The following is a 144,179-nucleotide window of genomic DNA, read 5'->3' as shown; positions in this document are numbered from 1 at the left end:
GATCCATGGATAGCATTGCTGCCAAGTTATAGCAAGTTAATGATTTCAAGCTCTATACTGTATATTAATGTAAGAATATCAGTGAGCTTTGAGTGAAGCGTTGAGATGTTTGTGTCCAATTGTGCGAAAATTCTACTATGAATTATATGATTTGAAAAAAAAATGTGCTGAAATCCTTTTGCATGAAGATAAATGTAGCGGATGCTGTTTGGAAGTTAATGCGGAACACACATGGGCATCAGAGCAATTCAAATATATGGCAATACAAACACTAACTTCCGTTTTCTAGAACATACCTTTGACTGGAGAAATAAGTATAAAATGCATTTCATTCAAACCTGAACTTAAAAAAAAAAGAGAACTTGACACTGTTTAGTTACTGTTGCAAGCATAGCAGGATCATTTACGAAAATAAGAGCATATGAGCAATACATCACATTGTAAGATGGCACTTTAGATGAAGTGTTTGTCATTAATGTTATAAATGTCTTTCTTTATTAGTTCTTTTCCATAGTTAATGGCTCATTGAAGATATGTTCCAGTGAACCAAGAAATGTTTTACTATCTGTTTGCTAACATCAGCAATTACTAACTTATTCAAGTACATGTCAGAACTCTATAAGAGATAATGGTGTATTGTTTGACATACAAAAAGATACTTCATAACTCCTTTCATCACGTTCCTGTACCAAGTCTTCATTAAAGCAAAATACTGCCAATAAATCAGAAAATACCTTGGAGAATGAAAATATGATCTGCTGAAATATTTTGTGTTTAATGTAAGAGTAGGCCAAAATGAAGCCTGAGCCAAGATAAGCTGCTTGGCACTACAGGAAATGTAGTGTGTTCTTACAAATAGACTACACATTGGATTTATTACAGATGCTTAGCGAAGCCAATACGATGCAAATTACTTCCACTTAAAAGACAAATCTGACTTGATATTTCAAAAGAACAAAAAATATAAACTATCTGTGTAAAAATGACCAAGTAGCAAATCAAAATGATTTTTTGCTTAAAGAGAACCTCCCTTTCCCCCTCCCACCCATCCCTACGCTATGAAGATTAAAACCTGGTTATGGGGAAAATTTACAATTATACTTATCAATATTCTTGTGACTTTCTTCATACTTTAAAAGAAAAATATATATTTGCACTTGAAATCAAAGCAGCTGTACATCATCATTTCATCATAAATGATGTCACCAGGGGTACCTTGATGTGTTTACATGCCTAATTCTACTATTTTAATCTCAACTGATGATCTTCTGATGCTACTTCCTGGTATACTGTGGGCCTTCTGCCATACACCATATGCGGCCATCGGAGACGAGGCCTTCTCTCAGTGGGTTTTTAAATCCAAATAAGCGCAGATTGACCCCTCTGAGTAAGGGCGGTCGCTGGCTTTCTGGTAAGCCTCCAAATTTTGCTTTGATGGTGGTTCTCATTTCGGTGGGCATTTTGATTTTTACTTTCAGCACAGATTCTTCTATGGGACCTTTTCTATGGACTTTAGTTTGAAATTTGTCTGTGCAACATAGCACCTTATATATATGTAATATAACATTGGTTTGAGGTGCCTGAAATGCCCTTTATGGACTTTTTATGGATTTTTACATTGATATATGCACATTGAATTGATTGCACAGTATGGCACTTTATATGTATATTGAATTAATTGCCCAATTTTTATTTGTATTTGATTAGCATTGCACTTTCTTCATACTTACCTATTATTGCCATGATATCGTGCTGCTTGTGTCCCCATTCCCACTCCACCATTTTTACAATGGCCTTAATGCTCTGCATGCATGGGATGAAGCGCACGACATCATGTGCTTCTTCTCGCTCATGACACTACAGACACTACAGGCATCTGTTGGAGAAAAAACCCTTCCCTGAGATTGGGCAGATTGATAGCAGCGGGAGCCATTGGCTCCCGCTGCTGTCAATCACATTGTCTGTGTCAATGGAAGTAGCAGCTGAACTCGGGAGCGAGCGCGCACAGGATCCCCTATGGAAAGCGGCTTTACGTGGAGGCACCCAATGAAGAGGAGGAGCCAGGAGCGTCAGCGAGGGATCCCAGAAGAGGAGGACTGGGGCTGCTTTGTGCAAAATCACTGCACAGAGTAGGTAAGTATAGACATGTTTGTTATTTTTATAAAAAAACAAAAACAAAGGTTTACAAAAACATTAAGTATTAAAGGCGGCATAACTAAATTGCTAATGGGGTATGGCTTTTTCCATAGAGTAAAAAAGAAAAAATGTAGTGTATAGCACACCTAGTAAAACAGGAGATGATAAGCAGACATAGTTGTATGTTGCACGTAGATAGCAAATAAACCCAGGTGCCAAGAATCACCAGGATGCATTAAAAGTGGTACTGAGCGGTGTACATACTTGCATAACAATAGATACTGATTTTACACCTCAAGTACAGGACAAGAGAACATATAAAACATATAGAACATAAGAACGAGATCTGAGAATTGCTCAAATATAAAGTATTGTGGCACCACGTAGGGTCCAAATACACGAGGCAACACATTTTTTCAAAAGTTTGGCTACCTGAAAAACTTTTGAGGATTATGATAGGCCCCTTTAAACTGAACACAAGTATAATTTTAGAGCGACCGTATCACGTAGGAATCTTGAGAAAAATTAAATTAACCTTTAATGACTATAATATATTTAATCACATAATGTTTCCAACACACTCCATGGGTTCAACAGGTCTAAAAGTGTTTTGTTGCTGATCTTCATTTATACTCAGTGTCTGATGGATCTTTTACCATTATCCAGCAATATTCAGCCAGCATTGATGGATTCCAGTTGCTCTGATACCAATACTGCAGCAATGTTCTGGTGAAACTTTTCACCATGTTCGTCACTGACTGCAGCTAGATTTTCAGAAAATACGTCCAAATGTGAATGCAGAAAATTAATCTTCAGTGATATGTTGTATGTACTTCAAGGTCCTGTATGTTGTAAAAAGTTTGTCAACCAGCTGAATGTAGTTTGGTGCTCTGTAGTTGCCAAGAAAATCCCAGTGACATCCTTGATTGCTATTCGAGAAGATTTTTTTCTGCCTTTAATAACAAACCTTCAAACTACTTGTTATTGATGACATATCTGACCTGTGGACAAACAAAAATGTCTTTCCTAATTTTGACAACGGTTCCTCTTGGAAACAATTGTCTCAACAAAAACATTCACCTTCCTTGGTCATTGCTTTTTAAAATTTTCATCAGTATGAGTTTTATGTGAAGTAGAGGCAACAAAAACTCAGTACAACAAGCTGTTCATATGCCATGTTTTTCTATCCTGTAACCAAATTCTTTTGAAGTGGCCATTTTTTTTCAAATGTAATTGGACTCTTTCCCTCCCAATTCGCATTTGTAACAAAAGTACTTGGCATATCTGAGCTGCATTCCAAGCAGCAAAGCCAATACTTTTGGATCTCCACAAATATTCCAATTGTACCTGGGTGTCCTCCTGGATGTGCTTCAGCAACAGTTTTTATTCTTCATATGTGCAGCATAGCCAACAAATTGCAAATTACAAAAACAGAACATTTCTATAAAACAGTGCTTTAAATGACAGGTAGTTTTTGTGATTAGAAGCCAAAAGTCTATAAGATACACTAAAATGTGTTCATGAAGCAAAACTTTTGTTGTCCAGTGCTATACAAAATAAGTACAAATACCAAGAATTATAGCCAGAATACACTGGTACTGTGCAGCATCCATGCATTAGTATGAACAAATACTGAGAGTTGCCCTCAGCATATAGAACATGAGAGAGTGTGCCATTCAGTTTCCATACATACAGAATTGCAGCAAATACTTTGAATTACAATTCTGGATAAGAGGAGTGCTACTGTGCAGTGCCTCATACATTCAGAACAAAAATAGATACTAAAAATATCACACAGTATACAGAACAAAAAAGTGGTACTATGTAGGGCCCACCTATATAGAATTAGAACAGATAAAAAAATGACATCAATCATACAGAACAAGAGAAGTAATACTGTGCAGTGTCTATATATACATAATAAGAACAGATATACTCTCGACCTTGTATTCTCCCATCGCTGCACTCCCTGCAACCTCTCTAACACCCTGTGACATTTTGACAATTCAGGAGCGCATGAAGGCCATGGAGGAGAGGCAAGGTCAGGGCAGGCTATGAAGGGGGTGCAGGAGATGATCAGTGCCACAGTCAGGGCAGCGCAGTCCTGTGCCAGTGTCCCAGTGTGCCAACCTGTGCTTGAGCCCCTCCCTCTGCCCGGCCCTTACCCCCACCTATGCAGGGCTCCACTGTGGTGGTCTGGAGGTGCCAGTCCAGTGCTGATCCTCAGCCATGGTGCTGCCACTGCCTGCTGATTGGCTTCTCCTCTGCTATCTCCCTCACTGTCTGAAACCAGCACCGCGATAGAGACTGAGCACTGACACCAGCACCGTGATAGAGAGCACTGATACCAGCACCGAGATAGAGAGCACTGACACCAGCACCATGATAGAGAGCAATGACACCAGCACCGTGAGAGCACTGACACCAGCACCGTGAGAGCACTGACACCAGCATCGTGATAGAGAGTACTGAGACCACACCAGCACCGAGATAGAGAGCACTGGCACCAGCACCGAGATAGAGAGCACTGACACCAGCACCGAGATAGAGAGCACTGACACCAGCACCGTGATAGAGAGCACTGACACCAGCACCGTGATAGAGGGCACTGGCACCAGCACCGAGATAGAGAGCACTGACACCAGCACCATGGTAGAGAGCACTGACACCAGCACCGTGAGAGCACTGACACCAGCACCATGATAGAGAGCACTGAGACCACACCAGCACCGAGATAGGGAGCACTGACACCAGCACCGAGATAGAGAGCACTGACACCAGCGCCGTGATAGAGAGCACTGACACCAGCACCGAGATAGAGAGCACTGACACCAGCACCGTGATAGAGAGCACTGACACCAGTACCAAGAGAGCACTGACACCAGCACCAAGAGAGCACTGACACCAGCACCGTGATAGAGAGCACTGGCACCAGCACCGAGATAGAGAGCACTGACACCACACCAGCACCGAGATAGAGAGTACTGACACCAGCACTGATACCAGCAACTCGCTGCAGGACCCAAAAATATGACACTGCTCAACCTCTTCAAACAGGAGGGTACTGGCATATAGTACGGTGTGCTTTTTTTGTAGAAGGAAGTGAGCCAAAGGTAGAAAAAAGGTCCGTGTGCTAGATTAAATAAATCGTTTTTATAGAGTTATGCATATACATGGTCTACTGGTCACATGTGTTAAATTCCTCCGAGATCCATGCCTCATTCATCTATAAATGTGAGGTAGCCAACACTGTCGTGAGCTAGGCAAGTGCGCTTGTCAGTCACGATCCCCCCTGCTGCACTGAACATCCTTTCGGACAGGACACTGGACGAGGGGCAAGCCAACAGTTCCATTGCAAATTGGGCAAGCTCTGGCCAGAGGTCAAGCCTGCCCACCCAGTAGTCCAGGGGTTCATAACTTCTCAGAGCGTCCACATCGGCTGTTAACCCGATGTAGTCGGACACCTGTCAGTCTAGGCTTTCCCTGATGCTGGATCCGGATGAGACCTGTCGATGGGTCGGCTGAAAGAATGACCTCATATCAGAAGTCACCAACACATCTTCAAAACGCCCTCTTCTTGCAGGTGCTGTTGGATTGGTACCCGCAACTCTTTCTCCGGGAGTGGGAATTCCTCCTCTGCCAGCTCACGCAAAAGCAGAATGCACCATTTCTCGAAGCAAGGCCTGTAAGTGCTCCATTCTGACAGCCCTCTGTGACGGTGGTAACATTTCCGCCATTTTGTGTTTGTACCGGGGGTCTAAGTACCTTGCCACCCAGTACTTATCCTTGACCTTTATGCTTTTTATACAGGGGTCCCTGTTAAAACACTGGAGCATGAAGGCCCCCATTTGCACTAAACTGGAAGCGGTGTGGTGGCCTGGCTCCTGCTCATCATCCAGGATAATTTTGTCCTCCTCGTTCTCCTCTCCCCATCCACGCGCAACAACAGGGATCCCAGAAAGGTTTAAAGCATGCTGTTCTTGCTCCTCCTCATCCGCCCCGGCACCATCCTCCTCTGACTCCTCTTCAGACTCCTGTTGTTGACTTGTCTCAGATAGAGTAGCACCCCGGGAATTCATCCTGCATTGCGACTTCCTCATCTTCCTGCTCCTCCATGGCTTGATCAATGACACGACGCAATGCACGCTCCATAAAGAAGGCATAAGGTACCATGTCACTGATGGCGCCATGGCTGCGACTGACCAGTTTGGTGATCTGTCCAGTTTTGGTGAGCAGTCACAATGCTGCACAGTGGAAATGCACTATACTATGCTTCCTATATTTGCAAGTATTTTATATGTGTATTACACCCCTATATACTGCACACCAAATAGTACACCTATACCAGTCCTTAAAAGGACCTTTGTGGACCTAATAGTAGCTAGCTAGTAGCTAGTGAATTGCAGACCAAACTGTCCCTCCCTACACTGAGAAAAAACAGCTGCAGAATCGGTCAGCAACACAGCAGTGCAGTGCACTATAATATGCTTTCTATATTTGAAAGAAAGTATATTATACGTGTACAACCCTATATAATGTACACCTATACCAGTCCTTAAAAGGCCCTTTGTGGACCTAGTAGCTAGTGATTTGCAGACTGTCCCTGCTTCAAAACACCAAACTGTCCCTCAGTCCCTACACTGAAAAAGACAGCTGCAGAATCGGTTAACACTCAACAGCACAGCAGTGCACCATAATATACTTTCTATATTTGAAAGAAAGTATATTATACGTGTACAACCCTATATACTGTATGCCTATATCAGTCCTTAAAAGGACCTTTGTGGATCTAATAGTAATAGCTAGTGATTAAACTGACTGTCCCTGCTCCACACAGCGTCCTGTCTCTACACTGACAAAAGACAGCTGCAGAATCGGTCAGCAGTGCACGCAGCAGCACAGCAGTCAGCAGCAGTGCACCAGAATATACTTTGTATATTTGAAAGAAAGAATATTCTAAGTGTACTACAACCCTATATACTGTACACCTATACCAGTCCTTAACCACTTCACGCCGTTAGGATGTCCAGGGACAGCCTCGGCTTTCGGTGGTTATATCTGAATGATGCCTGAGGCCACAGACATCATTCAGATATCAGCATTTTCAGCTGGTGATTCCCTGCACCATAAGAATGATCATAGTGGCTGTTCCACCGCTTGATCGTTCTTACGGGTGGTGGGAGGGGACGTTCCCCCCCTTCCGCCGCCCTCTGGTGCTTCTACCGACTCACCGCTTCCATCGGTGAGTCGGTCACAGGATCCACCGACCCCCGGATGATACCATAGAGATTTCCGGTGGACCAGATGGTCCCCGGAGTCTCTATGATTGTTCGGAGCCCAGGCGCGATGTTATGACGTCACGCCCGACCTCTGCATTCAAAATAACGGTGCCGATTTGGCTGGGAAGCCGTGATCGTTTTTATTTTTTTTATTTTAGGCTTCCCAGCCTAGAGGTGAGATATGGGGTCTTATTGACCCCATATCTCACTGTAAATAGGTCCGATCGTGCCATATTTCTATTACAAGGGATGTTTACATTCCTTGTAATAGCAATAAAAATGATCAATATTTTTTTTTTTAAGTGTCGAACTAAAAAAGTTAAAGTAAAATTAACAATAAAAAATAAATAAAAATTAAAGCGCCCCTGTCCCCGTGAGCTCGTACGCAGAAGCGAACGCATACATAAGTCCCGCCCACATATGAAAACGGTGTGCAAACCCCACATGTGAGGTATCGCCGCGAATGTTAAAGCGAGAGCAATAATTCTAGCACTAGACCTCCTCTGTAACGCAAAACATGTAACCAGTAAAATTTTTTAAAGCGTCGCCTATGGGGATTTTTAAATACCAAAGTTTGGCACCATTCCACGAGCGCGTGCAATTTTGAAGCGTGACATGTTGGGTATCTATTTACTCGGCATATCTTCATCTATCACATTATGCAAAAAAATTGGGCTAACTTTACTGTTTTTTTTTTAAGCATGAAACAGTTTTTTTTTCTGAAAAAAACGCGTTCCAAAAATTGCTGCACAAATACCGTGTGAGATAAAAAGTTGCAACAACCGCCATTGTATTCTCTAGGGTCTTTGCTAAAAAAACATATATAATATTTGGGGGTTCTATATCATTTTCTAGCAAAAAAAATGATGAATTTTACATGTAGGAGAGAAATGTCAGAATTGGCCTGGATGTGAAGTGGTTAAAAGGACTAGTGATTAAACTGACTGTCCCTGCTCCATACAGCGTCCTGTCCCTACACTGACAAAAGACAGCTGCAGAATCGGTCAGAAGTGCACTCAGCAGCACAGCAGTCAACAGCAGTGCACCAGAATATACTTCGTATATTTGAAAGAAAGTATATTCTAAGTGTATTACAACCCTATATACTGTACACCTATACTAGTCCTTAAACTGGACCTAATAGTAATAGCTAGTGATTAAACTGACTGTCCCTGCTCCACACAGCGTCCTGTCCCTTCACTGACAAAAGACAGAATGTAAAATGGCCGCCAGATCAGGTCTATTTATAAGGTAGGGGGTATGTCCAATTGTCCATGTGCTGAAATGTCTCAATTGGCTGTCTTGTACCCCATGATGGATGTGTCATCATGGGTCAAAGTTCTTTCACAATGTAAACGCATATGTCCGCTGCGCGAACAGTGCCAGAAGTCCGCCGGTTTGGCAAATTCGCTGCGAACCGACCACCGGGCGAACCGTAAGGCCATCTCTAATCTACAAACCACTACCTGCAGAAACCTTTGCAACCTCAATCCTTCCCTTCTTCATTCTGCTACTGATGGCCTTTACGACAAAATTGCACCCCTGTCCTGCCCAGACCTAACCACTTCCATCTACAACAACATGCTGTCATCCTCACTAGACGTACTTGCTCCTCTTTCTACACACAGAACCAGGCCCAATCTACCACAACCCTGGCAGACGACACAAGAAGTCTCAAGAGACGCAGCCGTGCTCTTGAGCAAGCATGGGGTAAATCTAAGTCCCTGCAAGACTTTACCCTCTACAACTCTGCCCTTCTCAATTACAACTCCTGCCTCCACACTGCTAAACACACTTACTACAACACTCTCATCAAAACACTCTCATCTAAACTCTCATCAAAACACTCTCATCTAAACCTCGTCTTTTCTACCCTTAATTCCTTACTTCACCCCCCACTGCCCCTACCCACCAACTTGCTTACCGCTGAACAGATTGGCAACCATTTTAAAAGCAAAATCAACACCATTCGCAAGGAGATATCCAGCATTCAACTTCCTCCCAGACCCAACACATCAGGTCCAACACCACACTCAATACTCTCCTCCTTCTGCCCAGTTACCATCAATGAAGTTAATAAACTCCTCTCCATGGCCCACCTCACCACCTGTCTCCTGGACCCTGTCCCCTCACAATAACTGCAACCACCTTCCCACTCTATCCTAAACTCCCTAACCCACATCTTCAACCTCTCCCTCTCCTCCGGCAGCTTTTCTTCCCCGCTAAAACACTAGACCCCACCTGTTTGAATAACATAAGACCCATCTCCCTGCTCCCGTTTTCCTCCAAGCTCATCGAACGCCTTGTCCATGACGGAATGAGACTCTACCTCACGGACAACAACCTTTTCGACCCCCTACAGTCCGGCTTCCGTCCACAACATTCTACTGAAACTGCCCTACTAAAACTTGCCAATGACTTACTAACTGCTAAAACCAATGGCCATTACTCCATACTCATACTCTTAGACCTCTCTGCTGCCTTCGAAACAGTTGACCACCTGCTCCTCCTCAGCAAACTACACTCCCTTGGCCTCTGTGATTCTGCTTTATCCTGAATCTCCTCCTACCTATCTCAGCGCACTTTCAGTGTCACTTACAACTCCATCTCCTCTACTCGTCTTCCTCTCTCCGTTGGGGTACCCCAAGGCTCTGTCCTTCGGCCCCTCCTATTCTCGCTATATACCACTTCCCTGGGCACGTTGATAACCTCCCATGGCTTCCAATACCATCTCTACGCCAATGACACCCAGATCTATCTCTCCACTCCTCAACTCAATCCCTCGATCTCCTCACAGATCTCAAACTTACTGAATGACTTCTTGGTATGGATGTCACACCACTTTCTCAAACTCAATCTTTCTAAATCTTTGGCTCTGACCTCTCCTTCAGCCCCCACATCCAATCACTGGCTGAATCCTGCCGCCTTAACTTCCGCAACATCTCCAGAATTCGACCCTTCCTGACTAATGACACCACAAAGCAACTTATTCACTCCTTGATTATTTCCCACCTTGACTACTGCAAATAACTCCTTAATGGCCTACCCTTACGCAGGCTATCCCCCCTTCAGTCTATTATGAATGCTGCTACTAGACTAATACACCTCACTAATCAATCTCTGACTGCTGCCCCTCTCTGCCAATCCCTTCACTGGCTTCCCCTACCCCACAGTATAAAATTCAAAATGCTAACAACATACAAGGCCATCCATAACATCTCCCTCAGCTACATCACCACTCATCTGCAGATATCGCCCAAATCGTCCCCTCCACTCCTCCCAGGAATCCAGCTCTCTAGCTCCCTTGTTACCTCCTCTCATGCTCGTCTTCAGGACTTCTCCGGAGCCTATCCCATCCTCTGGAATTCCCTGCCCCGATATATCCGATCAGCCCCTAACCTGTCCACCTTTAGGAGATCCCTGAAAACTCACATATTCAGGGAAGCCTATCCCATACCCACCTAACAACCCCATCAAATCATTCCCCGCATCTATTACCTTTTGTACCACCACTCCCTCCCTTTATAATGTAAGCTCTATGTGCAGGGCCCTCCTGTCCCTTCTGTATTGTACTTTATACTCTATTGTGCTCCCCCCCTTCTACATTGTAAAGCACTTCATAAACTGTTGGCGCTTTATAAATCGTGAATAATAATAATAATTACACATAGTAGTATTATGCATCTTCCATATACATAGAATAAGAAGAGTTGCTGAGAATAATATCCAGAATACAGAATATGAGAAGAGATAAAATGCTGCACCTGTGCATGTAGAAGGTGTGTCAATTCTAATCATCCATTAATGTATAGGCAAAAATCCTTTAGTTTACCTTGGATGTGATTGGGTATTCAAAGTGAAATCAGCTTTACCTTACTTAGAAAACTCTAGAGTGAGAATACACATAATCACCAGGGCAGTCCTGTGTTCTCTCAGTAAAACTTTCCTTTTACTGTATTATACTTTACTTCTAATGGAAGGAGTAATTCCCTAATGGTAGAAATGTAATAATCATCTGTAATTTTCAGAGTGTGAAGTATGTGGCCTTGGGAGTTGGCAGCTAATATAAATTGTTCGCACCTCTACTAATCAGGAAACAATTCATCTCATGGGCTTACCCAGCCTTACAATGTTTAAATGAAATGGTGAATGAGCATATTTGATTTTGCCAGTAAATATTTGGCTCCCAAAGTTAGAGGCTATGGTAAACGTGGCTGGAACCATGACTGTGTCAAACAGAAAAATTAGAGGATGAATGAAATACGTGTTCTTTGCTTGGAGAGACACACCTACCCCACATGCCTAAAATTGATTTTAAACATTGTTTTGAACTTGTGACAGATATGCCTCTGGCACAGGAAGAATTTGCCAACATTCTTCATATCCCTGTCAAACCATTTTCTCAAGTTACACTGATTAATAGAATATATTAATTATTGGATGAGGAAGGAAATGTGCAACTTCACACATATACCAATGTTTACTTACAATAGGCATGTCAGGAAATCATTATATGCCTACATATTTTCATGTTATTGACCCGTAGCTGTACAATCAAGCAACACAATAATGCAATATACTATCAATGTTATGTGGTCTGGGATATTGACCCTGATTTACAAAAGGAATTGAGTATGTTTACTTTGCAAAATGAACTATCCCTTACCTGCCTGAAGGCAGCTCAATTCTTCTTAAGGGGGTTTGTATAGGCAGAAGGTTTTTTTTATCTTAATGTAATCTATATATTAAGATAAAAAGCCTTCTGTGTGCTGCAGCCTCCCCAGCACCCCTAATGCCCCGTACACACGAGAGGACTTATGTCCGACAGACTTCCAAAGGAGTTCCGCCGGAGTTCCGCCGGAGTTCCGCCAGAGTTCCGACGGAGTTCTGACAGACTTTTCGGCCGAACGGACTTGGCCACACACGATCACACTAAACTCCGACGGATTCGAACGTGATGACGTACGACCCGACTCGAATAAGGAAGTTCATAGCCAGTAGCCAATAGCTGCCCTAGCGTCGGTTTTAGTCCGTCGGAGTAGCATACACACGAGCAGAGTTTTCGAAGGGGACCGGGTCCGGCGGAGTTCCTTCGGGAAAATTTGAAGCATGCTTCATTTCTAAAGTCCGTCAGACTTTGGCGAATCAAAAGTCCGTTGCAGCCCACACACGATCGGATAGTCTGACGGACTCGGTCCTTCGGACTTTGGATGTTGAAAAGTCCGCTCGTGTGTACGGGGCATAACACTTACCTCAGGTCCCTCTCTGTCCAGCTATGTACACGAATGTCTCAGTCGTCGGAGATTCTCCTTCCTGATTGGCTGAGACACAACAGCAGTGCCATTGGCTCCTGCTGCTGCCAATCAAAGTCAGCTAGCTAATCAGAGAAGAGAGGGGGCAGGGCCGGATTGGGGCTCCATGTCTGAGTGGACACAGGGAGCTGTGACTTAGGTTGGGTGTCCCCATATGCAAGCTGCCTACTGTGGGGGCACTGAACAGGAGGGAGGGGCCAGGAGCACAGAAGAGGGACCCCAGAATAGGAGGATCTGGGCTGCTCTGTGCAAATCCACTGCACAGAGCAGGTAAGTATAGCATGTTTGTTATTTAAAAAAACAAGACTTTATAATCACTTTAAAGGCATAAGGATGCATCAGAAGCTCAGCACAACAGCAGTTGAAGGAGTCTAGCGTGTTCCAGTGCCAGTAACAGTAAGCTGAAAAAAAAACTAAATTTATAACTAAATGTATTTCCCAGCACACTTATCAGTTAGCTAGGAAAAAAATTACACTGTGCAAAAAAATTTGATAAAACATAGGCTTTAGTTATACAACATTTTTAAATTTATGTAGAAGCACCAGTGCTACATCAAGGCTCCTCTGTATAGATTTAGTTCTCATATATGAGACCCTCCATGTTTCAGCAAATAAAGCAATAGGGTCTTGATGAGGCAGCGTGACTTCAGTATATATATGCAAATGTTGTGCAACCAAAATCTCTGTTTTTAACAAAATGTGTTAGACAGTGTAGATGTCTTTTGTAGTAATCAAGCTTTTGCCACAGGAAAATAGCTATAGGGTGGTTGTTGTATTCCATCTACAGTATTGATTTTCTCATGCTTGCACAGTATGTAAATTTTGCTCTGATTAAAGTGATGTGTTTTTCTAAATATTTTTTGATTTACATGATGGAACAAGTGTTCATTGTTTTGCTGTTCTACTTATTGAATGAATATATTGTACACAAATTGAATGCATATTTTAATGTTTAAACAGTAGGGATGATTTTAAGACTTGCAATTTGCTCAGGAATAGGTACTCCCTACATCATGAAGACACACATGCAGGGACTGAGAAGTTTTGTAAGACATCTGAATTCTGTGGTCCCAGCATGCTATTACTGAGGGCAGTGTAGGTACCAAGAAAGTATGTTTTCATTGGTGCTGTTCTTCCCCTTAATCATATTATGCCACAATTTCACTGCTCCGTACATAAATGTGAACCGTCAAAGCAAAAAGTAACAAAATGAAAAAGATGAAAACTATCTTCAGGAATAATATTTTCGGTAGCTAGTGGAACAGAAAGGTAAGAATTCTAATTAATATCATAAATCCTTGTATCTTTGTACTGCAAGTTACAGAAAAAAAAAACTTCCAGAAGCAGGTCTATAAATTTTATTGAAGAGGAATCATGGACTTTACAGGCAAGAATGTAATAAATGAGTAATTTTTATTAATAACAGGTGTACAAAAATGTCTTAAAAACATATAAAATATAGACTTATATAGGTGGTAATCAGCACATCCAACTCTGGCCCTTGGGCCCGGTTCAATAGGGGGCAGAATACCCTTTTGGGGGGTATAAGCACAACGTTTCATAATTTGATGCTTTTTAAGGAGCTTATCAGTGTTTTTCACGAAATAAATGGAGAAAACATCAGTAAATATACAAAAACAAAATAAATGATCAAATATAATGTAAATCGAAAATATTTTCAAGATCCCATAGCTAGGAGCAGGCATGCAAAAGTGGGCATGGAAAGATGTGGGGATACACCAGGTATTCAATAGTAAACAAGTAATCTAGTACCTCAAAACAGAGGTAGTGCATATATAAAAACAGTAGAAGACAGGCACCAACACTACATCCAAAATCTGGAGTATATCCTATATAGGACTGTCAAACTTACCAGAAAGTAAGTATATGTATACAGAAGGGCCTTGGGGTTTGGTTCGTCTATGTAGGTAATACAGCACAAAAGTGGAGACAGCACTAAAGAGATGGCTTATGGACAGCTCACACAATTAGAGTGTCACCTAAGGATATAGAAAGTTATATAAATAGTATATGTCAGTTTAACACAGGCCATATAACATAAATTTGGACCGACAACACACAAGATAAAGTATTATATACTAACCTCAAACAGACAGAGTGCATGTGATGTAATCATTGTATAGAAAAAATTAAAATAAAGCTCAAAGGGGATATTGTAATATTGATAGGCAGCACTGGTGAATGGATAGTTTAATTCCCACAGATATCCTGAGTATAATTGAGTTCGAGTCTCTCAGAGCAAACAAGCAACCTGAAAGGGAGAGGGACATTGATACCATTTATAGTTACAGAAATAAAGTGGGCTAGCAGCATGCAATAAATAAGATATTGGAACAGTTATTGCATGGAAGTGTGCATACGCAAAAAATATTGCTGACACAGAACTCATGGCCGGAAAGTAAGGCCGCGTACACACGGGCGGACTGTTCGTCCAACTTTGTCCGCTGAACAGTGTTTGGGCGGACAGTCCGCTCGTGGGTGGGCTTTCAGCGGACAGTTTCAGCGGACAGTTGGACGGACAAGGTTTTTCGGAAATTCCGTAAAACTGTCCGCTGAAACCTTGTTTCAGCGAACAGTCCGCTCGTGTGTAGGCTTGTTCGTCAAACAAAGTTGCGCGCATGCTCAGAAAGGATTTTCACGCCGAAAGCTATAATGCAGTGTATAGGACGTCGTATTTTTCGTCCCGTCGTACGTGCCGTTCACGTCATCGCGCACGGTTTCAGCAAACTGTTCGTCCGTCGTGTGTGGCCATGTCCGTCCATGCTAAGTTTGAGCGGACTGTTTGCCGAAACTGTTGGACGGACAAAGTTGGGCGAACAGTCCGCGCGTGTGTACGCGGCCTTAGGTCTGCTGGTGGAGATGTCTGTCGGAGTGTAATGCTCACACTGACCCTTTAAATGTGCATCTGTGTCTATAAATCTCAAATCTTTTTTACATTTTGGGAACCAGCATCATCCAACTATCACCATTCTTTGTTATCAAAAAATCAAGATGATCTCATCAAAACCAAAATGGTCTGCACAAGACATACGAAAATGTCCCTGTTATATTTTTATCTGGAGAATACTGACTTCTACACCAAGTGGCAGCAACGCTAAGGGTGCCGATGCTCTGATTTGCTAATGTTAGGAACTAAAAAAATCTAACGACAATAGGCCCATCAGTTACACATCAGTTAGTCATTTTGAACGTGTCCATCTCATGCTACTGTAACTTCAAGCCATTTGGCAATATTTTGGCATATGCACAAGGATGGAGAATGAATACAATATAGACTGGTAAAAGCATGTAGCTAATAATTTCCATACTCTGATTTGGGCATCAGGGTCTCCAACTCAAATATTACTGTAATTTATTTTTATTTTTTTATAATATTTATACATTTTTAGAGAATATTATTATGCAGGATATATATAGCACCAACAGTTTACGCCACGCTTTACAATATAAAGAGAGACAATACAGCAACAATACAATTCAACACAAGAGAGTTAGGAGGGCCCTGTTCCAGTGAGGTAACAAAAGCTTGTGTAACAAATGGTAGTAACCATGAGGGATAAACTGATGAGGGAAGTAGAAGATTTGGTTGTTAGCTGAAGGCAGAATAGGCCTCCCTGAAGAGATGAGTTTTCAGAGATCGCCTAAAAGTAGACAGACTAGGACATAACTGGACAAATTGGGATAGGGAATTCCAGAGGATGGGAGAGGCTCTGGAAAAGTCCTGGAGACGAGCATGTACATGGATTTTTATGTTATTGTTAGCGTTTTGAATTTTATTTGTTGGGCAATGGGAAGTCAGTGGGGGGATTGGTTGAGAGGGGTGGCGGAAAACTGAACAGTTGGTAAGGTAGATGAGTCTGGCACCAGCATCTATGATAGACTGAAGAGCGTATAGCTTGCGGGGAGCGGTAGGGTAATGAAGAAGGAGTTACTGTCAGAAACCATGAATCAGACCGAGACAGAAGTACAGTTAAATCACAGTTGTTTAATAATAAAAGTAAATAGAACAAACGTAGTTAAAACATAGCCAAAGTTCGGTAACCGGAACGGATAGTCAGACAAGCCAGGGGCATTTACGTCCAAGGATGAGACCCAAGAGTGTTCCTCTGGACCGTACCCTTTCCAATGCACCAGATACTGTATGCACCCACGGAACCTACGGGAGTACAACAATGGACTGTACTTCATACTCCTCATGGTTCTCAACCTGTATGGAGTGAGGACGTGGTACTGAGGTGGTAAAGTGGTTGCAGACCAAAGGTTTTAATAAGGAGACATGAAATACATTTGAGATACGCATATTATAAGGAAGGTCTAACGCATAAGCCACTGGGTTAATCCTGCAGAGAATACGGAAAGGCCCAATAAACTGAGGTGCAAACTTCAGAGAGGGAACATGAAGTCAGAGGTTGCGAGATGACAGCCCGACCCTGTCTCCAGCCTGGTAGGAAAGCATAGGCAGGCGTCTGCAGTCAGCATGAAGTCTGTAGCTATCATTAGCATGTCGCAAAGCCTCCTGGACTTATGCCCAAGTGGAATGAAGACAACGGAGATGCTCCTCTAATGCAGGAATACTCTGCGGAACAAATGAGTCAGACAACATGGAAGGTTGGAAACCATAGTTCACTATAAACGGGGGCATTCAGGAATTCAGAATTCAAGGCACCATTGTGAGCAAACTGTGCCCACGGTAAGAGGTCTGACCAGTTGTTATGGTGGTCAGAAATATAGTAACGTAGTAACTGCTCCAAGCACTGATTGGCTCATTTTGCGGCCCCATTAGACTGCTGGTGATACGTAGAGGAGAAATCAAGCTGAATTCCCAACTGTCCACAAAAGGCTCGCCAGAACCGGGAGATAAGATCTCCCAAGCAAAAATGGAAGCCAGTTCCTTAGAAGTGGGTAACTTCTTAAGTGGAATACAATGAGACATTTCCGAGAACCGGTCAACCATCATAAGGATAACTGTGTTGCCCTGGGAGTTGTGTAACTCCACAATGAAATCCATAGACAGGTGGGTCCAGGGCCTCTCTCCATTGGGTATGGGTTGTAGGAGGCCCACTGGAGTCTTACTCTGAGCACACATGGAACAGGCAGCTATGAAAGCGGTTACATCAGCATGTAGACTATGCCACCAGACTTGTTGGGAATTGGCCCAAAAGAGTTGATTCTTCCCAGCGTGGCCAGCAGCCTTGGGAGAATGGTAAGTCTGGAGCACGGCAGTACAGAGACTCTCTGGGACAAAGCAGTGGCCACACGGTTTCTCAGGAGGAACATAGACCTGAGCGGCAAGAATTATGTCACCCAAAGGAGAAGTGAGACTGGTGCGAACCGTAGCCAGAATACGAACAGGAGGAATCACAGGAACCGGAACCGACTCCATCTTGGAAGTGGAGGAAAATTGTCACAACAAAGCATCAGGCCTTACATTCTTAGTAACGGGTAAGAATGAGACAATGTAGTTGAAAATTGACAAGAAAAGAGCCAATCGCTAGACATGTGCACACTGAAATATTTTGTTTCAGAATTTCATTTTCATACGAAAAATAAATCTATTTAGTTACACCCAAAATTCGTTTTTAATTAATTTCATGTAGTTAAAAAATGCATTCGTCCGAAAATCTGAAATAATTAAGGTTGAATCTGTCACTGAAGGCTTATGGTGTCTGTCGAATGTTCTAAGAAGATTTGACGGAACAGCTAAACTGTACGATGCCGCAATCACACATTTCTGGTTGAATGTTCCGCCTACAAGCTATAGTAGAATTCTAATGTTGTATGACACTAGTAATAATTATATTTATTAATTATTATTGCTAGTCAACCAACATTAGAATTCTTCTATAGCCTATGGACAGAGCATTTGACCATAAATGTCTGCTCGCGGCGACTGCTTTGTCGAATCTTCATGTCGAATCTTTTCTCTCTATATAGAATAATCTTGAACTAATAGAGCTAATGTTAGGGCCATTCGACCACAGGCTCGATGGACACAGATCGCTATTGTCAGCATCATGTTGAATCTCCTATCTATATCGAACAGTTGTCACAACGAAATTGAAAATAAAGCATTTGTTTATGTCGGATCTTTCGGTTTTTGGATTCTGCACGTTCGCTTGTTAAAACGATAAAGAAAACACCCGAAATACAGACGAAAATTCATTCGGACGAAAACTAATGCACATGTCTACCAATCGCGCCCTTCTGGGAGAGAGGCATGTAGCCTCAGACAATGGTCAGTAAGAATGAGAACCAGCACAGTGCTACCTTCGAGGAGATGTCTCCATTCTGTCAGGGTTAAAATGATCGCTAACAGCTCTCTGTATCCAATCTCATAATTGCACTCCCCAGGTAACAATTTCTTGGAAAAGTAACTACAAGGATGCATAGCACTCTCAGAGGTAGGACATTGGGACAACTCCAGTCTCAAAAGCATCAACCTCAAGGATAAAAGGTAACGTAGGATTAGAATGTACCAACACAGGAGCAGAAATAAAGACAGCCTTGAGACTCTCAAAGGCCTTAATGGACACTGGAAACCAACTCTGTGGGTTACTGTCCTTTCTGGTCATATCAGTCAGGGGCTTGACCAGAGACGAGAAGTTACAAATAAACTTCCGATAATAGTTGGCAAAGCCAAGAAAACGCTGCAGAGGACGTAAACCCATGGGTCGGGGCCACTGTAGGACTGCTGAAAGTTTCTCTGGGTCCATCGAAAAAACCTGCAGTGGAAATTACATAACCCAGGAATTTAACCTGTTCACGATGGAATTCGCCCTTCTCCAATTTACAACAGAGATTGTTCTCTCTTAGTTTCTGAAGCACCTGAAAGACATCTGTGTGGTGGCTCTCCAGGGACTTGGAAAATATGAGGATATCACTAAGATAAACCACCACATATAACTGCAAAAAATTTCAGAGGACATTGTTATTAAATTCCTGGAAAACTGCCAGAGCATTACAAAGTCCAAATGGAATTATGAGGTACTCATAATGGCCTGTTCTGATATTAAATGCAGTTTTCCACTCGTCGCCCTGCTGAATCCTCATGGGATTGTATTCACTCTCAAAGCAAGCTTCGTGAAAACTGTTGCTCCTTTGAGGTGGTCACATAACTCCGTAATCAACGGAATAGGATAAGCATTCTTAATCGTGAAATGATTGAGACCCCTATAATCAATACAAGGTCTCAGTTCACCACTCTTCTTCTTTACAGAGAAGATATCAGCACCAGCAGGAGATGAGAATTTGTGGATGAAATCTTAAGAAAGTGCATCTACAACATTCTCCTTCATGGCCTTATCCTCCAAGACTGACAAAGGGAAAACCCAGCCACGAGGGGGTATGGCACCAGGTTGAAGGTCAATTGCACAATCATACGCCCGGTGTGGAGGCAAACTACCGGCTTAAACTTTGGAACCAGGGCTTTATCCTTCTGGATAACTGGGGATGAAACAACGCCACCTAAGGTCTGTGCTTGACAGGACTTCAAGGTTCGGGCATTCCCTAGATGGGTAGTGCAAAACTTCAAAATGTGACCTGCCTGTCCACAATAAAGACACAATCTCTCCCTTTTCCTAAGGGCTCTTTCATCTGCAGAGAGACGCGTGAAGCCCAAGTGCATGGGTTCACCTTCACTGACCGACTCGGTACCAGGAGGCATGGGAGGTGAGGGAGGCAAGGGTGGGACTGCAAAGCTCAGAGACAAATGTACAGGAGGCTTCTGCAAGTACTCCTTAAAAGAGAGTCTTTCCCTGAGTCTGGAGTCAATATGGAAAGATCAACTTCTCCAGCTCAGTGGGTATATCTCAGGCTGCTATCTCATCCTTGATGGTATCCGAGAGACCATTAGAAAAAGCAGCCACTAGGGCCTCATTGTTACAAGCAAGTTCTGCTACCAGAGTACAGAATTCAATGGCGTAATTGGGAACAGTTCTCGTACTCTATTTGATGGACATGAACCACTTGGCAGAAGATGGGGAGCATGCGGCAACATCACATGCCCCTTTAAAGAAAGCCACAAACTGTGGGTAACTCAGCACAATGGGTTTTTCTCCCATAGAGGGTTTGCCCAGGCCAAAGCTCTCTCAGAAAACAAAGATATCACAAAACCTACTTTACTTGGAAACGCATGGGGCAGCATCTCAAAGTATATCTCAACCTGGTTGAGAAACCCTCTGCATTGGACTGGATTGCACCCAAATCGCTGGGGAACCAGACATACCTCTTATGGAGGTAATACCAGAGGCAGTTGTCTGCACAGAGACTGGAGCAGCAGCAGGGATGGTCTGCAGCACAGGTTGTACCAGAGCAGCCACAGTGGGAGATTTCAGGTGAGCTGTGCGACTCAGGAGTGTTTGTAACGCCATGGCAACTGACCCGTGTGGTGATCCTTCTCATCCAGTCTGGAAAAAATATTACCAATAAGTGGATTGATGGCATCTTCTGAATTCATTCGCCTACTATCAGAAATCATGAATCAGACCGAGACAGAAGTACAGTTAAATCGCACTTGTTTAATAATAAAAGTAAATAGAACAAACGTCAAAACATTGCCAAAGTTCGGTAACCGTAACGGATGGCCAGACAAGCCAGAATTCAGGAAGCCAGGAATCAGCGTATTGGAACAGTAGGCAGGATCTGGAGCCAGAATGAATGTCAGCCAAGCAAGTCTTTAACAGGAGCACAGGAGAAAGTCTCTGTGATGTTGACCAAGGCGAAAGCTGACGAGCAGGATATCGTCAACAGGTGAGTCACTGTGAAGAGATAGGAGCTGGCAATCAGCCGACAGCTGAGTGGCCAGCTCAGGGAAGGAAGGGCTGAGCCCAGCCCTGACAGTTACACTAGTCAAGGTGAGAGATAACAAGGGAGTGAATAGGTTGCTTAGTGGTTTCAGTGGTTAAAGAGGGGCATATTTTGGAGATGTTATGGAAGTGAAGTCAACAAGATTTGGACAGCAATTAGATTTGGGGCTGAAAGGACAGGTCAGAGTCCAGGATCACACCTAGCACCCTGGCATGAGGGGAGGGACTGATGGTTGTATTATTAATCTTGACGGAGATGTCAGGGGAGGGGCACGGGCTGGAGGAAAAATTATGAGCTCAGTTTTAGAAAGTTTGAGTTTGTGGAAGTGGTGTGACATCCATTCTGATATGTCAGTTAATAAGTTAGTAATGCGAGAGGAGACTGAAGGAGTGAGGTGAGGAGAATATAACAGAATATAACAACAGAATGTAGATTTTACTCTATTGTCTGTGAAATATGTACATAAAATATCTCTATTTGCACATGATAGCTAGGCATACAGTACATTGGTTGCATTACTAAAAAGAAGAGGCAAAAGAAAAAGCAAATAGGAGACCTCCTCAAGAAAGAAAAAAATAAAAAGGGGGGGGGGGGGTTAACAGTCATAAGAACAAACATAGCTCACTAGGACCAAGAAACATCAAGTGGCGGTTGAAGTGATGATCAAGCAGCCCTCACAAGTTTACAAGTTTCATAATACAAATGCTATGTTAAGTGAGGTATGAGTATCAATGAAATCTTGAGCATCTTGGGTAGATTACCATGTAAAAGTTCTGGCCACTTTTCCAGAAAAACTTATACAACAATAATCAGTGATCAAAATCAAGAACCATAAAGTTATTGATAGGACATACCCAGCCAGCTACACTATTTGTGAGCACGCTATAACCCTGCAAAGTCTCAGAGTCACCAAGTCACATACGGGGTCCAGTATCCATAGCCTGTAATTTAGTTTTTTTCACAGATATCTGGATTGCCATTCATTTTTGCTCTAACAACATGTATTGTGAGGTGGGGGGCTTTTTTAATACCTGCCCGAGAGCTAAACTGCCTATAAATAAATGAAAGGATAAATGCAGTTTAGTTAACAGAAATTAAGTACACTCACCAGCCTCATAACAAAAGTTTATAAAATCAAAAAAAATCTCAGACATAGATGTTGTGTTTCACTTCCTTGTTTAGGCTGCATATTAGAAATTGTATCTTTTGCCCCGTACACACGATCGGAAATTCGGACAGCAAAAGTCAGATGAGAGCTTTTGGTCAGAAAATGCGATCGTGTGTATGCTCCATCGGACTTTTGCTGGCGGAATTTCGGCCAGCAAAAGATTGAGAGCATGTTCTCAATTTTTCGGTCGGAAAAAGTTCTGATCGGAAATTCCGATTGTACAAATTTCGACACGCAAAATTCCTACGCATGCTTGGAAACAATTAGACGCATGCTCGGAAGCATTTAACTTCATTTTCTTGGCTTGTTGTAGTGTTGGGCGTCACTGCGTCCTTGACGGTTGAAAGTTCAGAGAACTTTTGTGTGTCCGTGTGTATGCAAGACAGCTTGAGCGGAATCCCGTCGGAATTCCGTTGAAAAAACCATCAGAACTTTTTCCAACCAAAATTCCGATCGTGTGTACACAGCATAAGACTATCTAATGCCACGTACACATGATCGCAATTCTAGTCGGAAAAAGCTCTGATGGTTTTCCTGTTGTAATTCTGACGAAATTCCGCTCAAAGTCTTGCCTACGCACAGTCACATCAAATTCCGACCGCCAAGAACGTGGTGATGTACAACACGTGTGACAGGACTAGAAAAAGGAAGTTCAATACCTAGTAGCCAATAGCTTCCATCTCGTAGTTGAATCCGAGCATGCGTGAGTTTTTGCGTGTTGGAATTGCATACACACGATCAGAATTTCCGACAGAAAGTTTTTCCATCGGGAAAATTGAGAACATGCTTAAAATTTTTTCTGGCGGGAATTCGGCCAGCTAAATTCCGATGGAGCATACACACGGTCGCATTTTCTGATGAAAAGCTCTCATCGGTCTTTTGCTGGCCGAAATTCCAATAATGTGTACGCGGAATTAGAGGTTGATGTTTATTGCTTAGAAATAAATGTCCCTATTGGGGAAGGCTGGGGTGTATATTTAAATAGAATTATGGAAACTGTACTTAGCCTTTAAAAATAGCCAGCAAATGCTAGGAAAGCTCCTGCGTTTCAAACATATTGGGTGTGGAAGCAGATACAGGAGATACCTTTATTTTTACTGATGATTTTTCCATTTAAGTATTTTTAAATTGCCTTTAATCACTTTGCTACCATTATAAATCTAAAAACAGTGAAATGGTGAATAGTTATTTATTCCATCCGCAATACTCAATAATAATTACTTGGATATAGTTAGAGTAGGTTGCATAATAGTCAGATTACAGTGAGTATTGTGGGTAAAATTATTGAATTTTACAGAGGACTCCAGGCCCAGAGAGAAGAGGTATATTTAGAGCAAGTGGGATTACCATGGATGGGTATTTATTCAAAGCTATTCATAAACAACACTGGATAAAGTACCCTTGGGTGGCCGTTCTGCAGGTAATGCCTGTGTATGGAGCCAAACAGAGCTGTGATTGGTCATAGGGAGACAATCACAGTGATCACAGATGTAAACAATGCAGTGTTAACAGCTATGAACCCACTCCTTCATCTTACAATGGAGGAAGGGGAGGAAACAGGAACTAAAGAATGAATGAGTTCTTCATTAGTTCCAGAGCAGTGTACACATCATGGCAGCAGCTGCAAAAAAAAGATAACCCTTTCATACCCCCTCCTCTCCCACACTTCTCATCTCCAAACTGTCTCTATGTGATCTTTAAATTTAACCCATTTGCCTCCCTTATTCTGCAGATCTGCAAATGAACCCACTTCAACTCTATCTTCCCACTGTATGTGACCTGTACATTAACCCCTTAACGACAGCCTCCCTCTATGTATCGCCTGTATGCAATCTATCTAGTACATCATTCTCTAGCTCCATGTTTTAACCAGCTCAATACCAGCACGTTTCTTCATTTTCAAAAATTGCGGCAAATAATTTGGTCGTAATGTCCAGGCATTATTATTTTCACAGAAAGGGGGCTTTTTTTGTTTTGTTTTTCCTTTGTATAATAAATAAATACATCCCACCAAAAGAATGCTTTTTCTGTCTTAAAAAATAATATAAAATTCATTTGGGTACAGTGTTACATGACTGAGTCTAAATTTCACAGCACTGGAAAGTGAAAGTTGACCGACAATGAAGGGGTATTGCAGTGGTTAAAAAATATTAGCAGAAACAAAATGCAAATGTGAAGCATGTTCTTTTATGAAAAATTCTAGTATTTACAGTATATAAAACAAGTATAAACAGAAGCATTGTTCTCAACTTTGAATTGGGATACGACAAAAGTGAAATGATATTACATTTTTGATGATCAATTAGGGAGTTTGCAGACATTAAAGAGTAACTCCACTTTTGCTAAGAAAAAAACATTCCCCTCTGGGTGATCTATGTCTATTACAAGGATTTGTTTGCTTGATTCCTACCTTGTTTGCTTGATTCCTACCTTTTGTCATTTTGAAGAAATCCCTGTGTGTTTGTGTCCATGTGGAAAGTAAATTTAACAGGAGTGGTTTCATAATTATCAGTCAGCTGCTGCACTTGCAGGGCTCTAATTGGGAAAATTGTAGGGTCTGCTTCCCTTTAGACGTTATTTCCTATTGGGAATATGTCACCAAAAATTGCATTTTTGTTGCAGGGGATGCCTGAAATCTGACTTGTATTTTAGTGCAGACATCTGGGAAAATCAGTGAGCTAATCACACAAGGAGGAAATTATGTTTCTGTCAGGCATTCTGTACACATTCTGTTTACAAAACACCTCAAGTTAGCCACATTGCATTGCATTTTACAGAAAATTACAAAACTGCAGATTGAAAAGGAAAGGTAATTTTTAATAACATTTAATCACAATATGACTTTAGTCGCATTTGTATTTGCTATGTTATTTTTTTTTTATTTGGTATTTTTTTTCCCCACAAAAGTGGAGTTACCCTTTAAGTAAAATCTTACCATGTAAGGGCCATACAGTTGATTTTAAGGAGGAAATCATACACTTTAGTATATATTTTGTGTTTATTTTTATTCTAAAGAATTTAAGCCTAATTGAAGGGTGTATTTCTCTTCCTGATGTCTGAATGGATGTTTTGGCACAGATCCAGATTTGCCTCAATGCAAAATGTAGAGGAACATTTTCATTAGTTGGCAAACTACAGGAAGGGAAGTTGCAAGATTTTAGAATATCTTAAAGGAAACTTATAGTGAGAGAAATATGTAGACTGCCATTGATGATCTTCTTTTAAGAATACTAGTTGCCTGTCTTTTTCTGGCACTAGCATCTAAACTATTAACCTGGAACAAGCATGCCACTTAGAAACTTCTGACTAGGGATGAGCTTCGATTCGAACATTGCCTGTTCGCCGAACAGCAAACAATTTGGTTGTTTGCGGCAAATTCGAAAAGCTGCGGAGCACCCTGTAAAAGTCTATGGGAGAAAGTGCTAATTTTAAAGGCTTATATGCAGGTTACTGTCATAAAAAGTGTTTGAGGACCTGGGTCCTGCCCCAGGGGACATGTATCAATGCAAAAAAAGTTTTAAAAACGGCCGTTTTTTTGGGAGCAGTGATTTTTAATAATGCTTAAAGCGAAACAATAAAAGTGTAATATTCCTTAAAATTGGCCCCGTCCTCCTCAGCTAAGACCTGTCAGGCTGGCCGGTGGAGACAGGATGCCCTGCGCTGGACGTCATCGGGAGAGATCGTCCGTAACTGGACCCCGGAGAAGAGATCAGGCTTCGCTGGACCCCGGAGAAGAGATCAGCCATCGCAGGATACCAAGAGTGGATTACCACCGCTGGAATCTTTTTTTAAATTTTTTAAATTTTTAATAAAGGACTTATTCCAACAGTGTCTGTGTCTTTTTTTACAATTTTTTACACTTTCTTTGTAAAAAATGGTAGGGGTACAATGTGCCCGTTATTATTTCAAACAGGGGAGGGCCGGGATCTGGGGGTCCCCTTGTTAAAGGGGGCTTCCAGATTCCGATAAGCCCCCTGCCCACAGACCCTCACAACCCCCGGCCAGGGTTGTGGGGATGAGGCCCTTGTCCCCATCAACATGGGGACATGGTGCTTTGAGGGGTCACAGACCCCCAAAAAATCCTCCCAATGTTGAGGGCATGTGGCCTGATACGGTTCAGGAGGGGGGACGCTCTCTCGCCCCCCCTATTTTCCTGCAGCCTGCCAGGTTGCATGTTCAGATAAAGGGTCTGGTAGGGATTTTTGGGGGGGACTCCATGGCATTTTTTTTAGATTTGCCATGGAGTTCCCCTTAAAATCCATACCAGACCTTAAGGGTCTGGTATGGATATTTGGGGGGAACCCTACGTCATTTTTTTTAAATTTGATGCAGGGTTCCCCTTAATATCCATACCAGACCTGAAGGGACTGGTAATTGAATTTGGGGGGAACCCCATGCATTTTTTTTTATCAATGACTTTCAATAACTGTTCTCTGTATTACGGGGAGCCGACAATTCATTATAGCCATGAGTGATTTTAAATTACTTTTTTTCCTGCAGAAATTACACTTTGTGCAGGGACAGTTCTAAGTACGGGAAACATGCGCCCCTTTACAGGCATGCTATACACACCCCCTAGGTACGAATTTTAAAGGAATACTATACTTTTATTGTTTCACTTTAAGCATTATTAAAATCACTGCTCCTGAAAAAACTGCAGTTTTTAAAACTTTTTTTTTTTGCATTGATACATGTCCCCTGGGGCAGGACCCAGGTCCCCAAACCCTTTTTAGAACAATAACTTGCATATTAGTCTTTAAAATTATCACTTTTTATTTTGAACGTTCGAGTCCCATAGACTTTAATAGGGTTCTAAAGTTCACACAAATTTTAGGTCTGTTCACAGGTTCTGGTGCGAACCGAACCGGGGGGGGGGGTGTTTGGCTCATCCCTAGTTCTGACATACAGAGACCCTGTCAGCTGTTTAAAAATTTGAAGGTGAAAGGTGAATACACAGAAAAAACAAGTATTTTAAATACTTACTTGCACAGTAAATATTTTTGCTTGACTCACAATGAACTAAAGCCGCGTACACACGGGCGGACTTTCTGGCCAACTAAGTCCGTCAGACAATCCGACGGACAGTCCGTCCTACTTTTGAATGAACGGACTTGACCACACACGATGAACAGACAGTCCGTTGAAAGCTTGCGCGATGACGTGTACAGCACGTACGACGGGACTAGAAATACGACGTCCAATACACTGCAATGCAACCTTCGGCCGTGTAAATCCTTTCTGAGCATGCGCCATACTTAGTCCCTCCAACTTGCCTACTCACGAGTGGACTGTCCGCTGAAACCAAAGTTGGACGGACAATATTACGGAAATTCCGAAAGACTTAGTCCGCCAGACTGTCCGCTGAAAAAGTCCGCTGAAGCCCACACACGAGCGGACTGTCCGCTGAAATGTGTTTCAGCGGACTAAGTTGGACAGACAGTCCGCCCGTGTGTACGCGGCTTTACACATATGGTAATACAAAATATGCATTGAAATTCTGGAAGGCTCTAGATGGGGCTGGTTGTCACTGTGGGGAGATGAAGGTTCTGGAGTAGCTTGGGAGTCTCTGCAGAAGACTTGGTGGCTCTGTAAGGAATGAGGTTTTTGGCAGGAGCTGGGTGCATCTGTTGGGGGATGGGGTCGCTGTAGGGGTTTGGGGGACCCTCAAGGAGTTTGGGGATTTTTCAGGGTCAATCTGGAAAACTGGAGGGCAATGTGGGGGGAACATTGGGACAATGCTGGGGACATTATGTGGTGCTGAAGCTCTGGAACAAACTAGAGGGTACTGCTTGGGACTGACTGGTACTGTTGGAGGTTGGCAGGCACTGTGGTAACTAAGGGGTCTTGGGGCCCCCAAGGGCCCTGTGAGTTTGAGGGGCACTGCATGCCACTATGGAAGATTGGGTAGCACTATGGGAGCTGGAAGACACTGTGGGGGGTTACGGGATTTGCAGCTAGCAGGAGGCCTGGGAGGAGGGAGGCCATGGCCTGGCAGTGGGCCCTGCTGCTATAGTGTCATTTGAGTGATAGCTCCTAATCTGCTGGACTTTTGACATCACATCTAGGATAGTGATTTGCATGGCTTTTGGATGTCTACAAAAGGGAAACTTTTATAGGTAAATAATATGTTTTTCTTTTTACTTTAAATGAAGCTGAACACTGCATTCATAATTTAAAAAACACACTATAACTTCCTAAAAGCTATAGGCTATTCCTATCCACCCCCTCCTCCAATAGATCATTTGCATTACAAAAAAATGTAAATGCCTGTTTTACCCACCCAAAGCCATGGTCATATGATACTCCAATTCCACATTTCTCTCTTCATCTGCTTACCAAAGACCAGATCCTTTTCTGGGTGCCCTGTGTGACATGGACACTTACTATTGGCTTTTCAGTGGTGGGTTACTCTCAAGATCCCAAAGAGGATGTGGCAGCAGTGCGTTCAGCCCAAAGGGTACAGTCAGGAACTAGCCCACTTGGGCACATCTGCAATTCTTACTAATGCCGCGTACACACGATCGGACTATCTGGCGGGCTTAGTCCAGCAGACAACCCGCCGGACTTTGCAGGGTGGGCAAGTCCCTCGTTCATTTCAAAAGTCCGGCGGACTAGCACACAGACGGGCGGGTTGTCCGCCGCACTGCCGAGTCCAGCAGCCAATTTTGAGTAAAAATTTCTTTCTAAGTCTGCCGGAGCCCACACACGGGCAGATTGTCCGCCAGACTCTGGTCCGCCGGACCAAGTCTGCCGGATAGACTGATTGTGTGTACGCGGCATTAGTGGTCCCCCGCACCTGGAAACTGTGCCAGCAAGGACCTGGACAGCAGACCTAGGTGAGCATGTTTTATTTCACAAAGTAAGAAGAAAAAAAAAGTGCATCCCTATTACCTGGATGATGAGAATTTAGACAATTTCTCAGACAAGTGTTTTATGTGTATTGGGGGATTTAGAGCACTTGTAACTCTAGTCAGGCAATCAGATTTGACTTTACTGGAGTGGAAACTGTAGATAAAGAATACTAATTGAGCGTTATTGGGTAGGATCTTTTGCACAATACCACTTATTTAAAAGGCCCTATCGCATAAATGTTAACTTTAAAGACCTAAAATGAAATGCAGTAAATGTGTTGCTTAATAGGCCAAACATTTTAATTAAAAACAGACCTTGGAATCTGGTTTTAAAAAACAACCCCATTAGTAAACTAAAACCAAACAGAATAAAAATAACATGCCACAAGCTATATTCTAATATTTTATTTGAGTAAAATACTCTCTGAAAGACCACAGGTTCATGGAAAGATACACAGTCATTTATCAAACTGGACATGTTAAAAAAATGTGTACTGTTTACTTTAGCCCAAATCTCTTATGTTTTTAACTAATTCCCTTGAAAAGATAAAAATATGATTCAGAAGATAACATCAAATAATGAAATTATTTGTGGTTTAAGGCTCGGTTGACACTGGAACCGGCTGTGGATCGCACAGGAGCGCTGTGCGTCCCTGTTCCCTGTTTCAGAGACGTATCAGGGCCGCCTGAATTCGGCCCTGAAACGGAGCCAAAGCTGCACACCGTTTCTGTTTAGTGCGCTCCGCAGCCACAATGGAGATATAGAACAAAGAGACCTAGCTAAGCCTGCCCATGGTTTGATGAGCTATATAAGTATGCCGGATTTGTTACATTATATAATAAAATGTATCATAATAACCACTTTGGTGGTCAGAAGCCTCTGTATACAAAAGAAATCCGCTACAGTTATTCAGACCCAATAAATCTAATTATATCGCCAAATATCTACTATTAGGTTTGAAGCTAAAGTCTGGGCACCACCAAATGAATAGCTTTAGCTGGTTTCCTCTGCTATTTATCAATTCAGCATTTTTATTCAAACATCCTAAATATTGAGCTTTTAGATGCACTGGATAGTACATCTCCAACTGTACATCTGCCCCCCTCAAACCAGCACTGCAGGTATGATAGACTCCAGTGCAGGTATGATAGACTCTTTGCTTGCTATTCACAAAACATCCCTGGGAAGACACTGTGGCCATGCACTTTGTAAATAAGCAAGTGCAAACTGAGCAGAGACACGATACCAGTATTGGTGTCTATAATAACGCTGGTTTGGAGATAGAAGTACAGCAGGAGCTGTAATATTTGACCTAACTAAAAGCCTAGTTTTTAGGCAGTATGAAGAAAAGAAACACTGAATGAAAGTTATTCAAAGTTTGGCTCCCAGAGTTCAGTACTAAGGACATCAATACTGTTCAGTCTTTGCTTTTTAATTAAATAAATCCCAACATGCAGGGTTCAGTTAGAAGCTTATAGTTTGATACATATACATACATGGTAGAAAATGACTAATAAATAGATTGTCTTCCTACACTTAACTGCACCTGAGTATAAGTACACAGCATTGTCTAAATGTTATATTTATATTAAACACTAATGAAACAGGTATGTACATTACTTACATGAACATGAGCTACCACGAGATCACATTAACAACATTTGTACATAAATCATTTCTGGGGGAACAACAAAACTTTAAGGAGCATAGCTTAGCAAAAGGTGGATGCCGATAAAATTCATTTCTGAATTTAAGAAATTGTTCAGAGAGTTTATGCCTCTTATTATGTAAAATATTCAGAGTTCCAAAATAAGTGCATATAAATTGAACTGAATAGAAACTCAATTTTTAGATTAAGAAATGGAAGCTACAACAAGATTAAATGCAATAACCTTTACATGCATGCTTTAGACACAGGGCCTTGATTATAAAAAGGCAAAATGCATTTGGAGAGCATGAGAAAAACAGTTATAAAATCTACCTTGTTCACTAAAGTGGAGAAAGAAAAATTGTGTTGCCCATTGTGACAAATTAGAATGCTTTTTTAAGTTTTGCATAAAAATGAAAGGTGAAATATGACTGGTTTCTGCTGGCAACTCCACATGTGTGCCCGCCAAGGTGTCTAATGCTGCGTACACACAATTGTACATTCCGACAACAAAATTCATGGGGTTTTTTCCGAAGGATGTTGGCTCAAACTTGTCTTGCATACACACGGTCACACAATGTTGTTGGAATTCAGAACGTCAAGAACACAGTGGCATACGATCAGCCAAGAAAATTAAAGTTCAGCAGCCAGTGCAGTTCTTCTGCTTGATTCTGAGCATGCGTAGAACTTTGTGCGTCGGGATTGTGTATACACGATCGTAATTTCCGACAATGGATTTTGTTGGTGGAAAACTTGAGATCTAGATCTCAGATTTTGTGTCGGAAATTCTGATGGAATATGTCTGATGTAGTCTACGCTCGGTCAGAATTTCTGACAAAAAGCACCCATCGAACATTTTCCATTGGAAAATATGACCGTGTGTACGCGGCATTAGAGTGGCCTTAGGTAAAGATCTCTCTGAAAATGACAACAGGTAGGAAATTTGCTCATCTGGGCCATTCAGCATTGCTGAAGTGTCCAAACTTAAGGCACCGCTATACTCTGCCAATGTGTGACCGTAGCACATAGCAGTACTTCACCTCTACTGCTGAAAAGAGAAGATTGATGCCTAGTCATTTGAATATTTTCAACAAATTGTGCAATAATAATCTCCTATGACCACAGGTAAATATCAGGAAGGCCATAAATGGCTGAATTATTTCATGGGTAAAACTAAAGCATGGCTAAGTTGAGCCATCAGTGGCTACCCTAAATTGATAGGGTAATTCTTGTGTGATGTTTCTAATGTGCTTTCACTGTGTTATACCAATCGCATGATTATAGTAAAATATGTAAAGAATTTTATTGTATAACTGCTTGATGAATATAAATGTTAGAAAGTAATGTTTAACAGCTGTAAAAGTACAGAGCTAAATGTATTTGGCAAGGAAGGTTTGGTACTATTTTGTTCAGCACAAAACTGGTAGCAGTCAGCACAAAAACTTTTGGTGCTGATAAGAAACATCCAGGATATAGATTACCTTTAAAGTTAAAGCTGATCCTAAAGCATTGACCTTTTTGCAGTCCCTGTACATCTGCTGCATCTCCTTTCAATGTCCCCTTACAGGCTACGGGAGAGGCAAGGTCTGTAAGTATTACCCAACTGCAGCAGAGAGCAACCAAGTCCTTCTGCCCAGCCAGGCAGGATGGTGTTGTGTGACAAAGCTGTGTAAATCTTAGGACTGAATGAAGAGAAATCAAATTATTTGACAGGCCAAACAGCTATGATATATGTATTTCATCTGTCTATTTAGTTGTTTGCCTGGAGTTCAGCTTAAAGATAAGATTAGGAAGAAGATCAGACTTTAGAGGGTTAGTTATTGGATTAAAAATGTATTGACACTGATCTTACGAATAATGTGCATTTACTATTTTTTGCACTGAGGCTTCATCGATGTTTACCTCCAGCCTCAGGTTCATACAAAGGAAGGCATCTAGAGGAAATGTAACTGGACTACAAGCCAGTGAGGGAGGAGGCACTGCCAGCATGGCTCTGCATGGTCATTCTGACGAGGTAGCCGATGGGACTTGTAGTAATTTAATTGTGTGAAACCAGTCAATGGATGACAGGTAATGCCATGCAAAGCCAGGCTGAATTAAAAGAATAACAATGGGAGGGGGGATATTTGTCTTCGGTGGGTGGTTTATGCAACCATTCTTTATGTTGGGGGTAACATAAAACATTATCTAAAACACAGAGTTATCATTTAAGTTTAACTAGTTAATTTTTAGCACTGAGAGTGAAAGAGTTTAGGTTAAACGTTAGGATGTTAGGGTAATACACGATAATGTACAACTGATGGTGCATTGAGTTGTGGTTTCATGCATTTTGGATGGCATCCCAATGGATACGAGTGCTGATCAGTGTGTTCTGCTGGGGGGGGGGCAGTCATCCTATCAGAAGCCAATAGCACAATGGGGGAGATCGCTGCACTAACATCACTTTTTTGTTCAGCCTGCTGGGTCCTATAGTGAGAACCTATAGTGTGTACCCAGCATTACCGGTCCTTTTTTGTAGTCTGCAGAGATAGCAGGGAACAATGCTAACAGTTAACAATCCAGAGGCGGAGAGTACAGGATTTTTCAGCTTTTAGACACTAGGGATGTCAATTTAATCAATATGTTAGAAAATATGTTAGAAAACAATGTTATCAGTTGCTTCATAGAAAATGTACCATGTATTTTAACACTATCCACTCCATATATATTGGGAACTCTCATAGCTAACAGTAAGCCAGGAGTTCTACTTTAACATGTTTCTTTCAATTTTAAAGAGGAATGTACTATATGGAACTATACTGTATATAATTTTAGTAAAATAAAATGGAAGTTATCCAGTTACAAATGGGGTTTTCAAACCCAGAAACATGTGTAGTATACTGCACATTTAATAGTGTATATGCAAAACTGTCCATATTTGTACACGCTAGATCAACGTTGTGACCCTGTCAATATCTGTCTAAACATCACTAAAAATGCAACATATTACTAACATCTAAGTGTCTGTTCTAGTGTTATAAAATATGGAACCAGTCTAGCTAATTTAATCAAGTATATGTGATGCATATTGTACCAACATTAGTAAACATCCATAAATCAGTGAGGAAAGTATGTTTACATACATTTTATGAACACTGTAGGTCTGTTCACAAATAACCTATAGGATGGAGCTTTTGTGATGTTTTTTACTTTGAAGTAGCATTTGTGGAGGTCTGCTAAAAAACCTTCCTCCTCAGGCAGCTGCAAAATTTCATCTCCAGAGCATAGGTTAATATGTGCATATAGCTGTAAATACATACTGAATTTAAAAGAAAACATGTGGGATATCCTTTACCAACTGCAAAAACAGTATTGCCTCTACAACCGGACACAAGTCTGTTCCCAATTAGAGTAGGCAGCATGATGCATTAACGAAACATAATTTAAATCTAGATGGCAACATTTGTACATAATGATGCTTAAAGGAGTTGTAAAGTCAGAAGGTTTTTTATCTTAATGCATTCTATGCATTAGGATAAAAAGCCTTCTGTGTGCAGCAGCCCCCCTCAGCCCCTCTAATGCTTACCTGGGGTCCATCTCTGTCCAGCAATGTCCACGAGTATCTCGGCCAACCTGAGACTCTCCTTTCTGATTGGCTGAGACATACCAGCAGTGCCATTGGCTCCCGCTGCTGTCAATCAAAGTCAGTCAGTCAATCAGGAGAGAGAAGGGGCGGTGCCGGGCCACAGCTCCATGTCTGAAAGGACACACAGAGCTGTGACTCAGCTCTGGTGCCCCCATAGCAAGCTGCTTGCTGTGGGGGAACTCAACAGGGGGGAGGGGCCAGGAGCACAGAAGAGGGACCCGAGAAGAGGAGGATCCAGGCTGCTCTGTGCAAATCCACTGCATACAGCAGGTTTGTTATGAGGTTTGTTATTTTTATTGAAAAAAAAAAACAAGACTTTACAATCACTTTAAAACAGAGTACCTGTGTTGGTGCTAGGCACAACTTGTTGGCAATGCAGTACATTTATATCATGTGTTAATCTGATGGACAAGTCCTATTTTATCATTTTTGTGAACACCTAAAGTGCATCTTTGCAAACCGTATCTGCTGTAAGGTGGCACCAGAGAGTTCTCTTCTCTGGGAACTGTTTGGGGTACATAATTGATACCCTGTGATAAGAGATTACAGTGAACTGGTACAAGGCCTATTATGTTCTTTCTGATCAAATAGAAAATGGAGCAAAATTGAGCATGAGGATATAACTCTCCAGTACCATCATGAATCTCTGAGAGACTCATTATTCTGTAGCCTCCTAGATGAGGTTCCCTCAAGGAGTGGGACCAGTCATTTTTGGATTTTCTTTTAACACTTTTTAAAAACTATTTTATAATGCACTGTTGGTTAGGTGGGTGGGGGTATTTTTAATCTTGATTTAGACCACTTTATTCATTTGAACAGGATTCACCCCTACCAAATGAAAGAATTGAGGGATTTAACAGGTATAATCTAGGAATACTGAATATTTAGAGTGGATTTGTATAATCATCCCAAATCCACTGAATTTCAAACTGTATCCAAAAGCTGCTTAAAAGTTATTTTATAGAGATGTTGATGATAAATATGAATTATGATTCTTTAAGATAGGGAAACTTGTACTTTAAAGCATCTTTACAGGTTTCAATGTCATTATAGTTTTTTTTTTATATATAAATATTGCCTAAATCAAAAATTAGGATGCATGCTTTCCTTTCACTAGAAATATAATAGTCAGATTATTATTATTATTATTGTTGGTTAATTCTGGTTATTATGGACAACATCTCCATATTCTTTTCTTCCACTTTCTTTTTTTCTTTTTTACACAAGACTAACAATGTTCCTTACTAATTACATTGGAAAATAAATACTGACTTCTTTTATGTACTGTAGTCAAAGGATTTAGAAATGAAAAATATTCAGTGAGAATTTGTAATCATTTTTATAGTGAGATTTTAAATCCCTTTTTCTTATGACAAATAAATGCCATTTGACCAGTAACAATGATCAGTTATGCATAACACCTCTCTAAATAACATCACCTTTGTCTTAAAACACACTTTAATGTGTCCTTTGCCATGCTTCAAAAAAATACCACCCTTTTGCACATAGATGGTGGGTCTCTGAATACTGAAGTGCCATAAAAATGCATATCTTATGCCTAATATTTTAGTGTGCCAGAAAAATGCAAGTACAACACATGCTTTTATACAATATCTCACAATCCTCTATGGTTTCCAATTAAAAAATATACATATTTATATATGTTAAATAAAAATTGTTATATGCAAAGTAATTATAGTTTTATATAATAACTCCATAGAAATACTGTTTTCTTTTCCACCCTCCTGCAGAGAGTAAGGTGAGCAGTACATTCAATATAATTCAGGAACATGATACGTAGAAGCTGCCAGCACTCAATTCAACAAAGCCTGGTTCTAAATTCTTTGGTATCTTCGACACTGACAAAACAAGTGGCTGTGTGTCAGTATAGCTTTGCACGTTCCATCACCACCTAGAAGTCCATAGAACAACATTGGTCCAACGGCTTACACTGCCGAGCATTAGACATAAAAGGCTGTATTACAGCCAACGGAGAGCATATATGCTTGGAGCTTAGATTTGACTGTGGTCCAGTAAATCTCTAAAATGGAACAATGGGTCCAGCATTGCCTGGATATTTACTTTTCTTCAGCAGCATAAGAAGATTGTTCCTTTGTAGAAAGTAACCACTTTTATGGTGTGGTTCAAAGTCTTCTTGTGCAGACGATTGTGGCTAATTGAGGCTGTCCTTGTGAATACTCCTGTCTGCAATGTAGTAGTTTTGATCATGATTTTTCCACTGCATACTGGTTACAATCATGGGGGATGTACTTGTCAGGGTCTTTGATTGACAACAGCAGCACAGACATGACTGAAATAAAAAAAATAAAAAGAGAATAAAAAAGTTACTTTGTGCATGTCTACATAATTATATAATGCATAGATATTTATACGTTATACTAAGCAACATTCACATTTCTAATCTTCTGCACAATGTAAATGACACAAACTGTGGTTGGTGGGAAGCCTGTGAGCAGCCAAAGGTTTATAGCATATCTCCAATAAAAAAATAACCTGTGTTTGAATGTTGGTCCATTCTCTGCTTTATATGTTTTTTATTAAATATACAGTATATACTCAAAACATAAGATGAGTAAGATAAAACGGGTTTTGGCATACCATTAGCTGGCCTCTATAAAAGCTAAGGTGTTTAAAGTATCTCTGATGAAACTGTTCTGCAGCTTATGGCCAGAGACAGACTTTACATTTTATAATTATGCATCACTTGCACTGTTTAAACTCAATGATCTGGAATTTGAAATGGTGACACTTATTTTACTTGACAAAAGTAAAAAAAAAATAAGATGAACAGATATTCTGAATTTTATTTAAAAAAATACACTTCAGTTACCGTATTTTTTTGTTGCTGAGCCAGTTAACGATCATCTAGGAAAATATTCCATATTACAAATAAATACAGTAAATGCAACATTCACTATTGCACTCAATCCAACATTTTTATTGTTGCTGACAATTTCTTAAATAACTTAAAACTAAAAAGTTAAAATTTCTAATCAAACAAGTAATTTTCTTTATTCTAGTAGGTAGCCCACCATGGTCCAACATTCTCCTCTAGCTTGTTGATTGGACACCAATGCTGGCCATACACTGGTAGATTTCTGAACAAACTCTTGTATGTAATTTTGTACAAACATCCATACAACATTTCTCAGTACATGGAAAATGTCATTCAAATTTATAATTGAGATAATTAATATGGTTTTCTTTATATTATATTTTTTATAATTTTTGGATACTATTATCTATGTATCTAAATACTGTAACTGATCTGTTATTTAGTCATAATTTCTGTCATTTGTCTTGATACAAATTAAAATTTTAATAAAAACTATTGATTAAAAATTTGCTTCAAAATTCAGTTTTTTTTTAACATTAGATTGTTAGAATTAACAGACTTTCCCAAATGAAAACTCCATACATTGTCAAAAGTTTGTTTGTTCAAGAAAAATTTTCCATACCTCGTGTTTGAATTGTTTTAGCCACTGTATTTGAAAATGAATGTCGGTTTCATGTCCGAAATGATTAGAAATTGATCAAATGCTCTTACAATACATTTTGTACAAAATTCTACTAGTGTATGGTCAGCTTATGCCTGCACTCTTTTTCCTCATCTCTCAATTCTTGTTAGCAATCCATTAGTGCTAAAGTGACAATAATGTGCACTGCAGATGAATATGACAGATCAACTTATAAAGGGGTTTAGAGAGTGCTAGTATAGAGGCAAATTCAGCTACTCATGCAAACTCCTCTTATGTATAAATAGCTGTATTAATTGGTGTTTTAATATGTGCGATTTCATCTTTTGCAACAATTTTGTAAATCAGTATAAAGGAAAAGGTCAATTGGTTCTTGATATTCACATATCTGTTTTCTGAGAACAAACACACTAAATTCCTTTCACCTTGTCGGAAAAATTCCCATTATAAACAGACTATTTCACAGACACTGAACAGTTTCTTACCTGGAAACAGTTTTTAAACTTCTTGCTTACGAAGTAGAGGGCTATTGGATTAATACAAGAGTTTAATGCTGCCAAGTTAATGCTGATGTAATCCATAACCAGCAGAAAGCTGAATATCAAAAGAAAAAAAAAAAACAATTAAACTGCTATCTGTCCGAATTTTCAGTATTGCATCTTAATATAATTATCAGAGTCTCAGTACAGAACATTTGGAGACAGACATTGATTTAAATCAAAACACACCAGGACGAATCATATCTTGCTGGGAATGAAACAGAAAGTATTTTCCTGTAACACGTCCCATCTGTTTGACTTCATTAGCTGGATGTGAATAATACTTTTAAACATTTTAAAAGGAAGCCATCTAATGGGACTCCACCATAAAGCTGTAATTTTATGATTTATGCATTTATACTCCTGTGGTGTTCGAGTATATATTCACATGTAACCAGGGGCAGACTGACAAATCATGGGGCCCCCGGGCAATAGGAGATTATGGGGCCCCCATGCAATCAGAGATTATGGGGCCACACAGTATACACATACATGTACACACAGTATACACAGACATGTTTCTATTGGCTGAGAAGGTACTGGAGAGGGGGGCAGCTATAATCTCAGGATTTTTAGAACAAAAGGATGTCGGTAAGGGACATTTCAGAGACAGATGTAAAAAAAAAAACACAGATTTTTCCATACTGTACCTGGTTTTACTAAGGCTGGCAACCCTGATGGGGCCCCCTAGTGGCCCAGGGCCCTCGGACAGTGCCCGAGTGGCCGAATGGTCAGTCCGCCCCTGCATGTAACTTATTTTTAGAGCAGTGATACATGTTTAGGCATAAACAGCTCTGTAGGTCATTTGTGAAAACTAAGATAAGCATTTGGGTTTATTTGAAGACAAATAGCAAAAAGTTAGTGCATGCAGTAGCTATTATGTCAGCACTCAGGGGTGAATGGAGGTATTTGCTCCTGGTTTACCCACTGCTTGAATGTTCCAAGCATCACCACAGCAGTATTGCCTTAAAAAAAATGATTTTGGTGCCTAGGCACCCTGCTTAGACCTTACCGACCTTGAATAACTGCTTTAAAAAAAAATATATATATATTTACCAAATTTTTAAAAAGGATCTTCAGCCCCCCACTAAAACAAAAATAAAAGTCAGCAGCTACAAATACTGGCTCCAGGTGACGTCGCTCTGACGAAACGCGTAGGGCGTGACCAGGGACGTGCACCTTCATACTGTTAACAGGCAGCAGCGGCCGGCGAAGCTGTCACACACGCGATTTGTTTTTAAAGACATTGTGAGTAAATTTCTTCTATATTTAATAAAAAGGCTAAAAATACAGTTTTGCACTATGGATATACTTTTGTTTCCTCCTCCATGCATTTAATAATGGAACAAACGTGGAATTAAAGGGTGAATACTTCCCCAGTACAACAGGAGCAGAGTCTAAAGCAAGCAGCACAGTGGCTCATACTGTGAAGGCTCGGCTAACCCTTCTGAGGGTACTTTCTCTGGTGAGCGCAATTATATCTCTTCAACACTGAGTGGCGCACCGGAGAGGAATGTTCCTAATCTTCCTGCACTAGTCACCTTACCTTACTATTTGCTTTAAAGACTTAGCACATGCGATTTTTTAGCAATTTGTAGATGCGGTTTTGAAAAAAAATTCTTTTGGATATTGAAGGACTTTTTCTTGTCATTTGCATGATTATTCTGTACCGTCACCTTTGGAACTCGTAGTTGCAGAAGATCACTAACTAGCAATTTTTGCACATTGTAAAATAATTTTGTCGTTTATTTTTTATATATTTCTTGTTGTTCACTTTGGGTATTTTATTAATGAATATATAGAAACTATCACGGAGTTGTAAACAGTACTCATACAGATATTTGGCAAGTATTACTTCACGGTGGACATAGAAATAATATTTTTTTGGTTAATATTTTTTGGTTGTTATACACACACATAAATAATACGCAAAAAGCTATCTAACAGCAACACTGAATAAAATTGTCTAACAACACATAGATTTTTTTTAAAAACACACTAATTTCTTTGCACTCAGATCCATGATAAGAAGGGTTTTAGCGCCAAAGCTTAATCTTAAAGCTACAAATACTGTAACTGCTGACTTTTATTAAAAATACACTCACCTGTCCAGGGATCCAGCGCTGTCTTCACCCGGGCCAGTTCTTCACTGTTCTTTATGTCTCTGGAGCTTGCATAATTACTATGGGAAGCCGCCTGTGACTCCTTGCAGCTTTACAGCTGTATTTCCACTGCACATGCTCAAGCTGCTCTTTGTTAATGCTCCTGCAGCCTTCTGGGACTTGTGACGTGTCCCAGAAGGCAGAGGGCAAAGTGGGGGCAGGGGGTGAGGGGTAATGGGAGGGATCGAACTCCTAGGTGATCCGAGCAGAAATGGGAGAAGGTACCTGTCAAAATCAAGGTTCTTTGGTAGGGGGTAGAGCCACCCTGCTCCAAAGAATCCCCCATGTTGAGGGCATGTGGCCTGGTATGGTTCAGGAGGGGGGCCCTTTGCTAGTCCCCTCCCCTTCCTTGGCCTGCAAGGCTACATGCTTGGATCTGGGTCTGGTATGGATTCGGGAGGGCGGCCCCACCCCATTTTTTTATTTTGGTGTGGGATTCCCCCTAAAAGCCATATCAGACCCAGAGTGGTGCTCAGAAGGCGCACAGGAATCTTTTAAAATTTGCACTGAATATGCGAAACTGGCTCCTTAGAAAGCTGGTTTGGTTCACCTGTCATGGGAATCGTATAGGATTCAAAGCGCAACTAATTAGCAAATATGTGAACAGAATCGAAAGGAAATAGACTGTACACCGTGCAAGGGAAGTTGCATTTTGCAAGGGAGTTTTCGTCAGAGCTTAGTGAATAGGGTGATTCTCTGCTGACTGCCATCATCTAATCATGTGCAAGCAAAAATAAAAAATAAATGTATTCACCCTGCATGTGATTGGGTATTCTTCGCAATGTGCAATTTTATCATATTGACTAAGCTAAGGGAATATCCCCTTGCAAAATGAACAGCCTATTTGCCTTTAGTTTATAAGTTCCAATTTTTTAGCTATGTGTTGCCATGTTGTCCATGAAACATTATTTTTAGACTAGGGCTATGCACATTAGACTAGAGTAGATTCAGTATTTTACAAATTGCAGATTACCTGAGAAGCTCACAGCGTCCAGCATCCTTCTCATTGTACATGGTCTTCTTGATGATTCTGCTCAGATGCAGAGGAAACCAACACAGGGCAAATATCACAACCAGGCAAAACACAGTCTTTGCAACCTCACGTCGCTGTAAAGACATTGCACAGATTATATTACTTTCTTGCATCCCTAGTCTTTTATATTGTTTGATGCTATTCAGTCTTACAGTTAAATCAATTACACAGACAATCTACATATTCACAAATGCATGTTTTTTTTAAAAATGAAACAGACTGCCCATATTGTACATGACAGCCTTTCTCTGCAATAAAGCTAATTCTGACCGATTTGGATCCACACCTTTTTTGTATGCGCCATTAAAAAATAAAAAATAAAATCTGCTTACTGCAGTTTACAAATCAGTTTGTAAATCAGTACTGCTTGGACCTTGAAGAAGGGGACATACCCCGAAAGCTTGTCCTGAAAAATTATTTGTTAGTGTAAATAAAAAAAGTATCATGGACAGTACTTAATTTTCTATGCAGTTTACAGAAAACACACATAGAAATTCCATATTAAACACTTCAATACAAGACACTTTTTTTCCTGCCCAGGCCAATTTTCAGCTTTCAGCACTGTCGTACTTTAACTGCTTCAGCCCCAAAAGATTTTACCCCCTTCCTAACCAAAGCAATTTTTATAATTTGGCATTGCGTCGCTTTAACTGACAATTGTGTGATCAAACAAAATTTGCGTCCTTTTTTTCCCCACAAATAGAGCTTTCTTTGGGTGGTATCTGATCACCTGTTTTTATTTTTTGCGCTATAAACAAAAAAAGAGCGACAATTTTGAAAAATAAAACAATATTTTTTACTTTTTGCTATAATAAATATCGCCAAAAATGTTTTTAAAAAACAAATTTCTTCATCAGTTTAGGGCAATATATATTCTTCTACATATTTTTGGTAAAAAAAATTGGTTTGAGCAAAAGTTATAGCATCTATAAACTAGGGGAAAGATTTATGGCATTTTTATGGCATTTTATTATTATTTATTTTTACTAGTAATGGCAGTGATCTGTGATTTTTAGCGGTGCTGCGACATTGCGGCGGACAGATCGGATACTTTTAACACATTTTTGGGACCATTGACATTAATACAGCAATCAGTGTTATAAAAATGCACTGATTACCGTGTAAATGTCACTGGCAGGGAAGGGGTTAACACTAGGGGGAGATATGTCTCCTCTCCCCTGACAGAACAGGGTTTACACACACAAATCGCTGAGCTGGCGCTCGTGCCCATTATCGCGTGCCCCCTGGTGGCTTTTAAAGGGTACAACATACCCATAAGGGGTTTCTCGCAGCAGAGCCATTCTGCCAATGTATATCAGCGTGAGTCGGTCGGCAAGTAGTTAAATGACAATTGCGCAGTCATACAGCACTGTACCCAAACAACATTTCTATAATTTTGTTCACACAAATAGAGTTTTCTTTTGGTGGTATTTAATCAGCACTAGGTTTTTTTTTTTTGATAAATAAACTGATAGCGTATTTTGAAAAATAACCCCACATTTTTCTTTGTTTCTGTTTTGCACATAAATAATTGTTCTTCATAAATTTAGGCCAATATATATTCTGCTACATTTCTTTGGTGAAAATAACTCAAATCAGTGTATATTATTTAGTCTGTAGGAAAGTTATAGAGTCCACAAACTATGGTATATATCTGAAAATTGATCTATTGTTCAATCCTGATGTACTGCCTGATGTACTGACTCATTTTTTGAGGCCCAAAAATGTCAGGACAGTACAAATATCCCTCAAATTACCCATTTTTGGAAAGTAGACAGTCCAAGGTATTTAGTAAGAGGCATTGTAAGTTTTTTTGTAGTCCAAGTTGTCATTTTTTTCAATGATCATTTGTTAGAAAATTAAGAAATTAATAAAAAAAAAAAAGTCCAATTTTATTTTATTTTTTTATTTTGTTTAACATACTTTCACCAGTGCAGTACAGTGTCATTATATAACTGGTGTGGTGGTGATCAGGGACACTGACTGGTGACAGTATGGAAAAAATATGTTTTTTCTATTTTTATTAAATTTTTTCTTTTAAGATTTTTTTTCACGCACACTGCGACGAGAGCAATATAATGTTACCACAGTACTACTCTGGAGAAGTAATAAGGATTTTTTAATTATTATTACGATTGCTTATAGAAGTCAATTACATTGCTACAAGCAAGCATTTTACTGATTCATTCAGTTTGTTTTGTTGTGATTAGCTGTGATTGGTCAAAGCTAATCACGTGGTACAGATGGGCTGTGATTGGCTCTGTCTATGATCACAATATGCGTACAATCACAGCTATCAACACAATTGTGTACAATGGATGGCACAAAAGGAAGCAACCCATTGTATACAACTGTCATGTGACCTGCTGTGATTGGTCACAGCGGTCATATGGTACTGACAGCGAGCCACTACACTGATCAGTCTGTATCCACGGCCTGCGTGAGCAGCGCCTTCTGAGAGGACACCATATGACATCCTCTCAGAGGGACGGATGTCCCACCCGGCCATCAATCTGCTATAGGCCAGGCGGGAAGTTGTTAAAATTTATAGAAAAGTGTAGACAATGGAATGCAATGCATTGTAAAATCACGCAAAGGTTATCTAAACTCAAGAACAAAAATTTTATACATTGTAGCTTACCACTCCTTAGATGTAGTGGCTGCATTTGTTTTCTGGGCAAATACAGACAATACCTGTTGATCTTGCCAAAAATGCTGTGTCCCTGTCACTCTCGGAGAGCTGAAGTGCAAGTACAATCTTATCTTTCTTTTGGTAGATGCTAATCTCCCCAACCCCCCATGTAATACAGATGAAAATAGGAAGACATGGGTAACAACCATGGTGAATAAGCATAGCCACCCTAGCGACAGGAAGCTTTGAAAAATATAGGCTACCCATTTTGACAGTTTCTTGTCAGAAGAGGTCTAAAATATGGACTATGGAGAGTGAGATTAAATACAAAATAATAATTCATCTAATTGTAATTGAAACTGACATAGCTCTGCCTAGTTTTTACATACCTGTTTTAGGTGCTCACTCAATGCTATGCGGAGACTTCCCTTCCTTTGGTGTAGCATCTCACATGTCATTAGAGTATAGAAAATTCCAGTACATGCCAGAGGTACACAGAAATAGAAACCAAACAGCCACCAATCTTTTGCGTTCTTGTAAAACTGAAATACATAAATAAGTCCTCAAATGTCAGTTTGTTCTCAGATAAGCAATATTTATATCAAAATTCTAATCGAATCATGAAATTCAAAGGATAATGCAATGTTTTGACATTGGGTGGTCGGGATTTCTGTCTGAACACAAAACATTTGGGATGATACTTAATTTGGTTATATGTGCTGCTTTCAGACGGAGATGATTTGGATGTCTGACAAGAAAAAAAATACACCTCAGAGACTTACGTTGCCTTTTGCTCCATAGCGTGATATGTTATTTGCATTCTATGTTTTCCATAACTTTAACTTTGATTGAGAGGGATGTGTCCCTCCTCTGAGACGCTCCTCTGTCTAATTTGAGCTTTCCTACTGTTGAGCTATGTTTCCCAACAGTCCAGTTTTTCAGGCATGCCCAAAGTGGTAGCCAGAAGTGGTAATAACAACACATTTATAAGCAATATTTCAAATTTATGTGAATAAAAATAAATACAGTTTTTTTTAAATTGCATCTTTATAACGTGATACATATTTTAAAATGTTAATAGAAAGCAATATAAATGTATTTTATGAATAGATGTTGGCTCCAGTTGTATACATTTGCAGAGAAAAGCATTTAAGAGTTATTATTTTTTATCCCACAATCCATGCATTGAATTTGGTGCTGATGACTGGCTTTAAACATTTTCAGGCTGAAAAGAGTTCTCAGACTTATTTATGGCCTAGCTTTGATTTTACTGACAAGTATTTTTGCTTTGTGTTGACTGAATGAATACATTCATGGACTACACTTGCAATAACTATATTAATGAGTTGCAGTTAAAAGCTGAAGTTGATAATACTGGGGACAAACGTTTAGGGTTGTACTATTGTCCTGTGTTTAACGGCTCCTTCAATTGCCACTTCGATTGACGGAGGTCAAAGATCACTTTGTAGTTAATTATGTCAGAGAGGCTTATCTTGTTAGCCTATTCAGTATATGTAGTGCTACTGACTTCAGGGCATTGATTGACTTTGAGATAATGTCTGTGGGAGGCTACAAAAGTTCTTTTGTTCTATTTACCCTCAACTTTCCTATCATTGCTCACTTATGACATGTGTATGTGGCAAATCACTGATACTGTTATTTCATATGACGCTGTTTAGCTATTCTCAAACCCATATTTAGTGATATATACAGACGGTAAGAAAAATATAAATGGAAAGACAGACTAATGTTCATGTGGAGAGCCTGTGACTGATTAAATATGGGTACTGAGAAGGGCGGCCCTCTCATCTTACATCAGGGCTTGATTGAAAAGAATAAAAGTGCTTTTGTTTTTCCCTCAGGTCCAGATGTTAACAATTTTCAAAAGGAAGTGTGCATTTAAAGCAAGCTTCCTTGTGCAGAGCGATAGTCCTAGAAGCCTAGGATGCAGATTTCAAACAGAGATAGTTCCAATTTACAATAAATTAACTTTACAGCTGTGTTTCAGTAATGGAACTACATAACAATAAAACGTACAATCAGCTAGGACATCATGATTAATAATGCTTTGGTTAAAATAGTACATAGGTCATTGTAAATATACATTTATAATTCGCTTCAATGATGTAAACACATATAACCAGAGTAAAGAAAAGTATAACAGCTACTTCAAAATACCTTTCTTTGAGTATATCACAAGACAAAGGAATGGTTTATTCCTAGCCCATTCGGTTATACTCCACCTCCAGGTGATTGGACACTGACAAATGGCAAAGCTTAAGTCAGCCCTGCAAAATCCTTCCTACTTTTAGCATTACCTCAGTTTTATCAGCAAGAAATATTGGAGTGAAAAAGAAGGGAAGGACTCTTGTCCTGTGAAGAGCTCTAAGAAAAGGATTTTAAAGCTAAGTTAGAAAATATATTTTCTTAATCATACATCGAATCACACAGGAATGGTTAAATCTTAGAACATCAGGACATCCAAAAGCAATCCCATGAGGGGTGGGAAACAGAAAACAATGGCTAATAATAATAATAATAACGGGCCAAACAAAAAGAACTTCTGAAAAAGTAGGGAAAGAGAGCAAACCATTGTTTGTTGTCTAGAAGAATTTCCGTCCAAGGCTGCCATCTATAAAGCCCTAAACATCCACCTGGTAAAACATGGATGCAGCCCTACAGACCTGGGAGACCAAGGCCTGATGCTGAAAAGCCCATGAACCACCAACATTTCTAATGGAGTGAATGAGTTTTAACAAGAGATGGGGGAACCTTCCCTCTCAGGTTGTACACCTGAGTAATGAGTTGTCGAATCCACCTAGAAATTTTGAATTGAGGGTGGGTACAGGTTAAACTCATCCTGTATGCATACAGAATATGGTGGGGAGAGGTGTCCCACATCCAAAAGGGATGACTCCATTATGGAGCCCGAACAGGTGTTGTCTGACTCTACTGGCCACATCTGTGTAGTAACCCAGGTGGTCTGCACATGTACATACTGCACAAAACCTCAGCTACACAAAACAATGACGCCCTCATGAGGATGCAAAAGCGGAATCCCTCAAAACCACAATCCCAGTGTTTCCCAGGGGCCCTATTTCCTTTAAAAAAATTTTACGAGGCAATGTTGCAGAGCCATGGAGCAGCTTAAGCTTCACTTTTTCAGGTTAGGTACACCCCACAGGGTCTTCAAGGGATGGGCTTCACCACAGCAGACCACGGCCTAAGGCAAGCTTTGTGGGGTCCAGTATACGCAACAGCTTACAGGCCATACCGTTCTTCTCCTTGAGATGTGGATACAGCCCCTCCAGGGGCTGAAGTACAGTGGTGTGAAAAAGTGTTTGCCCCCTTCCTCATTTCCTGTTCCTTTGCATGTTTGTCACACTTAAGTGTTTCGGAACATCAAACCAATTTAAACAATAGTCAAGGACAACACAAGTAAACACAAAATGCAATTTGTAAATGAAGGTGTTTATTATTAAAGGTGAAAAAAAATCCAAACCATCATGGCCCTGTGTGAAAAAGTGATTGCCCCCTAAACCTAATAACTGGTTGGGCCACCCTTAGCAGCAACAACTGCAACCAAGCATTTGCGATAACGTGCAATGAGGCTTTTACAGCGTCCTGGAGGAATTTTGGCCCACTCATCTTTGCAGAATTGTCCTAATTCAGTTACATTAGAGGGTTTTCGAGTATGAACGGCCTTTTTAAGGTCATACCACAACATCTCAATAGGATTCAGGTCAGGACTTTGGCTAGGCCACTCCAAAGTCTTCATTTTGTTTTTCTTCAGCCATTCGGTGGTGGACTTGCTGGTGTGTTTGTCCTGCTGCAGAACCCAAGTTCGTTTCAGCTTGAGTACACGAACAGATGGTCGGACATTCTCCTTCAGGATCTCTTGGTAGACAGCAGAATTCATAGTTCCTTTTATCACGGCAAGTCTTCCAGGTCCTGAAGCAGCAAAACAGCCCCAGACCATCACACTACCACCACCATATTTTACTGTTGGTATAATGTTCTTTTTATGAAATGCAGTGTTCCTTCTACGCCAGATATACTTGGACACACACCTTCCAAAGAGTTCCACTTTTGTCTCATCGGTCCACAGAATGTTGTCCCAAAAGTCTTGGGGATCATCAAGATGTGTTGTGGAGAAATTGAGACGAGCTTTGATGTTCTTTTTGCTCAGCAGTGGTTTTCTCCTTGGAACTCTGCCATGCAGGCCATTTTTGCCCAGTCTTTTCCTGATGGTGGAGGCATGAGCGCTGACCTTAACTGAGGCAAGTGAGGCCTGCAGTTCCTTGGACGTTGTTGTGGGGTCTTTTGTGACCTCTTGGATGAGTCGTCGCTGCGCTCTTGGGGTAATTTTGGGCGGCCGGCCACTCCTGGGAAGGTTCACCACTGTTCCATGTCTTCGCCATTTGTGGATAATGGCTCTCACTGTGGTTCGCTGGATTCCCAAAGCTTTGGAAATGGCTTTATAACCCTTTCCAGACTGATAGATCTCAATTACTTTCTTTCTCAATTGTTCCTGAATTTCTTTGGGTCTCGGCATGATGTGTAGCTTTTAAGGATCTTCTGGTGGACCTTACTGTGTCAAGCAGCTCCTATTTAAGTGATGCCTTGATTGTGAACAGGTGTGGCAATAATCAGGCCTGGGTGTGGCTAGAGAAATTGAACTCAGGTGTGGACAACCACAGTTATAGTTATAGTTTTAACAAGGGGGGCAATCACTTTTTCACACAGGGCCATGATGGTTTGGATTTTTTTTCACCTTTAATAATAAACACCTTCATTTACAAATTGCATTTTGTGTTTACTTGTGTTGTCCTTGACTATTGTTTAAATTGGTTTGATGTTCCGAAACACTTAAGTGTGACAAATATGCAAAGGAACAGGAAATGAGGAAGGGGGCAAACACTTTTTCACACCACTGTATGTAAACACCAATTCGGATACATGCTCTTCTACAAGAGCACCAAGGTTCAGCAACTGGATGCAAACTTGCTAGAAGAGAAATATAGCACCACATAGGTGAAACTCTCTCAGCAGAGAGAGATATGTCCATCACTACTAGCAAAAAAAGTTAGGCAATGCTGGGAGTGGGAGCAGTTATGCAGAGCTAAGTTAAGATTTTCCACAATCTGGTGGGGCATAACCCAATGGTCTAAGAATTTGAATTTGATTTGTCAAATGTATCTAACATATTGCAGTGCCCATCTGTCTATTCATCCAAACCATCTATAAGCTATTATTCTATCATCAATGAATTGGAAATTGCCTACATGTCTATGTACCCATTTATTTAGATTAACCACTTGCCGACCGCCTCACGCCGATGTACGTCGGCAGAATGGCACGGGCAGGCATAAGCACGTACATGTACGTGATTTGCCTCCCGCGGGTCGGGGGCCCGATCGGGCCCCCGCCCGGTGCCTGCGGCGGTCGGTTTTCGTTCGGGAGCGATCCCGGACGAGGGGACGGCCATTCATTCATGGCCACCCCCTCGCGATCGCTCCCGACGAATGGAAATCCCCGGTGACATCACTTCCTCTCCTGTAATGTAAACACAGGAGAGGAAGTGATGTATTCTCTCCTCCGTGTCGGTATTTTTCGTTCCGACACGGAGGAGAGCGGATCAGTGAGTTGCACCAACACATCCCACACACAGTAGAACATGCCAGGCACACTCACACCCCCCCTTTACCCCCCGATCACCCCCCCAATTACCCCTGCCCCCCAGTCACAGTGACACCAATGTCATTTTTTTTTTTTTTTTTTTTTTTTTTGCATTGGTGTCATTTGTGACTGTAATAACTGTTAGGGCAGTTAGGGTTAGCCCCCTTTAGTTCTAATGTACCCCCCTAACCCCCCCAATAAAGGTTTAACCCCGTGATCACCCCCCGTCGCCAGTGTCACTAAGGCTGGGTTCACATTGCAGCGGTTTATGAGAACGAATGTGATTCGCACCGCACTGCAGTGCAAATCACATCCGATCTCTGTGCGATTCGAGTTCAGCCATTCGCCGCACCCGCCGCACCCGCCACACCCGCCGCACCCGCCGCAAATTCGCACGGGACCCTTTTTTTGGCCCGCAGCAGAATCGGATCGCATGGGTGTTCACACCATGCGATCCGAGTTTGCAGATCGCACTGCGATATGCGAACTGATCTGGGGGTGTCAGTAACATTTCACTGACACTCCCAGCAGTTCGCATAGGGCAGTGTGAACTGCCGCCGGGAGGCATGCGATGCGGGAACCCGCCGCGGATTCGCGGCGTTTCCGCATCGCTCCAGTGTGAACCCAGCCTAATAAGCGATCATTTTTCTGATCGCCGTATTAGTGTCACAGGTGACGCTAGTTAGGCAGGTAGGTATTTAGGTTCGCCGCAGCTTTTTATAGCGCTAGGGACCCCCATATACTACCGCATAAAGCCCCCTGATTGCCCCCTAGTTAACCCTTTCACCAGTGATCACCATATAACTGTTACAGGTGACGCTGGTTGGTTAGTTATTTTTTTATAGTTTCAGGGCACCCGCCATTTATTACCTAATAAAGGTTTAACCCCCTGATCACCCGGCAGGTGTCATTTGTGACTAATAACTGTTAGGGCAGTTAGGGTTAGCCCCCTTTAGTTCTAAGGTACCCCCCTAACCCCCCCAATAAAGGTTTAACCCCGTGATCACCCCCCGTCGCCAGTGTCACTAAGGCTGGGTTCACATTGCAGCGGTTTATGAGAACGGATGTGATTCGCACCGCACTGCAGTGCAAATCACATCCGATCTCTGTGCGATTCGAGTTCAGCTATACAGATAGTATGGCTGAATTCGTGTCGCACCCGCCGCACCCGCCGCAAACTCGCACGGGACCCTTTTTTTGGTCCGCAGCAGAATCGGATCGCATGGGTGTTCACACCATGCGATCCAAGTTTGCAGATCGCACTGCGATATGCGAACTGATCTGGGGGTGTCATTAACATTTCACTGACACTCCCAGCAGTTCGCATAGGGCAGTGTGAACTGCCGCCGGGAGGCATGCGATGCGGGAACCCGCCGCGCATTCGTGGCGTTCCCGCATCGCTCCAGTGTGAACCCAGCCTAATAAGCGATCGTTTTTCTGATCGCTGTATTAGTGTCACAGGTGACGCTAGTTAGGCAGGTAGGTATTTAGGTTCGCCGCAGCTTTTTATAGCGCCAGGGACCCCCATATACTACCGCATAAAGCCCCCTGATTGCCCCCTAGTTAACCCTTTCACCAGTGATCACCATATAACTGTTACAGGTGACGCTGGTTGGTTAGTTATTTTTTTATAGTTTCAGGGCACCCGCCATTTATTACCTAGTCTCACTAGTGTACCCCTAAATTTAGGGGTGTCTACTTTCTAAAATGGGGTCATTTGGGGGGGGGGGTTTGTGCCATCTTGGCATTTTATGGCCTTCAAAACTGTAACGCCCTTAGAAAGCCTGAAGGCGGTGCTTGGTTTTTGGGGCCCCGTACGCGGCTAGGCTCCCAAAAAGTCCCACATATGTGGTATCCCCGTACTCAGGAGAAGCAGCAGAATTTATTTTGGGGTGTCATTTCACATATGCCCATGGCATGCGTGAGCAATATATCATTTAGTGACAACTTTGTGAAAAAAAAAAAAAGTTTGTAATTTTCCCGCAACTTGTGGCAAAATATAAAATATTCCATGGACTCAACATGCCTCTCAGCAAATAGCTTGGGGTGTCTACTTTCTAAAATGGGGTCATTTGTGGGGGTTTTGTGCCATCTTGGCATTTTATGGCCTTCAAAACTGTAATAGGTAGTGAGAAGTGAACTCAAAAAATTACGCCCTTAGAAAGCCTGAAGGCGGTGCTTGGTTTTCGGGGCCCCGTACGCAGCTAGGCTCCCAAAAAGTCCCACATATGTGGTATCCCCGTACTCAGGAGAAGCAGCAGAATTTATTTTGGGGTGTCATTTCACATATGCCCATGGCATGCATGAGCAATATATCATTTAGTGACAACTTTGTGAAAAAAAAAAAAAAAAAAAAAAAGTTTGTAATTTTCCCGCAACTTGTGGCAAAATATAAAATATTCCATGGACTCAACATGCCTCTCAGCAAATAGCTTGGGGTGTCTACTTTCTAAAATGGGGTCATTTGTGGGGGTTTTGTGCCATCTTGGCATTTTATGGCCTTCAAAACTGTAATAGGTAGTGAGGCGTGAAATCAAAAATTTACGCCCTTAGAAAGCCTGAAGGCGGTGCTTGGTTTTCGGGGCCCTGTACGCGGCTAGGCTCCCAAAAAGTCCCACATATGTGGTATCCCCGTACTCAGGAGAAGCAGCAGAATTTATTTTGGGGTGTCATTTCACATACGCCCATAGCATGTGTGAGCAATATATCATTTAGTGACAACTTTGTGTAAAAAAAAAAAAAAAAATTTTTTTTTGTCATTATTCAATCGCTTGAGGCAAAAAAATAAAATATTCAATGGGCTCAACATGCCTCTTATCAATTTCCTTAGGGGGTCTACTTTCCAAAATGGGGTCATTTGGGGGGGTTTTGTACTGCCCTGTCATTTTAGCACCTCAAGAAATGAGATAGGCAGTCGTAAACTAAAAGCTGCGTAAATTCCAGAAAACGTACCTTAGTTTGTAGATGTGACAACTTTTGCGCAAACCAATAAATATACAATTATTGACTTTTTTTTTACCAAAGACATGTGGCTGAATACATTTTGTCCTAAATGTATGACTAAAATTGAGTTTATTGGATTTTTCTAATAACAAAAAGTAGAAAATATCATTTTTTTTCAAAATTTGCGGTCTTTTTACGTTTATATCGCAAAAAATAAAAATCGCAGAGGCAATCAAATACCATCAAAAGAAAGCTCTATTTGTGGGAAGAAAAGGACGCAAATTTTGTTTGGGTACAACATTGCATGACCGCGCAATTACCAGTTAAAGCAGCGCAGTGCCAAAGTGTAAAAAGACCTCTGGTCATTTACCAGCAAAATGGTCCGGTCTGAAAGTGGTTAAGGTAAACCTAGTAGTAGTTAAGCACATTCAACTGAACATGTTCTTTTAATTTTGATGATGTTTGGGTGCTTATCCAAGCAGCTTCTTTGGTTCTATTGAGTGTCAGGAATACCCCCATCACTAATAGTTACATGGGTAAAACAATCACCTTAATACAATCACCACAGAATGTTTCAAGACAGATGTTGATTGACAGGAGCAGGATAGGATTCAACCATTGTGAAACCACCCCATTCTGATTAGATTACCCAATCAATATGATATTTTAACATCCTGGACATATATTAATTGAGACAATTGCATGGCTGAATGTGTGAATGATTGTGATATCACTGGATAGAGATGTGACATTCCAGGATATGTTCATGACACTCGTTACAACCAAGAAAAGCTTCATGGACTGTTTCTCTCTTTTTATGTGTATGTCTTAATTCTTCATGTCTTTTCTTTTAATGTTTGTCACTCTATCTTGGGTATGTATTCTATTGGGTCGATTTACTAAAATTGGAGAGTATAATCAACAAAGATCCTCAAGGAAAGCGCTGAGGCATTCTATAAGGTTGTGCTACCACAAACCAGTGTTGTGAAATCTGTTGGCTGGTAGTTGTAGTTCCACATACAGTTGTGCTCAAAATTTTACATACCCTGGCAGAATTTATGATTTCTTGGCCATTTTTCAAAGAATATGAATGATAACACAAAAACGTTTCTTTCACTCATGGTTAGTGTTTGTCTGAAGCCATGTATTATCAATCAACGGTGTTTACTCATTTTAAATCATAATCACAACAGAAACTACTCAATTAACTCTGATCAAAGTTTACCCTGGTAATTTTGGGCGGATAATATGCACACAAGTTGACACAAAGGGGTTTTAATGGCTATTAAAGGTAACCATCCTCACCTGTGATCTGTTTTCTTGTAATTAGTGTGTGTCTATAAAAGGTCAATGAGTTTCTGGACTCCTGACAGACCCTTGCATCTTTCATCCAGTGCTGCACTGACATTTCTGGATTCTGAGTCATGGGGAAAGCAAAAGAATTGTCAAAAGGATCTATGGGAAAAAGGTAGTTGAACTGTATAATACAGGAAAGGGATATAAAAAGATATCCAAGGAATTAAGAATGGCAATCAGCAGTGTTCAAACGCTAATCAAGACGTGGAAAATGAGGGGTTCTGTTGAAACCAAACCATGGGTCAGGTAGACCAACTAAAATTTCAGCCATAACTGCCAGAATAATTCTTTGGGATGCAAAGAAAAATCCACAAATAACTTCAGGTGAAATACAGGACTCCCTGAAAACATGTGGTGTGGCTGTTTTAAGATGCACAATAAGGAGGCACTTGAAGAAAGATGGGCTGCATGTTCGAGTCGTCAGAAAAAAGCCATTACTACGCAAATGCCACAAAGTATTCCGCTTACAATATGCCAAACAGCAGAGAGACAAGCCTCAAACCTTCTGGCACAAAGTCATTTGGAGTGATAAGACCAAAATTGAGCTTTTTGGCCCAACCATAAATGCTACATTTGGAGAGGAGTCAACAAGGCCTATGATAAAAGGTACAACATTTCTACTGTGAAACACAGAGGTGGATCACTGATGTTCTGGGGATGTGTGAGCTACAAAGGCACAGAAAATTTGGTCAAAATTGATGGCAAGATGAATGCAGTATGTTATTAAAAAATACTGGAGGAACATTTACATTCATCATCCAGGAAGCTGCACATGGGACATACTTGGACATTCCAACATCATTGAGCCACTCTGGGGAGATCTCAAACGTGCAGTTCATGCAAGACAGCTCAAGAATTTACAGGAACTGGAGGCTTTTTTCCAAGAGGAATGGGCAGCTTTACCATCTCGGAAGATAAAGAACCTCATCCACAAATACCAGAAAAGACTTCAAGCTGTCATTGATGCTAAAGGGGGCAATACACAGTATTAATAACTGGGGTATGTAAACTTTTGATCATTGTCGTTTGGGTAGTTTCTGTTCTTATTATGATTTAAAAAGAGTAAACACAGTTGATTGATAATAAATGGCTTCAGCCAAACACTAATTATGAGTTAAAGAAAAGTTTTTGTGTTATCATTCATATTCTTTGAAAAATGGCCAAGAAATCATAAATTCTGCCAGGGTGTAAACTTATGAGCACAGCTGTAGATGAAAGACCAAAACCACAGTTAATACAAACATATAAAATGTTTATTGGTCCAACAACAAACTTGAAAAAGATAAAAAGGCTCCTGTGTATACAGACTGGACTGTATAAGTGTCAATCACATGTTGCTATAATCCCATATAGACATGACTTGAGAGGCTGAAAACATATACCATTAATCAAGTAGGTGCTGGAGGGGAAAAAGAAGATTGTCTGCACAGGTAAACCACTTGTTCTCCCGGATGGAAAAAGCAGATGCTGTGCAAGGGATATGGTGAAGAGCCCAATATTTACCGCTGTGGAGAGTGGAGAGGCCAGGGATTTATATTGCAGGCAAAGGTGCAAAAAAGCCAGGGATGTATTAGGCAGCGAAAGATGACATAAGGCTGTGCAGCAAGGCCGCGGGCTCGCAGATCGATCCCAGGACAATCCCGGGAGACTCAAGCAGAGGATAGGTAGCAGAGGTTTCAAGACAGCATGCCGGATGTAATGTCACAGCCGCAGTGGTCACTGGATGCTGTGTGTGTTGAGACACCAGGTGCAGTGGCGTCTCCAGCTTTCATATTTGGGGGGGGGGCACATGGGGGGACAGGGATACTGTTACTTCTGTTGCAGGACCCTTTATTATGATCCAGCAATGGGACCCTTTCACATGTGCTGCAGTGAGCCCCATTCCGATTGTATTGGGGTCCTCCAAGGTGGCAGAGAGATTTGCCACCAGCACACCAGGAAAATATCAGGGTTCAAAGCATTGGGAGAACTACCAGTGTTGCAAAGGTAGCACTTGCAACCAGGCCCTGGCGTTCTGCCACCACAGGGTTCCCCAGCCTCCTCTTGCTGTCCTCAAATCAAATTAAATTAACTGTATGTTCAGCAGCCATATGGGTGCCATGCCAGTAAGGTGTGAGCTTTGATCAATAAAATCGCTATCATATTTAACATTAGATTTGACTAGGGGCATCACCTGGATTGCATCCTGATCAACATAACAGCGAAGGCTCCACTGCTGCTAAGGAACCTGCAAGTAGCTCAACTGTCTACAACCATTAGAGATGGGCTTGGGTGTGTTCAAACTCTCACATGCCCGATGCCGCCAGGAAGCCGACACTGCACAGGCTAATCACAGGCAGTGAGACATTTCCTGATCTGTGCAGCTGCAGACTGGGAAATGTTTCACTGCCTGTGATTAAGACAGCGGAGTGTCAGCTTCCTGGTGGGATTGGGCATGTGGGAGTTTGAACACACCCGAGCACATCTCTAACAACTAACTGTGCTGACCCTCCTGTGCATGAACCCATCAGCCCCTTAAAGTAATCAGCACTGGGTCCTAATGCGCTGCCACCGCTGCCATGGAGACAGAGACTAACGCTGTCAATAGCTGGGACAAGGCAGAAACCCTGGTTGTTCCACCACTGGTGCACCTGGAATGTGTAGATGGGGGAATTGGATCTTGTTTTTTTTTTCATTCAATCTAATAGTTGAATAAAAAAAGTGATCAATGTATGATATGCTTAAGTGCTAAGACCAGCCATAGACAGTTTAAATCTCAACTAGTTCAGTAGGAACTGGCTGAGATTTGAAACATTAATGGCAGGCTGAATGTACCAAGTTGATTGATCAACCTGGGTGCAACCAGCCTGCCGGATACTCTTATGATTATCCCTAGTGGTTGTTATAGCTTCTAGTGATAAATACTGCTTGCCAGAACAATTTCTGGACAGGAGGGATTCCCCTGTCAGCACTGACTGTGTTGCAGGAAATAAATTTACACCTTCTATTACCTGCCTAACTAGTACTGAAAGTTTGTGAAGGTCTTGAAAGAACAGGGGGGGGGGGAGAGACAGATGGAGGAGAGAAGGGAGATGGATGGAGATAAGAACAGTTCAGTGATTACAGTGTACTGAAGTGTGCACACTCACCTGCGGGCAGGCATGTACTGGCCATCGGGACTACTGGGAGTTTCCCGGTGGGCCGATGGCTCAGTGGGCCAGTCTGATGTAAGGGGGCTGGTGATGGGACACTCTGATGTAAGGGGATGCTGATGGGACACTCTGTTGTAAGGGGGTGCTGATGGGACAATCTGATGTAAGGAGGTGCTGATGGGACAATCTGATGTATGGGGCTGTTCATGGGACACTCTGATGTAAGGGGGTACTGATGGGACACTCTGATGTAAGGGGGGCTGGTGATGGGACACTCTGATGTAAGGGGGCTGTTCATGGGACACTCTGATGTAAGGGGTGCTGATGGGAAACTCTGATGTAAGGAGGCTGCTCATGGGACACTCTGATGTAAGGGGGGCTGTTCATGGGACACTCTGATGTAAGGGGGCTGGTAATGGGACACTCTGATGTAAGGGGGCTGGTAATGGGACACTCTGATGTAATTGGCTGCTGATGGGACACTCTGATGTAATTGGCTGCTGATGGGACACTCTGATGTAAGGGGGCAGCTGATGGGACACTCTGATGTAAGGGGGCAGCTGATGGGACACTCTGATGTAAGGAGGTGCTGATGAGACACTCTGATGTATGAGGGCTGTTCATGGGACACTCTGATGTATGGGGGCTGTTCATGGGACACTCTGATGTAAGGGGGTGCTGATGGGACACTCTGATGTAAGGGGGCTGTTCATGGGACACTCTGATGTAAGGGGTGCTGATGGGACACTCTGATGTAAGGGGGCTGCTCATGGGACACTCTGATGTAAGGGGGTGCTGATGGGACACTCTGTTGTAAGGGGGCTGGTGATGGGGCACTCTGATGTAAGGGGGTGCTGATGGGACACTCTGATGTAAGGGGGTGCTGTTGGGGCACTCTGATGTATGGGGGCTGCTCATGGGACACTCTGATGTAAGGGGGTGCTGATGGGACACTCTGATGTAAGGGGGCTGTTCATGGGACATTCTGATGTAAAGGGTGCTGATGGGACACTCTGATGTAAGGGGGCTGCTCATGGGACACTCTGATGTAAGGGGGTGCTGATGGGACACTCTGTTGTAAGGGGGCTGGTGATGGGGCACTCTGATGTAAAGGGGTGCTGATGGGACACTCTGATGTAAGGGGGTGCTGATGGGACACTCTGATGTATGGGGGCTGCTCATGGGACACTCTGATGTAAAGGGGGCTGTTCATGGGACACTCTGATGTAAGGGGGCTGGTAATAGGACCCTCTGATGTAAGGGGTGCTGGTGATGGGACACTCTGGTGTAAGGGGGCTGGTGATGGGACACTCTGATGTAAGGGGGTGCTGATGGGACACTCAAAATGTAAGTGGGCCGGTCTGGATGAAGTCCAGGGCCAAATTTCTGTCCCAGTCCAGCCCTGCCTGCGGGTTGAGGCTGGACTGTATGCTGGTGATAGTGTGGGTGGGAAAGGTAGACACAGGAGGAACAGAGGTGGGAGGAGGAGGAGCTGTATTCTTCTCTGCTCTACCTTCCGTGAAATCAGTCTGTTTTCTTCACTGTCACTGAGATAATGGGAGGCTTGGGCCCCCCCCACAGTGCTGGTGGAGTCCTTCCTGCAACTCGCTCTCCTCCCTACCAATGAGAATGTAGGGGGAGGGAGCAGATCGGGCGGCCGTGGCTGTGCGAGCTCCCCTCACATTATGCAATGCACAGTGTCAGTGAGCAGAGGGTGGGGAAGAAATCCCCCGCAGGAGCTGTTAGGGATGCTCTACCTCTCAGGAGAGCCTGTGTCAACTTGGCGGTCATGGCCCCCTCTGGTCCCCCCCAGTGACGCAAATGACCAAGCGATAGCAACAAAGTTCCGTGGAGAAATCTCTCAGGCCGCGTACACACGCGGGGACTGTTCGCTCAACTTTGTCCGCTGAACAGTGTTTCGGAGGACAGTCCGCTCGTGTGTGGGCTTTCAGTGGACAGTTTCAGCGGACAGTCTGCTGAACAAAGTTTTTCGGAAATTCCGAAAAACTGTCCGCTGAAACTCTGTTTCAGCGAGCAGTCCCCTCGTGTGTAGGCTTGTTCGTCAAACTAAGTTCCGCGCATGCTCAGAAAGGATTTACACGCCGAAGTTTGCATTGCAGTGTATAGGACGTCGTATTTTTCGTCCCGTCGTACGTGCTGTACACGTCATCGCGCACGGTTTCAGCGGACTGTTCGTTCGTCGTGTGTGGGCAAGTCCGTCCATGCTAATTTTGAGCGGACTGTCCGCTGAAACTGTTTGACGGACAAAGTTGAGCGAACAGTCCCCGCGTGTGTACGCGGCCTCAGAAGGCTGTCAGCAGAAGGCTTTGTTGCTTATATTGTTATGTTTGGGCATCATAATTGGTGCTCACGGTTTACCTCCCAGCTGCGAGGAAGTTCAGGTTTGTTCCACTGTTTAATGAACTGAGTATCATTGCATAGCGCCTGAATTGTCCTTTTTGTAAAATTGGAGCGTGCAAACTCTGGTGCAGCTGTGCATGGTTGCCAATCAGCTTCCCTTCTAACTTCAGCTTTTTCAATTAATTTTTATGTAAACTCTTGCTTTGTAAAACAACCCTTCAGTTTAACATTTAAATGAAAGGCACAACATTTGTGTGTGTACACACACACACACACACACACACACACACAGAGGTGGTGGAGCTGAGTTCCACCAAGTCCCCCCCTGAAAAAAAGCTATATATATATATATATATATATATATATATATATATACATTATAAATACTTTCTTAGTTCCCAGTGAATGGCTGTGAGGGATGGGGGCGGACATGTCTGATCATTGGAGGCAAACAAGCTGAGTACTCAGCATTGCTGGAGAACAGACCACGCTGTGCTATCATGCCTAGTGTGGTCAGACTTTTATTAGAAAAGTAAAGGGACTGGCAGAAACACCAGTTGCTTTACACAAAGGAAGCAATACAAAGAGAACAGGATACCTTCCATTTTCTTATAAGTAGATGGTACAGCAGGCACATATCAGGAATTTAAAGTGTTGGGTTTATATATTCTTTAAGCTTTCACAAAAAACCTTGAAACGGATTGGTTCACAGAGCTGCACCAGATTTTGCATTCTACGGTTTTAGTAAATCAACCCCTATGTGTTTATTCCTGTTCAAGGATGTGTTAGCACATCCATTTAACACACTGCCATTGCTGTTTCTGATTCTGGAAGATGTCCAGAATAAAGATGACACAGAAAAGGAAATCTGGGGGGGGGGGGAATCAATTTTCCATCTCATTCTGTCACTGTAAATAAACAATCATCATAACTATGTGTACCACATGATCTAATGATCTAACATAATATAACAGTTTAATTATAGGTGTTACAGTGTAGTAATATTTCAAAGCACACTTGTGAAAGCTGACATTGTTTTTATGTCTGCTCTTTCATATTCATTAAGTTAACAAAGAAAGAACATTTAACCTTTCATGCTTCCAATAAAGCAGTACAAATTAGTACTTTGGAAATCAAGCACGTGTGACGTGTACTTTGTTAGTTTAGCTTGTTAAGCCCCAACCCTGTTGAGTGCTGCTCTGAAGATGAAAGCGCATTGTTCTAGGAGTATGTTTTTAGATGAAGGCGTGGTAGTCGAACATCACGGAGTATTTTCACAGAACTGTCTCACTCTGACAATATACAGTGCATGCATCTGCACTGTACTGATGTGTCATTTTTATTTGTACTTATAATATGCATGTCAGCATTATCAAAAGGCTAACCAAGGTTTTCCCCCTGGGAATATTTCCCTTGTTAAGTTCCCATGTCAACTTCTCCTGTCACTAAATACAAAATACATTTTTTATGATTGCCTGTTAGCTAGACACAGTACAGTCATTGTCAATGTTCTATAAACTGCACATTGATCAGTAAAATGGCATATGTACTAGATATCTATAATGCATGAGGGTGAAAGATAACATTGTCATGGAGTGGCAAAAAAATAAAAAAACTATTTGGAGTCATACCATTCTTATTTGAAAACCTGTACTCAGCTCCCTTATGGCGCAACAGATTTAAATGTTTCATGTATTATTATGGCTGTCATCCCTCTCAATATACTGTGAAATAAGTTGGTCCTTTATACATAAAAGTTAGTAGTCATGACATAAAGAATAGACATCAAATGTCCCTGACATCCAATATCAATGCCAATCAATACTTCATCTTCGTAATTGCCAATTTTGTGCTGATCCACTTCTAAATAGCTTCTACAGGGAGCCAAGGATGGGTCCTGATTGGCACCGTTGTTAAGGTTGTGGTCTTTTTAAATTGGGATGCCACAGGAGAAGCAGCTTTGATTGCTCAGGATAGGCCTTCCTGTGGGAGCACTCTAAAAAGGACTAGAAGTAGCCAGCAAGTAAATTAGGTGTTTTGTAGAGTAGGACACAGTGTGAGAGGGCTGTTGGTTGTTTGTCTGACTTAAGCAGGGCATAGATGGGTCAATTTTTCATTCAACCAGAGGGTTGAATGAAAAAACTGACTCAGTTCCCCTATCCACACATTCAAGGAATCATTACATTCTGACTGCGGGGAGACTTTATTGCTGTCAGAATACATGGATTAAGGGGGAATTTTCCATCAAGGTGGTTCTACTGAAGTCGACCGGTACAACCACAGTGCCCATACATGGATTAAAGTTCAGCTGGTCCCTGCTGAGCCATCCAAATTTTGATCTGTCTATGGGCAACTTGAGGTGCTGCTGGACTTCTGTGACCCTTTCTGGACACCTGAATCAGTCAGGAACTTTCAACCCTGTCAAGGGACAAGTGTATGCTTTAATTTGTACCAAAGTTATGGTCTATTTTGTTGGTTTATGCTGAAGATAGGCTATTTTGGTTGTACTTTTTGATGGATGCTGTTTATTTTAACAAGAGATGGCTAGTTAGTGACCTGGGACCCCAGATACCACACTGTTAACACTTTCAGTCTGACATTCTCAGTGACCTTTGAAATCTTCTATCCCAGGGAAGCTGCATGGCAAGCCCAAGGCCCACGTTGTGTAAAAGTGGGCCAAAACACACTAAGGCAGCTAATAGATGAATTAGTTGTTTTTGTTCAACAAGTGGGTTGAATGAAAAAAAAACTGACTTAATTGCTCCATCTACACACTCAATGTGGATGATGGAATCCTCTCCACTGAGTTATTGTATTCTGCCAGACGCAACACTACCTTGATCATCTTTGCAGGATATAGCCTGCATCGCTGATAAAGTGGGGAAATTTTGTCAAGTTGGTTGTACAGAATGCGATTGGTAGACTGTGCAATCAACCATGCGATGACCAGTTTACATCCAGGCTAATATATCACAAGAGCAGGAAAGGGCAAGAAAGACAAATAGACAGAAGGAGAGAAAGATATAATAATGTGATGTCATACAAATTTAATATTGTCTTATTTGGTAAAGATTTCTTAGTACTTAAGTACTAATTGTTATGTTTCTTGCACAGCTCTTACTTCAGCAATGTGAGTTCTGATTGCATCTCCTTTTGAGAATGAAGTACTCCTTGAATATGGCCATGTGTCACAGGCATAAGATTGCATGTGTACAGGATTGCACATAAAACAAGAACATATACATACATATACATACCTCCATAAAAGGAGATCTAGCATCAAACATACAAGTTCGTAATGTTTCATTCCGATAGTCAAAGGGCACCATGACAAATCCAATTGCCTCAGGGATTGCCAGCACAAACGAAAGACCCCAGATGGAAAGTATTTCAATTGCTGTGATAAGTGGGATTCCATTGCCTTGAACTCGACTCCAGGATGCAACTGCTCTGTACCTGGAATACAGAGAAGTTTTCATGTGAATGTGTTTTATCAACCAAAGCTCCATAGAATCTAACCATGTTGTACCAAATTCACTGTGTTGGTTAGTGAGGCTGCCCATCTCATTATGCATAATTACTCTCTGGTACAGTCCTGTTTTTTATCTGGTTGTGCCATTACAGCTGTATCCAAGGATCACTGTGTGGGGCTTGCTGAATAAATTTATCACCATATCTGCCTGTTACGTTGGGCCACAGACAATTCATATGCAAATTCAGTGTCAGCTCATTCATTTCAAAATCTTCTGTTGGCTCATTAATATGCAAATTCATCAGCAGCTCATTCATTAATTTGCCAAACGATCCCCCAACTACAATTCAACATAATTTCTGTGCTTGCATGCTGCAGTGGGGGTGGGGGGTTGTGTGCAGTCCCTCTGGAGGGAAGAAAGCTAAATTCTGGTCCAGTTTGAACTTATTTTAACACAACCACAATTGGCCATAGTGCAGTGCATGTAACAAATGCAAGTGCATGTACAAATACAATTCAAAAAGATAATATATAAAACATTGAAGGACAGCCTGACAAACAGGGGACACATTGCATGCTTTAACAAACAAGACCACAGCACTAGGCCAGCACTATAGCTCCAAGGCTAATACACCTCTCTAAGTGATTCTTTATACAAGTGATATGCACTTCAAGCTCTGCCTCATCTGAACATTTCTTCTCTGTCCCTCCACAGGCATGTGTCAGCATCTTTAAAAGAAACTGGGATCTGCTTGCTATTTCTGCGTATGTGTCAACTCAACCACATCTTCTACCTTTAATTGAAACTGAGATCTGCTTTCTATTTCTGTATATGTGCTTTTGGTATGTTGCCTTCTCTATCTGTTGCCCTGTGTGCATTACCATAATGTTGTTTTTTGTTGCTCTGGATCTTACCTATGTTTTATGTGCTGATCTTATCTTTAACTCTGGACTCTTGCTTTTCTGACTTTAGGATTGAAAGGTTCGCTTTGATTGTAATGCCATTGCCCTATACACATGGTCGGACTTTCCGGCAGAAAAAGTCCGACGGAATAATTTAATCGGATATTCCGATCGTGTGTATGCTTCATCTGCCTTTTTTTTTCTCTAAAATTCTGATGGACCTAGAAATAGAACATGTTTTAAATCTTTCCGATGGAATCAATTCCTATCGGGAAAACCATTCGCCTGTATGCTGTGCTGATGGACCAAAAACTATGCATGCGCCGCTATTGGCTACTGGCTATTGAACTTCCTTTTTCTAGTCCCGTCATACGTGTTGTACATCACCGCATTCTAGACAATCTGACTTTGGTGTGATCATGTGTAGGCAAGATTGTTTCAGCGGAACTCCGTCGGAACTCCGTTTGAACTCCGCAAGAAAAACCGCCAGAGTTTATTCTGAAAAACCGGTCGCGTGTACGCGGCATTTTGCATCCTTATATTCATTCGTGATTATTTAACAAACTTTCACCCCCACCCTTATAACAGTATACATTTAGAGCACCCGTAAGGGGTCAGCACTTTGCTGGCGGAGCACATTGGTGGGCTTTTTTCCTTAAGGCTTCTTTCTCTAAGTGGTTCTTCATACATGGATTCCTATGGCAGGGGTTGGGAGGGGGTGGTATTTTTTGAAGCACCTGATTAGGGACAGAGGTTCTAATAGGTTTAAAAATAGGGTGGGCTGGGGGCGCAGAGAGTGCGCCCTGATCCCACCCAATTGTGCAATGATAGCAAATACATTTTCGCTATTTTCACACTAACCTTCCTCCCCGCCAATCAGGAGCCAGGACATCATACCTGTTTCCTGATTGGCCAAAGCGCCAGGCCACCCTATTGGATGCCCGACACTTTGGAAAAGGAGGGAGGAAACACATGCGCTGGAAAGGAGCTGCTGCCTGGTAAATGTCAGGGCGTTCTGCCAGAGCCATGCACGGTGGGGGATTGGGGAGTTGGATGCACTGCCAGAGCCGCGCCGGGGGGTTGGATGCACTGCCGGGCGAGTTGGGGGGGGGGGGGTGTCAGTGGGCACAGTGGCTGCATATGATGGGCACAAGTGGCTGCATTTTATGGGCACAGTGGCTGCATATGATGTGCACAAGTGGCTGCATTTGATGGGCACAAGTAGCTGCATTTGATGGGCACAAGTGACTGCATATGATGGGCACAGTGGCTGCATATGATGGGCACAGTGGCTGCATATGATGGGCACAGTGGCTGCATTTGATGGGCACAATGGTTGTAATTGATGGGCACAGTGGCTGCATTTGATGGACACAATGGCTGCATTTGATGGGCACGGTGAGGCTGCACCAATCTGAACAACCTGCGCCCCATCTCCTTACTCTCCTTCTCCTCCAAACTCCTTGAAAGACTGGTCTACAACTGACTGAGCGACCATCTGACTATGAACAAACTTCTTGATCCCCTTCAGCCTGGATGCTCTCCTTAAACTCACCAGCGACCCACTAACAGCTAAAACCAATGGACACTATTCTATGCAACTTCTCCTGGACTTCTCTGCTGCCTCTGATGCATTGGACCACCCCCTCCTCCTCAAAAAACGTCACTCCTTTGGTCTCTGTGATTGTACTCTTCGCTGGTTCTCATCCTACCTATCCCACTGCTCCTTCAGTGTTACTTACAACTCTACTTCCTCCTTTCCTCTTCCTTTCTCCATTGGGGACTCCCAAGGTTCTGTTTTTGGACCTCTCCTTTTCTCAATCTACACCTCCTCCCTGGGTCAGTTGATTGCCTCCCTTGGCTTTCAATATCATCTCTACGTGGACAAAACCGAAATCTACTTCTCCACCTCCCAACTCACTCCATCTGTCTCCTCATGCATCACCAACTTACTAACAGATATATCAGCCCGGATGTCACATCACTTCCTCAAACTGAACCTATTCAAAATGGAGCTCATGATATTTCCTCCCCCAAGTGCCACTTCGCCTGATTTCTCTGTCAAAATCAAATGCTCAACTATCAACCCGCCTCCCCATGCCAAGGTCCTAGGTGTAATCCTGGACTCTGAACTATCCTTTCAGCACCACATCCAATCTCTGTCCAAAGCTTGCCGCCTCAGCCTCCGCAACATCTCCAAGTTACACCCCTTCCTAACCAATGCCACCACAGAGCTTCTAATCCACTCCTTGGTCATATCTCGCCTCGACTATTGCAAATCCCTCCTCATTGGCTTACCTCTAAATAGGCTATCCCCCCTTCAGTCCATCCTGAATGCTGCCACCAGGCTCATCCACCTTACAAACTGCTCAGTGTCTGCTACCCTTCTATGCCAATACCTCCATTGGCTGCCATTCAATCAACAAATCAAATTCAAGATACTAACAGTAACTTACAAAGCCATCCACAACCTGGCCCCCAGCTACATCTCTAACCTAGTCACAGAACACCAACCAAATCATCCTCTTCGCTCCTCCTAAGCCCTTGTACATGCGGTCGGACATTCCGACAACCAAATCTGTTGGATTTTGTCAGACGGATTTTGTCCGAAACTGTTGCATACACACGGTCGGACAAAGTTGTCGGAAAATCCGATTGTACATAACGTGATGACATTATTTCATTATGATGGGACTACGTTCAGGCTAGTAGCCAATAGCTTTGGTCTAGGAATTTGATCTGAGCATGCGTGGCACTTTGTCCGTCGAAGTAGGCTACACATGATTGGAGTATGTCCGATCGGAGCATTTTGTCGGAAAATTTTACGGACAAGTTGGAAAACTTGGTCTGTCGGAAACAGTCCAATGGAGACCACACACAGTCGGATTATCCGACAAAACGGTCCGATAGGACACATTCCGTCGGAATCTCCGACCGTGTGTAAAAGGGCTAAGACCTCCTGCTCTCTAGCTTCCTTGTCACCTCACCCCATGCTCTCTTCCAGGACTTCTTCCGAGCCTCTCACATTCTCTGGAATGCTTTACCCCAATCTGTTCAACTATCTCCTACTTTGTCTACTTTCAGACAATCCCTGAAAACTCAGAGAAGACTATCTGGTCCCCACCTAACAATTGTACATTTATGTTCTACATCAGCTCACCCCCCACAGTTATTACCTCTTGTATCTCTTGTCCCTCCCTCTTAGATTGTAAGCTCTAATGAGCAGGGCCCTCTGATTCCTACTGTATTAAAGTATATAGTATTTGTACTGTCTACCCTCAAGTTGTAAAGTGCTGTTTAAACTGTCAGCACAATATAAATTGTGAATAATAATAATAATACACAGCTATGAAAGCAAATATTCTACTGCACATTTAACTCAGTAATAAATTCTTAAAATGTGACTTCTACAGGCTCCCATTACTAATAACATTGTATGAGTCTATAAAAAATAAGCAATAGACCCTGGATACAATACACAAATACCCAACCTGTTTAAGGGAAACGTTATTGGGTGTTCCCCTACTAGCATACGTGGCTTTATACAAAGGAAGGGTTTTAGTAATAAGTGCCTTCCAGGCAGAACTATATTTTTTTCTAATAATTAAATAGTAATGTCAAAAGGGTACATGCTACTTTCTTAGGGGCCAGGGCATCAACTAGTCCCAAGAGACGCACTTCAATGGTTGTGTAGTACCTCTCTCTATACATTCACAGACATCCCAACCTGCAAAAACGAATTTCAGGGAGGTGGCAAACTCATTTCAGGGAGGTGACGCTTTTTCTCAGCACTAAAGATGAATGAACAAGAGACAGAGGCTCCTGTCCATTCATAAACTGAGCAGAGTAAACACAGTTTACTCAGTTTTCTTAGTAATCACAGGACACAAAAGCGATCTCACTCACTCACTGTGTCCTATTACTAGTACCCACAGCTGGTGGGAGAGGAGGGGAGCCGGTTATGGGGGACAAGGAGTGGCGGAGAAGGACACGGAGGAGGATGGGGGAGGAGTACACAGAGAAGCTGGGGGTGATCGGTGTGCAGCAGGAGGGACAGCCGCCGCACCGATCATTCCCGAGAGATCGGAAGGCGCTTGCGGGTGTGTGCGGGAGCGACCGCAGAAATGCGGGAGATTCCCGCCCCTTCCGGAAGACTTAAGATGTCTGCATTCAGTAAGCCAAAACCTCTATATAGCCGCACAGTCCCAAAAACTGTGCAGAAAATCTGCCCCGGGTGAGGTACACCACCAGCAACAGGGTGAATGGGAAGGAAAGATCCTAGCCAATCTGGCTGGAGTGAGGTATATTTGATGCAGGAATTTGTATTGGATGACATGATTCCTAGGCAATAACAGTCTGGAAAAAATTGAATGTCCAAAGATCATCCCAGTCACCCCCATCTAACTGAGGGAACACCCCTTTCCAAGCTGCTCTGTAAGGTGCAAGGACCCTGTTGACATCCACAAACAGTTGCTTATAAATATTGGACAAAACCTTGTGCAAAGAAGCATCCCGAAGCACAGACTCCAAACCACCTTCCTGCAATGTGAGTGCAGCAGTACCAAATTGAGAATTACATGCATGATGAAGTTGCACATAACAAAACAGAAAACAGAATTAGGCAGTTTAAATTTAGAATTCAGAGCATCAAATTGCAGGAGTGTGCCATTCCTTACCATATACCCCACCTTTTTAATATCAAATTTGGGCCATATAATAGGGTCAGGGTACGTATAGAAGTGTGAAAGCTGAGGATTTTTCCATAAAGCTGTGTGAGGAGAAATTCCCCGACAATCTCTGGATTCTGCTTTGGTTCCCAAAAATGTCTCATTGTATTCCACTTAAGAAGTTGCCCACTTCTAAGGAACTGGCTTCCATTTTTGCTCGGCAGATCTTTCGCTTATATGAGCTACCCAAGGTGATCGTCTCGGACAGGGGTAGGCGAGCTTGTGCACAGTTGGGAATTCAGCTTGCCTTTTCCTCTGCATATCACCCGCAGTGTAATGGGGCCACAGAACAAGCCAATCAGTCCTTGGAGCAATTCCTACATTGCTATATTTCTGACCATCATAACAACTGGTCAGACCTATTACCGTGGGCAGAGTTTGCTCACAATAGTGCCTTGAATTCTTCTTCCGATTGTCCCCATTTATGGCGAACTATGGTTTCCAACCTTTCATGTTGCCTGACTCATTCGTTACATGCTAATGATAGGTACAGACTCCATGCTGACCGCGGACGCCTGCCTGCGCCTTCCTATCAGGTTGGGGACAGGGTCTGGCTGTCATCTCTCAACCTCCGACTTCGTGTTTCCTCTCTGAAGTTCACACCTCGGTTTATTGGGCCTTTCCATATTCTTTGCAGGATTAACCCAGTGGCTTACGCATTAGACATTCCTTCTAATGCGTATCTCAAATGTATTTAATGTCTCCTTATTAAAACCTTTGGTCTGCAACCGTTTTACCACCTCGGTGTCTCGTCCTCACCCTGTACAGGCTGAGAACCATGAGGAGTATGAAGTACAGTCCATTGTTGACTCCCGTAGGTTCCGTGGCTGCATGCAGTACCTGGTGGAAGGGGTACGGTCTGGAGAAACGCTCTTGGGTCTCATCCTCGGACGTACATGCCCCTGTCCTCCTCTGTGATTTCAATTGACATTTTCCCTTGAAGCCTGGTGTTCCTCCGAGGGGGAGGGGTTGTTGAGGAGTGGGTACTGTCGGGGCTGGGCTCCGCCATAATCATGGGTTTCTGCTTTACAAGCCACCACCCATGCTCTGTCAGGGCTGGGCTCAGCCATTCCTTCTCAGAGCTGGCCGCTCAGCTGTCAGCTAATTGACAGCTCCTACCTCTCCACAGTTACTCAGGTGTTAATGATATCCTGCCCATCAGTCCTGCCTACTTAAGCTGTTCAGCCCAGTGGATCTCTGCCTTCGACTTGGTCAACATTGCAGAGAGTATCTCCTGCATTCCTGTTTAAAGACTTGCTTTGCTGACATCCCTTTTGGCTCCAGATCATGCTTGCTGTTCCACTACATTGATTCCTGACTTCTGGCTTGGTTGACTATCTGTTCCAGTTACTGAACTTTGGCTATGTTTTGACTACATTTTTTCTTTTTACTTTTATTATTAAACAAGTGTGATTTAACCGTACTTCTGTCTCATGTCTCTCGGTCTGATTTCATGGTTTCTGACATGCTCTTAGAGTTGCAGACATAGAAGTAGTAATGGGTTATGGGGCCCTGCTTCCTTGGAACAGAGTACCACCTCTTTTTGTTCCTCTGGATACCTTGGGTGCCTCTAAATTTTATATATTGAGAGCAGAGCACCCCTTCCAGAAAATTACCTACAGCCCTATATGTTATGCTGTACACTGTACTCCTGACCCCTACATTGTATACACTATTCTGTACATGTTAAGCTGGGTGACAGAGTGCTAACTACATTTATTGCACAGGATTTTTGCATCTTACAAAAACCTTCAATGCATTAGCAGTCACAAAAAGTGACACAGTGCTCAGTAGAATGGTTAGAGTCAAATTATGTTTTCTAAATGCCAAATGTGTTTGCAGTGTGATTTGTTTCTCACTGCTTTGTCTGCAAAAGCTGCTGGGTTTCTGCATTTATAATAGACTGTACAGACCAAAAGTTGTAACTAGCTAAACGAACACATAATTAAGTTTACAAATGAGCAATATCTTTGTTTCGGTATTACATACCTCCCAACTTTTTGAGATGGGAACGAGGGACACCTATTAGCAAAAGTATATAGGCATAGGGCGCACACCCTGCCCCGCCCCCTTAAAGGAGAATTATACAAAAAAAAAATTGTAAAACCCACAAGTGCTTTATTTTACTACTACTATTCCTTTCATACTGGCTTTTGAAATTTACAAATGCAGCAATTTAGACATTGGATGAAAGGTTTAGTACTGTGAAACACTTTTTGAAAGATACATAGTGCATTTTATATACAACTATATAGACCAGACCAACATGTGGGACAAATGAGGAGGAAAGAGAGACAGAGGGACTTTGTTCCAAATCAGGGACAGTCCCTTGAAATCAGAGACAGTTAGGAGCTATGTTATTATGATAAACCTTGTGTACAGCTAATTAGTCTCTATGTTTCTCCCCTACTCCTAAAAGTCTGAGCTGAAATGCACTTACTGCTAACTGAGCTTCACTTACTATATTCTATATATGTACAATACTGTGTAAATATGTATAGTAATGGAAGAATATTTTTATGCGTACACATGTCTGACAACATCATCACATCAATCAGACGATCTTGTTTCTCATGTTCAGGATGGGATCTGCGTAGGTGATTTTAGACAAAACATATGAAGAGAACACCTGTATTGTGAAAACCTGTTGCTGACATATTTTATAACTCACATTATCAGACTACATTATTATTGTGTTTTCCCCTAAAAAAATGGTTTTAGTGTAATAGGCAGCCTCCAAACAGCAGTATCACGCCAGAACATTATGGACACTCATTTTGGCAACTGCAGAAAAATCTAATATATGTAAGCTAAAAAAATTATAAAGGTGCAAATTTCCTTCTATATCTGTAGTTACCACTATTTTACGTGTAAAAGTTTAGCCATAGCCATAAACTGGTGCACTAAACCTAGGTTCATACCTATGTGGATCAGGAACATTTGCAAACCTGCACAGACATCTGCAGCCAAAACACACTGCTCTTTAGCAGATGCGCGGGGTAGCCATAAATTCTTAATGGCACCCATATGTGTTGGAAAATTGGAAAGGCACTTTCTTCATTGTGTTTCATATGGGTACCACAGCCCATTCAAATTAATTAATTGGGGCACTATTCAAAATGAATAGCACTGCAACACACTATAAGCAGCAAATAACAGAAGTTCATTGTTAGGGTTTACATACCCTTTACGTGTTTCATTATGTGCAATAAAAGAATTGATATATAAAATATATTGTATGTGGAAGATCTGACAATGGATAGGTCCAAGCTTTGGGGACTGACCGTTGTATGCCTACATTCTCCATTTATGTAAATCCAACCTGATTCAAAGTTGAAACCCAAAACTTATGTATGCTTTCTATATATCTGTTTTTACTTTCAAACTGCAGACTCATGTAATACGGCAAATCTTAACAGGAAATTCAGGGCTATTGCTCATAAGGACCACAACATTTTTTATCTTAGTCTGTAAGAAGAACATTATCATATTTGAGAGATCATATAGTAGAATGGTGTATTTACTTTTAATTTCCTTTGAGAGTCACAGTTTGTAGTTGTGTACCTGCTGCTTCGAATTACTGAACCTTCTACCAATGGCTTTGATGGTAATTTACTTCTCTGGTTGTTCTGAGAAGTGAGGTCATTGGTAGTTGTGTAGTATGTTCTGTCTGGTGCTGGTCCACATCTGGCTGGATGGATAATAAGAGCAGTAATACACATTCTCTGGGCAGATGTTGTCTGTGTTGCAATGTAAGCAGCAAAAGATCACAGAAGTGTTGTTTGATTCAAGTCTCCTGCTGCCTGGGTTTAATTAGTGAAAAACTGTGGTTACTGGATTCAGTAATAATCCTAACTACAGAAATGTTTTAACAAATGCGTCAGATGGTAAAAGGTACTGCACTTGCGTAAAAGACAAGATTAGTAGGGCAAGGACATCACGGGGCAGGAAAGTTACCGCTAATGCCTTTAGAGTTTGCTATGTCTTTTCAGTATGAATGATTACTACAGTCTGTGTAAACAAAAATTTGAGGTTGTATAATTTGTATAGCAATACTCATGTTGTATAAGTTTACGTGCATGTTAGGCTTCCTGTTTTTAAGTAAACAATTTTAAATACTGCAGAGACCAAAGGATCGGGTTTAAAATATATTAATGTACTATGATTTTGATTATCTAGGTGCTGGAGCCTTTTACATTTTCCATTTTTATTAATTTAAATATCCGTGGGATTGTAAGAATATTAAATAAGAAATAAATCTTTAACAGTGGTAAAATTATTCAAATATACATTTTCATATGTTTTCATGTGAATATTTAGAAGAAAAGTAGCAAAAAAAAAAACGTTTGCAAATGCGCTCCCTACATAACAGGAACACATTTTGCCACTCTTGCAATTGGTTTTCTCAGTTTCCACTTGAAAAATTGTGTGGAATGTCTTCAATAAATCCAGTAGCATGTAACCAACTAATGCTAGCTGTGCACACTGCATATGGCATTGGGTTGCAATTACCAAACAAATGGTAACGCAACACATATATAGTGCGCCATAACACCTGTTACTGGTGTCATCAGTTGCCAATTCGATAACTGAAACATCTTCAATAAGTTCAATAGAATGTAACTAACTAATGCTAGCTATACCATAGCAAACTGCATGTAGTGTTTGGGTGCCATTAACAATAAATGACAGTGCAACACAATCATAGTGTGTTATATCAGCTGTTATGATGCATGTTATATTATGCATTGTGGTGTGAATAAACCCTAATTTCAGAAACACGTGCTTTGTGATACTACTGTTGCCTAGGCATTTAATAATGTGGCTTTAGCTCAGGGGGTGGCTCACCCAGTATAAACTCTGCTCCTCCCCTTCAGCAGGTATGGGGACCAAATGGTGGGGAGTAGGACAATAAGCTTTTACAAAATGAGGACACAAAAAAATCCAATATTTATCCATGGTTAATGTCCTATAAAATAAAATACTAACTTAGCTTATATAACTGTAAACCCAACAACCCTAACCTATCCCTAAATGTTTAATAAAAAAAAAAAAAAAGAAAACACTTGTTAACCTTGAGTTATGTAAAGATGGGTTGACAGACTGTTATTTGTGTTTTTACCCAATGAGTAAATTGTGCCATGCTTATCTTGTTTTTATATTTACATGAGCATGTATTATTGTCCAACCATATATGCTTACCTTACCAGGGGAAAGGGGGCTGAAATCAGAAAAAATAAATAAATAAAAATACAATTATATATATATATATATATATATATATATATGTGTGTGTGTGTGTGTGTATCTATCTATCTATCTATCTATCTATCTATCTATCTATCTATTTATATAGATATAGGGAGATAGATAGATAGATAGATAGATAGATAGATAGATAGATAGATAGATAGATAGATAGAAATATACAGCGGGTAAAAAAAGTATTGAACACATTACCTTTTTTCTAGGTAAATGTATTTCTAAAGGTTCTATTGGCATGACATGTTCACCACATGTCGGTAACAACCCATGCAATCCATAGTTGCAAAGAAACCAAAACAAATACATTCAGAAATTAAGTTATGTGTAAACTTCTGAATGTTCCAGTGAGCACTGTTAGGGCCATAATCCAGAAGTGGAAAGATCATTTCACCATAAATCGGCCATGACCATGTGCTCCTCGCAAGATTTCTGACAAAGGAGTGAAAAGAATTATCAGAAGATTTGTCCAAGAGCCAAGGATCACTTGTGGAGAGCTTCAGAAAGACCTGGAATTAGCAGGTACAATTGTTTCAAAGAAAACAGTAAGTAATGCACTCAACCACCATGGTCTGTATGCGTGCTCACCATGCTCACCAGACCAAAATTTTACTCTTTGGATGCCATAATACACACCATGTTTGGAGGACAATTGGCCCTGCACATCACCCCCAAAACACCATACCAACAGTGAAGTTTGAAGGTGGGAACATCATGGTGTGGGGCTGTTTTTCAGCATACAGTATATTCAAACTTCATATTATTGAAGGAAGGATGAATGGAAAAATGTAATGTTACATTCTTGATAAGAATCTGCTGCTATCTACCAGGATGATGAAGATGAAACGAGGGTGCACATTTCAGCAAAATAATGATCCCAAACACAAAGCCAAGAAAGCTCTCAATAGCTTTCAAAGAAAGAAAATAAAGCTCTTGAATCCAATAGAAAATCCATGGAAAGAACTAAAGATCAGAGTTCATAGAACAGACCCATGGAACTTGAAGCTGTCATTACTAACAAAGGATTTTGTACGAAGTATTAAATACATTTAATTTAGCGTGTTCAATACTTTTTCCCTGTGTCATTCCATTTTATTACACATACAGTATATAACAAAAGTGAGTACACCCCTCAAATTTTTGTAAATATTTTATTATATCTTTTCATGTGACAACACTGAAGAAATTACACTTTACTACAATGTAACATATTGAGTGTACAGTTTGTATAACAGTGTAAATTTGCTGTTTTCTCAAAAAAACTCAACACACAGCCATTCATTTCTAAACTGCTGGCAACAAAAGTGAGTACACCCCTAAGTGAGAATGTCCAAATTGGGGCCAATTAGTAATTTTGCCTCCCCGTGTCATGAAACTCATTAGTGTTACAAGGTCTCAGGTGTGAATGGGGAGCAGGTGTGTTAAATTTGGTGTTTTTGCTCTCACTCTCTCATACCAGTCACTGGAAGTTCAACAAGGCACCTCATGGCAAAGAACTCCCTGAGGATCTGAAAAAAAAAAAGAATGGTTGCTCAACATAAAGGCCTAGGCTATAAGAAGGTTGCCAAGACCCTGAAACTGAGTTGCAGCATGGTGACCAAAACCATACAGCAGTTTAACAGGACAGGTTCCACTCAGTACAGGCCTCACCATGGTCAACCACAGAAGTTGAGTGCATATGCTCAGAGTCATATCCAGAGGTTGTCTTTGGGAAATAGACATATGAGTGCCGCCAGCATTGCTGCAGAGGTTGAAGGGGTGGGGGGGGGGGTCAGCCTGTCAGTGCTCAGATCATATGCCGCACACTGCATCAAATTGGTCTACATGGCTGTCATACCCAGAACGAAGCCTCTTCTAAAGATGATGCACAAAAAAGTTTGCTGAAGACAAGCAGACTAGCAGACTAAGGACATGGATAACTGGAACCATGTTCTGTGGTCTGATGAGACCAAGATAAACTTATGTGGTTATGAGGAGTATGAAGACAAGTGCGTCTTGCCTACAGTCAAGCATGGTGGTGGGAGTGTCATGGTCTGGGGCTACATGAGTGCTGCCGGCACTAGGGAGCTACAGTTCATTCAGGGAACCTTGAATGTCAACATGAACTGTGACATACTGAAGCAGAGCATGATCCCCTCTCTTTGGAGACTGGGCCACAGGGCAGTATTCCAACATGATAACGACCCCAAACACACCTCCAAGATGACCACTGCCTTGCTAAAGAAGCTGAAGGTAAAGGTGATAAACTGGCCAAGCATGTCTCCAGACCTAAACCCTATTGAGCATCTGTGGAACATCCTCAAACAGAAGGTGGAGGAGCGCAAGGTTTTCAACATCCGCCAACTCCGTGATTTAATCACGGAGGAGTGGAAGACAACTCCAGTGGCAACCTGTAAAGTTCTGGTGAACTCCATGCCCAAGAGAGTTAAGGCTCTGCTGGAAAATAATGGTGGCCACACAAAATATTGACACTTTGGGCCCAATTTGGACATTTTCACTTAGGGGTGTACTCACTTTTGTTGCCAGCGGTTTAGAAATGAATGTCTGTGTGTTGAGTTACTTTGAGTGGACAGAAAATTTACACTGTTATAAAGGCTGTACATTCACTACTTTACATTGTAGCAAAGTATCATTTCTTCAGTGTTGTCACATGAAAAGATATAATAAAATATTTTCAAAATTGTGATGGGTGTACATTTGCGAGATATTGTAACTTAATTTCTGAACTTATTTGTTTTAGTTTCTTTGTATGTATGGATTGCATTAGTTGTTACCAACATGTGGTGAAAATGCCATGTCAATAACACCTTTAAAACAATATATACCTAGAAAAATAGTGATGTGTTCAATACTTATTTTACCTGCTGTATACATATATCATATATGTATATTATATATAAATATTGATCTTAACAATATTAATGTTGTGACTTGGAACCTTAAACATCTGACTCCATCACAATGACATGCTATATCTTCTTGCAATTCAAATGGTTTTAAAAGCGCTCAACAGGGATCAATATATGTATATTATGAATATATTGCACATACAGTATATGCAGCTGGTACTAAAATAATTTATGATAACTGCCAAAATAAATATTTTCTTTTTCAAAGTTAGAGCAAAGACTCTCTACTGTCTGGGAACTGGAGTCTAAATTCAGCAAGAGAACTGTAGGAGGAAGTGGGAGCAAGGGGTGTTGGGAAGAGTCACAAGGTTCTTCATAGGTTAGGAACCATAAAACCTTCTCTCCTTCCTCTTACTGGTACTGGGCGGGACTGCGAGCGAAATCCAGCCGAATACACAGTACAGACAGCTCGGTCTTTTTCGGCAGCGCTCGCTAGAGAAACAGCAGGGAGGTGGGACTACGAGCGGAGCCGAGCAAGTCGGCTCGGTCTTTTTCCGCTGCGCTCTCTCGGTCTGTCTCGGCGGCGGGAAATTTAAACATGGCCAAGCTGCAAATGACACTGCAAAGCTGCAAATGACACTGCAAAGCTGCAAACAGCGTGGGGAAAGCTGCAAATGACACTGATCATTCTGCAATGATGGACAAGGCTGCAGATGCACACTGATAAGGCTGCATTGACTGGCATTTAAATGTAAGTTTTTTTTCCTTAAACTTCCCTCCTAAAACTTTTTTCCTTAAAATGCCCTCCTAAACTTGGGGTGCGTGTTATACGCCGGTGCGTGTTATACCCCGATAAATACGGTATTTATAATATAAAAGTGCATGCAGGGCACTGCACAGACCACTAGGGACAAAGGGGGTGTGTAATGTTTTTATACAGTACTGTAATCTGTAAGATTACAGTACTGTGTGTGTTTTGTGTATTTTTACTTTTTTGAATTTGGCGCCTCTCTCCGCTCCCGTGTGCCGTAATGTGGAACAGAGCTCGGCGACATTTCGGGCACTGTGTGAATCAAGCGGAGGACAGCTCCCACACACAGCGCGGAGGACATCGCTGGATCCAGGGGACAAGGTAATTAACTTCTCCCTGTGTCCTCCCTGTATCCAGCGATGCGATCCCGAGTCTGGCTCAGGGTTGCCGCTTATGGAGCTGAAATCCCAGCCCGAGCCAGACTAGGGATTACCGCTAGGGAGGTTAAGATGCCCACAATCCTTTTCAACTGCTGGTCTCTTAAGCCCCATACACACTATCAGATTTTCTGCTGATTTTTTCCTTCAGATTTACCAAAACCATATAAAATAAGGTAAAACCTTAGGAGTTTACATTTGTATGCAATCAGGCAGGCCCTTGTACTACATGGTTTTGGTAAATCTGAAGGAAAAAATCAGCAGAAAATCCAATAGTGTGTATGGGGCTTCATTGCCACTAGATACCTGAAGGACTGAAATGCTGTTGAAAGTTTCCCCAGGGTAAAAACTACAGCTTTCTAACTTACAATGAAAGCATTGAAAATGCTGAAATACCTCTAAAATTAAATGAACCAGCTACATTCCCAAGTTTTTTGTTTTTTTTCCCACATGGAAATGCTCCAAGATTTTAGTCTTGTTCCCAGAGAAAGAAAAATACGCATAGTATTTTCACTTAACTAAAAAATGCTGATATATTATTTTCACTTGAGTAAAATATGCCCATAGTTTTTCTTTTAGCTATGGATATATTATATTTGAAGACTGATCATCGTAAATGTAATCTAATTATAATTTAAAATAATGCTGGAATAGATTGGCACCGGTTTATTCAGCTCTGTGCCATTATGCACTTCTCCCTGCCAAATCCCTGTACTCAAGTTTATTCGCTCTCGACAGTCATGTTGGAAGTTGTCGTGTGAGTGTTAACAGATGGTCGGAAATGTTCTGGTTAAAACTTGTTCTTCTGAACCCCTGTAAAAACTCATCAGGAATCCTCTCTCAAAGAAGAAGTAGAGACACATGATGGTTAAGTAAAGCATCATGTTGTTATCTTGATGCATCTGGAATAAACAGACATCTGACATGAATTTGTGGGGGAAATCACCCAGCGTGCTGTGCATGCCAATAAACAGCGGTAAGAGTTGCTTGCTAATATTCTGCCAATTCCGTGCAAGGTGGGGAGGGGCTCTGCTTTGAAGTCATCAGCCAACAAAGGATGTCACATATAACTAACTACATGAGGAAACGTAGTCAGTGTTTATAGAGCTGATAGGCCAGTGATGGGCCAAACTGAATATTGCAACCCTCTGGAGAAATTCCTTGCTGATCTACAAACTTTTGCTAAATTTATGGCCTGCAGTTGCAGAGAATGGTAGTCCAACAAAAATTCTTTAAACATGTATAAACTGTAAAAGAAAATATCTTGCTAAGGTCATGCTCATAAAATGGCTGTGAAAAAACATAACAATAGATTCTTTGTTTCCTTCTGATTTAAAAAAAAAGCTACCCACATATTAAAAAGAGAGCAGCAATCCTAAAGGACAACCTGTAGTAATAAAAATATGTGCGCTGGTATTGCTGGCCCCTTCTTCTGAAAATACAGATTGCTTGACTGATATAGTATCCCCTGTGAGCTGCTATGATCAAATACCACAAACTCCCATATAAGCGTGTTAATCAGGGGGAAGTCATGTGACCCAGTGAAGAAACATGTAGGGACGGGGCTTACTGGGTGACGTCATCACATTCAGGAATACAGGAAATACTGGTACCGGAGCTTTGTGACTGCTGTTACATGCACATGAGAGTTCTTTTAGTCCTGGTTCACACTATGCAGGTTGCAGTTTGTATATTCCAGGTGCATTTAGCATTTTTCCATACAAGTTTTTGATCCACTGAAGTTTATGGAACCAAAAACCAGAAAAAGTCCCTGGTCCTTTGCCTATTATGCACAGGTGTGACCATGATCCTTAGGAAACCATGTTAAATGGACTGTACTGTGTTTCTGCAAAACTGAAAACGCACAAAAAAAAAATGTATAGGTGTGAACCAGGCCTAAAGTATACAGGTCATTGTATCTTGGTGTTTGTGTCTCCCTACACAATCTGAGTGCTGTTTTTATGTGGGACTGTGTAAATAAAGCAAAACTTAATGATAAAGCACTATTTAGTTTGTTTTCTTTATATGTAGCTGAGTGAAGGAGGAGAGGAGAGAGAGAGAGCTGGAGACATCATCTTAACCACTTGGCATCTGCGCTATAGCCAAATGACGGCTACAGCGTGGACTTGAATTTCCGGGAGGCCATCATATGACGGCCTCCCCTTTGCACGCTCCCCACGCGTGCTGGGATCACCGAGTCACCAAGACACAAATCCGAGTAAGGGGCTGGTCCCAGCCCCTTACCACGTGATCAGCTGTCAGTTAATGACAGCTGATCACGTGTGTAAACAAAAGCTTGGTAATCATTTTTTTCCTCCTCAGGCTGACAGTGTGAGGAGAACAAAAAAGCTGATCACTGGCTTATGTGCAAGGGGAAGGAGGCACATTAGCCTCATCTGTGCCAATCAGTACCCCCTGTCAGTGCCCACAGTGCCCACCAGTACCACCTATCAATGCCCATGAGTGTGACCTATAAATGCCCAAAAGTGCCACCTATCAATGCCCATCAGTGTTCCAATCAGTGCCTCATCAGTGCCACCTAGCAGTGCTGCTTATCAGTGTAACCTACCAGTGCCGATCAGTGCCCATTCTTGCCACCCATCAGTGCCCATCACTGCCACCCATCAGTGCCCATCACTGCCACCCATCAGTGCCCATCACTGCCACCTATCAGTACCCATCACTGTCAGCTATCAGTGCCACCTATTACTGCCACTTCTAAGTGCCCATCAGTGCCACCTATCAATGCCCTTCAGTGCCACTTCTCAGTGACACCTCTCAGTGCACACTAGTGCCGCCTATCAGTGCCCACCAGTGCCGCCTTACAGATGCCCATCAGTGCAGCACATTGCTGCCCATCAGTGCAGCCCATCACTGCCCATCAGTGCAGCCTCATCAGCGTACATCAATAAAGGAGAAAAATTGCCTTTTTGGAAAATTGCATAACAAAATATAAAAAAATTCTGTGTTTTAAAAATTTTTAACAAAAAGAAAAACTACAGAGGTGATCAAATACCACCAAAAGAAAGCTCTATTTGTGGAAAAAAAATTATAAAAATTTCATTTGGGTACAGTGTTGTATGACCATGCAATTGTCATTCAAAATGCAACAGCTCTGAAAGCTGAAAATTGGTCTGGACCGGAGTGGGGTTTAAGTGCCCAGTAAGCAAGTAGTTAAGGGAGAAGTGGCTGCAAAAATCGGAAAGATGCCCTATTTGTGAGTGTGGAAAGAAGGCAAGATTGCTGGATTCATATAAAAGACTTTTACTCCATATTATATTATTATTTGGTTTATATGTGGTTGTGTTTTTGCATAATTAGTGCTGCACAGATTGTCTGACTGCCATGCTGCTTTGGCTCAAATATTTGTGGAGTCATCAACCCTGAAGAAGTATAGAAACAAAGAACACAGGCTCGTTTATGGATTTCTTTTGCTCCAAGTTTGTTGCAGGTGAGGTTTGGTTTCTTCTATGTTCCAGGTCAGTGATTGAGAAGGAATAAGACGAGACAATGCTGGGCAACAAATATTTTCAGATAGAAGGCAGAAGAGCAGCTTCCATATTTTTCTTGACAGGTGTAGTTTAGAATCTAGAAACCAAGTGTAGCGCCGGCTCCTGAAGAGCACGCAATATGTTTTTGAAAGTTAAGGCTACACCTGAACTGCAGTTTGGTTTGGGTACAATTGTTCTAAATTTGGACCTCAGCATCAGTCTGACTGGACTATGGGATATTCAGCCTGGCCACAAGGGGCACTGTCTCTTCTGGTGGGCAAGGAACTACAGTCTGGTTGGGCGCTTTAAGTTTACTCTCTCTCGGAGCCCGCCCAGTGGGAGTGTCACTCTTGCTGTGCTTTCTGGGAGAGGATACTTAAGATGTGGATATCACGTGGTTCGGGGTTCCGGTCCAGAAGTACGTTCTGACTCCATGGTCCTGGTCCTCCTGACCAGCCCCCAGGAAGGCTATGGCCTGGGGTGCGGATCCACCCGACTTGTTGTCTTGGGGCTGGCTAGCCCAAGGCAAGGAAACTAAAGAAGGATTCCAAGGTGGTCTGGTGCCATCTCCGGTAGTTGGAGAGGCCTAGTAACTTCGTTGCTATCCAGGGGAGGACTCTTCAGAAGAAAGCCACATACGGGTTGGCTTCTTAGCAAGAGCCTGGAGGGGCTGAAGTACCTAAGTGAATCCAGTCTCGTGGGTATCGCCAAGCTGGCTGAAAGATCCAGGTATCACACGAGTGTTCCACAAGTTTTAGTTTCCTGTATGTTCTACAACAACGTCTGTGGCAGAGACTTGTTCCTGAGTAAAGCACCTTGTTGGCTGCTAGGCCTTGTGAGAGAGGGACTATCCAACCTGAGTGAACATCCAATTGTGAATGGCTTTTCTCTGGATTTAGTCAAAGTAAGAAAGTCCTTCATCATTGACTTTGACACTAAGAGCACCTGAACTTTCTTCCTAATCCTCTGATCCTATTTTAAGAGACTGTTCGTTGTCTACATTTTTGCAAATAGAAATCCCTTTATGTGGATCTGTCGTCAGTCTCTAAAGTTACTGGGCCATCTACCACAGGAAACCCCTAGACACAAATTGAGGAGAAGAAGGTAAGGGTAAGCCCAATCAAACCAGCAGCTCCTTCGGGAGTTAGTGCTACACAAGTAAGGCATACAGTAACAATAAAAGCAGATGATTAATTAGGGACCTAATAAGGTATGTCACCTCCAGTATCCATTTATGAGCCATAATGGCTTTCTCACTGTGGTGGGCAGTCTTGGAAGATTGAGAATGTGGCACTGATGTTATGACATTAGTGTCATTATCTGCATTAATACACTGTGAGTACAGGGTTCCATTCACAAGTGGGGGTCCATGAAGACTTTCCCTAATATTTGGGTTTGAATGATGCTGGTGGACTGTAAGCATTCTTGTGAGAAAAAAGAGGCACTGGGATCAGTTTTGGACTGAAAGTGCGTATTGCAGCCTGAGCTGCTTCTTTTGCCTTCCAGGGGACAATAAAAAACTGACATGAAATTGGGCTTTGAGAGATTACATGGCTAGGTGATAGGCACAGTCTGTCCGGGTTTTCTCAGCATTTGTAGAACAGAGGTCAATAACTCCCTGAAAGGGGAATAAGTCAGTTAGGGTCAAGATGAAAAGTAGTAATATAAGCATACCTGTCCACACTCAGAGCACACAGGTTGAGCACTGTGATTCCAACTGAAGCCTTCTGAACGAATGGAACAATCTTGCAAAGACCTGCTCCAACCGAAGACTGATCAAATGGCCACCGCTGTGCATGAAGCTGGAGAGGAACACAGAATTAGATGGTTTTATTTAATGTAGACATGTTTAATGTTGTATACATACATTGCACAGTAATTGGATTACAAATATTTCATGGTCCATAAATAACAGGAAAGAAATAGTACAACATCCTGAGAAACTTGAGTGCACCAATAAATCTGTTTAAGAGCATCCCAAAAAAAAGGCAATGTAAGCACTTAATCTTATCCTTTTGGTTATATTTACCTTTAACCTAAATTAAAGTAACACTGTCACAAGATAAGAATGGGGGTTGTCATTGCTGACTTCCTGAAGATAATTATTTTTTTCAAATATTTTATTTTAACCACAAAAAAGGTAATTCCAGATTCTCACCGGAGCCAAGATAATTCTAGTTGTCTGGCTGTGCCCAAGTACATTTAAGTCATAGGCCCACACAAGCAAAAGGAGATAATAACAGATAACAGACTTCTTAATTTTCACATGACAGAGTTCCTTTGAAAATGTAAGTATACGATTATTAAAGCTAGCCATAGATGGATTGAATTTTGTCTGGTTCAGCAGAGACCAGACACATTTTGATCCAATTCAGGCCATTCCTGTTTGTAAGAAGTTGATGTAATGATTGACTTCTCGTGAATGGGCTTGTTGAAAAAAATCTTTGAGTCTCTGCAGCACTGATTGCTTGGCGACTGGCTGCCATGCTGATCAGTGTTTTTGACACTACATCTGTCCCTGCTGTTAGAATACAATAATGCAGTGGGTAAAATTCCCCCAACCACCTCAAATGTATGGAAGAGGAAATCCATTCCGTTTCTTTCAATCAACCTGCTGGGTGATAGAAAAAAACAAACTGATGAATCAGCTTTAGTGTTTGCGTGTTCATACATGTATACTGTACTGTATATACATTTAGAACAATTATTCGGTAGTGTCCCCTCCCTCCCTTTGAACTTGCTATTGTTTTAGACAGAAACAGCTACTACATTTCCTTTCAATCTAAACAAAATATATGCATTGTGTAATCATATACTGCAGACAGGCAGTTACCGCATGCAGGCTGTGCTATGTAACACATGATTAACAATAACAAAGAACCTAAAGCCTAGTACACACAAACAGAAAATTTTACGAAAAATACAGCTTTCAAATCAATTGTACGATAATGTAAACGTTAGTTGACAGCTTTTGAGAGCCAATCACAACCGTTCATCTGAAATTATCTGAAGGGCCAACACGAAAAATTTTCTCGTACAATACCTGATCGTATGATTTTCATTTAATCAGTATTGCTTTCATACACAATACAATTACAATACATTACATCCCTTCCGAAGTTGTATTTTGTCATAAGAGAATTTTCGTAAGTTGAGTAACCTCTTCATTTTAGAGATAAGACGAGTATGCAAAAAAAAAAAAAAAAAGGACGATCGTTCATCCAATATTCTGCGATATGCCAGAATGCTTCATAGAAGATGTTCTATTGAACGAAACGTATGTCAGGAAAGGCAAGGAATAGCAGTGATGTCTTAGCACTCATGGAGAGTGTATAACTGATGTTTTGCCCGATATGCCTATGTAACTAATCTTTGCTGTAAGTAGATTTGCTATTACACTCAATGAGTTTGTTTCCTCTTCCTTCTGGCATATCGCATGATCGGGTCTGTGGCTCCTTTGAGACCATTATATGCATCACTGGACAGTGGCGTAACTAGAACCTTCAGGGCCCGATGCAAGAAACCATGAAGGGCCCCCCTGAACCCCAGCCAGGGCCCTTCCCTCCGAGTCCGGCGGTGGAACTCCAGGGCGTGGTCACAGGTATGACCTTTGTGAGCCCTGTAGTTCCACCACTGGTATCAGTAATTTTTATTTATTTTTTTACATTTTTAGGTGCCCCATTGGGGGACTGTCCCTAGGCAGGATTGGGTCCCCGTCCCCAGAAGAGATGAGGTCCTTTTCTCCAGGGCAGATGAAGTTACTGCCCCCCAGGGGAGGCGTGGGTCCCTGTCCCCACGTGAGAAGGGGTCCCTGTCCCCAGGGGGATATGGAGGGGGTATGTAATAGTGTGTGCTAGCTGCCTATGCTGCTGCCAGCCATATGTAGAGGGGGCTGCATGGGCCCCCTGCATCACAGGGCCCAGTTGCGGTCGCGACTGCTGCACCCCCTATAGTTAAGCCCCTGTCACTGGAGTACCTTAACAGGCTGAACAGTAAAGCTGGCATATACCCGAAGTCAGGGGTGATTACTCACTAATGTGCATATAGGACTTGAAAGGTCTTATTATATGGCAAGAAGGTTTCACACCTATTTTTAATTAGAGGGAAATACCTATTTTCACCTAAGGACTGTTTTTTGGACACTTATATCACTTTAACATTCATATCATGTTTATTTGGAGTATTTGATGGGCTTATATGTTTTTCTTTTATCCGTTGACAATATTTATTGAGGAAGGACATACCACAATATAGCACTATTTTGACAGTGCAACATTTTCTATATTATATGTGTTATATGGTGTGTACATATTTGTAAGTGCTGCTGTTGCGCCATATAATCAGCTTGTTTTAGATCACTAAGTGCAATTTTTCCCATATACAGATTTTGTTTTGTATATGTATATATATGAATGAAAGCTCAAGGCCTGCTCTGTAATACGTGTTTACATCCCAACACTGTCACGCCGTAATATTTAGGGCAGCAGTAAAAGGGTTAAAGCAGGTAGTTATTATAGCTCATGTCATCAGGAAGTTAAGACTTTTTATGAAGGAAAGGCAAATGGTACAAAGTGTACCTAATGCTTCTTCAAGGCACTCCTGTCATTTATTATGCACATGTTTCTCCTAAGAGCCAATTCAGCATCTTAAAAGACCGGACCCTTGAGCACTTTCTTCCTCATAGGTATGCTTAAGTTAAAGCAGCACCATGTTTACTTGTAATGACGATATAAAAAGGGTGGGGGTGAACATATAATTGTTATACAACTGAATCACACACAGGTACTGTAGATAGTCCTGCAAAAAAGTACCTATTTATTCTAAGGCCAGTCCGAAATTAGCCCTGATTTTAATCTCGCTCCTAACACAGCCTATAACCCTTCATTAAGCTGAATCTGTACTCTGTCCAATGCCTTGGTGTAGGGAGAAAGTCTTCAACCTCTAAACAGTGACAGGAAGGTATGTGCTTTTGATAAGAAGGGAAGTTATGTTTCTTGCCTTCATTGCATGTATACAATGTAACCTGTCTCACTGAGTAAGCCTCTTCCAGAACGTAATAAAGCATCATTAGGGCAAATACTACACCATAATTCTGCAGAAAAATCTGGTCCATTACCATTCTCTGGCTTTGCAATATCTACACAGGAGTGCATTGGGCATAAATAGCACACAAATAGCACATATTTGGATGTATTAGTATCAAATGATTTAAAAAACTGGCTTAGCCATCTTTCCCCTGTTTTTCTTTTGGGGTATTGTGAAAATAATGTAAGATTTAAAATGTGACTGATGATGTAACAGGAGCACAGAAGAACAACAGAAAACCTGACCAAAGTTCGTTCTGTTTTCTTTAATTGTCTTTCCAAATTACTGTAGTCTGTTTTCTGTTCCTATTTATGTTTCCCATGATCGGACCTACTATGAAACTAAAATAGCAAAGCAGAGATTAAACATGCTTGACTGTAACCACTCCAGGCTTTACAGTTCCTCTACATTAAACTCATCTGTGGTCAGGAGATGATGTTGATACAATGATTACTACGCTGAATGCGATGAACGTACTCATTTTACATCTACGCTCATACAAAGCAGTAGACATGACAAATCAGGGTCTAAGTAGGTAAACACTTAATGAAAACATTTTTGTGGCTGACCTCTTTGTACCATTACCAGGCATTTAAATCTGTGCATTGATGCTATGCAAAACCACAAAGAGGTCCTCCTGTCCAACTTACCATGACACAGGACATATTACCCATTTTTTTTAACATTCTATTTACTACTGTTGATATGATAAACACTTAGACAACACCAATATACCAATCCCATGGATGTTGGCTAAATGTAAAATTCCAAACAAAGCACAGACTATAGCTTTTGGGAGCTGAAAACGATAAAGAAAACTAGAGGTACTCATGGTAGATGTACAGTACTTGAGTGCCTGAGTCATCCATCTGTGGTCATTAGGAGTCTAACCCTCCATTGAGACCATTCTTGCTAAAGCAAAAGAAATACATCAGGAAGGGTCAAGAACTTCAGTGAGTGAATAGATACTGCCAGTGTAGTTCCCTAAAAAAAGTAATCAGTCATCAGTCCATCTGGTTCTACCCATATCTGAAATTCTAGTTTAAAGTATAACTAAATCAAAACTTTTTTTTAGCCTTGGGTAGAGTGGAGAGGGATTAGCACACCTGCCAGTTTTGATTGCTCTCTGTGCCCCGATTAAGGAGACTCATCCTCTCGATGTGTCCTGTTTACTGTTATCATTGAAAGTAAAAGAAAATCCCAAATTTTGGGCTGACATCGGAACAGTAATAGAGGGGAAATCTTCCAATAGGGATGCTAGTTCTGCTGATTCTGCTAACCACCAGGGATTTTCTAATTTTGGAGAGATTTTCTCCAGTTTTGGTTATGGAACAGGAAGTGGAGGGAAGTCTCCCTTATGGGACACAAAGGGAAAAAAAATGATAGGGGATACTTTACTCTACCCCCCCTCCCCAACAAAAGTCTTTAGTTACACTTTAAGATGCTAAAAGTGAATCTGGGTTTAAAGTCATTTAGACCTTTACGGCAGCATATGCTTACATTTATTTTACTTCCCTGCTACTCTGTTCAACTCCCAGAAAAGGCAAGCCCTATGTAAGCTATGGGGTTGATTTACTAAAGTCAAATAGACTGTGCCCCTCATAAGAACAGTTACTCCAGAGCTTAGTAAATGAGCAGAAGCTCTGCTGACTTCCATCATCCAATCATTTGCAAGCAAAAAAAAAGTGAAGGTTTACCTCATTTACTAATCTCTGGAGCAACTGCAAGTGCACAGTCTTTTTGACTTTAGTAAATCAACCCCACATGTTGATGGGAGAGAATTGTTAGGAAAGATTCACCATCAACCTAAAAGGGAATTTAAAAAAAAAAAATCTTCTTACAAAACTAGCCAAAGTAAGGACTTTTCAAGCCAAAAACATCTTCAGCCAATGAAGTATAATTAGCACACCTCCCACTACCCCGTTTGTTCTTAAGCCTATAACCAATGACTTAAAGTAGAACTTCCCCCTCTCAGTCAACACTGGTTATTTTAATCCTTATGCTGCGAGTATTTTTTTTTTTTTTAAATACATTTTTATTGAAATTTTGCATTACTACAAATAAGTGTAAAGTACATGTAGCCATATACAATTCAAGAGTAGCTGTACGACAATGTACCTTTGGATTAAATACAAAAACAGTATCAGATAATCGAGATGAAGGAAGAACAAAACAGAGAGAGAGGCCAGTGGCCGTCATCAGCTAGTTCAAATAGATCAAATACAATCCCATCTCAATCAGATGGAAAGAAACCATCTCTAATATACTACCTAGAAACATAAAAAGAAATGTAGTATTATTGCATTATATTGCAAAAACTGGACCTTACTTTCAAGCCACCGGACACCCCGATAGGGATCTTGCTGTGACCGGTGGTTGAATGAAGAAGGTAAGCAGGTATATTTAAGGAGTCCAGTGATGTCAGAGTCTGTCATCTTGTTAGTCTATCAGACAGCATAAACTGGGTTTAGACCGCGTAATGATATAAGTGAGGGGTACAGAAGAAAAATCTAGTAAGGTTAAAGGGTGTAAATACAACCGGGATAATAATAAAATCAGGCTGTTTGAGAGTGAAAGTTGCTAGTATTAGTAAATAGATTGGAAAGGGTGTATATTCACTTGTTTTACATTTTTTCTTTTTTTTACATTTCTTCAGTTACTTCCTATGTCCATGCCTAGGCAAATTATGTCATACATCCCAGGAGTCTTCAGCAGGGAAGGAGGGTTTTTCTCAGCTAAGCACACCCCTTCTTGCATGTATGAGCTAAGGGGAGAGGGATTCCAAGAAGTAAATGCTACAAGAATCATCTGCCCTTACTCAAGATGTCCACCATCAGAAATTCTAGGGGGTGTTTTTTAATGTAATTTCTCAGCAAAATAAAGCATGCAGACATCGATGGATAGGGAAGTTTGCTTTGAACATTAGATCCGATCTAAACACCGTTTTCTGGTATGTGGTGCCCAAATGCAGTAAAATTCTGCTTTAAGCCAGCTATAGGTGGTTATAATCTTGGTTGGTTCAGCAGGAACTGGCTGAGTTTCCAAACCATGTATGGGCAGGTTGAATGTACCCAAGCTGATCGATCGATCAACTTGGGTACAACCAGCCTGCAGGATTTTACATGCAATTATTGCCAGCGGCTGTTATAGCTACTAGCAATAACCACTGTGTTCTCCCGGCGGGGACAACTTTCCCCTCTCTCCTGCCAGGAGAACACAAAAGCTCTGTGGGAGGAATTCCCCCATCAACATTGAATGTGTGTTTGCAGAAAAGAAACCAGCTCCATCTATGGCTGGCCTTAGATTTCCAGTGTGACTTGTGCTTGATCACATATGAACAAATTTGGTAATATCCCCCTGCTAAACTCGTGGATTGCTCATTGGCAAAGATAAGGTAACCATCTAATGTTTTAGATATTTCTTTAGCTTTTATTTAGCCTTTTTATTAGGAAGGGGAATGATTTTTTTTTTTTTTTTGGAGTGGGGTTTTAGGAAATAAAGCTTTAGTTTCTTCAAAATGTATTCTATTGTTTTTTCTACGTTTTCTTTTTTTTTAAATTCTGGATATTTTGGACTAAACACAAAATAGTAATGTAACTTGAATGCCTAACAACATGATATTGAAACTGTATACTTTTCTATCAAACTTCTCATTATTTCTCTTACAGATAAGGAAAGTTTGTTGGCTGTGTGCAGACATCTTCGGGACAACTCGTCCCCTTGGAATGCATCGAGGTATACACAACTTTTCCATAGAGCAGTCACACAGCAGGAGAGACGTGTATCCTCTGGATTTGTCCTCAAGTGTACAGTAAATACAACTTGTTTCTCGAAATCAACAAAAGCGGAAATCGTTTTTTAAGAGAGGCAGCTATATCAACCGCATGACATTTGAAAACATGATCAGAGGCACATACACAAGATTCTTCTTTGGTAAACATTTCCAAGGACGTTTACAACTGTATAAATGGGGATTCTTGGAAAACAACTTTGAAAATACATAAAACATACAATATTAATATTTATTCTGGTGAAAATGACAGAGCTTTCTATCTTGCATGGCTTCATAACCTTGTTTCTCTTTTATGGATTTTAGCTAGTCAAAGATGATTTGCAGGCTATTCTTTATCCATGTGTTTTCAGATGCTTGGAAGATTCTCAGCAAAGCCAGGATATACAAGGAGCTTTCTCCCATCAACCTTTTAACCTTCTTAACTCAAGGTCTTCACCTATGCCCAGAAACCTTCACTTTATCAACAAATCCAACTCTAGTAAATTACACAAATAGTGCTTTGTAAATTCCACTGTCACTAATGGATGCATGTACCCCATTTGAAGTGGAACAATAAGGATATAGTCCATGCACAAACCCATTTATTTATTGCCATTGCCAATATAAACTTGACAACACCATCAACGTACATTTAAACCACAAGCTTAAAGTATAACCTAAGGCAAAACTTTCTTTAGTTTCGGATAGAGTGGAGTAGAGTAGAAAGAATATCCCACATTTTCCATTGTCGCCATAAGAGGAATAGAGGGGAAATCTTCATGACACTAGTTCTTGGACCTTGGTGACAAACCAGGCATGCTCTTACTTTGGAGAGATTTCCTCTCACTTCCTGTTTTGTCTATGGGACAGGAAAAAGAGAGAAATCTATGCAACGGGATAAACATGGCCAAACAAACAGGGGTTATATTCTTCCATTACTCTATTCAAAATAAAAAGGTTTTGCCAATAGTTCTATTTTATGATGTGTACAGTCTGTTCATACAATAATTAGACAACCTGTTTACACTTTAAACTAGTATATGCTACACAAATGAATTAAATCGTCATCACAATTATGAGGACAAAATACTTTACCAATGCCACACATGACCTAAACCAATGACCAATGCCACACATGACCTAAACCAATGACCAATGCCACACATGACCTAAACCAATGGCAAAGATCACATGGTATCTAGCTACTAAAAGACGTGCGGCTGTTTTAAGACCATGAATAAAACAGACTGCTTGTTTTATAAACTTCCAGTTAGATTATAGGGTCAGCAACCAGGAAGCAGAGCCTTTATCTGTAATGCGTAAATTTGGCCACAATTTACTACCTATTTGTAAATTTAAGGTGATTTAAGAAACAGCAATTAAGGTATTTACATAAAACCAAAATATATAAAGTATTACACAAGACTAACAATGGTGCAAATTTTAAGTCAACCCATGGCCATCTTTTGACATTTAAGTACTTACTACATCAACGTCCTTTTCTCAGCAACTCAGTTCATCGTGTTCCCCCTCTGAGCAGTGGCGGCCCGTCCTGGCGGCGCCCCCTCTATCCTCGCCACCCCCTATATGAATAATGGATAGATTCATGCATAAGATGAATCTATTCATGGCCGCCGTGGGCACCCTCTATTCACGTGTCCGACCTCTTTTATGACACCTGAATTAAAGCGGCAGGATTGTTTTTTGAAGCACCTGATTAGAGCCATATGCTCTAATAAGCTTCAAAATAGGGTGGCTCGTGGCGCAGAGCATTGCACCATGAGCCCAACCAAGTGTTATAACAGCAAATGAATATTCGCGGTTGTAATACTGATCCTCAATCCGGGCCAATCAGAAGCGGGTGTGAGACCCGTTTTCTGATTGGCCAAAAAGAGAAGACTCCTGATTAGCTGCCGAGGAGGGAGGAAATGGAACCCGATGCTGCCGTGGAGAGCAGAGGAATGGGATGGGAGGCCACTGCCGAGCATCTGAAGCTGCGGTGGGGTAAGTGCAAGCTACCGACCAACAGCCCCCACTGCCTCTGAGCAGTAATTCAGTAGCCTTCCAGTCTTTTAATCAATGCTAGGATCCTTCAGGCTCTCAGGATAGCTGTCTTCTCATACCTTCGATACAGACAGGCAGTTACTTGAGAGCAGAAAGATCAATGAACTATCAGAGCGCTCACCAGCCTTGCAGTCCATTGGGAACTACAAACCGCCAGACGCAATGGCTAACAGTACTTGTAGTCTATTGACAAGAAACTGTCTGGCTCCACCCACATGGCTGCGCTGTTTTCAAATAGTGACAAAAAATGGGTGGAACATGTTACATGTTTCAAAGGTGAACTTAGCCTTTAATGTTGCTTAAAGGATAAGTTCACCTTTGGGAACATGTTACATTTTACACCTGATTTTAAGGTTCCCAGTTCTGCAGCCACCACACGCTGCTCCCTCTCTCTGTGGCAGCAGTATGGGGAGAAGATCCCTGTACTAGCTGTCACTGTTTGAAAACAGCGTGGCCTTGCAGGGCTCTGCCCACACAGCCATGTCATTCAGACACACAACTCTATGTGTCTGAATGAACTAAAAGCCCCGACATCCTTAGCAGCTGTCGGCTTGTAGTTCCACGAACTACCGCTGCTCAGTGGAGCGCTGTGGTAGTTCACTGATTCTTCCTGTCAGGGAGTATCGGCTTAACCATATGGGATGTACGGGCGAGCAGATACACAGACAGTGTGCAGGAGACCTGCATGGCATCAGAAATCTTCTGATTGCTGGTGCAATGCTTTACTGGTTCCTACTACAAAAATTAATAAAAGCACATTCTTTTACCTGCAAAAAAATGTGCATTTATTTTTTATTTTTTTTAAAGTGAACTTATCCTTTAAGCAAATAGAATCTCCTTCTTTAAAATAACACATTTTTTCCTAGGTTTACCAAAACTAAACAAATCCTTAGTGGTTCATTTACAAATAAAGTCAGGAGTTTTGCAATTTTTGGACATGTAGCATTAAGCAGAACATCGTGTTCACATAGAAAGTATTTTACATGATTCAACATTACTGACAAACTACAGCTCCATGACTCATCTAAGTATGGGACTACAAAGAGTTGGATTTCATATATTAAAATGTAAACTACGTCACTTGAGTCTACAATTTTTTAGCTAAAATATGATCATACAGATATGTGGGTTTGTGATGCTAGAATTTACAGCATGTCCCGCAAGCCAGGAGCCTGGCAGAGTACTTCTTGCATAGAGCGTTTAGTGCTAGACACAATATAAAACTAAACATTTTTGACCTCTAAAAACTTAAGCTGCAAAGTTGTTTAACACTTATTCTAACCCTAAACCCTTAACATGTCACTCAATCACCAAATGTACCCTACAAGGAACTTTTCTTGTTTGCACCCTTTGGTCTGTTAAATATATCACTGTTAATACTACTTTTCTGCTTTCTCTGTTTCTGCCATACGCTTATCAGTTAGCTTTATTCCCAATTCTCTCTGTAAACTATGAAATACCGCCCACCCTATGTTATGGAGATGAGGAGAGGGGGAGATGTTCTACAGTCCTACAACATTTCCTGTCCTAGTTTGAAAAATGCTGCTTGTCCATAGATACATAGATACAGTATTGTGAATGTTGTTGAAAAAGGGGCTTAAAAAATACTAATGCAGTCACCACAACAAATTTTTAGTAAGCTACAATATGTTAAATTTTTGTAATGGAACCCTCTTAACGTATTTTTGTAATGCAGTCAGGCTACATATCCTTTTGCAGACCGCCCACTCGCAATGTACTGCGGATGGGAGGCCTGTACATGTAAAGCGATGTACTGGCTGTTTCTGGGTTTAGGGCACCCACATGGATGAGTTTGTCAGAAGGCACTGGCCAATGAATCATGGATGGGATCTGATGATCGGCTGTGTCCATTCACAGCCAATAGCTCTGTCTTGACAATCAACAGAGGGCTCTGTAAAGAGAGAACAATCTCTCTGATTCATCTACCTGCTTTGTACAAAGAGAATATTATGTTTTTTCTGCTTCCTCCCTCACCTCCTCTATCGTCTTTGGAAACTGTTTTTACATTGGTACTTTGAAGAGGAGTATCGTGGTTATGGCAGCAGCAAGCTACCATAACCCTGGTATCCTCTTCTTCAGCGGGCAGTCTGCTTTCAGATAAAAGTGGTCTCTGCAGCAAATCACTTTTATCGGCGGTGGGAGAAGGGCCCCCTCCCACCGTGCTCCGGTGTCCTCCGCTGCTTACCGGGGCCGTCGTTAGCGATGAAGCAGTCGGATACTTCTCCTGGCTTGGTATGGAGACGAGTGAGGAGAAGATGGCCCCTGCCCATCTCCATATCATCGCAGGGCAGAAGCGAATTGAAAACATCACTTCTGCCCATAGCTCTTAAAGGGCCATTTTTTTTAAATTGCATTTTAGTGTAAATATGAGATCTGAGGTCTTTTTTTGACCCCAGATGTCATATTTAAGAGGCCCTGTCATTCTTTTTTTATATTACAAGGGATGTTTACTTTTTTAAGTTTTTTTAAAAGAACAGTGTAAAAATAAAAAATAAAAGGTAAAATACATTTTTTAAACCGAGCTTGCATGCAGAAGCAATGTGAGTAGCGCCAGCATATGAAACCGGTGGTAAAACCACACATGTGAGCTATCGCCTTGATCAGTAGAGTGAGAGCAAAAATTCTAGCCCTAGACCTCCTCTATAACTCAAAACATGCAACCTGTAGCATTTTTTGAATGTCGCCTATGGAGATTTTTAAGGGTAAATGTTTGTCGCCATTCCACGAGCGGGTGCAATTTTGAAGCGTGACATGTTGGATATCAATTTACTCAGCGTAAAAACAATATCTTTCACAATATAAAAACAAATTGGGCTAACTTTACTGCTGTCTTTTTTTTTATTCAAAAAAAAGTGTGCTTCTAAGACCGCTGCACAAATACAGTGTGACACAAAGTATTGCAACAGCCGCCATTTTATTCTCTAGTGTGTTAGAAAAAAATATATATAATATTTGGGGGTTCTAAGTAATTTTATAGCAAAAAAACTGTTTTTAACTTGTAAACAACAAATCTCAGAAAGAGACTTGGTCCTTAAGTGGTTAATTTATTTTTCACTGTACATTTTAGGCTCCCGATTGACTTTGAATGGCCAGATTAGTGGTAAAGGTATTTCATCCTTGAGATCAGACAGAAATGTATTTCATCCTTGAGATCAGACAGAATTGTATTTCATCCTTGAGATCAGACAGAGATGTATTACATAAGGAGTGAGAAGCATTATATTACATTAACGTGTAGGTATTACAATAAAGATAATAAATATAGACTGGTGGTAAGGTGATTTGCAAGATTACAAGAAAGTATTGCAAAACAGTGCCTGGGATTCATCAATTCTCACAAATAAAGCAGTTAGGAATTTATGAAAAGAACACTTGTTCTGGGTATTACAACTATTTTTAACTGCTTCTGAGCAACAGACATGAGGTAATCAGAGTTACTTTACAAATCTGCAGCCCAAAAGGTACCTACTTTAGGTGTAATACAATAATCTTTTTTTACCAACTACAGGTAACATGAATGTATGTTTGTAGAGAAGGACTTAAAGTATTTCCACTTTTGCATTCAAATTTGTGAAAATGCCCACTATATGTTTGTTATGTGCTCCCATTCACAGAGCATACTGTACATAAACATTTTTCATAAAATGTCAAAATATTTCAAATTATTTCTTACTTTTGATTTTGACTTTATTCCGGCTCCAATCTTTGTTAGTCCCCCCCCCCCCCCCCCCCCATTCAGACTATTGAAGATTTTACCGCTGTCATGACCAGGCCAATTTTTGCTATTGGGCACTGTGCTACTTTAGCTGGTAATTGCATGGTCATGCAATTTTGTACCCAAACAAAATTTATATCATTTTGTTTAACACAAATAGAGCTTTCTTTTGGTGGTATTTGATCATCACTGTTTTTTTTATTTTTTGTGATATAAAACAAAAAAAGACCATTTTTTTTTATTGCAGATAAGTCTAGAGCCTAGATCACTATATAGTGTGGACAGACATTTTAAAAGGATGTTAAAACATTTTTTTTCTCCATTTCAGACCAAACAAGGACACATTCTCTTCTTCCTCCACAACCCCCCCAAAGTAATTTTTTTTTTTAAGTAAAACAATATTTTTTATTTTCTGCTATAAAACATATCCAATAAAATAATAATCACATTTCTTCATAAATTTTTGACAAAATGTGTTCTGCTATATATTTCTAATAAAAAAATTCCCAATAAGATTTTATTTATTGGTTTGCGCTTATAAAATATAGTAAATATTTAGGGCTTTCACACTGGAGCATTGTGCTGGCAGGACATCAAAAAAAGTCCTGCCAGCTGCTTCTTTGAGGAGCTTTAGCAGTGGTGTATACACCGCTCCTAAAGCGCCCCTTCCTATTGAAATCAAGGGGCAGCGCCAACTTCCGGGCATAGATAGCCGCAGAATATCCACAGATGCCCGCCCCCCCGCTGTGTTCTGGGAAATACACAGTTCCCAGAACACAACGGGACCAGTGAAGACCTGCAGCGTGACTCGCGCATTTGCAGTAGAGAAGCTGCAACACTTCACTTCCTGATTCCCTGACCAAGGATGGCGGCGGGGGCAGCCGAGAGATGCGTGATTGCACGTCAATTGCTTCCAACATCACAGGCGCCATGGACAGGTAAGTATCCATTTATTAAAAGTCAGCAGCTGCAGTATTTGTAGCTTCTGGCTTTTAATAAATTTTTTTAAGGTAGAGCTCCGTTTTAAAGTATAACTAAACTTAAAAAGCTACAAATAACAGACTCCTTGTCCTAGGATGACTACTCTTACTTACTCCACTAAAGGTATGTCAGGTAAAGGTATGACTAATGGTTGTCAACCAGGCTGAACTTCAAACATGTCTGTCTACATTTTTGCATGGTGGATTTGTGACATTAGTAGTCTACAAAAGAGAGGGAACATTGTGCTTTCTTTTCTACACACGGGAGGTTAACCTCCCTTGTGGTATTCCCGAGTCTGACTCGGGGTGGAATTTTAGTACCATTAGCGGTAACCCCGAGCCAGATTCGGGATCGCATCGCAGGACACAGGGAAAGTTACCTACCTTGTCCCCTGGATCCTGCGATGTCTCCCCGCTGTGTGTGCGAGTTGTCACCTCACTCGATTCACCCTGCGAGCGTTGCAATAATCTTACAGATTAAAGTACTGTATAAAAAATTACACACCCCCTTTGTCCCTAGTGGTCTGTCCAGTGCCCTGCATGCACTTTTATATTATAAATACAGTTTTTTCTGCCTGGAATTTGTAGATTGCCCATAGCAACCAAAAACTGTCCCTTCATGTCAAAAATGGTTTTAGACCAGCTAGAAAACAGCGATAATAAATTAGAATCACTTGCAGAATTGAGCGATATTGATATGTGGGGAAATTCGTCATCAAACACTAAATCTAATGACAGTGACAATTCTGCAACTAAGCAAATTTCTGTGTTTTTGATCTGATTACATTATTGAATAATTTTTATTATTATTATATTATTATTTGTTATAATTATTTATAGTTATTTATTATATTATAATTCATGATTCATTTTTTAAACTTTATCATACCCGGGATGTCTACTAGACATCTGGTTTGGATAGATTTAAGTCAGTTATTCCTAAGAATTACAGGCCTACAATATAAAATTCCAAATTTCCATGCAAAATAATTGTACCGCTTTCAGCACCAAAAATCTGAAATAATCATCCTGCCAGGGAGGTTAAAAGGGTACTGCATCCCTAGCATATTCTTAACCTGAACAATGAAAACCAATGCAGCCACCACTAGGGACTGGCAAGCTGCAATTTAGTAAACTTTTGTTTTTGGGTTGAGATAAATTACAAGAAGTAAATCCTGCTAAATGAAAACCTAAATGGAAAAAATACTCTTTCTTTATAATGTATTCAGACATTCAAGGCTTATTAAAATACACATGCAAAACCACATAAGCAAGCTATGGCACAACTAATCTTGTAGTGTTCATGCCATGGTCACATCACTGTGATTTTCTTTCACAAGGAAGTCTGAGGTCATAATATCCTGAGTCACCGAGATAATAAAAGAAGAGTTAACGTGTTAAGGCTTAATAGTAAAGGAATGCTTGAAGTATCGTGTATAGTGGAAACAGCTATACTTCTACCATTACTTTTTTGACCAGGTTACTCTTTATAAAAATAGAACATTAGCTAATTGTTTACTTGTTAAGTTTATGCCAAGTTGTGTTCTGTGTAAATTTGGCTGAGGCTATTTAGAGAGTTCACGTAATTTTATGGAGGGCACACCTGCTAGCACAACTCCAGGAATTTAGCTAAATACACATATGTAATACTGTATTTATTGGCGTATAACACTCACTTTTTCACCATGAAAATCGGGTGCAAATAATGTGTGCGTGTTATATGCCAATACAAAAATGTAAGTTTTTCCCTGGAACTTCCCTCTTAAAATGAATGTGCGCGTTATACACCTGTGCGTGTTATACGCCGATAAATACAGTACATATATGTGAAATGTTATATCTGCAAAAGGATTTAAAATTTATTTTTGTCCAATCCTGAGATTTTTACAGACCTGCCAGACAGCTCAGCTAGGTTGGTGACCTGAATTTTCTTCACTGCAGTTAAGAAATACAGCTTGGTCATGTCCCTGCCCCCAGCCTATAAATGGGCAGGCATGGAGCAGCAACTGACTGATGAGATCAGCCTTTTACTTTTTCTTCCAAACAGCATGTTCATGGTCAATGCATATTAAGGCATGGCACCTATACTTACCCTTCCTACCTTTATGACATTCAGCACTGTATTGGTTGGTGCTGGACCTTAGTGGGAGCATGTCATTTCATTGCCCACTAGGTCAGGGCACCACATCATAGCAGGAGGTGCCATGCTCCACCATACTTAGAAGCCCCTGTGATAAAAGGCAAGAGTAATGAAGTAGCACTGGGGGGGGGGGTCAATGGGGGTGTCTTTACACAGATGCTGTCACTTATCCCAGAATGGACAAAGTTAGGCTTTTTGTAAAAAATAAAAGAGAGAAATCTGAATAGAAGCATTTACAGCAGCCAGAATATTGTGCAAACAGATTACTATGACCAAAGGTTCTTAAATTGGCTCAACGTGGCTTTTTAATGATAATATACAGAAATATTCTCACGCAGTGACAATTCCCAGTTCATGGATTGTATTTACCTATTAGAGCAAGTGAATGTGGGAATAGGAGAGGTAAGCCAAAAAGCAATTTGCAGCTGTGCTGAACTCAGTACATGTTTCATAAATCAGTCCGTGCCTTGCTATCCCAGTTACCAGACTATGTTGCCAGTGCAGCCAAACATCTATGAATCAGCTTATAAGACATTGCGCAAAATACTCGTTATCCCAACAAACCAAATAAACTTGGTCTTGCATACTTTTAAAACCTCACACTAGAGACTAGGAAATACTAAAAATCACTAGAGGCTGAGAGGCTTACAAAAGCTGTATGAATATTTGCGTACAAAGCAATGTTATACTCAAATTTGACAAAAGTCTGTTGATTTAACCAGCTATTTATCATAAATGTTATTTTTGAAATGACATTCTGAACATGTTTGCAGACTATGTAGACAGCTTTGCCAATCAAAATGATCCTGACGTGCACAACCTACAATGGATCACTACCTTGTCTTGGCTGAGCACGCAACGATAATGTTTGTTTATTGCGCAGCAGTTCACCATGGGAATCTATGCCTCGGCAGGCCTTTCATCCATCCAACCATGAAGATAATATGTGTTATCTGTCCATCCACTTATGAACTCAGTCAGCCTATACCTGCCACAACTTTGCCTTTGGCATGCCCAGTGTTCTTCTCTATGGGCACATTATAAAAAATGCTTCATTTCCAACAATTTCCAACACACTGAAGTGGAAACATAACACACAACTTGTGTTCTTAATGGCAACAAAGATTCACCCTTTTTGAGCTTTGTTTTTTTGAGTGAGTGATTTTGTTGACAGGAAATATTAACCTTTTACTCAAGCAAATGAAATGTGTGTGATTATTATATTTAAAGAATGCACAAGTAATTCAAACAGAGGGGGTTATTTACAAAAGGCAAATCCACTTTGCACTACAAGTGCAAAGTGTACTTGAAATTGCACTTGGAAGTACAGTCACTGTAAATTTGAGGGCTAGATCTGAAATAAGGGGAAGCTCTGCTGATTTTATTATCCAATCATGTGCAAGCTAAAATGCTGTTTTTTATTTTCCTTGCATGTCCCCCTCAGATCTACAGCGACTGCACTTCCAAGTGCACAACAGTTCTGTTCAAGAGGAGTTTATCATTAGATTGACTCCTTTTGAACGGGAATGGACATAGGTGGATCAGATCCCTGCTGAAGCGACCAAAAAACTAAAATTACTTGCATACAACTGGTTTTATGTAGCTTGATATGAAATGCATATAAATTAGCTCTTAAAGTAAAAAAAAAAAAAAAAAAAAACTAGTTTGGATAATTGTAGGCAAGTGAAATTTGTTATCAATGAGTGATGTAGCCATTTTCACAGGCTCTACTACAGCAGAACTATTATTCTCTGATTCATTACTTCAGACAATGTAAGCTTTCACAGATCAAGAAGATAGCCTGAGTTATTGAGATAAACCACTTTCAATAGTGAGAAACCTAGTGATGAGAATACGAAGCCTATTCTTTTATCATATTATGTTTTCTTCTATTTATCAATATGGTTATTCAGTACTCTAATGCCCCATACACACGAGAGGATTTTCCGTTGAAATTCAGCTCAAGTCACACAAAAGCTCTCTGAACTTTCGTCAAGAACGCGGTGACATACAACACTACGACGAGCCGAGAAAATGAAGTTCAGTGCTTCTTGAGCATGCGTCGAATTGTTTCCCAACATGCGTAGGAATTTTTCTCCTCGGAAATTTGTACAGACGATCGGAATTTCCAATCGGAACTTTTTCCGACTGAAAAATAGAGAACCTGCTCTCAATCTTTTGCTGGCTGGAATTCTGCCAGCAAAAGTCAGATGGAGCATACACATGGTTGGAATTTCTGACCAAAAGCTCACATCCGACTTTTGATGGCAGAATTTTTGATAGTATGTATGGGGCTTAAAACACCAAGTTTTGAGTCACCGTAGTATAAATAGTCTCGGACAGCAGTGCCTTAAGACTCATTGCACTAATTTGCACCAAAGCATAATAAATGTGGTAAAGTTTTTCTGATTGCTATCATTTCAATCATGTGCAATCAAAAATGCTGTTTTTTAAAAAACAATTATTGCATCTGATTGGGTATTTTTTACAAAGTGAAGCTTTATCACATGTACATGTACGAAGGAAAATTAGTACAACTGCACTTGCAAAGTGTACAGTCTATGTGTCTTTAGTAAATCCACCCCACTATATATATTTTGGCAGGATAAAGATAATGTAAACCTGTATTTAGCTTACAGCAAATAACCTGCCATCAGACACAACAGAACTGAACTTACTAAACCAATGCAATGAAAGGAAAGTAAAACTGCTCCATGAGATCTAACTTAAAGACAATCGTTCAATTTGCCCATTAAGGCAAAACTTGCAGGTTCTTGAAAAGACAATACCCACATTTATGCTCCCCTTCCCTGTGTTTTCAATTCCTTATCAAAAGCTGACAGCTACGTGTGGGGTGGTGTGGGGTAGGATGACTTCCTTCCCTCTCTTCTATGACAATGATGTGGTCTGAGAATTAGTGACTCTGGTTTGAGCTCTGTATTCTGGGAGGAAAATATCCAAAATTTGGGTTATTCCAAAGGTTTTGAATACAGTGCCAGTGGACTGCATTGCTAAGGAGTATCAGCAGCTAAGGGTTCTTTCAACAGAACCTGCCATTTGATCCTGAATTCTGAATTAAAATTTGAATTTAAAGTTAAAATCTGATTTTATAAACATGAGACTTCTGAAGATATATTCGACTTTCACATATTATATATTTATAGTATATATTTACTGGAGCAATATCAAACACATACAGTGTATATAAATAGTCTACTAATGTTGATCCATATGTGGATCATTAACATCTTAGGTAATTTGCAAAATGGCAATGTATATATTGGGCCTGGTTAGGCACCAAAACACTTTTTTTATGGTGGGGTTGTCTCACAGTAAACTACTGAGAGCTAACGTCAATATGCATTAGGATGCATGAAGATCCTCTTTACATTTACAGCATGCAGGGGTGATGCGGGAAGTGCTTCCACTTGAGAAAGTTGCCACAGAAGGTGGAGAAACACATTATGGTAGCTAATTTGGCCCAGCCCCATCCTTCCTAAGATGCATGCTGGGTCTACCTTGTTTGTGTTTTCAACAGGATTAGGTGAACCAGAGCTAGAAAGAAAGATAGAAAATAATAACAATCTGGTGGATTCTTTAGGGACTTTTTAGGTACCTTGCTTCTCAATAAATTAACATTTTATCTGAAATTCATTTTGTATGTATTATAGCTTAAAAACTCTTTCAATTATTATATGTAATATTTTCCATAGACCTATACACAATGTACTTGGATCCTCTCATATTTAATCCCCCCAACATCAACCTCAATTTTTTTTGTCCCTTTTGGCTATACATTATTCTGTAAGATAGTGTGTTAACCCTTAGGCTCCAAGCACACCAGGCTTAAAAAAAACAACAGTTCCCTTAGCAGAAAAAAAACCCACTTTTTTTGCACATAGTTTAGGCGAGCTTAAGAGAGTTCTGCATTTTCTCTGGCAGAAATCACCAATCATAAACGCAAACTAGCAGGGTTTTTTTCCTGCCTCTAAATGTTGAGCTTAGAATATGGCTCTAATCATCCTAATGTGCATAGACACACAGGATAACATTGAAGATATAGAAAAGGAAAAGAAAGGCGCCTCAAAGTGCAGTATGCAAAATGTTATTCTTTACAGCTGCTGGATGGCTGTACACTGCTCTCTACCACAATGGTGATGATAGACACATGCCATAAATGAAGACTCCTGATTTTATAATGTCTTTTAACACTCAACAATCTTGTAAGTGCTCTTAACCCTTTTCAGAGTTGCTTCTCCTCTAACCAAAGTGCTTCCAGAAGTGCCACATCATCACTATCCTCCCTCAGCTATCCACCTCAACCAGAACACCCTTATCTGCTCTCTAGGATAACATTGTACTGCTTCTACAGGCAAAACACAAAACTCCCGTAGAAGCAGCAATTTTTAAACCAGTGGGAATGGACCCTTAAGCTTTTCAGCTTTTCAGGCTAGATGAGCTGCTTCTTTAGGAAAAATACAGAGGTAAATAACAGTCTCCTAAAATCCCTAGGCTTTGTTCACAACTATTCATTGCAGGAATGTGAGCAACATTGCAGAAATTCCTGCAGCACACAAAAATATGCACCCCTTTTGCAAATGCATGGCAGTACAACTATTCTTAATGGCACCCCACACATCTTGCTAACACATGTTATGGTGTGGCACAATTTCAAAAATAACTTAGGCACTTTTGTGAGTGTCTCATGCATATGGCAGCCCATTGAAATTCTTCCTAAAGAAGCAGCTCATCTTGCCCCAGAAACAAGTAGAAAAGCACCCCATCAACTAACTGTATTGTAGAGTATGATGATGTATAGCCTAAACAAGGCCTAAAATAAAATTGAGGTTTTTTTTAGTAATGGAGCATCATAAATGTTATATACAGTACTTATTGGGAAAAGGAGTTTGTTAAAGATATAATAAAGACAACATTGATTGGTTTATTGAAAATAAAGTTACCGAAAAAGTCTATTTTTTATCTTTATCTCTGGTTAAGTATTATATTGGATGTTGGTACAACATTTAAAAGAATAATATTTAGCGCAATATGCCTCTCATTATATGAAAATAATTGACCAGCGCCACTGAGAGATGATGTTTAACTGGTTGGGGTGTATTATACAGTAAGCACATGATGACATGAAGATGTTGGGTTGAGTGACATTATATACTGTCATGGATTTGATTACTGCATAGTTCAAACCCAATACCGACATGTATACCTGCGGAGAAGTTTCCATACTGTCAGAATACAATAGTTAATTGGGGAGGATTCCCCCATCCACATTGAGTGTATGAATGGGGAAATCAAGTCCATTTTTCTTGTTCAACTCACTGGTTGAACAAAAAAACAAACTGACTCATCTATAGACTGCCTAATGCCTAGTATACTTGATAAGAAAATCGGACAAAAAATACAGTACGATACCAGAAAGAACGATTTCCAATTAATCAGTACAGTATTCGTCCGATAAAAATCGGAGACCAAGACCACACATGCTCAGAAACTAAAGAATACATTGCAATACAATACAACTGATTATTGTACATCCCTTCTGAAGGTGTATTCCGTCCTATGAGAATTTTCGTAACTTTAGTAACCTCTTCATTTTCGATATGAGACTAACAGGCAAAAAAAAAAAACAGACGATCAGTCATCTGATAGTCTCTTCATGTGTACAAGGTTAGTTCTGCAGGGGTCCGGTGTGTGCTGGTTCACCACTTCTGGTCGGATTTCAGCCTCAATTTTGGGCTGAATTCGGACCTGAAATGGACCAAAAGAAGCACAGCTTTTTTTGTGCAAAATGCACTGGACCCTCTATGGGTGTATGTGAACTGGCTCCATAGGGAGTTGGTCAAAATCTCCTGCTATTTTGACTTGGATGCGGTGATCCTGCATCCAATTCACAATGGTGTGAACCCAGCCTCAAGTGTGTTTTTCAAGTGCATTGTTTCATAATGATGGATTGATGCACAGCCTGCTAAAGCTCAAAGAGTTTTCAGATGCTCTTACTCACTTGCAACCTTGATGATAATGGTAAACAGGACAAACAGTTGAATCTCCATAATGTGAACACGGACAGCAATAAAAGCTCAATAGGTGTTCTAATCCCTCTTCACTCTATCCAAAACTAAATAAAAAGTTTTGCCTTTAGTTATAAGTATCAACTCAACCCATAAACTCTGCATTTCACTTCCTGCAAATTTGATGAGGATCTTCAGCAACACCCCTGAGGATCCCCTGCTTTGCATTGCTCTGCCTAACACATGTTGAGTTTAGACCTTAGTGGTAGTCTGCTAACTATGGGACATATATATAGCCAATGTTGCCAGCATAAATACTTTTTTGGCGCCTAAGCCAGACCCAATCAATAGGTTGCCATTTTGCAAATGACATAAAATTGCAATGGTCCACATATGGATCAAAATTAGCGGAATATATATATATATATATATATATATATATATATATATATATATATATATATATATATCTGAGTGTGTTTAATATTACTTCACTAAAGACTGGCAGTATTTAAAAAACTTTTCATTATCCCTGGATTACACTAAATTGATCTGATTAATCTAATAAAGATAATTTTGCTATTTTTATAGCAGGCAGCAAGTATATATTTATTTTGTACGTGACTTTTGTCTATTTAGTTGCTTTTTACTTTTCTTTTACTTTTGAGGTTTTCTTTGGAGGACACGTGAAGCTTCATATGCAAAAGTCCCATTATATGAACATAAACGTTCCATTTATTTTTTTGTGTACATGCTATAGCATCTCATATGAAGCTTGCGCAATATAGAATAAGTAGAAGGAGAGTGGATGAAACCTCTCCTAGACTCATAGGATCAGAATTCCATATGATTGCTACTCCTCTTGTTTGCCAGCTTTAAACCTACGTTAATGTCTTTGCAAAATATAGCATTATTCTTTATGTGCTGTTATCTGCTGTTGGAGCCAGCAGAAGGCTTTCTGAAGTTAAATTAAACAGAATCTTTGAAAATGATTATGTGAGATCTGATTAAGTGGCTGTTAAAATTTTGCACCAGGGGTCATGTGACCTTTAGTTATGCGCATACAGCTCATGTCTTACAGTCCGTGCTTAGTCATATGACTTGCTGAGAAAGTAACAGGCATTTCTTATGGCATGTTTTAATGGGATATGATCTCCAAGCATGTTAATAAGATATGTGACCTAACACTTGAAGAAAGTTCAAGAGCACTTCCTCAATCAAGCTATGCCTCTGTGAATGATTTCAGTAACTGGACACTGATGAAGTCAATGCTTGGGGCTACTATAACAATGTATGTGAGTTTTATTTTACACATTTCTTACATCTAGAATCCCATCATTTCCCAGTCCTTTAAAGATTGTTACTGTGTGTACATGATGTTGGGTTTATTCTTTTACAAATGAATGCACCAAGAAGTTTCCTACAAACATCTAGTTTTAGCATACAGTGATGACATAAATTGTCCCCATCCGTCCAGGTTTTTCAGTCGAATGTTAAACTTTGCTTTAAACAAAATCAATTCCAATATGCTTGGGGCATAACGTGTTCCTCAGTTTGAAAGGCCATGTAAACTGAAAACAGTTATTTATCTGAATCCTGTAAGAAGCTCTCAAGCTCTTTTAGTTGATTCTGCTGATCAGCAGAGAGAGCGTAAATGGTCATTTAAATTACATGCAATCATGGATGAGCACTGAACTCAATATTATGTTTGTACACTAATGTGCTGTTTAATGTGTATATTCATTTATTATGCAATAATGCATTATGCATGTTCCAGTTGTTTTTAGGAATAAATGACATCAATGTTGTATGATGCATATATAAATACTGCATGTTCATTTGATGAGCTGTTTTTGCATATGTAACTAGTTACAAATTTAGCAGTCTGAAGTTACCATTAGATACAAAAGTTGTGACACCATCATTGTCAAGTGTATGATTATTAAGGGGCCACTCTTTCCTAAAATAATATTTTAAATCACGCAACTTGTTTCTGCTATTTTTCACTGACTCTATTGGAAAGCTTTTTCTGTCAATTTATGCCCTGTTATGTAAAACAAATGGAATGATGTAGGAAGAATCAGACTACCTCATAATGATCACCACTGGTTGGTAGACCTAGAGGAAGAGTATTCACTGCAAGGAATATAAGGTATAAGAAGGTGGTGATCCAGCCTGCTTGTCTTATACTAAATATTATATTGCATGTTAATAAATTGCATATCAAAAATAGCGAATTAATGATTTGCCATTTGGCCCCCTTTTGTTCACTATTAAACTTCTGTTGTATTATACTCCACATTAATAAAACAAATCTACCCATTTGATCAATTTTTTACAAAGGTAGCCAAAATATTGATTTTTCCATTCTTCATTTTGAAATCTAGTTCTCCATAACATAAAGTACACTGGGGTCAGTTTACTAAAACGAGAGAACTCAAAATCCGGTGCAGCTCTTCATAGAAACCAATCAGCATCCAGTGTTTTGTCAAAGGTTAATTGAACAAGCTCAAGTTAGAAGCTGATTGGCTACTATGCACAGCTATACCAGATGTTGTACTCTCCAGTTTTAGTAAATCAACCCAGTGTGTTTATAAAGCAGCCAATGTTTTCCATCAGCAATTATGTGCTATTTTTTAAATGTTGCTATGGAGACTGGCACAGCTCAATAGTCTAAAACAGTCTTTTTTAACCTGGGTGCTAACTAGGTTCTTCAGGGGTAACCATGTTTCCCAAAAAATTTCAGAAAGCTGACAGGTGGATTAGGCTTGCCCTTTCTGTTACACAAAGCCACTGTTTTTTATTGTGAAGTATTATAACTTGGCGCACAGTGAGGGCCAACCGCTGGCATCCCAATAACCAAAGAAGTAATTGAAGAGGTAATGAGAGGTGTGTTGGCCATCTGCACTGTATCTTTGTTTACCTCTCCCCTCTGTGTCAGCACTGGGGACATGTTAGCAGAGTAAGGGAGAATAGAAACATTGGAAAACTAGTCAGTCCCAGAGTGCAAAGGTGCTTTTGTAAGAATAAAACATCTCTAATGTTGGGGGTCCTACATGTGTGGATGCAGCAGTGCTATATAAAACTTTTTGTTTATTTATTATTAGTTTATTTATTTTTTCTGTTTTATAAGGGGTGTGTTGAGATTATGCATACTTTTAGAGGGTGCCTTGATTGAAACCGGTCTAAATGTTTGTTTGCCACATAACTGATGCACTTAAAATAAGATTCTAGCCATAAATTCCCCCTGTCTGATCTCAAATAAAATATAGGTGAATATTTATTGAATTTGGGTAAATATAAGCATGCCAATGTCTGGTATTGCCCTAGTTTGTGTATCAAGACTAAAGCAAAGGGAAGTGAGCTATGCTTATAACAGCTTTCAAAACAAAGGCTGGTCTCAAAGGAGATAAATAAATTCTTCTAATTTTCAATAGCCAAAGCCCACCAACGTGTCTTTGTTTCAGAAAGAATTCTATACGACGCTAAAAAAAATGCTGTTTATTTATACTGTTTTTTTATAGAGAAAACCTCACCATATGGTAAACAATATAACAGCACACATCTGGATGATATAAAAGCCTTGATGAATTCACACATTTAAAGTAGGAAAACAAAGGACCGCAAGTAAAAAGATAAAAAAAAAGTCCAAAAAAGATAACAGCAGCCTCAGATATTTTTCAAATATCACTATATAAAATTTTGGAAGATCATAGGAAATGTACTTATATTAACTACTTCATAACTGCGATGCATCTTTTTCAGTCCATATGAAAGAACGTTAAATAACTTTGCAACAGGGAACTAGGAATTCCCAACTGTGTGTTTTTCATGTTCTAGAGCTCGATGCCAAACTGAATAATTTGTATTTTAGTTAGAGCTACTGTCATGATAACTATTGTATGCTGATGCTACTAAACTTAGCCTGGGCTAGAAAACTCTGGTTATGCAAGGGTAAAATATTGTACTATATGTGCTACCCAGTAACAGAAAAAAACTATGAATGTTTCTCAAGATAAGGGGGTTGCTATAAATCTCAGTTTGACATTTCAGCTGATGCCCAGTAAAAATTATCTCCATATGTTAGGTGAATGTTAACCTCTTGCAGATGTGACCTTGGAGACCTCTCTGCCTGAAATGATGTTTTGTCATAGTGTCAGATGTGAAACGATACTGTTAGGGCCAAAACCATGACAGCTATAAACATTTTGATTACACTAACACAGCAACTGACATGGATCCTTACAAGAATGCAGCCTGACTTTAGTATATGTATAATCGTGCTGATAACATTTACTTGGTATCCAGGTAATACATTGAGCATGCAATCTACATATTTGGATATGTATCTACAGTTGTGCTCATAAATTTACATACCCTGGCAGAATTTATGATTTCTTGGCCATATTTCAGAGAATATGAATGATAACACAAAAACATTTCTTTCACTCATGGTTAGTGGTTGGCTGAAGCCATTTATTATCAATTAACTGTGTTTACTCTTTTTAAATCATAATGACAACAGAAACTAGCCAAATGACCCAGATCAAAAGTTTACATACCTCAATTCTTAATACTGTATATTGCCACCTTTAATGACTGCTTGAAGTCTTTTGTGGTATTTGTGGATGAGGCTCTTCATCTTCCCAGATGGTAAATCTGCCCATTCCTCTTGACAAAAAGCCTCCAGTTAAAATGTAAATTCTTCAGCTGTCTTGCATGAACATTTTAGATCTCCCCAAAGTGGCTCAATGAAATAGAGGTCTGGAGATCTGAGATGGCCACTCCAGAACCTTCACTTTATTCTGCTGTAGCCAATGACAGGTCGACATGACCTTGTGTTTTGGATCATTGTCATGTTGGAATGTCCAAATATGTCCCATGCGCAGCTGACTGGCTGATGAAAGTTTTTTTGATAACATACTACATTCATCCTGCCATCAATTTTGACCAAATTTCCTGTGCCTTTGTAGCTCACACATCCCCAAAACATCAGTGATCCACCTCCACAGGTGGAGGTTTCACAGTATTAATGGTGTACCTTTCATCATAGGCCTTGTTGACTGCTCTCCAAATGTAGTGTTTATGATTGTGGCCAAAACGCTCAATTTTGGTCACATCATTCCAAATGACTTGGTGTCAGAAGGTTTGAGGCTTGTCTCTGTGCTGTTTGGCAAGCGGTATACTTTGTGGCTTTTGTGTAGTAATGTATTTCTTCTTGCGGCTCCACCATGTAGCCCATCTTTCTTCAAGTGCCTCCTTATTGTGTATCTTGAAACAGCCACACCACATGTTTTCAGAAAGTCCTATATTTCACCTAAAGTTATTTGTGGGTTTTTCTTTGCATCCCGAACAATTTTCCTGGCAGTTGTGGTTGAAATTTCGGTTGGTCTACCTGAACATGGTTTGGTTTCAACAGAACCCCTCCTTTTCCACTTATTGATTAGAGTTTGAACACATATAGTTCAACAGTACTACCTTTTCCCGCAGATTCTTGGACAATTCTTTTGCTTTACCCATGACTCAGAATCCAGAAACATCAGTGCAGCACTGTATGAAAGACAAGGGTCTGTCAGGAGTCTAGAAACTCATTGATCTGTTATACACACACACTAATTACAAGCAAACAGATCACAGGTGAGGATGATTACCTTAAAAGGCCATTCAAACCCCTTTGTGTCAACTTGTGTGCATGTTATCAGACCAAATTCACCAGCGTATATAAACTTTTGATCAGGGTCATTTGGGTAGTTTCTGTTGTGATTATGATTTAAAAAAAAGAAAACACAGTTTATTGATTATAAATAGATTCAGCCAAACACTAACCATGAGTGAAAAAAAAGTTTTTGTGTTATCATTCATATTCTCTGAAAAATGACCAAGAAATCATAAATTCTGCCAGGGTATGCAAACTTATGAGCACAGCTGTATATTGATTGCACATCAGATCAGTAGTACATAAATAAAAAGGTCAGATAATGTTTTAAAGGGCCACAGTCCTTTTTAAAAAAATACAGTGGTCATCAGGGCCAATAGAGGGGGCAGATATCACTAAAAGGTACACAAACAGCAATAAAAACCTGTCGCCATTTCTTACAAAAATTTGACAAAAAAAAACCTTTGCTTTAGATACACTTTTATTTGTTGCCTGTTTCAGTGCTTCTTTCATTAAAAGGGTAGCTGTGAGGGTAATGGTTATGTCTTCATGTTTGCAAAGGCACAGATTAACTTATTAAAACTGCAAAGTTTTAAAGTCTCTCTAATAGTTAGAAATGTTGTATGTCTTCTGCCCACGTTTAACAGTAATTACACAATCCACCTATAGTTTTTCATGTATGCTACATAAAAACAATAGTACATATTATGTATATAAGCCTTAGATCAGGGTTGGCAACATGATTGCCTTCCTACTGCGTATCCTGCAAAATATTCATGCTTACATTTGGAACCAACATTTTTTTTTTTTAGGCTTATGTCTGTACTTGCTTATTATATGTGAATAAATGTCTTTCTGGGTATGCCAATGATCTCTTCATTTAGTGAGACAAAACATAAGATTCTGAGATATGTTTTCCTTTCAATAAACAAACTCAGATTGTATCTACACTACTTTTTGACCTTGTCAGAGTTGCACTTGTTGTTGAACTTTATTCTCTTAGTCAATGCGTAAGCAGATAAACATGCTATATATGCAGGTATATATATATATATATATATATATATATATATATATATATATATATATATATATATATATATATATATATATATATATATATATAATATATATATATATATATATATATATATATATATATATATATATATATATATATATATATATATATTTAATAATTTTTTGGGCAGTAGCCAGTAATGAAAATCAAATTATTCTTCAACAAGGCTAGGGGAGGATTGCCACAGGCTGCCCCCAGCATTCTTCAAAAGAAACAAGCTGTTGGCTGCAAACAACAAATATCTCTCTCTGTCAGACCATTACTTCAATACTGGTCTTGAGTTTAGATAAGGATAAGGTGTTGACAGATACAAATGTGCATCTTACATGCCATTAATTGCCATTCTATGTACTCTACACTATAATTTGGGTTCATGATAGGCAGCTTTTAAACTAATAGTTGTTTCACATACTTGTTATAGGTACACCAAAACAGTGTCTCTTTTGGTAATGGCACTATGGTGTCACATCAGGGTAAGCTTGTTTATACTGTTATTTATATTGCTGAGAATAGCGCTGTGTATCATGAGACAAAGCGTTTCCTACTAGAAAGGACACTTAGCAAGGGAAAGAAGGACTGATGTAGTCTCTTACCTTAAACACCGTAATTGGAATGTCAATGGCAATGTAGATAAGGTCACCAAGCGCCAGGCTGGCTATCAGTGCATTGGGGCCATTTCTCATGCACTTATTCCTGTAGATTATTCTGAGCAAAGTTGCATTCCCGACCATCCCAATGACAAAAATAGCACAGGATATTGCAGTGTTTATGTACTTGAAGACATGGTGGATTTTTGTCCTTTCAGAGCACAAGACCATAGAACTGGTATAATTCTTTGGAGGATTGCTTGAACGCATTGTGAGGTTGGAAGTAATGTCAGTCCGATTTTGTAAATAATCCCCAGCATCTCTGCTGAAGGCAAGTCCGCTCAGAAACAGCAACACAGAGACTCTCAGAATGATCAAGCCCATTTTTTATTGTCCACCAGAAGTGGCCTCACGATAGCTCCTCACTGCTTACCTGGAACAGAAAACACATTTTTATTAATGGAATCAGTTTGAAAATAACCTGGTTATTATGGGCTCATTTACAGTACATATTTCAAATACCTAAACAAGTTTGGCAGGTTGGTTACAGGAAAGAAATTTGCTCAGTGTATGGCCGGCCTTAAGCCTGGGACACACTAATGGGTTGAATGAAAAAAACAACAACTGACAGCTCCAGTTGGAGCCGCTGTACTAACAGTCCCCCTGCCAGAACACTCCGATCAGCACTGATTGGGAGCTGGTTTGTGGCTGGTTTTCCAGCATGCTTGCCCAACAGAAGCCGGCCAAACAGCCGGCTTCTGTTGGAGCGGCTGACATACACATGGGACCAATGTTGGTCTGTTTTTATTGCACCAGCCAATGTCTCCTGATATTCAGCCCATGTGTATTAGGCATTAGTCTGCCCTCATTAACATACAATTCAAGAAGCCAATCCTCTACATTTTGATAGGTCAGACAGTGTTCAAATCTATTTACTAATGATAATGAACAATACGGACAGGGTTAATTATGGCATACACAGCTGCCCAGCCTTCTCATAAACAAAGAGCACTTTTAGGATTTTATATTGCTGGAGGTTCCAGAATAGAGTATCTTAGATTGTAAGTTCCTTGAGGAGAGGGACTGATTTGAATGTACAATGTATATGTAAAGCTCTGCATAAATTGACAGTGAGGTGACAATTACTTTTTCATATAGTGTAGCTGGTGTATAAATCATTGTTTTTTCAGTTATGAGAAGGGCAACATTTGCTTGTTCCCTACTCAGAAAATAAAAATACATGTTTCTAAATTTCTATTTTTATAATTTCCCATAAAATAAGCACTAGTTTCTGGGAAAGTATAAGGAGACTCCCTTGGCAAATCATCCTTTATATGTGTGTCCGAGTGAGGTCAAAGTGTTTGCCCTATCCAAAACTGATTTCAAAATGTTGGGGAAATTCCTTAACGCATGAGTGAGAACTGATTCCTGAGAAGAGGGAGAGTATATTAGGCAAAAAGGAACCCAGCACTGCAAAGTCAGTGATTTAACATCTCTCTTTCTCATTTTTTTGACACTGTAGCAGAAAGCAGTTTGGGAAGTTTCTACTCAGATACTGCAGATAATTACTCAACATGGTTGTGACCAAAGCAAACCTACTTACATATCTAACATCTAAACGGTTGCATGCCTACAAATTCTGGTGACAATTTCCCTGTAATTGTAGAATTCTCTACAAACGATCGGACAAGGTCCGATCGGATCATGTTGTCGGAAAATTCCGACGGAAACAGTCCGATGAAGCCCACACACGGTCGGATTATCTGACAACATGGTCCGATCGGACATTTTCCGTCAGAATGTCCGACCGTGTGTACAAGGGCTAAAGCTGGGTATACACTAGCTTTCTGAACAAAAATTTGTATGAAAAATTCTTGGTACTAAATTCTTAGTACATTCGTCGGCATGGCAAATGTCATTCAAAATTTTGTTTGCTTTTAACATTCGATTTTTGAATCAATGTCAATTCCAAAATGAAAGCCACATATACTGCTATAAAAATGTTTGCTTGAAAAGATCCTGCTATTTCCAAACTCAACATCACTATGGTCGAAAATGAATGTTTATTTCTCCCTACTAATAATTAGAAAAATGAATGAATGTTTTTAAAATCAGAACCTTCTAGAACCCAGGGTGGCTCTGTGACATCAGCTAATTCTGGGTCACAGGAGAACAAAAGTAAGTGCACTCTTGCGACCCACAAGAGAAGTATGCCCAAAAAAGCTTGGGTTATACTTATTTTTTAAATGAGAAGCTTGGAGCAGGTTACTGACCAAGCTGTACTACCTTCAGTAGTGGAAATGTAAAGCTCCATACACACTATCCGTTTTTCTGCTGAGTCCTGCCTGATTGCATACAAATTGAAACTCCTAAGGTTTGACGTCTTATTATATGGTTTTGGTAAATCTAAAGGAAAAACTCAGCAGACAAACTGATAGTGTATATGGGGCTTAAGACGTTGACCTGGTTGTATTTTTTGTGTAGGGGTGCCTGCATCACAAGGCTATCCTAAAGTGAATTTAAGTCTACATTGTGTTGAGCGGCCTCTCATGCATAGCATACTTGCACATTATGGAATGTTTACCTGTCAAGGAGAGTGAAGAAAGGATTAGAGACTAGGGCTAGTACTAAAAAATTAGATTAGAAGCTAGGTGCAGGTACTCCCCCCTTCCAAGTCACCCCTCATCTCTGCCCCCTACCTCCCTCTGAAAACTGCCCCTTGGTCCCATCACCTACCCACCTCCAAGTAAAAACACTTTTAGAGAATACAGAGCCAAGTATCATTTTGTGGTGCTAAGTAAATTTGTTATTAATAACCAGTGCCAGGACAAGGTCATCTAGAGCCCAGGGCAAACATGCCAAACTGCGCCCCCCACCCCCAAGGTGTATGAGCATTATGTGTCATCAAACCCCCCCCCCCCCCAAAAAAACTGAGCACTAATTGTTTTCACCCCCTAAGCATAAATTCCCCCTCCTCCCAGTGCAAATCTGTTCCCCTGCTGAAATCCCCCCGCCCCCAAATCCCCCCCAATTCAAGTGCCCCCCCCAAAAAAAAATCACTCCTCCTAGCACAAATTATCTACCTCTAAGAATTGCCCCTTCCAATAACCCCACTGAAAATCCCCCCTTCTAGCACAAAGCACCCCAATCATCCCTCCTAGCGCAAATCTTCTTCCCCCATTCCTCCTCCCCCTAAATTTTAGCATACCCCCAAATTTCCGCTCCTAGAAAAATACTCCCTGCTGCCCCCCAAATCCCCCTTTCCAACACAAATCCCCTCCCTCAATTTCCTTGGGGTCCCCCCCCCACCTGATATCACAGTGCCCAGGGCAGTCGTCCCTTCTGCCCACCCCTTGTCCCGGCCCTGTTAATAACAAGAAAAGCAGTAAAATTGATCTGATGCAACCAGTAACAATAGACCCCCCCCAGAAACAACAGATCCCCCAGCAACAATAGACTCCCCAAGCAACACTAGACCCGCACTAGCAAAAATAGATCCACCCCAGCAACAATAGACCTCCACCAGCAACAATAGATTTCCCAGCAGCCAGCATAAATAGATCCCCCAGCAGCTAGCAGTAATAGACCCCTTGCTCAACAGTAAATCATTGCCAGCAACAATTGACCCCCAGAGCAACAGCAACATAAGACCCCCTTTAGGAAAAATGGATCCACTAGTAGCAGCATTAGTCTCCTCCAGCACCCCTCGCCATTACATACATTCATTGCTGGAGGTGCCGGAACTGTGTTCCCAACATGTTCCTGATGAAAAAAACAACTATTGGAGACTAATTCCTAACAATGTTTTTTGTGTAACTGCTTTAACACAGTTAACTATCCTTTTGTCTGATAAAGCAATTTCCATATGCATTATATAAAAAATAAAAATAAAAAAAGGACTTAAAATATAAGCATTGATTTTGTGGCAGAATAGAAACCCCTTCAGCACCTACTCCACTGACTACTCCACGGACACTGGAAGTCAGATCAAACAGCATCAGAATTTGAACTTAGCGATAGCTGCATTTTTTCTGCTGAATTATTAGGTGTACTACAAAAACCCTTTCACAGATATCTGAGCTGGTATCCAGCCTTAAAAATTGACACTAGAAAGTGTTTTGTTAGAAGCTTTTATCGGCAGCTTGGTGAGCAATGTCAAACAGATTGATTATTGCCCAGTAGTATGGAAAGCGTTAGCCTTCCCTTCCATTATCCCTGCTTTATGTCATAACTATGTGTCCACAAATAACTGCAATGTAATCTCAGCACCTCACATAGAAAGATTAAATAATGACTCAATTCAAGATATATTATCTCACTAATGTCAAATGAGTACATTTTAGTGAGTGGATGCTCTTTATCAAAGATTGCCTGACGTAAAATAATTCCAATAAATGCATCGGCTGTGGTATAAATAGAAAGAAATGACCTGACATTGGTTATGATAAATAGAAGGTGGTTACGATGGGGCAATGTAAAAGGTTTGATGATGAAGAGAATTTGCAACAAATGAAACAGCTACAGTATAACAGTTTAGCAAATACTTTAAGATGGGATTTTATCACATAATATTAGGTGCAGTAATTGTAATTACTAATAATTAATAGTTAAAGTGTCACTAAACCCACAACATAAACAAACTATCAATAAATGCTATATTACATGCTGTTCATACTCACCCAGTCACTATGAAATTTGTTTTCTGTATTCTGCTAAAAACCTGGTTGATCCTGCTGTTCTCTATCTTCCCCTTCTGTCCCCAATTCAGCTAGGGGTTTTGCAGAACAGTGTTGGCAGCTCTGCACATGCTCAGTTTTCAGTGAGTTTCTATGCTGAGCATTTCCTCCCTATCACACCTGAGCAGCCTATGTGGTTATCGAGTCACACGTGTGGGCATATACACAATGGTAAATTACAGTTCCCTTCCGTCTCTCCTCCTCCATGCCCACTAACCAGCTAAATACAATGGGGGAGGGATATTACATGTAGATTGATGGAGGTTTCTCCTCCCTCTTATTCTAAGGCACAGGCTAGAGGGGTGTGTGACAGCCTGTGACTGGCAGAAATTCATCCACTCACACCATGTTATTGCCACAAAATAATAAACATTTGATTTCAAATTTATATTTGTATGGCAATTTAAAACTGTTTATTGTTATTTTTAATTTTTTACTCCCCAAGGGCATTTTTTTTTAAATTTTGAACAGAGGGCCCTGCTCGTTAGAGCTTATAATCTAGAAGGGAGGATCAAGTGGAGATATATGAGATAGGGACCTTAGATTGTAAACTCCTTGAGGGCAGGGACAGAGAAGTGAAATTATAGTATTTAAAGTGCTGTAAAAATTGTAGATGCTACATAAATACAGTAATAATAATATCATATAATTCATAACATTTTCCAATGTAAGTAAAAATGTATGAATCTTGGGTGAAAGTTACTTGAATCTTGAATAAAAACTTTAACAATTCAAACATATACAATTATTTGCCAGATTGTTTATATACATTGATTTTTTTTTTTAAAGCAGAGTTCCACCCAGAAATTGAACTTCCGCTGATCGGATTCTTCCCCCACTTCCGGGGAAAGATTGGCGCAATCTGTGTGGTGAACTACACAATGTCCAGCCCCTCCTCCTTCCCCCCTGCTGCCTTCTGGGAGACACACAGGTCCCAGAAGACAGCAGGGACCGTTCAGAAAGCACAGTGCGACACACATGCGCAGTAGGAAACAGGCTGTGAAGCCGCAAGGCCTCACTTCCTGTTTCCCTTATTGAGGATGACAGCGCCTGCTCTCAGTGTGCAAAATGCACTATTCCATACCCACCAATCATCATTTAGCTTTCTCCAAACTCTTACAGGTGAAATCTGACTGGCTGTTTTAGATTATGGAATCTCAATGCTTTTTACATAGCTGGACTAGTAAACAATATCTTTAGTAATTCCTGTTGGGCTCTATTGGGAAAGCCATGAATCACTATTGTAGTATTTCCTGCACATTAAAGAGACTGATGAAATATTTGAGGCTAGAGTACTGTGTATAACACCCACAACCTGGCTCAGAGGTTTATTATACAAGCTCAGGGAATAGTACATGTGTGCAGTTGCTTGTATGGCGGTAAACCAAAGTGCAAATTTGAAGAATTCATTTGCTAATTTTTAAAGTTTTTTGCAAATTAGACAGTGAATTTTTTTTTTCTACAGAAGTGGGTCCTTTTTCAGGCTGAAACTAATGTTATACTTACCTGCTCTGTGCAGTGGATTTACAGAGAGCAGCCCGGACCCTCCTCTTCTTGGGTCCCTCTTCGGTGCTCTTGGCCCCTCCCTCCTGTTGAGTGCCCCCACAGCAAGCAGCTTGCTATGCGGGCTCCCAAGCCGAGCCACAGCTCCATGTGTCCATTCAGATACGGAGCCTCGTCCCATCTCACCCCCTCTCTATTCTCATTGGCTTGCTGAATTTTATTGACAGCAGTGGGAGCCAATGATGCCACACTGCTGTTTCAGCAAATGAGGTGGGAAGTCATGGCCAGCCGAGACACTGCTGCAACATCACTGGATCTAGATGGGGCTCAGGTAAATATTAGGAGGGGCTGCGTCACACAGAAGATTTTTCATCTTAATGCATAGAATGCATTAAGATAAAAAAACCTTCTGCCTTTAGAGCCACTTCAAGTCATTATGTACTACTATACACAGCATATTTTCACATTATGACAGACTATACATGGAGCCCTCCAGCACAGCACTGTCACGGCTCCCTGGCGCTGCCACCTTCACCTGGTCTTCCTTCCAGGTTTGCTGTATGAGTGTCTAAGAACCACGATGGCGTCACTCCTGTGCATGAGCGTGGGAGCCCTCAGCTTCGGCAAAGAGCTCTTAAGGCGCAGCACGGTATGGCCTCCCTTCAGAGTGCATGCCCCAGTGATGCAACCACTGCATATTTTGTGAATATCTTCTAAACAGTGCATGTTTAGGTGATATTCATTGTACTTACAGGTAAGCCTATAAGTTCAAAAGTGGAGTTGTTTTCCACTTTAACATATAACTAAAGGCACATTTTGAGTAGTTTTGGATAAAGTGGAGAGGGACTAGAAAACCTGTCTGTTTTTATTGCTGTCTGTCCTCATTAGGGAGAGTCACCTTATTTGTCATGTTTACCGTTTTCATTGAACGTAAAGGTAAAAGAAAATCCCAAATGTTGAGTTGTCCCCAGAACAGTAATAGAGGGTAATCCTTCCAGTGGAGATACTCATTCTGGTGAAAACCATAAATTCTCATACTTTGAAAGGATTTCCTCTTACTTCTTGTTCTGGCTCTGGGAATTCTACGCTTGAAGTTTACTTCTGCATAATGGATATCTATCCTTAATAAGTGAGTGCTTAGACCAGCATTTCTCAACTCCAGTCCTCAAGGCGCCCCAACAGGTCATGTTTTCAGGATTTCCCTCAGATGAAACAGCTGTGGTAACTACTAAGGCAGTGAAACTGATCAAATCACCTGTGCACATTAATGGAGAGCCTGAAAACATGACCTGTTGGGGCACCTTGAGGACTGGAGTTGAGAAACACTGGCTTAGACCATAAAACAGTTGGTGCAGAGATTTACTAAAACTGGTGCACACAGAATCTGATAAAGCTGTGCATAGTGACCCATCAGCTTCTAACTTCAGCTTGTTCAATTAAGCTTTGATGACTTAGCTTGTCTCTAAAAGGGGCAGTACTGGTAGGTGGGTAGGGGATGTAATCAAGGGACGGATGGTCAGAAGTGGGTAGGGGGCAGAGACAAGGGGTGACTCAGACGGGGGAGTTCCTGCACCTATTCTCCAAGAAAAAAAGCCCTGGGTATAGGTTTCATGGGTATAATTAACACCCAAAGACCATTTTTCAGCACCTATTTGACAGGTGCATATTATTGCAATTTTTTTACAGCAAGGCCAATTCTTGCTTTCATTAAGATTACATTTATAAGATTATGGTGGGAAGGCACCACCCACACTCAAAGACCAATTTATACGCACCCCTTACTTCTATCCAAAGTCAATGTGACACCAGAATGTATCCAAAAAAATCTCTAATCTTGTTCCCAGTGCACTACATTGTGACCTCATAATACACACTGGTTCTCCAGCTGTTGCTGAGCAAAATTAAGGCAGCTTCCAGGGAAAATGTCATTTTTTGGGCTTTATAAATGCAATTATTGCTGCAGCAGATTCTAGACATGGTACAGATCTGCTACTTTACAGGTGACTAAAGAGACCCCCCTGGCACTATCTTGGAAGGAATTTTTTCATTTTTATGCTTTTACTTTAAAAATCAAAAAATCACTGCTCATTTAAAAATGCCCCTTTTTTCATTGATACATGTCCCCCAGGGCAGGACCCGGACCCCTATAACCATTGAATGCCCAATTACTTGCATATAAGCCTTTAAAATGGGCACTTTTGATTTTTGACGTTCAGGTCCCATTGACTTTACTTTTTTTTTAACGAACTTTCACAGTGTTTGAAAGTTCTGGTACGAACTGAACAGGGGTCCGTTCGGCCTATCCCTAGTTCTGAACAGTCGTGATCACAGAATTATCAGGACTCTGATAGCAATGTTCCATACAGCAGCTTTCTAATTAAAGTGCCACATCTCGGCTGGTCTGTTGATGTGTTCCTTTACAATGATAACATGTAACAATTTTAAATATCCTTTCAAAAACATAACAGCTCCAAGAGCTTCTACACTGATTTATTGGTAATGGCAGCATGCATTTAAGAGGTAAAATCAATTTCTTCAATCTCCTTTACCATACTGATTTTCTGTTTATGTTGCAGAATATTTTTAATATATTTGTGAATGCTGCCTCCCCCATTAAATAGTTTTTAACGTAAGCTGTATGCATGCAGCATGTTATGATAAATGATTATGGGTGGATCATTTTATAATGTAAATTATGTAATTGGAGGGGGGCAGCACAGTGGTTAGCACTTCCGCCTAGCAGCACGAGGGTTCAAATCCCAACCACAGCATGACCTACCTGGAGTTTGCATAATCTACCTGTGTCTGCGTGAGTTTCCTCCGGGTACTCCAGTTTCCTCCCACACGACAAAGAGGTTAATTGGCTCCTAATTAAAGTTGGCCCTAGCATGTGTATGTATGAATGTGGGTTGGGGAACTTAGATTGTGAGCTCCTTGAGGACAGGGACTGGTGACAATGAACAATATATATGTAAAGCGCTTCGTAAATTGCCAGCGCTATAATATAATAAATAAATAAATGTAAAAAAATGCAGAGTGTCTGTTTATTACCTCCCAAAGCCTCTCCTGAACACTGCATAGTAAAACACTCTCTAAATATTTGGATTGTAACTCTGGGAAGCACGTTCATTTCAGGCTAAAATCTATTCACATGGCTATTTATAAGCAGAACTCCAGAGCAAACTAGTATGAGAAACAAGATCCCCATGGGATGAGCACACAGTGAGCAATGATGTCTGGAAGACTAATGGAATGTGGTACAGGTCAGGTATTCTTCCTCCCTTGTACTGCGCTGTACCATTTTCCTATTACTAACAATACTACTGATGTTATGTCTACAGCTGTCTGTGTCCCATATCACCCCATGCTACAACTATGCATGAAGAACAGAGCGCACTTTATACTTTTGCTGGATGTAAAGTTAGAATAATATTGATGACATATTAGGCCACTTTAGAAAATGATCCTAAACCTCAGTTCCCACTGCACTCCATTGTGTGATTTCCAGTGTGACTTACGTGCGACTTTCATGCGACCTATCAGTAATCATCGCGTCATAGGGATAAAACTTTTCTGCGAAAGGGAATTTAATAAGGCACGCGGCCATTCACTAAAATTAGAAGAGAAGAAGTTTAACCTTAAACTGCGCAGAGGGTTCTTTACTGTAAGAGCGGTAAAGATGCGGTGGTTTCAGGAGGGGCTTAGATCATTTCAAAAAACTTTTAGATAGTCTCCTGAATGACCTCAACATACAGGGATATACAATGTAATACTGACATAAAATCACCCACATAGGTTGGACTTTATGGACTTGTGTCTTTTTTTCAACCTAGTCTACTATGTGTCTTCATAAATATTAAGGTTAAATTAGGATAAGATGATCTGTATTTATAAACTTGTCTGGTGTTTTTAGATGCAAAACACACACTGTTCTGCGTCCGGGGCATAACTCCCTATACGTATACAGCTCTGTACACTCAGATGTGCGTACAGCCAAAGCATATTTCTGCCTGTCATTGATTTTGACAGGCTGCTGGCAGCGGGCTGTACATACAACCTGTGCATCCCAAACACTGAAATACGATCGGTTTTTACACTTTACTGTCAAATGTGTCATTGTGAATAAGTCCATATATTGGCCATACACACTTTGTTTTTATTAACCAATTAGTGTGTAATTTGATCAAAGCAATTGAATCTGTAAACAATCGAATAGGCATAACTTCTCTTCCAATTGATTTAAATTTGATTTGGATTGGATTTATCAAATTAAGTGGACTGGCCAGGGCAGAAAATTAACAATTGTGTTGCACTGATCGGCAGCAGTGAGATGCTTTATTCATGACATCAATTGTATTTAGATTTATCAGATTATGATATTACATGGTGAAAACAGAGACGTGGTCGATAACTCACTATCCTATCTTCCAACTATTAAGCCACTTCCAAATGTGTGGCATATTGATTGAATTAGTTGGCATCTATAAATCGATTATTCCTATTGTGCGAAATTGAAATTGAAAAAAAAACCTTTTTTTTTACGGCCAAAAATGATTGGAGATAACATCCGATTGGTTATTATGGATAATGACAATCCACGCATCATAGTAGCTTCTCAAACAGATTTAGGAAATAAATCAGATGAAAAATTCTGACATTTTCCCCAATGATAAAATACCAGAATAAACTAAGTAAATAACAAACATCCAATCAACTGGCATGCATTCGCCTGTTCATATGTATGGCACAATCTCCTTGTTTATTGTATTGCAATACAACATAAAGAGAGACGACTAGACAACACTATAGTACAGAAATAATAATAGTTCGTATAGGGATACATAAACAATTTATAAAGCAAAAAGTTCTACAAGCAGAACAGATCAGATTTTATATATATATATATATATATATATATATATATATATATATATATATATATATATATACCCCACACACAAGGCAAAGAGGACGCTTTTCCCATGTATCAGCCCTGATATGTCCTGAAGTTGTATTAATTGTCACGCTACGGTGGCCATACATGTAACAATCTGCCTGGACAATTCTTCACAGAATTAGATAATATATTATAATCTATAAATTATCAGAAAAAAGAGCCGTTAGGGTTGATTTACTAAAACTGGAGAGAGCAAAGTCTGATACAGCTCTGCATAGAAACCAATCAGCTTCCAGGTTTTATTGCCAAAGGTTAATTGAACAAGCTGAAGTTAGAATCTGATTGGCTACCATGCACAACTGCACCAGATTTTGCACTCTCCCGTTTTAGTAAATCCACCTCATTTTGTGTCATCGATTGGTTTCAAGCAAAACGGATTGATTTTATGAAAATAATTCAGATCAGACTGAACAGAAAATATGATCATATGAAAAATATATAATTCAATATGATCATTAAGTGTATGGCGCATTTCTAATTAGACAATACATTTCTCTTCAATAACAGCATTGTATATAAAATCGTTCTGTGCACGGTCAACATAACTCCGATCTAGACGATCAACCACATCCTTGATAGACAATCACACTGAATTCCTTTATTCTATCCTCACCCAAATATCATCTTTGCATGCAGAATACAAAACCGCAGTCATTACTTTATTGCCAAACATAAGTCTTGAACTTCCTAAATGCAGCATTTAATTGAAGAAAGCTCATTTGGGAATAAATAATAACTTCCACAGCTTCAAAAAGATGTTACAACATTGAAAATAAGCAGTAAAATTGGTAAATCTTCCCATACATGTTACAATCTTCAGGTACAATTTCTGTACAATCTATTTAGGATTCACCAAAATATGGGTGTCCAAACCATGCGATAAAACTGTATCCCATAAGGCATACATAGTTGTTGGTAGATCTAAAGGAGAGATTGTACAGTCAGATTCTAATGTGTATGGTGATAAGCTGCCCAGCTGTAGCTGGCACCACAACCAATGTTCAGCTAGCAGCACCGGGTATAAAAGTCGTATTACCAGGTAGAGTGGATGGGAGATGATTCCTGCGACAGCTGCGATCTCTGAGCATCAGGGATCCTGACTACTTGCTGCAACCAAACTTCTCCTCTGTACCTCCAGCCGCTGAACTGAGTGTGGGATCAGAGCCTCCTCTGAGCTATCCTGTCACAGACCCTGGCTGGGTGGGATGGCTAATCTCCACCTCCTACTCAAGACAAAAGAGGCAGGACACAGGGAAATAAAAGCTGATCCTCTGCCAACCTCAAACACATACATCAAAAAGACTCTGCCTTGGGGGCTTAGGAAAGACTCTGCTTATTAACCATTTCCTCTCTGCGGCTCTACATCTCTCTGGGCTGTGCTTATTAAAGTGTAGAGAAACTAGAACACTACATTGCTTTTATCTGCTTGTCTTTGGTCATTTAGGGCTTTTTCTGCAATCTCAGCCAATCGTTTTCTATATGCCCTCTTCACACTTAAAGTGATTGTAAACGATCACCTTGTAAAAAAAAAAAACAACCCATTCATTTTAAAATAGAAATGAAAGGCAAAACATTTGTGTATAGATATTTAAAAAAAAAACACACACATTATAAATAACTTTTTTCCTCTTTTTTTTTTTTTAGAAGTGATCACATTCCCTCAATTCTCAGCTACATAAGAGCTGGGGCGAAGAGAAACAACAGCACACTGAGCTTCCCAGTGAATGGCTGTGCAGCGGGGGGCGTTTCAGGACAAGTCTGATCATTGGGGGAGAGTACACTGAGTTCCCAGCATAGCTAGAGAACTGACCAACTTCATAGGAAAGCCAGGGGACTGGCAGGAACACCAGGGATTTCCCATACAGGAAGCAATACAAAGAGAACAGGAGACTCTCTCATACAAGTACAGTAATACCTTGGATTACGAGCATAATTAGTTCCAGAAGCATGCTTGTAATCCAAAGCACTTGTATATCAAAGTGAGTTTTCCCATAGGAAATAATGGAAACTCAGATCATCCGTTCCACAGCCACTGCTGGTCTGCGCAGTACTGTATGTGGCCAGAGGTGCGGGGGTGTTGATGTATGCAATACAGCATATGGCCAGAGGTGTGGGGGTGTCGATGTATGCAGTACAGCATGTGGCTAGAAGTGTGGGGGTGTCCATGTATGTAGTACAGCATGTGGCCAGAAGTGTGGGGGTGTCGATGTATGCAGTGCAGCATGTGACCAGAGGTGTGGGGGTGTCGATGTATGCAGTGCAGCATGTGACCAGAGGTGTGGGGGTGTCAATGTATGCAGTACAGCATGTGACCAGAGGTACAGGGGTGTCGATGTATGCAGTATCGCATGTGGCCAGAGGTGCAGGGGTGTCGATGTATGCAGTACATCATGTGGCCAGAGGTGCGGGGGTGTCGATGTATGCAGTACAGCATGTGGCCAGAGGTGCAGGGGTGTCGATGTATGCAGTACAGCATGTGACCAGAGGTGCAGGGGTGTCGATGTATGCAGTATCGCATGTGGCCAGAGGTGCGGGTGTGTCGATGTATGCAGTACATCATGTGGCCAGAGATGCGGCGGTGTTGATGTATGCAGTACAGCATGTGACCAGAGGTGCAGGGGTGTCGATGTATGCAGTACAGCATGTGACCAGAGGTGCGGGGGTGTCGATGAATGCAGTGCAGCATGTGGCCAGAGGTGTGGGGGTGCCGGGGACACTCTGAGACACTCGGGAATGCAGTGTGTCCGAGTGTCTCAGAGCGTCTCCGAGTTCTCCACAAAGCACTGGGAGCCACCAGCGCCCCCGGACCTCTGGCCAAATATGGAAATGCACACACCAGCGGTTTGAATCCTGCTCATCTTGCAAGACAACGCTCGCAAATTGAGTCAGTATTTTAAAAAGAAAATAGCTCATATTGCGAAACGCTCATAAACCCGCTTTACATGCAATCTGAGGTTCCACTGCCAATGCTACAGAAGGCTGACATCAGGAATATGAAATGTTGGGGTAACAAACGCTTTAGATGCAGGTGAACTGCTGTCAATCAAAGTCAGTGAGACAATGAGGAGAGAGAGGGGGCAGGGCCGTGGCTCCATGTCTGAATGGAAAGAGGGAGCTGTGGCTAGGCTTCGGTGCCTCCATAGCAAGCTAATTGCTGTGGGGGCACTCAACAGGAGGGAGGGACCAGGAGTGCCGGTGAGGGACCTGAGAAGAGGAGGATCTGGGCTGATCTGTGCAAAACGTTAGTATAACGTTAGAGCTAAACTTCAGGCAGATATAAAAGAAACACATATTAATGAAGTTCTGTAAGTATCTGAATTTGACCGAGTATCAGCCTCTTGCTTTTCCTGTTGAGTAGACATCAGGGTAAGAACAAGGAAGAAGTACACGTAGCCAATCAATTCATGTGCTGACAAGAAGCTTGCTGATAGGAGGAGAAATCAGAGTGACCGAGAGATGAGTTAATCACAGTGCTGTTTATTCTGCACTGCCCTATTGCAGGCTAGGGACAGGTCTATGACAGCCTTAGTGCAGACAAAGTAGGTTGAATGATGCTGGTTTTTATTCAACCCAAAGGATATGGACATCTAGTGGCAGAAAAAGAAGTCTCACATTCAATCTGGACCTGCCCTCTACGGTGATTCCACAAGATGTCACCAGTCTTTTGGCTTGGATGGTGATCAGCATCAGTCAATCCACCTCATCGCCACATAGGCTGTCATAGATCAGTCCTCTATGGGGTCTACATCACGCTAGGTTGGGCTCAGAATATTACTACCATGAACTGCACTCACACGTGCCTCGTTCAGTGCAGGGAAAAGGATCACTATGCAACTCATCAATATAGAGACAAAACAGAGACAAATATGGAATAACAAATTGGATCACATCACCCTAATCTTTCCAGATAGTCTAGGCCACTGGTCTCCAAGCTGATGTGGGCCTTTGCTTGCCTTTATCTGGCCGTTTGGGCACTATACCTCCCACTAACATCGTTGATGGGGAACTTTTCCTCCCACTGACACCATTGATGGGGCACTATTCCTCTCACTGACACCATTGATGGTGCACAATTCCTTCCACTGACACCATTGATGGAGCACTATTCCTACCACCGACACCATTGGTGGGGTACTATTACTCCCACTGACACCATCAATGGGGCACTATTACTCCCACTGATACCATCGATGTGGTACTATTCCTCCCACTGACACCATCGATGGGGCACTATTCTTTCAAATGACCCATAAATGGGTCACTATTCCTCCCACAGACACCAGCGATGGGACACTATTCCTCCCACATTCACCATTGATGGGGCACTATTCCTCCCACTGATATCATCGATGGGGCACTATTCATTTCACTGACACCATTGATGGGGCACTAATCCTCCCACTGACACCATGAATGGAGCACTATTCCTCCCACGGACACCATTGATGAGACGTTATTCCTCCCACTCAAACCATCGATGGGGTACTATTTCTCCCACTGACACCATCGATGGGGCACTATTCCTCCCAATGATCCATAAATGGGTCACTATTCCTCCCACAGACACCATTGATTGGGCACTATTTCTCCCACTGACACCATCAATGGGATACTATTCCTCCCACAGACCCACAGAAACCATTGATGGGGTACTATTCCTCACAATGATCCATAAATGGGTCACTATTCCTCCCATAGACACAATCGATGGGGAATTATTCCTTCCACTGATACCATCGCTGAGGCACTATTCCTCCCACTGACACCATCGATGGGGCACTTATCCTCCCACTGACACCAAAGCATTTCTACTACCACAGGCCACACTCTGGCACGTTAAAACCTGAAGGACATTAAACTGGCCCTTTGCTTAGAAAGTTTGGAGACTCTAGTCTAGACTAAGACTCTGTTGAACACTGGAAAACACTTTCAATTTTCAAATTTGATTAAGTAGGCCATCACATTTTAAGAATATTAATCACATTTTCTTACATACAGGAAATCTTTGCATTTTTTACTATACCAATATGTTCACAAAGTACAGTGCCTTGAAAAAGTATTCATACCCCTTGAAATTTTCCACATTTTGTCATATTACAACTAAAAACGTAATGTATTTTATTGGGATTTTATTTGATTGAACAACACAAAGTGGCACATAATTGTGAAGTGGGAGGAAAATGATAAATGGTTTTCAAAATATTTTACAAATAAATATCTGAAAAGTGTGGCGTGCATTTGTATTCAGTCCCCTTTACTCTGATACTTCTAACTGAAGTGGAGCCAATAATGACTAATGAGTCATCAGTAATGACTAAGTGCACGTGAAGTGTGCAAAATGTGTCTACCCAGCATTCTGATTCCTGTAGTTTTTAGGAATTATCTGGTGCACAAGTTGGAATTCCTGGCCCTCAAGTGGGCTGTAGTGGACAAACTTCAAGACTACTTGTATGGAGCCATCTTCGTGGTGAAAGTGGATAACAATCCCCTGACCTATTTGCTATCCTCTGCCAAGCTGGACGCCACTGGGCATCAGTGGCTAGCCGCTTTATCGGAGTTCCAATTCAGCTTGAAATATTGGCCAGGAGTAGGAAATAGAGATGCCGATGCTCTTTCCTGAAGACCACACTTCACCCATAATGATCAGAGAAGTTGGGTTAATTTACCTCCTGAAGAAGTACAAGCAGTGTGCAAAGGGGTGGAGTATAAGTACAGGGGAGCAATAGCAGCTGAAGCTATGGGGGTCACCCCTGGGGGAGTACCGAAACATTATTGCAACTTGACTAAAGAAGACATGAGGAGAGACCAGCGGGAAGATCTGCTAGGAAACCTAATAATTAAGACACTATCGACTAAAACCCTCGGATACTGATGGATAGTCCCATTGAGGGTGCCAAGGTGATTCATAGAGAATGGAAGAGAATGAAAATAGAAGCTGGGATCCTGTATCAAAGAGGGCCCCACCAAAGAGGCCAAAGGTGTAAACAGCTGTTCCTTCTGGAAAAACATTGCTTGACTGTGCTAACCGCACTTCATGATGAACATAGTCATTTAGGCCCAGATAGAACTTTCAAATTAGTCAAGGACAGGGCCATATTTATTATTGATTATTACTGATTATTGATTGCTTTGCACACCATGGACTGGGGTGATCAATAGACAGAAAACTCCTAGGGATCCTTGAACGCCTGGGATCAGTGACAGTGCAGGGGGAAGAGAAGGGTATGATCAAATTACAATGTTGATTTTTTTACCGACTACCAATATAAAGAGGAGTTTCAACACTGGCCACCAATGTAATAGGGGTTTACACTGACCCAGTGGCGGAATTATAGGGGTCGCCAAGATCGCCATGGCAACCGGGCCCCTTGCTGCAGGGGGCCCTCAGGCCCCCTGTACTCTTCCGTAGGAGGGGAGGCTGAGAGGAGCTCCTCTATCATCAGCCGAACTGAAATCGGCTCTGTGCGGGAGCTCCTCACATTAGGGTAAAGTGTGTGCTCTTTGTCTCTCCCTACAGTGCAGTACCCGGCAGGAAGAGCCAAGGTACTGTAAATGTCTGCCGTTTTTTTTTTATAAGACTAGCTACTGCATTTGTGTTTATATGTGTGTGTGAGAGCATGCTTGTGTGTGTGTTAGCATGCTTGTATGTATGTGTGTGTGAGCATGCTTGTATGTGCGTGTGTGAGTATGTTTGTATGTGCGTGTGTGAGCATGCTTTTATGTGCGTGTGTGAGCATGCTTGTATGTGCGTGTGTGAGCATGCTTGTATGTGCGTGTGTGAGCATGCTTGTATGTGCGTGTGTGAGCATGCATGTATGTGTGTGTGTGAGCATGCTTGTATGTGTGTGTGTGTGTGTGTGTGTGTGTGTGTGTGTGTGTGTGTGTGAGCATGCTTGTATGTGCGTGTGTGTGTGTGAGCATGCTTGTATGTGCGTGTGTGTGTGAGCATGCTTGTATGTATGTGTGTGTGAGCAAGCATGCGTGTATGTATGTATGTGTGTGAGCATGCTTGTATGTGTGCGTGTGAGCATGCTTGTATGTGAGTGTGTGAGCATGCTTGTATGTGCGTGTGTGAGCATGCTTGTATGTGCGTGTGTGAGCATGCATGTATGTGTGTGTGTGTGTGAGCATGCTTGTGTGTGTGTGTGTGTGTGTGTGAGCATGCGTGTGTGTGAGTATGCATGTATGTGTGTGTGTGAGCATGCATGTGTGTGAGCATGCATGTATGTGTGTGTGTGTGTGAGCATGCATGTGTGTGTAAGCATGTATGTGTGTGAGCATGTATGTGTGTGTGTGTGTTCATATATGTATGCGTATGTATGCATGTTTGTGTGCGCATGTATGTGAGTGTGCATGTATGCATATGTATGTATGTATGTGAATGTGCATGTGTTTATCAGTGGCGGTGCATCCAAAAGGGTGCACAGGTGCCACCCCCTCTCTCCAGCCACACCCTCCATGACCAATGGATAGATTCATGCATAGCATAGCATGAATCTATCCATAGCCACCGCTGGCACCCCCATATTTAGGTGTCTGGTCCCTTTTGGGGTGTCGGGTGCCTGAATTACAGAGGCGGGGGTGTTTTGCAGCACCTGATTAGAGCCATGGGCTCTAATAGGCTTCAAAATAGGTGAACTGCGAGCGCCATGCTTGACGCTCACAGTCTGCCCAGGTGTGTTAGAAAAGTGAATTAATATTCACTTTCCTAACACTGAACCGCCTCTCCACCAATCAGGTGTGCGGGTCTGTTACCCATCACCTGATTGGCTGAAACGATAGGCGCAGCTATTGGACACCTATCAGGAGGAGAGGACAGGAGATGAGGATGGCAGGAGATGCATGGAGGACCCCGCTCATGGCCGTTACCCGCTGCCCCACCCAGACAGGGTAGGTGGCGGGCAGACAGCGAGCGGGTGGTGGGGATTCACAGTGGCAGCATTTGATGGGCACACCAACAGCATTTGATGTGCACAGTGGCGGCATTTGATGGGCACAGTGGCAGCATTTGTTGGGTACACTGGCAGCATTTGATGGGCACAGCGGTGGCATTTGATGATGGGCACAGCGGCAGAGTTTGATGGGCACAGCGGCAGAGTTTGATGGGTGCAGTGGTGACATTTGATGGTACAGTGGTGGCGTTTGATGGGCACAGTGGCTTTAATTGATGTTTTTTAAATCGGTTCCTTTATATGCAGCCACCCACTTGGGACGGGGCCCTGGTGTTCCACCATCGGGCTCGGAGAAAAGAGCCCTACCCGGAGGTCGGGGGGGGGGGGCCCTCCAAGGTTTCCTGCATCGGGGCCCTGAAGGTTCTAGTTACGCCACTGCACTGACCACTAATGTAATAGAAGCATTCACAGTAACCACCAATGTAAGGAGGGGGACCTTCACACTGGCCACTAGGGTGAATAAAAGAAGTGTACATCAAGCCTCAATGTAATGAGAAGATTTACAATGACCGCCAATGTAAAGGGGATCTACACTGAGCACTAATGTAATAGGAGCATTCATAGTAACCATTAATGTAAGGAGGGATTTACAGTGAGCACTAATGTAAGGGGGACATTCACACTGGCCACTAGTGTGAATGAAAGGATTCTACACCAAGCCCCAATGTAATGAGAAGATTTACACTGACCGCCAATGTAACTGAAACATTTAGCCTGTGTTCACATTTGTTGGGAATGCATTTAATTGTTAATGGCACCCTCATGCATCTGCTGACGTGCGTGCTGTGCAACCGTGTGATTTTGAAAAAGCGTTCGGGACATTCTTCCACATTTCTAGCGCATAGAGCAGCCCATTGTAATAATTGGGCTGCCCTACATGAGCACCAAATCTTTAGCCACCCTGCCAGTACACCTTTGCATCCACAAACCCCTGCTAACCTCTGCACCCCAAACCTGCCCCATCCTCTCCACTCCAACCCTTCACCCCTTTTTTTTTTAAAATTTATTTTTATTGAAAGTTTTTCAACACATAGATAACATACAAACATACAAAAAGGTCCCAAAAACCCCAGACCTCCCCCTCCCGCCCTTCCCACCCTCTCCCTCCCACCCTCTCTCTCCCCCCACCCAACAAAACTCCCTCCTGTGCAGCCCCCCGTTCCACTTCCTGAACTCAGTCTATGGTCACCGACAGTATCTCACATATAAAAAAACACATAGCTTGTACCGTTACTGAGTATTTAAACCCGAGATGGGGATGGAAGCCAACCCAAGGGTAGCAACTCCCTGCCCCGCCCTTCACCCGACACTCAAGGAGTACACCTCCCGCCTAGCGATTAATTCACAGTATCTGCGGCATCAAGCCAACACCGCCACACCCTCTCAAATTTATTAGGACACCCTCTACTGAGATAAGTGGCTTTGTGTAACGGCAAAGCTTTATTAATTAAGCCTTTCCAATAAGAAACCGTAGGAGGTTCGGGTTTCTTCCAACATAGCAGGATAGCTTTGCGTGCATAAAACAACGCCAGAGAGATCAGAGTCCTCTGCGCCTTTCGAGGTGCTAACTCCTCCACCAGTCCGAGCAAACATACCGCAACTGTGATTGGAATCGGCACCGAAAGGACAGATTGTATAACTTGTGTCACTCCCTTCCAGAACTCCCCAATCTGCGGGCACTGCCAAAACATATGATCAAAGTCAGCTCGGTCAGCTGTGCAACGCCAGCACCCCCCCGCACCTGTACCGTAAATTCTAGCCAGTCTCGCTGGGGTGTAGTATACTCTATGCAGGATTTAAACTGGATAAGTCTGTCTCTAGCCGGTACTAGGGTCTGAAACGGGTATCCCCACATGTCGTCCCAATCCTCCCCTCCAAAGTCTGGTACTAAGGCACTCCAAACATCTCTACACTTTTGGACAGACTTCGGCCTGTCGGGAAACAACATTCTGTACACAACGGAGAGAGGCTTTTTCAGGTCCTCCGTCCGCAGCACATTCTCAAGAGGCGACACTCCAACTGCAGAGCCCCAGGACCGAACTGAGAGAGAAAAGCGTGCCGCAACTGTAGGTATCGAAAAAAATACCAATTTGGAAGATCATGTTTTACCTTAAGCTGATCAAACGTTAAAAGCTTCCCCTCTCCCACCACATGCTTCAGTTGTTTAATGCCTACTCTGGCCCATATCACCGGATCCGGTATTTCCCCAAAATGTGGCAATTTAGGATTAAACCATAGAGGAGTGTCAGGAGACCAACTCCCCTCTGGTTGTTTCATCAAGGTCTGCGCTTTTTCCCAGGCCCGTATCGTTGCCCGCATTGAGGCCGTCAGAGCTGGTGAAGCCCTTGGACCTCTATTCACCAAATAGGACAGGCTCTCATATGAGCCCAAAAGGGCTGCCTCCAGTACATTTGCCGAATCCCCGTCCTCCCATGTTAGCCAGCGTCCGACGACCACCATTTGCCCAGCTAGATAATATTTAAAAAGATCCGGCAATGCCAAGCCACATTGACCCCATGGCTCCTGCAAAACCCTGAGGCCGCGTACACACGGGCGGACTGTTCGCCCAACTTTGTCCGCTGAACAGTGTTTGGGCGGACAGTCCGCTCGTGTGTGGGCTTTCAGCGGACAGTTTCAGCGGACAGTTTGACGGACAAAGTCTTTCGGAAATTCCGAAAAACTGTCCGCTGAAACTTGGTTTGAGCGAACAGTCCGCCCGTGTGTAGGCTACTTTCGAAATGAGCAAACTGTTCCCGCTCGGAGGGAAGTCTGCTCATTTCGAGCGCGTGTGCAGGTAGGCGGGGCCCGCGACGGAGACGTCGCGGGCTCCGCCGCCTGGAATGGACTTAAAGGGGAACCCAAACGCCGAAAAAAATCGGCGTGGGGGTCCCCCCAAAGTCCACAACAGACCCTTGTCCGAGCACGCTACCCGGCCGGCCAGGAAAGGGGGGCGAGCGAGCGCGCATGGGTCACATGGGTTGGTCACATGGGTTGATGTCACATGGTGACCCCGCCCCCTTACGATGTCATAGTCCCCATGTGACATCAACCCATGTGACCAACCCATGTGACATATACCATGTGACACCGCCCCATTGTCACTATATAAGTGGCAGCGCAGGGCGGCTCTGACATTCCGGCCGGAGAGAGCGTCGTGTCAACATCTCCTGGAGAAGAAGAAGAACAAGAAGAAGAAGAAGAACGGAAGACGGCGACGGCGACAGAGGCGACAGAAGACCGGGCCACCGCCTGCAAAAGAGCTATAAGAAGGCGCGGTGGCCCGGCAGAAGAACGGAAGGCGGCGGCGACAGAAGACCGGGCCACCGCCTGTAAAAGAGCTACAAGAAGGCACGGTGGCCCGGCAGAAGAACCGAAGAGGGGGACAAGACCCCCGAAGTCGGGAGAAGAGGCCGGCGGCGGGGAGGAAGAAAGTCGGACTCCTCCGCTAGTAAAAGAGCTACAAGAAGATAGCGGAGGAGTCCGGCGAGAAGACCCCCGAAGACGGAAGACCCCCGGAGCTGTGCAATAAAATATTTTTTCTCGTGTGTTGTGTTTTTTTTTTGGGTACTTTTATTTTACAGGTGAATGGGTAGGGGTACATTGTACCCCATACTCATTCACATAGGGTGGGGGGCCGGTATCCGGGGGCCCCCTTCTTAAAGGGGGCTCCCGGATTCCGATAAGCCCCCCGCCCGCAGACCCCGACAACCAACGGCCAGGGTTGTCGGGAAGAGGCCCTTGTCCTCATCAACACGGGGACAAGGTGCTTTGGGGTGGGGGGGCCGCGCGGCCCCCCCTTCCCCAAGGCACCCCCCATGTTGAGGGCACGCGGCCTGGTACGGCTCAGGAGGGGGGGCGCGCTCGCTCGCCCCCCTTTCCTGGCTGGCCGGGTAGCGTGCTCGGACAAGGGTCTGTTGTGGACTTTGGGGGGACCCCCACGCCGATTTTTTTCGGCGTTGGGGTTCCCCTTTAAGTCCATTCCAGGCGGCGGAGCCCGCGACGTCTCCGTCGCGGGCCCCGCCTACCTGCACACGCGCTCGAAATGGGCGGACTTGCCTCCGCCTTACGTGGGCGAGTCCGTTCATTTCAAAAGTTGAGCGAACTGTTTGGCAAACAGTTCGATGAAACAGTCCGCTCGTGTGTGGGCAAGTCCGCTCATGCAAATTTTGAGCGGACTGTTTGCCGAAACTGTTTGACGAACAAGGTTGGGCGAACAGTCCGCGCGTGTGTACGCGGCCTGAGACTTATTCTGGGGTGCGTAGCGGCCCATAAAAAGGAGCCAAAGAGACTATTAACCCTCCGAAAAAACGAGCAGGGAATCCAAATAGGAGAATTACGTAAAAAGTAAAGGAATACAGGCAGAACCTTCATTTTGAGCAGGTTAACCCTACCAATGAGGGACAGCGGTAGATGCTTCCAAGCTTCCAACTGTACCTTAACCCTGGCCAGCAAGGGGAAGAGATTCAGAGACATAAAGTCGCCCACTCTTGGTGAAACTCTCACTCCCAAGTACTTAAATTCCTGCACCCAGGCAATGGGGACCCTAGTGGTCGCCAGCTCTCGCGCCATCCTGTCAATAGCCATCACGTTGGACTTCTCCCAATTGACCCGGAGCCCGGCGAACTCAGCAAATTTGTCGAGCACCCTGAACACCGCCTCCAAAGACGGCCCTGCATCCTTTGAGAAAAGGAGCATGTCATCTGCATAGAGCGCTATACACTCCCTAATACCCCCCACCTCCAGTGCTCCTACCCCAGGTGATAGCCTCAGGGCTATAGACAGTGGTTCTATTGCTAAGGCAAATAAGAATGGGGATAGAGGACACCCCTGGCGCGTGCCCCTATTGACGCTAAATTGGGGTGAGACTGAATTGGCTATCTTGATACCCGCCTGTGGAGAACTATAAAGCAAGGAAATCCAGGTCACATAGATCTCCCCAAAGCCCATTCTCCGCAGAACTGTTAACATGTATTGCCAGTCTACTGAATCAAAGGCCTTGGCCATATCCAGGGAAACTACCACTCTAGATCCTTTTTCGGCGTGTTCAATCTGTAGGTGGGTAAACAATCTGCGTAAATTAGTGTCAGTAGATTTCTGCAGAATGAACCCTGTCTGATCTATATCCACCAGAGTCGTGATAACCTGAGAGAGTCTGGTAGCCAGCACCTTCGTTAGAATTTTTAAATCTTGGTTCAGCAGTGCAATCGGTCTATACGAAGAACATGATAGGGGGTCCTTGCCCGGCTTTGGCAGCAGGATCACCTGTGCCTCCAGCAAAGAGGCCGGGAGACACCTGTGTTCCAAGCAGTAGTCATACAAGTTCTTAAGTCTAGGAACCAATTCTTCCAAGTGCTGCCTATACCACTCTATGCAGAAGCCGTCAGGCCCTGGGGATTTACGGGGAGGGAAGGACCTAATAGCTTTTTCAATTTCCTCTGTCGTTATGTCAGCCTCCAAAAAGTCCCTATCCGCCTCAGACAGCCTCAGGATCTGCAATGATGCTAACAACCCGTCTAACTCCGCTATGTCATAGGTCGGTATGGGTGCATACAGAGTCTTGTAGTATTCCACAAATGTGTCTAGTATGTCTGTTGGGGTTGTCAATAGGTCACCCTGAGTATTCTTGATACAAGGAATATTAGTCTGCACCCTTTGCTCAGCCACTAGCATGGCCAACAGTTTACCGTTCTTGTCCCCTTGTTCAAAGATGGATTCAGCCATTTTCGTCCTAGATGTGTGTGTTAATTCAGAATAATGGAGTGCTAAAGCACGCCTTGCCTCCAACAGTTCACCATAGGTGACATCAGACTGATTGTTCGCGTGTTCCATAGCACACACCCTCTCCCTGTCCTGCAATTCTTGATCTATCTGATTGTGGGACCTGCGGGCCTGTTTGATGGCTGAAATATAGTGCCCCCGCATGCAGGCTTTAAAGGCATCCCAAACGATGGTGGCATCGGCAGACCCCTCGTTATCTTCCCAATAATGTGCAAAGTGTGGCGCTACTTGAGAGGACACTTCTTCCACCTCCAACCACCCCGGGTTCAATTTCCACCCCCTCCCCGTAGGACCTAAGGTGGACCCCTCCACCCCTTTAACTCTACCTGCCTCTTCTGCTCATCTTTGCACCCACCTTCCTTACCTCCATACATCCCCTCCTTGCTTACCTGTGCACCCCAAACTGTAATTCCTTCTCTGCCTACCTCTGCACACCCCACACTACCCCCCACCACCAATTTGCTTACCTTTGCAGAACAGGTTGATGTTAGGCTTAATGACCACAATTGTAGACAGGACTTTTAAGCATGCCCCTTTATCTTCCCAGTGGGCAGTATTCAGTATAGGTGATGGTGGATATGACCTTAGGGGGGCATGATATACATATGATTGCAGCCTCAATTTACATATGAGTGCCGTCAGTCTGCAGTTATTTACATATGAATGCCGCCACTATTTACATATCAATGGCGGTTATTTCCATGTAAACACAAGGTCTGAAAGTGAGTCATCTGTACAAAGCAATAGGGCAGAGCTGGGCAGAATTAGTAGCAGCACTTCACACTGAGATATTGGGACACAGCATGGGACTAAAACTTCAAGGGACAAGGCAATTTAAACCAGGATAGTTGGCAAGTGTGATGCAGCTGCTTTGGGCCCCACAACAATGACAGTGCCTCGAGCAGCTGCCCATTTAGCCCTGCCTTAAAGACAGCCCTGGTCAAGGACCGATTCTATTGGTCAAACATGAGGACTGAGGTGGAAAGTTACTGTCGCTCCTGTGGCAGGTGTATCCAGAGGAAGACTCTACCAGGCAGGGCCGCACCAATGGGTCACTTACGAAGTCAGAGACCTATGGAGTTGGTGTGCATTGATTTCCTGTGCCTAGAACCTGATCTGAGTGGGAGGAGTAATGTCCTGGTTTTCAGTCGTTATTCCTAGGCCTTCTCCACCAGGGATCAAAAAGCCAGCACAGTGGCCTAGACTTTAGTAGAGAAGTTCTTCATTAATTACGGGCTCCCTCAGCATCCACACTCAGATCAAGGCTGGGACTTCGAAAGTAGATTAGTTCACAGACTGTGTGAACTCTTGAACATAAAGAAAAATAGAACTATCCCTTACCGCCCTCAAGGTGATCCACAAAGAGAGTGGTTTAACCTTAAACTCTTGAACATGCTGGGAACCACCCCACTAGAAAAGAAACAGCATTGGGGGGACCATATTGCTGCAATAGTCCACATATTCAAAGTACCTCAAATAATGCTACCGGATATTCCCCTTACAGATTGATGTTTGGGAGAGGCTCACTTGCCAGTAGATTTAGACTTTGGAACCTCCATCGATCACATCCCTCAAGCCTCTTACAAGAGCTATGTTGAATGTTGATAGGCTAAGGAAGAATCTAAAGGTAGCCTATGAAAAAGTAAAGGAAGCCTCTCACATCAGAGAACAAAGGAATAAGAGGAACTTTGGTCCTAAAGTAAGAGTTTAAGATCTGCAACCTGGGGATCGGGTGTTGTTACGCAATCTAGGAGTGGCAGGAAAACATTAACTTTCAGATCAATGGCATTCCCAACCCTACATTGTTTGCCAACGACTATCGGGACTTCCTGTATATCAGATCAGACCAGAAGGGAAGACAGGGCAATTAAAAATTTGGCATCAGAATCACCCATTGCCTGTTTCAAAGGCTGCATGGGTACCTTTCAGCCTTTTTTCTGAACCATCTCAGCCTCCAACATTGCTGTCTTGGAACAGAAAACCATGTTCCCTCACATCTCTAGAAGAGGAAAATGATTATGAGGAAGATCCTTTGGATTGGTTGTGGGTCCACTCTATGGGAGATGATCTTCTAGACCCTGCAGCTCAACCAGGAGACTGTTTAGGGACAGGCCCTCACATGCCTTATACTGAGGCCATAGCTTCTGGTCCACTGTTGGAAGCTTAAGAAGTCAAGCTAGAACTCAGTGAAGTACTTGCTCTGGGTGATGCACCCCTTCCTCTTACTGAAAGAACTGAAGGAGAGATAACACCAGAGCCTGAACCAGAATCAGAACCTGTAATTGAACCAGTACCTGAAATAGAGCCAGAGTCTGAACCAGAAGCTTGATGCAGCCAATGGAGAACAGAACAGGGACCTGATTCTGTGGAAGACATGCACTCTCGACTGGGACTGGAAATATGTGCCCCAAAGTAGTTGACCTATGATACCCTTGGAGAAAGCTCTGATGAACTCATACCCACTGCTCATTGGCCCATGCAAGCACTTGCCTCCTTTGTCGAGTCTTTGGCAAAGGATGACCTTGATCCACCACCTTACTGATCTAATTTTGGCCTGTCATGAACTTAATACAATTTCCTCCTCTGCTGATGTATATAGTTTATTATCAGAGGATCCTTCATTAAGCCAGTTAGCTGTTATCACCTCTAGTTTAGTAGATGAATGATTGACTAGCTCATGCAGTAAAGTGATTTGGGTCATATCCTGTCTTTGGGGTCCAAAGACTTTCAAGTGGGGGGAGGATGTAGCAATTTGGACTGTTACCAGAAAGCTTCGTACCTTCCAGTGTTCTAAACATTGTTTGTCCCTGTGATTATTCGTGCAGCCAGTGACCTCTCATACCTGTGTGCCAACAGAGTGAGTTATCGGGCGTATAGTTCTCTTTGAATCTGCTGCTATGCATCCATCTACCCTAAGACTACAAATCCCATGGACCCTTGCTGTGGCCGGAAGGATGCTGGGAGGGATAAAAGGAATTCAGAAGCCTGCGTATGCTCTCTTCCTCCTGGACCTGACGCAGAATGGACCTCTCTGGCCTGCCACACAGAACACTACTTCCACCACGAGGCCTGAGAGGCCTAGTCCTGCTACCCGCTGTCAGACATCCTGTTACTAGCATCATTTACAGTGCCTACCCATCGTGCGGACACATGGAGAAATTCACTACAGAAGGCTGAGACAGAGGATTCATTGCTGGAGTGTTGCCATTGTGTTCCTGCCTAGAAGACTGCAGATCAATTTGGGTTGATGGTGAGAGAGCAAGCTGCTCAATATTTATGTATTCACTATCACCATTACAGAACACAGTGCACACACATCTCTACCCAAGAACACTTTACTGCATTGCTGGAACTAGGGATGAGCTTCGTGTTGGAGTCGAACATACATTCGACTCGAACATCGGCTGTTCGCCCCTTCGTGGCCAATCATAGCTCAGGCTGTGTAGTACATGCCCCACACTATACAAGGCCGCCAGCGCGGCGGCCTTGTGTAGTGTGTTGGCGTCTGTAGGAGTTAGTGGGTGTTCTGTGTACCTTCAACACAGTATACACCGATCGTTATCGGCCAATTTTGCGTTCTTGCTCTTCTGTAGTGGTTGTTGTCTGCATGCCCTGACCGCAGTATACACCGCTATATCCACCTATATAGCTAGATATATTTCTCTTTTTTAATAGAGCTTGCAGTCAGTTGTAGGAGATTGTGCATGCTGTCTGCGTGCCCTGAACCCAGTATGCACCGCTATATCCACCTATATAGCTAACTATCTTGCTCTTTTTAAATAGAGCTTGCAGTCAGTTGTAGGAGATTGTGCGTGCTGTCTGCGTGCCCTGAACCCAGTATACACCGCTATATCCACCTATATAGCTAACTATCTTGCTCTTTTTAAATAGAGCTTGCAGTCAGTTGTAGGAGATTGTGCGTGCTGTCTGCGTGCCCTGAACCCAGTATACACCGTTATATCCACCTATATATCTAACTATCTTGCTCTTTTTAAATAGAGCTTGCAGTCAGTTGTAGGAGATTGTGCGTGCTGTCTGCGTGCCCTGAACCCAGTATACACCGCTATATCCACCTATATAGCTAACTTTCTTGCTCTTTTTAAATAGAGCTTGCAGTCAGTTGTAGGAGATTGTGCGTGCTGTCTGCGTGCCCTGAACCCAGTATACACCGCTATATCCACCTATATAGCTAAATATCTTGCTCTTTTTAAATAGAGCTTGCAGTCAGTTGTAGGAGATTGTGCGTGCTGTCTGCGTGCCCTGAACCCAGTATACACCGCTATATCCACCTATATAGCTAACTATCTTGCTCTTTTTAAATAGAGCTTGCAGTCAGTTGTAGGAGATTGTGCGTGCTGTCTGCGTGCCCTGAACCCAGTATACACCGCTATATCCACCTATATAGCTAACTATCTTGCTCTTTTTAAATAGAGCTTGCAGTCAGTTGTAGGAGATTGTGCGTGCTGTCTGCGTGCCCTGAACCCAGTATACACCACTATATCCACCTATATAGCTAGCTATCTTGCTCTTTTTAAATAGAGCTTGCAGTCAGTTGTAGGAGATTGTGTGTGCTGTCTGCGTGCCCTGACCACAGTATACACCGTTATATCCACCTACATAGCTCTTCTTTAATTGAGCCATCTGCCATCTGCAGGAGTTAGTGAATGTTGTGTGTGCCTCCAGCACAATATACCCCACCCAATTGCTGGTTTTCCCATCTCCCTTCAGGCCATTACCATGTCTGGAAGGCCAGCAAGGAGAGGCAGGCAGGCGCGAGCCGATAAAAGAGGGCAAGCAGGCTCTGTGTCTAGAGACAACAATGCTGGTCGTGGACGCGGTGCATCGTTATCATCAGCACGTGGCCATGGGACACGCTTGTCCTTCTTTTCGGCAGCTGGACATGTTGAGCCGCAACATGCCAACGACTTGGTAGAGTGGATGACCAAGCCCTCTTCATCCTCCTCATCCTCTCTCACCCAGGCTCAGGGTACTAGCAAAGCAGCTGCCAATGCATCGTCTTCCCTCCTCTCAATGTCATCATCAGTGACTCCTTCCCTAGACCCACCACGTCCTCCTGAGGAGTCTCCTGAACTCTTTGAGCACAGTGTTGGGTACATGCTCCAGGAGGATGCCCAGTGATTTGTAGGCTCTGATGATGATACTCAGCTAGAGGAAGGCAGTAGCGTGAATGCAGAGAGAGGGGATGCTCAAGAAGGACAGCAATCTGGCAGTCATGTTCCACAAGCTGCAGCATACTGCCAGGTTTGCTCCAGCGATGAAGAGGGAGGGGATGATGAGGGCACTGACTCCACGTGGGTGCCTGGTAGGAGAGAGGAGGAGGCACATGTCCAATGAGGCAGGATGCCCTCTGGGGGCCAGCTTAGGGGCAGCACACCGACTGAATCACACCGCAGAGCTCCGCCTGTGCAGGCGCTGCCTCTGCGCGTTAATTTAAAAGTTATTTGGTGTGGGCCTTTTTTGAGACGAGTGCATCAGATCGCACCGCTGCTATTTGCAACATATGTCTCAAGCATATCTCGCGTGGCCAAAACATCAGCCGCTTGGGCACCACATGCTTGACCAGACATATGTTGACCTGCCATGCAGCTCGTTGGCAAGCGTACCTCAAAGACCCACACCAAAGAACAAAGCGGACCTCTCCTTGCTCCTCATCAGCTGGGATCTCCAACCCCACTAGACCTTCAGTCCTCTCTGAAACCTGCTCTGAGAGGAATGAAGGTGTAGAATTAGGTGTGTCACAGCCAAGTGCTTCCGGGCACTCTGCTAGCAGTACACCCACGTCCGATTATAGCGGGCAAATGTCCCTGCCCCAGCTGCTGGACCGGAGAAAGAAGTTCACTCCCAGCCATCCACATGCCCAGCGGTTGAATGCTAGCTTGGCTAAATTGCTAGCACTTCAACTGCTGCCTTTTCAGTTGGTAGACTCAGCCCCCTTCCGTGAGTTTGTACAATGTGCGGTTCCTCAGTGGCAGGTCCCCAAACGCCACTTTTTCTCACGGAAGGCGATTCCGGCTCTCTACCGGCATGTGGAAGG

The 144,179-nt window shown here is 41.8% G+C and overlaps 1 protein-coding gene across 1 annotated transcript; it reads right to left on the bottom strand.

Moving 5' to 3' along the window:
- Window positions 1-29,962: 29,962 nt before the first annotated feature.
- On the bottom strand, window positions 29,963-125,593 carry EDNRA (endothelin receptor type A). The gene is made up of 8 exons (XM_077477002.1): window positions 125,431-125,593; window positions 113,205-113,631; window positions 83,746-83,873; window positions 63,437-63,635; window positions 45,099-45,251; window positions 42,018-42,151; window positions 38,829-38,937; window positions 29,963-37,157 (listed from the first exon to the last, which is right to left on the bottom strand). The coding sequence occupies exons 2-8, from the start codon at window positions 113,580-113,582 to the stop codon at window positions 37,020-37,022; spliced, it is 1,239 nt and encodes a 412-aa protein (XP_077333128.1). The 5' UTR covers window positions 113,583-113,631; window positions 125,431-125,593; the 3' UTR covers window positions 29,963-37,019.
- Between the last annotated feature and the right edge of the window lie 18,586 nt (window positions 125,594-144,179).

The sequence above is a fragment of the Lithobates pipiens genome, unplaced genomic scaffold (assembly GCF_037356315.1).
Source record: "Lithobates pipiens isolate NorthernLeopardFrog02 unplaced genomic scaffold, aLitPip1_a1.2 Scaffold_13, whole genome shotgun sequence".
Taxonomy (NCBI): domain Eukaryota; kingdom Metazoa; phylum Chordata; class Amphibia; order Anura; family Ranidae; genus Lithobates; species Lithobates pipiens.
This window is presented reverse-complemented; position numbering and strand designations above follow the sequence as displayed.

Excerpts from the sequence above, each read along its gene's own strand:
- EDNRA (XM_077477002.1), bottom strand. The coding sequence starts at position 113,582 with ATGGGCTTGATCATTCTGAGAGTCTCTGTGTTGCTGTTTCTGAGCGGA. Across the intron at positions 45,252-63,436 it reads CTAGATCTCCTTTTATGGAG|TTTTACAAGAACGCAAAAGA; the intron begins GTATGTATATGT and ends TATGTATTTCAG. Across the intron at positions 42,152-45,098 it reads TGAGTGAGCACCTAAAACAG|CGACGTGAGGTTGCAAAGAC; the intron begins GTATGTAAAAAC and ends ATGTCTTTACAG.